General features: G+C 46.1%; 6 protein-coding genes and 2 long non-coding RNA genes across 19 annotated transcripts in view; 4 read left to right on the top strand and 4 right to left on the bottom strand.

Moving 5' to 3' along the window:
* LOC123570274 (uncharacterized) overlaps window positions 1–27850 on the top strand; it is a 36930-nt gene extending 9080 nt beyond the window's left edge. The window contains exons 3-4 of the long non-coding RNA XR_006694346.3: window positions 21011–21194; window positions 27439–27850. This is a non-coding gene — a long non-coding RNA (uncharacterized lncRNA). The remainder of the gene's footprint in view (window positions 1–21010; window positions 21195–27438) is intronic.
* On the bottom strand, window positions 4583–38682 carry FPR3 (formyl peptide receptor 3). Of its 9 annotated transcripts, none has more exons than XM_045379659.3 (3): window positions 38450–38682; window positions 26223–26280; window positions 4583–7084 (listed from the first exon to the last, which is right to left on the bottom strand). In XM_045379659.3, the coding sequence occupies exon 3, from the start codon at window positions 7072–7074 to the stop codon at window positions 6013–6015; it is 1062 nt and encodes a 353-aa protein (XP_045235594.2). In that variant the 5' UTR covers window positions 7075–7084; window positions 26223–26280; window positions 38450–38682; the 3' UTR covers window positions 4583–6012. The 9 variants fall into 9 exon arrangements, 7 of the variants coding, with proteins under 7 accessions (XP_045235594.2, XP_045235592.2, XP_065390909.1 ...); XM_045379657.3 differs by lacking the exon at window positions 38450–38682 and adding an exon at window positions 37295–37364; XR_012427923.1 differs by lacking the exon at window positions 4583–7084 and adding an exon at window positions 16562–16693.
* LOC102142965 (uncharacterized) lies at window positions 33279–41605 on the top strand. 2 transcript variants are annotated; one of them, XR_010583127.2, is made up of 4 exons: window positions 33279–33593; window positions 37545–37616; window positions 38297–39739; window positions 40253–41605. It is a non-coding gene; the product is annotated as an uncharacterized lncRNA (long non-coding RNA). The 2 variants fall into 2 exon arrangements; XR_012427926.1 differs by lacking the exon at window positions 40253–41605 and having other exon boundaries at window positions 33456–33593; window positions 39029–39134.
* A 15655-nt stretch (window positions 41606–57260) lies between these two features.
* FPR2 (formyl peptide receptor 2) lies at window positions 57261–67560 on the bottom strand. The gene is made up of 2 exons (XM_005590141.5): window positions 67508–67560; window positions 57261–59124 (listed from the first exon to the last, which is right to left on the bottom strand). Exon 2 carries the CDS (start codon window positions 59111–59113, stop codon window positions 58058–58060), a length of 1056 nt encoding a protein of 351 aa, XP_005590198.3. The 5' UTR covers window positions 59114–59124; window positions 67508–67560; the 3' UTR covers window positions 57261–58057.
* Window positions 67561–73665: 6105 nt separating this feature from the next.
* FPR1 (formyl peptide receptor 1) lies at window positions 73666–80197 on the top strand. Its single transcript, XM_005590144.5, has 2 exons — window positions 73666–73730; window positions 78662–80197. The coding sequence occupies exon 2, from the start codon at window positions 78673–78675 to the stop codon at window positions 79729–79731; it is 1059 nt and encodes a 352-aa protein (XP_005590201.2). The 5' UTR covers window positions 73666–73730; window positions 78662–78672; the 3' UTR covers window positions 79732–80197.
* On the top strand, window positions 73666–107913 carry HAS1 (hyaluronan synthase 1). 3 transcript variants are annotated; one of them, XM_074024416.1, is made up of 8 exons: window positions 73666–73730; window positions 86475–86588; window positions 89112–89235; window positions 92607–96205; window positions 100264–100965; window positions 103546–103771; window positions 104350–104482; window positions 106916–107913. In XM_074024416.1, the coding sequence occupies exons 4-8, from the start codon at window positions 95921–95923 to the stop codon at window positions 107589–107591; spliced, it is 2022 nt and encodes a 673-aa protein (XP_073880517.1). In that variant the 5' UTR covers window positions 73666–73730; window positions 86475–86588; window positions 89112–89235; window positions 92607–95920; the 3' UTR covers window positions 107592–107913. The 3 variants fall into 3 exon arrangements, with proteins under 3 accessions (XP_073880517.1, XP_005590196.3, XP_065390877.1); XM_005590139.5 differs by lacking the exon at window positions 86475–86588; XM_065534805.2 differs by lacking the exons at window positions 86475–86588; window positions 89112–89235; window positions 92607–96205 and having other exon boundaries at window positions 100261–100965.
* A 7162-nt stretch (window positions 107914–115075) lies between these two features.
* LOC102134910 (sperm acrosome membrane-associated protein 6) lies at window positions 115076–130304 on the bottom strand. The gene is given in 10 exon segments (XM_074024414.1): window positions 115076–115173; window positions 115671–115881; window positions 115977–116133; window positions 116838–116947; window positions 117080–117157; window positions 117522–117545; window positions 118402–118470; window positions 125211–125288; window positions 130105–130137; window positions 130140–130304. Coding segments are annotated over 10 exon segments (849 nt in total). The 5' UTR covers window positions 130195–130304; the 3' UTR covers window positions 115076–115139.
* Window positions 123313–126377, bottom strand: LOC141409129 (sperm acrosome membrane-associated protein 6-like). The gene has a single exon (XM_074024415.1). The coding sequence runs from the start codon at window positions 126176–126178 to the stop codon at window positions 125891–125893; it is 288 nt and encodes a 95-aa protein (XP_073880516.1). The 5' UTR covers window positions 126179–126377; the 3' UTR covers window positions 123313–125890.
* Window positions 130305–142355: the final 12051 nt, after the last annotated feature.

Here is a 142355-nt window from a genome sequence, read left to right as displayed (position 1 = left end):
TGTCACTGTTGTCCTTGATAAGAGTAGTCCCACTGTAGTAATCAGGACATGAACCCATTTAGAATGAGTTCTGGAGAAAATGTGAAATTAGGAAGTAGAGAAAGGAACTGGAAGTGACCCTTGAGTTTGCTGTCAAGGAGAGCAGAGAAATTGGTTGTAAAGTTCAGGAGGATGTGTGTGGTACAAGAGGTTTTTACATTTTCAGTTAGTAAATGAGAGAACAGATGTATATGCTGATGGCAAAAACACAAAAAGAAAATTTCTTAATAAAGAAGACCGAGAGAGAAAGACTATTTCCATTTCTACCACTCAATTTCTACTAATTTCTATTAGTTAATGCTTCATCTTTCCTCTGTGTTTTTTTGTTTGTTTGTTTTTAAACACTAGAAACATATGCTGTGTCAGTCAGGTTTCCACCAGATAAATAGGACTGAAAATGAATCAGAGACCTAAATGTAAAAGACAAAATTATAAAACTAGAAGATAACAGGAGAAAATCTAGATGACCTTGGGTTTGGCACCCTGTTGTTTTGACTTTACCGATTGTTACTAAAAATATCTGGGGGTGAGCTCCATTTGCACTGGCCTTGTAGGCAGCTGTTTCCCTTTTGAAGGTGTCCCACTTGACCTCTGAGTGGCTGGTGGGGACAAGGAGTGATAACAGCAAGGAATGTAGCAACCAAGGAGGCACTAGCCTCAGCAGCACTTGCTTTTGCAAATTGCCAAGGGGACTCAGGTGCAGTTGCCATATCACAGGTTAGGCTTAGGTGACTTGATCCTTTCATCCTGGCTCTCCTTTATGAACACACTGAAGCCCAGCATTTTATCATCTTTTCTGGTTTCACTGTGAGGGAATTGCTGCTACCCAGGAGCCTGGTATCCTATGGCTCTCTCATCAGTGAGATGTGTAGGAGATCGGTCAGGATGGTGGGAAAAATTGTAAGATAAATTATAGGAAAAGGACACAAGCCTTCTCGGAAGGCCTGGGGTTTGCATAGCTTCAGAAGAGGATTTGGCTGAAGTCAGCTGAATTTTCGCAGAATGGATAACAAGGAAGTGTAAAGGAATTGATCTAGATAAGTTTGTTTACTTAGGCCTTGGAACCTGGTCTTTAGTCATCTATGCACAGGACTGCTCTCTTTTGGGGGGCAGGGTGACAATGTTAATTACCCACAAGATGTGTTGACTTGAGGCCTTTGTCATTAAATCTGTACTGAATAAATGCCCGCAGTGCCAGCTTGTCAGGGCCGTGACTGCTGACTCTTTACAGCTCCCTCCTCAGTGTCTGTGAGCTTCCTGGTCCCCTAGCCTGCTTTTTCACTGGATATCAGCATCAGAATGCATTTGTTCATCCATCGTTCAGCCAGCTTCTGCAGGTCGGATCCGGCAGAGATGAACGTAGAGTTTCACCATACTGGCCAGCTCACTCTGACTGGAGACCAGGACTTTGCAACTTATACCCAGTACAGGCCAGACCACTACCAAGACCCCATGTAACAAGAACAGCATATACAGCTCAAGGGACAACATGCCCTGAAGTAGTGGCCCGTCAGCAGGGGCCGGATTGGAGAAAGAGTGACTGCTGTTCATAGTGAAACATCCTCATTACAATGAAACCTGCCTTCCAGGAGCTGCAGGGGAGCCTGAAGGCTCAGAGAGCCGTCTATATTCACCAGAGTTTCTGGAGCATCCCCAAGGCAACACCTGACAACAGCAGTACTAAGTTGCACAAAGCAGCAAAATCTGAAACCAGCAAGCAGTAGTGCCATCCCAGACTGACCAGGCCTGATACAGGAAGTTAGTGAGCCATCCACATGAACACACATTGGGAAGTATTTCTGTGTGGTAATTGTCCCATAATTTAAAAAAAAAAAAAATCTGAGTTTCCTGAACCCACAATATATCATCATGAAATGGGAATTGAGAATCCACAATGAAAACTCCTGAAGAGGAAAAGAAAAATGGAGAGAATGTAGTGGCTTTGTTCTACTGCAATTAACCAAGGCCAGTGGGAAGGAATAGTAAGAATCCCCTGTCCTGGCAGTGGAGGAAGTCTCTTAATTAGCCATCTGGAAGCCCTGGCATTCCTATCTAAATTTTGTCCTTCTTTTATTTTCTTTCTTTCTTTCTTTCTTTCTTTCTTTCTTTCTTTCTTTCTTTCTTTCTTTCTTTCTTTTTCTTTCTTTCTTTTTCTTTTTCTGTTTCTTTCTTTCTTTCTTTCTTTCTTTCTTTCTTTCTTTCTTTCTTTCTTTCTTTCTTTCTTTCTTTCTCTTTCTTCCTTTCCTTTCCTTTCCTTTCCTTTCCTTTCCTTTCCTTTCCTTTCCTTTCCTTTCCTTTCCTTTCCTTTCCTTTCCTTTCCTTTCCTTTCCTTTCCTTTCCTTTCCTTTCCTTTCCTTTCCTTTCCTTCTTCCTTTCCTTCCTTTCTTTCTTTCTGATGGAATCTTTCTCTCTCTCCCAGGCTAGAGTGCAGTGGCATATTCTCAGCTCATTGCAACCTCTGCCTCCCAGGTTCAAACAATTCTCCTTCCTCAGCCTCCCAAGTAGCTGGGATTACAGGTGCGCACCACCATGCGCAGATAATTTTTGTATTTTTTGTAGAGACAGGATTTCCACATGTTGGCCAGACTGGTCTAGAACTCTTGACCTCAAATAATCCACCCACCTTGGCCTCCCAAAGTGCTGGGATTATAGGAGTCAGCCATCATGCCCAGCCTTGTTCCTTCTTTTCTATGGCTACACCTTGGTTGGGCATTTAAGAATATACACCTCCTGAGAACTCTAAAGCGTTTATAGGAGTCAAACGTGCAAATGAAATGCGCGAACTGCTCTACCTTGGAAATGCAAATAACTTTAGGAGAGACAGAAGGGAAAAGGAGAAGAAAACGGAGTAAAGCAGTGGAGTGAGTGAGAACGTTGATAACAGGACTGCCTGATATTCATGTTGAGTGGTGTCTTTTGCCAGTGCATCAGGGAAGTATGTTACACAATACAGAATTAACAACTTCTGAGTGTTTATGTGCAGAAAGCAAGGTAAAAGGCTGAGTTATGAGTTATTTATTTAAATATGAAGTCATTAGGCAATAATTAGCCAGAGTAGTTTACTTAAGCAGAAGCTCAAAATCAGCAATGTTCATGAAAATGTAAGCCAGCTGGGAATTTACAAATATTGTGGACATGAGGATGGGAATTTCCTAGACCTGACCTGATTCATATTATGAGGACTGGAGATAATTTTGACTGGACATTAAGTGATGTTATTGTTTATTAATGAGGTAAACATTTATTGAGTGTCTATCACATATCAGACACTATCTTATATGCAGGGGATTGGGATTCATCAGCAAACAATATAGACCAAAATTCCTGCCCTCAGATAGCTTACATTCTCATTACTTGAAAGAAACATATCAACTACCATACAGTTATTATACTGTTTCATGCCAATAAGTGAAATCACATTTGCAAAAATTTTGACAGTGAGAGATGTCTAACGTGGCTGACTCCTTCCTGCCTCTAGCCTCAAAGGTTGTCTGTCTTTGCTCACTCCTGTATATAGGCTAAGATAACCAGGGGAAGAATTTAGTTTATGGTTTAACATGGAAGCAAGGATGATAGTAGGCCTTCCCTAACTCACACCCTCCTTGTTCTGGGACTGAAAGGCAATGAAAGGCCTAAGATTAGGATTGTGTGAGGAGTCTGAATTCTGCTAAAATGAAGGATTATAGTTTCTATAATCCTTTACTGCCAGGTGTCATGTGGCCGGTGACACCTGGGCAGTAAAGGCCAAGATTTGTAACTTCCCCAATCACTTCTATAGGTGACACCTCTATTGTAGACCCTAGGATTAGTCTTTTGAGATGTTTTTCAGACTTTCATTGTAGCAACTGACTGACCCCACAGAGAGCTCATGACTCATGACTCAAGTGGTCCTGTGACCCCCTCACTCCAAGGCAGACTCAGTGCATGAGGACCACTTTCAACTCTCCTATGGTTGCCTTCCCAACCAGTCAGCAGCACCCATTCCCTAGTCCCCTGCCCACCAAACTATCTTTGAAAAACCATAACCTCTCAGGGAAACTGATTTGAATGATAACTCCAGTTCATCCATGTGGCCAGCATCATGTTAATTAAACTCTTTCTTTACTGCAATACCACAGTCTCAGTAAACTGGTTTTGTCTGTGCAGCAGGCAGGAAGAACCCACTGGGTGATTACATAAGTTTGGTAGTTGGGATGAAATGGCCAAATTTCTTGAATTTGAAAATCACAGTCTACCAAAAGTGAGCAATGTGAAAAAGAAAATGGCCAGGTCTAATAATTATTAAAGAAATTGAACCTATATTTAAAAGCCTTCCCAAAAAACAAACCCAAGATCCAGTTGACTTCACTAGCAAATTTTTCTAAATGTTTAAAAAAGATATAATACCTGAGGATAGAATTAGAAAATTGCTTCCAAACTCCTTTCAGGAAAATATGCGTTTTATGTAAAAGTTAACAAGGACAGTAGAGAAAAGTGAAATAACAGAGCCATCTCTACATAAACATAAATACAGAAATTCTAAACAAATCTGTGACACAGATTATAAATGTTCAAAAATCATGGGCAAGCGTGGTTTATTTCAGAAATGCAAGGGTAGTATAACATTGAAAACATAATCTAATTTATAATGATATAAATAAAAGAATAAAAGTAATATGATCTTGTTAATATTTACAGAAACCGCATTTAATAAAGTTCAATATTCATTCACAATTTAAACAATAAAAGAAAACTCTTAACAAATAAGAATAGAAGAAACCTTCTACAGTCTGACTTTAAAAAGAGAAAGCCCGAGGAAGCTTATGGCAAACATTTTACTTAATGGTAGATAAAGGATTTTTTCTAAAAAAACACTATCTCATCTAAGCCTTACAAATCCCCCCACTTTGTCTCTTCTCTTGTACTCTTTTCCCACTTCCACTTAGTCTCAGGATATAGGCTGAGGTCCAGACATGAAAAATAACACCCACAGTGGCCTTATTATCTACTTCTTACCCTCAAATCAGGGAGGGCACTGAAATATTTTCCCTGAGGAAATACTTGAGCCACTCATCCTGTAATGACTCAATGTGACCAAGGTTAAATGAAGTTAGGACTGAGATTAGGGTATCTGGTATTAAGATGTATGTTGGTTTTAGCCCATGGTTTCTGCTTCATAACTCCCGTATCCCTTGCTACACGCCTTTGTTATAATGTTGGGTGGGTTAAGCCTCAGGAAACAGAATCTCTCTCCTTTCCTTTCATCTACCCCAAAGCAGGACTCTAATCTTCCCTCACCTTTCTAATTGTGGGTCTTAAGACCCTCCCCAGGGAGGGTGCCATCCTGTACTCTGGAGGAAAGAATGCTGACATCATGAAGCTTCCATAAAAACCCAAGAGGACTGGATTTGGAGAGCTTCATGAGAGGTGAACACGCAGAGGTTCCCGGAGGGTGATGCACTTAGGAAGGGCATGGAACCTGCTCATTTCTTCCTGCATACCTTGCCCTATGCGCCTCTTCATCTGTATCCTTTGTAGTATCTTTTATAATAAACCAGCAAGCCAAAATAAATGTTTGCTGAGTTCTGTGAGCCACTCTAGCAGTTAAATTATTTCTCTGAGTTCCATGAGCCACTCTACCCCTAAAGAGGGGGTAGTGGGAACCCTGATTGAAGCTGGTTGGTCCAGAGTTTCAGAAGGCTGGATTTGTGACTTGTGTCTCAACTGGAGGAGCAGACTTGGGGAATGAGCCTTAAATCTGTGGGATCTGACACTAACTCCAGGTAGATAGTGTTGGAATTTAATTGTCCGACACCCAGATGGTGTCTACTGCTTGGTTGTGGGGAAAACCTCCTACACGTTTGGTACAGACTTCTTTTATGTTGATGATTGTGGTGGTGGTGGTAGTATGAATGTAGAAGAAAAACACTGTCAGAATTTTTTTTCCGCTTAATGCAGGGTAGAAAGAGACAGAGCCCCAAAATATCCCCGACCTCACATTGCTTGTAACTCCCTCTCCTCAGGAGGTGAAGTGGAATTGGTGTCTGTGTTGCTGGTCTGGGTTGAGTCAGGGACCTCAGTCAGGGCCCTCTCCAAACTAGTGGGCAAGGAGCGAATCAGTCTTTCTTGGAAGTTATGACCCATGAAGACGTAGAGAACTGGGTTGAGGCAGCTGTTAAAAAAGGCCAAGGAGCTTGTTGGGTAAAGCAGGACAATAATGATTTTGTATTTGCCATTGAACAAAATCTCTTTGAGCCAGACTGCCATTAGAATGCCAGTTAGTTCATAAGGGAACCAACAGATGAAGAAAGAAGCCACCACAGCAGTGAAGATGTGTAAGGGACGGCTGGATTTAGTCATGCGCTTTTTGTGAATTTTGGCAACGATGATCCCATAGCAGACTGTGATGATGGACATGGGTATGCTGAAGCCAATAATGAAGTGGAGGATCAGAGAGACCTTGGCCATGGTAATGAACACGTTCATCCTCTCTACAACAGTGTCACCCCAGAATGGAAATCTGAAAATACAGTGTGTGTCCCCATTCTCAGTACTTACTGTAGTCCAGAAGATGAAATCTGGTAAGGTAAGGACTGTGGCAAGAACCCAGAGTCCCATGATCACCCTCTTGGCCAGACTCAAGGTGCGATGGTTCTGGGCCCAGGCTGGATGCAGGACACAAATACAGCGGTCCAGAGCAATGACAGTGATCAGGTAGACACTGACAAACAGGTTGATGTCTATCATGACATGAACTAACTTACATAGGAACGAGCCAAAAGGCCATTTTTCTCTCATGGCGACTGAGACCATTCGGAATGGTAGGATGGCACTGAAAGAGAAGTCAGCCAGGGCCAGGTTCAGGTAACAGATGGTGCTGACTGTGCGTGTCATCTGGAATCCAGCCACCCAGATCACGAGCCCATTGCCCAGGACTCCGAAGACAAAGGTGACTCCGTGGACTAGCAGTGAGAAGATCCACAGAACGGTGTAGCCAGCAGGCTCAGGGAGCACCTCCTCAGATTCATTCAGAGGAATGGAGAAGTCGCTTTCCATCTTCCCACACCTGTAACATTTCAGCAATGGCCATTTCTCAGCTGTGGCACCATCTTACAGTACAACTATTCATTAACTTCCACTATAGCTCCTCCTCCTACCAAGACCCACCCTAGTGAGCCTTGTGAATAGTTATAACATAAAATTGGCACTCTCTCAGAGTTCCTTTGGGAAAGGATAGTTCTCCATATCCCCGTCATTATTAATATGCATTCCATCTATCAGGCTGATTAGCAGGAGGATTAAAAGGGCTCTATCCACCAGCGGAAATACTGAACTAAGAGTGTGTGGACAATGGAAATTGAGCATAGGCAGCTTCAGCGTCGTGAGGAAGGCACAAGACTCAGAGTCAGAAGGTTCACATCTGTGGCCTCTGTCACTCAATGCAAACATGCTGGCAAGCTCTGCAACTTCTTTCGGCCCCATGCTCTCCCAGTCTCCCAGCTCCTGTCCCTCCCACTGTGAGGACCCTTTACCTATTTTTTAGTTGATATTTAATTTAAAGTTTTAGGATTTGGGTTGAGTTCATAGCTGAAGAGGATTTGGAACCATTACCTGTAATATGTAGACATATATTACGTGTTATAGGCCGGGCGTGGTGACTCATGCCTGTAACCCCAGCACTTTAGGAGATTGAGGAGGATGGATCACTTGAGGTCAGGAGTTGGAGACTAGCCTGGCCAACATGGTGAAACTCCATCTCTACTAAAAATACAAAACTTAGCCAGGTGTGGTGGCGAGAGCCTGTAACTCCAACTACTTAGGAGGCTGAGGCAGGAGAATTGCTTGAACCCAGGAGGCGGAGGTTGCAGTGAGCCAAGATCGTGCCATTGCACTTCAGCCTGGGCGTCAGAGCGAGACTCCGTCCCCCTGCCCCCACCAAAAAAAAAAAAAAAAAAAAAAAGCAGAAATATATTACATCCTATAGATTCTATGCTAGAGGAAGTCAACAAAGGGGACCCTATATTTACTTTCTCCCTTCTGCTTTTCATTGTCCCTACTTGATATAAAGTTCTGTGCTTGGGATGCAGTGAATTAGCATTCGTTGTATATCTTCAAGGTCTGTGGGATAAACAGAATGAGCATGAATATTTAGCTAATATTTGTAGGGTTCTTATCAGAGACTATTCACTGTGTTAATTGCTATGTATGGGTTGTAGTTTGGTCTACATAATAGCTCTGTAATATTCATTGTTTGTAGTTTCCGTAGGAATGACTCAATGTTGAGAGCAATTGTGAAATCTGCTGGTCACTTAAGTAGGAAACAGTAGACAAAGATCTTTAATTTAGCTTAGTCTGAATTCTAAGCCCTATCTCTATGCAACAATTTTGACAGATATTGCTGGTGGTGCCCCTCCCCCACAAATAACTGTTCATCATTTCTTCTCTGCAAATCAAATCGCAATTTTGTTCAGTTACTCACTCTTTGGGGAAGGTATCCCTCCTCCATCTTTGCGGGCATATCTTGATTTTCTAATTTGTTCTAACTAGAATTACTTTTGCTTTGCAAGGGATTGCTTATTGGTGGACACATGACTAAATTCTGGGCAATAACACTATGGGAACATATCCTGGTGTGTTTCTGGGATCTATTTCCTTGCTTTTAAGAAACAGAATCACAAAATTACAGTCCCTGTCTCTGCACCAGGTCACATGGGAAGCTGTTGCATCCAACTCAACCCAAAGGTCTCTGTGTCCCTTGTGTCTTTGCCACTTGACCAAATTTGCTTATACTGTGGTCTGTGGGCTTTATCAGAAGCATCCAAGGTATTTGTTAAAGTGCATATTCATGAACCCCACTCTAGAATCTCTCTGTGTAAAAGCTACAGTGATTTTTATGGCCATGAAAATTAGAGACTCTTCCCACCCTGGGCTATCCAGCCTCTCTAAAAGTAACAGCAATTATCTAGCACTTGTTCTCATCTAATACTCATAGTAACATTGTGGGCAGCCATCATTACCCCCTTTTTTTTTTTACCAGAGGGAATTCATGCCCTACGGGTTTTTTTAGATTTTTTAGCATCATGTCCAGCCGGTCAGTGGAGGCAGCAAGATTTGAAATTCAGGATGAACAACTTTAGAGCCACTACCTTTGCAACTCTAAAGTGCTGCATTTGAAAGGAGTTCCCCAAAGATTTCCAGCATATGGTCATACCCTAGTATCATGGTTTTTTCCTCCTTTCCCTTTCTCTCTTCCTTCTTTTCTTCCTGTCATTACCAGTCACATTCACTGAGGTCTTTCATGGGACATTGTTTAATGTAGCTCCAGGTTTCTCAACCTTGACACTACTGACAATTGGGGCTGCATAATTCTTTGTTGTGGGGGACTGTTCTGTACACAGTAGAATATTTAGCAGCACCCCTGGCCTCTATCCACTGATGCTAGTAGCAACTCCCCCTTCAGGAGTGACAACTGAAAGTGTCTATAGACATTGTCAAAGGTACCGTAGGAGGCAAAATTCCCCCTAGTTGCACATCACTGTTACAGAGTAAAGAGCCCTGGGCTTTGGGGTCAGTTAGATCTCTACTCTTTAGTACCTTGCCAATATGGGTTCTTGGTCAGTGACATCTCTTTGAGCCTCAGTTTTCTCCTCTGCAGAACAAGGACAATTTTGTGGTGACGTCTAACTTTCAGGTGAGGATTAAGTGAGACTGGACATGGAAATCTAGGCTAGACTGAGTGTCTGTGACAAATGGGAACGCTTGGTCCTCACCAGACTGTGTGCTGTGTCATGGGGCTCAATCTTGGGTCATGCCTTACAGAGCTCAAGGTCAGGACAAGAACAATGCTCATAGCAATAGTGGCTACTACTTATGAACATTACTCACATGCCAAGAGCTTCTCCTTTAACCCTAACAATGCCTCTCACAGCCTCTACAGATGAGATGTGTTAATATGTGTAAGCACTGAACACACCCTGAGACATGGTGCATATTGACTAATCTTAGTTTGAATTAGCACAGATGAGGAAGTTGACTTATATTGGTTACATTAATTATTTAAAGCCCCCGGTTAGAAAGGGGTAGAACCAGAGTTGGAGCTCAACCAAACTGATTTCAACAGAATTGTATGGTTAACCCTCTCCCATTCCTTAGTTCCTCAGCAGACTCAGATTTTCTCCACCCACTCTCCAAATATCCTAGAAGACATTCAGACAGTATGATGTATCCATATTCTCTAAGTCATTTGGAAATGTTGACACAAGAGGAAAAGATGAATGTGCAGTGACAGGTGGGGACAGACCAACAAGACAATGTTGTAAAATTTTGGATCCACCCTAGTTATAAAGTGGAGAAGAGAACCATGGACTAGAGATGACACCTGTACTGATTATGAGGGCTGCTATTTGATGCAATCCCAATGTGTGTCAACCAATGTATATTTTATTATTTCTATATCCTTGCTTTGGGACAAATACCGTTCTTGTGTAATCCATAGGAAACCATGGCTCAGAGAGGGGAAGTGACTTGTTCAATGTCACAGTTATTGAGAGGCTCAAATGGATGTATGATTACAGATTTCAAATGGAAACTCAGCATTTCCTTGTTAGCATCTGCTTCTCCAGCACGTATGATTTCTGATGCATTAAAATAACATTCAGCCCTTCTGCTTTCTCCTCAAACTGACCAACTTCCTCTACTATTCCACTCTCAGCTGATGGCCTTGGCTGATATTTTAATGAGAAAATGGTAACAATTAGATGTGCATTTTTTAGCCTTTTCTTTCCTAACCCTCAATTTACCTGTCCTTGTTATTGTGAATAAATACTACTTCTTTTTCCCAGTGACTTTCCTCTTCACATTTGCTTTCCATCCCTCTCTCTCTCGTTTCCCCAAGAACTAGTATTTGTCCTTCTGCTTTCTGCTAAAAAGAAACTCTCAAGATTTTATTTCTACTAGATACTTCTGGTTACCACATAAACATTATCCTATTCCTTCCCTTTAAAAAGAAACCAATCTTGGCCCCTATTTCTTTCCAAACTTCAACCCTATTTCTTTAAGAGAAGTGTTTTCTGTAAAGAGATTTCCTAGCTAAACCTTAGAAATGGTTGTCTCTAATTGCTTGCTTTTTTTTTTTCTCACCTCACCTATTCTGCTGAATCCATTCCATATTGACTTTACTCCTTAGCACTCCAGCTAATGAACTCTCCTAAGGGTGCACATGACCTCCAGACTGCCAAATCCAGTGGACCTTTCTCAGTTTTTATCCTGATGTTCCAGTGACATAGGAACAACTGGATCTCTTTCCCCTAATTCAAGCATATTTTTTCCCATATCATAAGATGATAAGATGTACACACAATCCACTCTTGGTTGTCTTTACGGCTCAGTTGGCCACCTCTTTTCAGTCCAATTTACTGGTGTTTTCTGCTCTAAATGTCTCTAAATTTAGGGTGTCCCACATTCTATAGGTGATATCATTCAGTCTCACAGCTTAAAGTATCATGCTGTCTTCTCATCTGAATTGTTAGCACTGGCCTCCCCTGGGGCTCTAGTCTCATATAATCAATTGACTTCTTGATATCGCCCCATGAGAGTCCCATAGACACTCCAAACCAAACATTGCCCAAACCAACCGGTTGTTTGTCCCTTGCTCCCAAACCTGCCGTTCTTCCAATATTCTGTATCTATTTGGAGTTTAAATATTCAGTTATTAAAGCTCTAAATCTAGAACTCACCTTTCATTTTCCTTACCAGCCAATACAATCCAAGTCCTATTGATTATATCTGCAGAACATGCTGAATGCACAGCCAGAGCCATCTCCATCTCCACTACCCATGTCCATGGCCCTGTTAGACTTGGATATTTGTACAAACTTTGCAGATAGCTTGTTCCTGGCCCTGCTGTTCCCTCTCCTAAAGCCCAGACACAGACAAATTGTATTTTAATAGGAAAAATAAGACAATGAGTTATTCTTCTCAGCACTCTTCTATGGCTTCCACATTTCTAACTCACACTTCTCAAGCACCCTGGGATTTGTCTTGTGTATCCCCAGACCTCATCTCTGCCCTCTCACCTGACACACTGTGCTGGACCCGGTGGACTCCTTGATTCCTTGACCATGCCAGCTTCTTGCCATTTCAGGGCTTTTGCTTTCTCTCTTCCTTCTGCCTACTATGATCTTCCTCTGGAGCTTTCCACACCTGGCTCTTTCTGAATATTTATATTTTAGCTTAAATAGCTTGTCCTCAGAGATATCCTCTTGACCCATTTGCAAAATGGCTGCCCCAGGTCCAACCTATCTCACCAGATGCTTTTCGTCTTTGTTCATTCCTTTATTTTCTATCCTAAATACTTTCTGCATTGATACACAAACTCCACAAGTAGCACCTTCTTTCAGTGCTATGTCTCTAGCATAGAAACATAATGTGATCTGTAAACATGGGCCACATTTGTGTCTTATAATTTTCAAGTAGCCATGTGTAAACAGAGTAGGAAACATTTGGGAAATTAACACCAATAATGTATTTTCTTGAATCCTACATATCTAAAAGGATATCATTGGAACATTTAATCAGAATAAAAATTATGAATGAGATAAATGGCATTCTTTTTTCATACTAAGTCTTAGAAGACATGAAATGCATTTTATACTTATAGCACACTTAAGGTTAAATGAGAAAAATAGCAAGCACCCAAAAGCTGTATTTGGCAAGTGATACTTCATTGCACAGCCCTGCTCCAGAGTTTAGGAAATGTCTGTCATAGAGCAGGCATTCCAACAATAATTTTTAAGTTGCCAGACCCCAACTTACCACCAGCTGAGTTCCTTTTCTTGTGGCCAGTTCCTGACTTCCTGTCGAGCAACACAAGCTCCAAGGATTTGTCAAAAGACAAAATTACAACTAATTTAGTGTAAAGTTTTTATTGACTTTATTTGTAATTCAAGAATCAACACCTCATCCCTCAAAATAGAATGCATGTGTTGATGAGTAGAACAGAGAAGTTTGATTTTATTGGGAGAGGAGGGCTAAAGAAAGCAGAAACAAAGAAAAAAAATGCTGAATAGTAATTTCGAAGTTGCTTTTTCTGTACAGTGGGAATAGGGAAACAATAATTTAAGAAAAAAAAAACAGATTGACTGACATGGTTACTTAGGTTACTTCTTTTGTAAGGATTAAAGCAGAGGCATTTTCATGGCTACTGAAAGTGACCTGTTTGGGAATTTGGCTATCTTCTCTCTCCCTCTTTATGATTTTTTAGAAAGCCAGATAAACAACTTAATTTTTGGTTTGGTGTCATGGAACTTTAGTATGAGTGACTCTATTTTGGGTTTGTTTGTTGAGTGTAGTACAGTAGCTCAGTTTAAGCCAATGGTGTCCTGTGATTTTTACATAATAGGCTTCAGCAGAGACTTCGCTGAAGGACAAGGGGACAATGGAGCTGGAATCAATCCAGTGGCAGAAACTCAGAGTTTCTTACCATTCCCAGAAGACACCTTGGAGATGTCATCAAACTACTCATCTTAGAAACCTATGTGTCTGAATGTTCCTTCACCTCTAACTTTCTGTGGGAGACTGGAGTTCATCCCTCCAAATAACCAGGGTCAAGGAATATGAGAGTCCAGGCCCTTTCTTCTTCTTCTTCTTCAGAGATTCAGGAAAATGAAAGAAACAATTACCGAGGTGAAAAAATGAGAGGAAAACAATAAACAACAAAGATGCATGATTAAGCAAAAACTCACTTCTCTATTTACACATGTACTTCTAACAGCATATGTGTGGGCTTTTTTCCAAACAAAGCAATTCTTCAATTCTCTGGAGACACCACTGTCTATCCTACAATTAAATTCAGTTCTGATGCTGTCTAACTGGAGCCAGCGTCATATCACGCAAGTTAAAGCACTCACTCCCACAAGACTGTCTTCACTTCAGACACCAATCCAAGTCCCACGTGGCCACCTGTACTTCTGACTGATGGGCTATAAATCAGGGGTTCCTGTGACCCCCTCATCAGGTTTGGTAATTTGCTAGAATGGCACACAGAACACAATAAATCACTTTGCTTTCATTTACTGGTTTATTTTAAAGAGTACAGCTTAGGCCAGGCATGGTGGTTCACGCCAGTAATCCCAGCACTTTGAGAGTCTGAGGCTGGTGGATCACTTGAGGCCAGGATTTGGAGACCAGTCTGGCCAATGCGGCAAAACCCTGTCTCTACTAAAAATACAGAAATTAACCGGGTGTGGTGGCACATGCCAGTAATTTCAGCTACTGAGAAGGCTGAGGCACGAGAATCATTTGAACCCAGGAAGAAGAGGTTGTAGTCAGCCGAGATCATGCCACTGTACTCCAAGCCTGGGCAACAGAGTGAGACTTTGTATCAAAAAAAAGGAGAAAAGAATACAGCTCAAAAACAGTCAAAATAGATGCATAGGGCAAGTATATAGCAAGGGAGAGGTTGGGGTGGTACATGGAACTTCCATGCTCTCTCTTCAGGCACTCACCCTTCTGGCACCTCTATGTGTTCACCAACTCAAGACGCTCATCTAATCTCATTTTTCAAGAGGGTTTTTTTTTTTTTTTTTTTGATAGGATCTGACTCTCTTCCCCAGTCTGGGGTTCAGTGGTACAGTCACAGCTCACTGCAGTCTCAAACTCGTGGGCTCAAGTGATCCTCCCACCTCAGCCTCCTGAGCTGCTGGGACTGTAGGTGCGTGGAACCATACCTGGCTAATTTCTTTTCTTTTTTTTTTTGAGACAAGGTCTCATTCTGTCACCCAGGCTGGAGTCTAGTTGCATGATCCCTGCTCCCTGCAACCTCCACTTCCCTGGGCTCAAGGGATTCTCCAGCCTCAGCTTCCTGAATAGTGAGGACTACAGGCGTGAGATAACCATGCCCAACTACTTTTTTGTATTTTTTTGTACAAACAGGGTTTCACTGTGTTGCCCAGACTGGTCTCAAACTCCTGGGCTTAAAGTGATCTGCCCGCCTTAGCCTCACAAAGGGCTAGGATGTCAAGTGTGAGCCACCATGCCTGGTCTCTAACTTTTTTTTTTTTTTTTTTTTTGACAGAGTCTCACCGTTTCCCCCCGACTGGAGTGCAGTGGCGGGATCTTGGCTCACGGCAACCTCCACCTCCCAGGTTCAAGCGATTCTCCTGCCTCAGTCTCCTGAGTAGCTGGGGCTACAGGCGCGCATCACCATGCCTCTCTAATTTCTGTATTTTTAGTAGAGACAGGCCTGATCTCGAATTCCTGACTTCGAGATCCACCCACCTCAGTCTTTGACAGTGCTGGGATTACAGGCGTGAGGCCAACATTTTTTATAGAACTCAATCTCCAGTCCCCACTTCCCCTTCCTGGAAGTCAATAGGTGGAACTGAAAACTCCAACCCTCCAGTCACTTTATTTTTGTGGTGGCCAGCCCTAACTGAGGCTATCAAGGGACCTCACCCTAAATAACCTCACTAACATAAAATGAGATGTGATAAAAGGTGGCTCGCGCCTGCATTCCCAGCACTTTGGGAGGCCGAGGTAGGTAGATCATTTGAAGTCGGGAGTTCAAGACCAACCTGGGCAACAAGGTGAAACCCTGCCTCTACTAAAAATACAAAAATTAGCCAGGCATGGTGGCAGGTGGCTGTAGTCCCAGCTACTTTGGAGGCTGAGGCAGGAGAATCGCTTGAACCCAGGAGGTGGAGGTTGCAGTGGGCTGAGATTGTGCCACTGCACTCAAGCCTGTGGGGCAGAGCGAGACTCTATCTCAAAACAAACCAACCAAACAAACCAAAAAAAGTGATTTTTAGGCTGGGTCTGGTGGCTCATGCCTGTAATCCCCACACTTTGCAAGGCTGAGGTGGGCAGATCACCTGAGTCAGGAGTTCAAGACCAGCCTGGCCAACATGGTGGAAACCCATCTCTACTAAAAATAAAAAAATTAGCCCGGCATGATGCACATGCCTGTAGTCCCAGCTGCTCAGGAGACCAAGCAGGAGAATCACTTGAACCCAGGAGATGGAGGTTGCAATGAGCCGAGATCATACCACTGCACTTCAGCCTGGGTGACAGAACTAGAATCTGTCTCAAAACAAAAACAAAACAAACAAAAAACCTTGAGAGGTGAGGCAGATGCATGAGAGAGTACCCTTTATCCAATATCATTACCAAGATTAACCTCTTAACCTTCTGCTCCAGAGGGAGATAATTTGTCAGACATGCAACATAGCTCTAAGGATTAGTTAATAGACAAAATTACAACAAATTTAGTTCAAATATCTTAATCTGAGAAGAGTTAAAGGTCTAAATCTGAGGAGATGGGCCCTTTCTGAGATTTTAAGCAACATCAAGACATTGTTCTCCAGCTGAAGCACCACAACCGTGAAGACAAGTGGAGAGGCAGAAAACAAGAGTCAACTATTTTCTCTTTTCTCCCCCAATCACTATACCAAAAGGATGTTTTCAGTGATCAAGTATAGTAAACATATGAAGCACATAAACCAAAAAGGAATTTATTATTACAAAAAGTTTTGCAAGGTGATAGAATCTGAGTCTAAATAAGAACTGGGTTTCATTGAAGCCCTTTGCTTCACCATCCTATTGGCATTCTTCCAGGGCCTTCTTGAAAATGACCACAGAATGGCTGCCACTGTTCTGGACATCACATCAACGGGCCCTCCTGAGCAAGAAGAATAAAGACAAACAGAAAAACTGACTTCATTCACATGCCTGTCTCATTTTATAAAGGAGGAAAACATTGGCCAGGTGCAGTGGCTCATGCCTGTAATCCCAGCACTTTGGGAGGCCAAGTCAGGCAGATCATGAGATCAGGAGATTGAGACCATCCTGGCTAACACGGTAAAACCCCGTCTCTACTAAAAATACAAAAGCAAAATTAGCCGGGCTTGGTGGTAGGCACCTCTAGTCCCAGCTATTCAGGAGGCTGAGGTGGGAGAATGGTGTGAACCCAGGAGGTGGAGCTTGCAGTGAGCCAAGATCACACCAATGCACTCCAACCGAGGCAACAGAGCAAGACTCTGTGGGAAAAAAAAAAAAAAAAGAGGAAAACATCTTGCCACCTGATTAGAATGGAATTTACTTATCAGGTAATGAGGGGTGGCAGGTATTATGTTGATGCAGGTCTCTGAAGAGGTACTTCCTTGCCAGCTGCTGGAGACATAGAGATCAACCAGACATGGGCTCTGCCCTGGAGATGCCGATCACCCGGATAGAGAGATGAGAGTGCAGTGTTTGGGTCATGGTAGACTTGGGGTATATAATGATAGACAGATGCCTGGTTCATTATGGGATCCCCCAAAAGGAACAACTAACTCAGACTGACAGGGTCTAGGATTACTTCCTGGAGCAGGTAACACCTGAGCTGAGTTTAAAGGCCTGGGTAAAGGAGAAAAAAATAATTCAATCTAGGCAGAAGGGAGTGAAAGCACACAGGAAAAAAGATAAGACATAGCAGGCTATCTTTTGTTGTTAGAGCATAGATGGAGGCAGACAGGCAGACAGCAATACACATTGAGTGTGCAAGCAAGAAGCAGAGGCCATCTCTTGGAGCATCTTGAATCTACAAGAAAAACTTGGAATTCTCTTTAAGGACACAAAAAGTCACATAAGTAGGAAAGGGACTCACTTATCAGGTGTGTACTTCAGAAAAATATTGCTCTAGAGTCCTGCAAAGGGATGGCTTTGAGAATGTTTCTGATTAGAGGCAGAGGCTGTAGAGTGGAGAATGTTGCTGGAGATCAAGGTGAACTTGTTGAAGACTTACTCAGGGAGAAATAGTGTGACACAGAAGAGGTGTGGTTTAGGGAGAGATTGTCCAGGCTTAGTAGATGAGCCTTGAAGACTGGATAGCTATGGAGAGTGAGGAAGAATGAGTGCTCTTTATAAATCCCACATTCCTTAAGTTGTGATTGCTTTATTGTAACTCATCTGCTATGATGTGAATGTTTGTTTCTCCCCTCCCCAGTATGGAGCATAGATGGAGCTTCAAACCAGTATGGAGCTTCCCCCAATATACAGAGGGGAGAAACAAATGTTAGTATGGGAAATTCTAATCTCCAAGGTGATGGTATTAAAAGGTGGGGGTTTTAGATTATGATTGTTCTGCCCTCATAAGTAGGATGAGTGCCTTATAAGAGTCTTATAGGCACTTGTCTTTCCCTTTTACCTTGTGAGGACTGATAGAAAGCACTGTCTGTGAGTAATGGCCCTCACCAGATGTTGAATCTGCTAGCACCTTGATCTTGGACTTTACACCCCCCAGAACTGTGATCAATAAATTTATGGTGTGTGTGTGTGTGTGTGTGTGTGTGTGTGTTGAGACAGAGCATCACTCTATCACCCATGCTGGAGTGCAGTGGCATGATCTCAGTCCATTGCAACCTCCATCTCCAGGGTTCAACCAATTCCCTTACCTCAGCCTCCCCAGTAGCTAGAACTACAGGTGCACCACCATGTCCTGCTAATTTTTATATTTTTTGGTAGAGACAGAGTTTCACCATGTTAGCCAGGCTGATCTCAAACTTGTAACCTCAGGTGATTCACCCACCTCAGCCTCTCAAAAGTGCTGAGATTACATATCAGGGGAACCTGCCCCCGATAATTCATGTAGGTTCTTTTTTATTTCCCTAAGTGTCAGCCAGTCTGAGAAATAAAGGAAAAGAATACAAAAGAGAGAAATTTTAAAGCTGGGTGCCCAGGGGAGACATCACATGTTGGCAGGTTCCATGATGCCCTGCAAGCCACAAAACCAGCAAGTTTTTATTAGTGATTTTCAAAAGGGGAGGGAGTGTATGAATAGAGTGTGGGTCACAGAGATCACATGCTTCACAAATTAATAAAATATCACAAGGCAAATGGAGGCAGGGCGAGATCATAGGACTGGGGCAAAATTAAAATTGCTAATGAAGTTTTGGGCATGCATTGTCATTGATAACATCTTATCGGGAGACAGGGTTTGAGAGCAGACAACTGGTCTGACCAAAATTTATTAGGCGAGAATTTCCTCATCCTAATAGGCCTGGGAACGCTACAAGAGACTGGGGCTTATTTCATCCCTCATCTGCAACTGTAAAAGACAGACATTCCCAAAGCAGCCATTTCAGAGGCCTCCCCTTAGGAACACATTCTCTTTCTCAGGGATGTTCCTTGCTGAGAAAAAGAACTCAGTGATATATCTCCTATTTGCTTTTGAAAGAAGAGAAATATGGCTCTGTTTTGCCCAGCCCACAGGCAGCCAGACTTTAAGGTTATCTCCCTTGTTCCCTGAAATCACTGTTATCCTGTTCTTAAGGTGCCCAGATTTCATATTGTTCAAATACACATGCTCTACAAACAATTTGTGCAGTTAACGCAATCATCACAGGGTCCTGAGATGACATTCATCCTCAGCTTACGAAGATGATGGGATTAAGAGATTAAAGTAAAGACAGGCACAGGAAATCACAAGAGTATTGACTGGGGAAATGATAAGTGTCCATGAAATCTTCACAATTTATGTTCAGAGATTGCAGTAAAAACAGGTATAAGAAATTATAAAAGTATTAATTTGGGGAACTTTAATAAATGTCCATGAAATCTTCACAATTTATGTTCTTCTGCCATGGTTTCAGCCGGTCCCTCCGTTCAGGGTCCCTGACTTCCTGCAACAATTACAGGCATGAGCCACCATGCCTGGCCTAACTTTATGTTGTTTACAAATTATCCAGCATAATAAATGTTGTTATAGTACCTTGAATGGACTAAGAGACAAATTAGTCTAAATGACCATAATGTGTGTATCAAGTGAATCTTCTTGGAGGAGGATGTCCTCAACGTAATGCTGTATGTGTGCTCATGGAGATTGTGGATGTCATTAAGCTCTTGTCTGCAAAGCTTGTGTGTGATGACAAAGCTATGAGGGTACCCCTAGGTGGCCTGGAAAGGTGTATTGTGTTTCTTCAGAGGTGGAGGCAACTGTAGCTGAGGGTCTGTAGAAATAAGCACTTAACAGAACATGCTAGCCAAATGAATTAGAGCAAAATGTTTACCAGTTCTTGATTGAATAGTATTAGCAATTTTTAATAATATTAGATGTTAGATATGGGGGCCCTGATAGATGGGACTACAGCCTTAATGCTGTAGTAGTCCATCATAAGACATTCTTTATGATTTTTTTTTTCCAGATATGGGAACAAGAAGCACTTGGACTGTTAAATGGAGATGCAGTATGGATAGTCACTCTTTTATTAATCATGTTTTGTGTAACAAATTTTAATTATTGAAGGCCATGTTTCACCCTACATTGGGCCGTATTAACTATCTTAACTGGGGGACTAAGTGATCTGATTTTATCAAGCCAATCTCTAAGTGCAAACAACTTACTTTAATTTTAATGTATTATTTATTATGTCTGCTCTACCTCCAACATGTTCTATTTTAGAGCAACGTACCTCCAACATAGGCTATTTTAGAACAATAGGTATGACTATGGGTAATTTAGGCAAGGCTGTAGTTAAAGTGAGGTATACTCATTTTTCAAAATTTTATATATAGTTGCCTTCTCAAGACAATAGGGGCAGAGTGAGTACATTTAGCGGGATCCTTGCAGGGAGCCAAAGACCCCATGGGATATGACCAACTCAGCATTCCACTGGAGGCTATATGATCAAACAGCACACGAATGCAGGATGTGGGCAAACTCACGATTACTGCTGCTACCAGAAGGTTTGCTGAGGGCCATCGCTTCCTGGTGCCGAGCTCCTTGAGGTTGTCTACTGGGACATCTAGAGAATGCAGTCTTGCAAGCCTACTCTGGACTGAGCAGCTGACCCCTTCTTCCACCCCCCTTCTCACTATCTCTTTTGACTAATAAATATGGAGGGCTATGTAAAGCTCAGGGCCCTTGTCCACTAGAGGCAAGGTGCCCCCTGACTCCTTCTTCCAGATGTACTCTTTTGTCTCTTGTCTTTTATTCTCGTGTTCATCCCCCTTTGTTCAGTCCACCAGGGATTGTGGCACATTACATGGTGGTGTCCCGAACAGCCCCAGAATTGGGTGCTCTACAGGTGGCACTCAAACAGGCGACAGTCTGAACACGGGACTATGAGGACATGAATGAAGAAGATCTCCTGGAACAGGGGAAACGGGGACCCCAGGACGAGTCAGCCGGCAGTGGATATAAGGTCAGTGCCCTAAAGAGGTACTGACCAGTGCCCTAAAGAGGTACCGGGAGCAGTGCCTTAAAGAAGTACTGGGAATGGGAAGTTTTCTGAATCAGGGTAACATGGGGCAGATTTTGTCTACTGAAAAAAAACATTATGTGCAGTTGCTTAAAGTTTTGTTGAAACAAACTGGTGCTCAGGTTAGTTCTCAGACATTAACTAAGCTGCTGCAGGAGATTATTACACATAACTGATGGTTTCCACAGGCAGGCACTCTTGATGTGGAAAATTGGGACAAAGCAAGAGAAGGATTAAAACAAGCTCATCAAAAAGGTCTTAAAATTGATTATTCTGTTTTATCCACTTGGAGTTTAGTTCATACTGTACTTGTGCCATTATCTCTTTATTATTCTGCGGGACAGCAGGCTGAATCTAAAAATCTGAATCTGTTGTCCCACTCACAGCTCCAATTGAAAATAAAAAACAGGAGAGGGAGGATAAAAATTGGCCTATACCGCCTCCTCCAGTTGCAGAAACATGTGTACCGCCTCCTTTGGTAGCAGAAATAGAGACCCCAATACAAAGAATTTTATGCTCTGCTGCTATAGCTGAAGAGCCCTTAGGATCTTGTGTTTTTCCTATTTCCATAAGGCCTGATCCAAACAATCCACAGCAGGTTATTCATGAACACACCCCACTGGAGTTTAAGTTGTTGAAGGAATTAAAAGCAGAGTGGTAAATAATGGCATACAGAGCCCATTCACCTTAGGATTGCTAGAATCTGTGTTTGGTGCTATGCGTCTTTCACCCTTTGATGTGAGACACTTGGTGCACACTTGATTGTCCGCTAATGCATATCTGACATGGAATTTAAATTGGCAAGAAATGTGTGCAGACCAGGCTAAACAGAACCGTGTTGCTGAACAGAGACATTACAGAGGATATGCTATTAGGTAATGGCGCTTATTCAGACCTGGGAAGTCAAATGGCACTCCCAGATGCTGCTTATCAGCAGTGTGCACAGGCTGTTGAATGCGCCTGGGCCACTGTTCCTGAAGAGGGAGTCCCAGTACAATCCTTTTTACAAATCATGCAAGGGTCACAGGAACCCTATGTGCAATTTCTTGCAAGATCACAAGAGGCAGTGAAGCATCAGATTCCTCATACCACGGCTGCAGAAATGCTAACCTTAACTCTAGCTTTTGAGAATGCAGACACGGATTGTAAACATGCACTGGCACTGGTGAGGTGTATAAAAAACTTGGGAAATTTTCTCAGAGCTTGTCAAGATGTAGGAACTGAGCTTCATCACTTTGCAATATTAATGCAAGCAGTGGCTAATTTAGCAATTGACAAATCTAAAAGGAGCCAAAGGTCAACCCTAAAATGGGAAAATGTTATAATTGTGGAAAACCTGGGCATCTTATAAAGGAATGCCACCAGATCTCAGGAAAGAAAGGACCTTACAATGCAGTGCCCCACCCAGCGGAAGAAACGCCAGGGCTTTGTCCTTGCTGTAACAGAGGAAATAACTGGGCTAATCAGTGCCACCCAAAATTTCATCAGAATGGCACCCCCCTGCTGGGAAATGAGACAGGGGCCTGGACCCAGGCCCCACAAACAATGAGGGCATGCCCAGTCCAGACCTCAACCCTGTTTCAGGCATGGGTTCCCAGAGGCACATTGATTCCCTCACCCCAGGAACACCAGGAGTGAAGGATTAGATCTCCCAGTCAGAGAATGGGTAATGTTAGTTGGGGCAGACAAACCCATCTAAGTTCCCACTGGTATTTGGGGACCTGTACCAGCAGGATATGTGGAACTAATTTTAGGCAAAAGCTGCCTTAACTTACAGGGCATTACTGTAGTCCCAGAAGTTGTTGACTCTGATTATGGAGAAATTCAAGTAGTTTTAATGTCACAAAATCTTTGGGGTTTTGAGCTGGGAGAATATATTGCTCAATTATTGCTTATTCTCTGCAAATCACACCCTTCTCCATGAAAGGAGAAATGAGGAAATAAAGGGTTTGGGAGCACAACTACATGGGAAATCTATCTGTCCCAACCCATAGCCTCTAATAGACCCACCTATGTAGTACAAATTAAAGGAAAGAAATTTTATGGTCTTATGGATAAGGAAGCTGATATGTCAGTAATATCTAAAGACAATTGGCCCCCATCCTGGCCTTTGCAATTAACTTCTCCATCCTTAGTGGGAGTAGGAACAGCTGAAAGTGTTCAACAGAGCGCTGAGATTTTACCTTGTCTTGGTCCGGATGGACAGTCATGTACTTTTCAGTCTTATGTTGCAAATATAGCTATCGATTTATGGGGTTGAGACTGACTTACAGCATGGGATAGGAGACTTACAAATGAAAACTTGCATAACCCCGGATTTAAAATGTTGAAGAACATGGGCTATCAGAGGGGAAAATGTTTAGGAAAATTTCTTCAAGGAAATCCTAACCCAGTATCAGTAATGGAAAAACAGAGAGAAAAGGGATAGGATGTCAGGATTTCTGATGAGGGTCATTGATATTTCTCCTCCGCCCACTGCCTTTACCATTAGAATGGCTCAGTGAAAAACCTGTATGGGTGAATCAATGGCCCCTATCTCAGGAGAACCTGATGCAACTTCACCAGCTAGTAAAAGAACAATGGGATGCCAGACACATAACCCTGGAATTCTCCAGTGTTTGTTATTCCAAAAAAGTCCGGAAGATGGCGACTACTACATGATTTAAGAGCTATTCATGTACACGTAAAACTGATGGGTGCCTTACAAAAAGTTTTACCATCTCCAGCGGCTATTCCAAGAGACTGGCCTCTTGTATAATAGATCTTAAGCATTGTTTCTTTACTACACCCTTACACGAGAAGAATAAGCCTGTTTTGCCTTCTCTGTGCCTTCTATTAACCAAAGAGAACCTGTTTCCCATTATCAATGGAGAGTTTTACCCCAAGGCATGCTTAACAGGCCTACACTATGTCAGCATTTTGTAGGACAAGCATTCAAGGAGCCTCGGAATATGTTTCCTACCGCTTATGTCATTCATTTTATGGATGATATTCTTTTGGCCGCTCCTACAGATCAAAACCTACATCAGTTATTCAGAGAAACGAAGCAGGCTCTGACTAAATGGAATCTCAAAATAGCTCCAGAAAAGGTACAAACAACTTCCCCAGACCAATATTTAGGAACGATTGTTACAGAGAGAAGTGTACCAACTCAGAAAGTAGTTCTCCGTAAAGACAGGTTACAGACTTTAAATGATTTTCAGCAATTATTAGGAGATATTAATTGGCTACGCCCGATGTTAGGTATTGCTACCTATCAACTTACACATCTTTACCAAACCCTGCAAGGAGATTCTTCCTTCAATTCCCGGCAGCAACTAACTAAAGAGGCAGAAGCCGAATTACAGCTTGTAGAGCAAATGTTACAACAGAGATATGCCTCATGGCTACAACCACAAAAACCTTTGCTTTTGTTTATTCTTCCTACCCCCCACTCTCCAACAGGACTTTTGGGCCAGTTCATAGACAAGTCTGTAACAGTGATAGAATGGTTCCTTCTATCTAATCAAACAGTCAAAACCTTGCAAGTTTATCTTTCTTTAATTACACAAATTGTAACTATGGGCAGGCATAGGTCAAAAATGCTTACGGGATATGATCCTGACAAAATTATTGTTCCTTTAGACTCCCAGCAACAAGCTGCAGCTTGGGAAATGAAGACTGCCTGGCAAACTGCGTTCGCAGACTTCATGGGTGCTATAGATAACCATTACCCTCAGACAAAATTTTACATTTAATAAAATCCATTCTTTCATTCTTCCTGTTATTACTCATCACAAACCTATACCAGGTGGGCACACTTGTTGTACTGATGGCTCTTCCAAAGGTCATGCCGCTATCTATGGACCAAAACATACTCAAACAATAATGATCTCGGGTTTCAGCTCAACACTCAGAGCTAATTGCAGTCAGCTGCGAGGTTTTACAGCTCACAGCTTCAGATCCTATCAACTGCAGGGAGACGAAGGCCCGTGGGATGTGAGCAACTCAGCATTCCGCTGGAGGCTATGTGATCAAACAGCAAACTGTTTATCATGAATGCAGGATGTGGGCAAACTCACACTGCCCTGCCACCAAAAGGTCTGCGGAGGGCCTCACTCCCTGGCTCCTTGAAGTTATCTATTGAGAGTTATCTATTGAGAAATCTAGCGCCTATTGTTTTAAGAATGCAGCCTTGCAAGCCTGCTGTGAATCAAGCTGCTGGCCAACAACACCCCCCCCCCCCCCCCCCCGGCAATTCTCGCTATCTCTTTTGCCTAATAAATACGGAGGGCTGTGTAAAGCTCAGGGCCCTCGTCCACTAGAGGCAAGCTGCCCCCTGACCCCTTCTTCCAAATATACTCTTTTATCTCTTGCCTTTATTCCCACACTCGCCCCCTTCGTTCACTCCACCAGGGACCATGGCAGGCTACAATCAACATTGTCAACCATAAAGACAGGTTGCAGACTTTACATGATTTTCAACAATTATTAGGAGATATTAATTGGCTACGCCCGATGTTAGGTATTGCTACCTATCAACTTATACATCTTTACCAAACCCTGCAAGGAGATTCTTCTTCTTCAGCTTATGTTGTAAATGTAGCCAGTCGCATAGAAACTGCTACAGTTGAAAGTACACTAGGCCCAGAACTGCTTAATTTGTTTCACTTATTCTCATATGCTGCATGCTACATGCCAAACAGGTGAGACAGCTGGTCATGCACAGTGACATTGTCTGTCATCATTTGCTCATGTGGGGATACCTAAACAATTAAAAACTGACAATGGACCCACTTATACTAGTCATGCTTTTCAAAATTTCCTGCAGCTTTGGGCTCTAACCAATAAAACCGGAATTCCTTATAATCCTAGAGGACAAGGCATTATAGAGCAGGCACATCAAACATTACACTGCATGTTGAAAAGACAAAAATGGGGTATAGGAGGCCAACTACCACCTCAATCAAAACTACATTTAGCCTTACTTACTTTAAAATTTTTGACTCCCGGTACGGATGGTAAGACTCCAGCAGAAAGACATTGGCAACTGTTAGAGGAAAAGAGGAAAGTTTATCCAAAAATGTTATGGAAATCCCCAGAAGAAGAACAATAGAAAGGCCCGGTGGATTTACTGACATGGGGAAGAGGATATGCTTGTGTTTTACAGGAGATGGACAAGCTGTGTGGGTGCCCTCAAGGTGTGTGCGACCATGGAATGGGAGACTGGAGGGACCCAAGGTGGCCAACCATGGGCCCAGTCCCTCCGGTACGAGCCATGAGTCAGCTGAGCCTGAGTGCAGAGATGGAGAGAAGGCCGACTGGAGTCACGACACAGTCTTAATGTTACATTTGTAAAGAATATCACCAGTTTGCAGTTTGTGTTTTTAATACTTATGTCTTTTTGGCAGCTAAGAACGACCAGTTCCAGGTAAACAATAACCAGTTGACCTGTAAAGCTTGCCAGTTGTATCATTGCATTAATCATAGCACATTGCGAACACATAGTATCTCTACATTGATCATTTTAGGTTGCATCCCTGGGCTATGGATTCCTGTTCATCTGTCCAAGGCTTGGGCTGCCACACCTGCTTTGCATTTTGTGAAACTTCTTCTAACTCAGCTTACTCATTGTGCCTATAGAGCCTTAAGCATAATAATTTTTGTTATCGTTTCCTTGGTCACACTAATAACTTCTGTTGTGATGTCCTCTGTAGCTTTGCATAATTCTGTTCAAATGGCTCAGCACGTAGAGAACTGGACACGTACAGACAAGCGTGGCTACTTCAGAATAAAGTTAACACTGAGTTACAAACTGAAGTGGCAATGTTGAAATCCACGGTTCTGTGGTTAGGGGAACAAGTACAAAGCTTGCAGTTGCAGCAGCAATTGCGTCATCATTTTAATCACACTCATATTTGTGTAACCAACTTAGAATACAACCAAAGTGAGTATCCATGGGACCTTGTGAAAGCCCATTTGCAGGGAGCTTTCACATCCAACCTCACCTTTGATATTGGTGAATTACAAAACAAAATTCTTCATTTAAATAGGCAAACTCAAGAATTTCAGCCTTCTTTAGAAGACTGGACTGAATTCCAGGAAGGCCTGGAGAGCCTCAACCCTTGGACCTATCTAAAGTACCACAGTAACATCTTATATGTAGTTCTTGGAATTATGTTGTTTTATCTCTATCTTCTGTTTATAGTCTGTAAAATTGGATGGACCGCCAATTGAAGTATGAGAACTGCCCAGAAAGGGAGATATGCAGGGAGCTGAAGGCCCCTGGGACATGACAAACTCAGCATTCCACTGGAGGCTATATGATGAAAGAGCAAACTGTTTATCATGAATACAGGATGTGAGCAGACTCACAACTGCTCCTGCCGCCAGAAGGTTTGCAGAGGGCAGTTGCTTCCTGGCGCCAAGCTCTTTGAAGTTATCTACTGGGACATCTAGAGAATGTAGTCTTGTAAGCCTACTCTGGACCAACCAGCTGACCTCTTCTCCCACCCCCTTTCTCACTATCTCTTTTGACTAATAAATATGGAGGGCTGTGTAAAGTTCAGGGCCCTTGTCCACTAGAGGCAAGGTGCCCCCGACCCCTTCTTCCAAATATACTATTTTGTCTCTTGTCTTTTATTCCCACGTTCACCCCTCTTTGTTCAGTCCACCAGGGATCATGGCAGGTTACATAGTGGCACCCCGAACAGCGAGATAATCGAGTGCTCAACAGATCCTCATGTATAATTTGAGCCCCAATGTAAAGTCCATAAATTTTTGTCAATTTGAGCATTTTTGCTGTTGTTGAAGTTAAGTTAGTACCTATGTTGTAAAGGCACAAAACCAAATCAGTGCATTTTTATCTTTTTGTTATATAGATTTTTTGGTATAAAAATTAATATATGAATTTTGAATTCCCAAACAAATGAAATTGTAAAACTTTATTTTGATGCGGTTATATATTAAATGTACATAATCCACCTATTTGTCATATATTTACATGAAAATATATACATATATACATATGATGTATTGAATTTCCTTTTATCACCCTCCCATTAGAAGTTTGTTCATAAATCACTAAGTATTCTAGGGCTAGGATTATGTTTCCTAGAACTGGATTCTGCTCAGTACTTAAAGTTCTTCTCTTTTTTTTCCTTGGACTCATGACTGTGGTGTAGAACTGGAAACTGTGTCAAGGGTGACTGAATCCTGAGCCTCATATGAGAAAATTAAGCTTGTTTTCAGACTGGATGCCGAGGCAACAGACCCTTATAAGCATTCACTGCAGTGAAGAAGAGTGATGAATGTTGGGTAGGCAGCTGTCAGTCTTGGCCAGAATTATGCCTTCGGGTACTCAAGATCCCTTTACACTCTTCTCCCAAATAGAAGAAGTAGAGCCATCCTTCCCAAGGATGATATCCCCAACGTTTTATGTTGAAGTTTCTTTGTGATAACTGTCCCATAACTTAAAAGAATACTCAGATTCAAAGCCCCAATATACCACGATGCAATGAGAATTGTGAATCCACAATGGAAACTCCTAATGAGGAAAAGAAAAACGGGGAGATGCAGCAGGCACTGTTCTACTGCAATTAACCAAGGCCAGTGGGAAGGAATAGTAAGAATCTCCTATCCTGATGGTGGAGGAAGTCTCTTAATTAGCCCATCTGGAAGCCCTGGCTCTCTTATCTAGAAGTCACACACTGTCCTTCATGGCTCCTGACTTTCTCTCTTGCATTTTTTTTCATTGTTCCTCATTTTCTATGGCCACAACTTAGTTGGGCATTAAAGAATATACTTTTTTTTTTTTTTGAAATTAAAAGCATTTATAGGAGTCAAAAGTGTGAACGAAATGGGCAAACTGCTCTGCCTTGGAAATGCACAGAACTCTAGGGAAGACAGGAGAAAAATGAGTGAGTAAAGCAGTGGAGTGAGAGAGGACATTGATAACAGGACTCCTTGATCTTCTTGTTGAGTGGTGTCTTTTGCCAGTGTATCAGGAAAGTATGTTACACAATACAAAAATGACAATTTCTGAGTGTTTACGTGGAGAAAGCAAGGTAAAGGGCTGAGTTATGAGCTGGTTGATTTAAATACAAAGTCATTAGGCAGTGGTTAGCGAGAGTACTCTATTGAAGCGGAAACTCAAAATTTAAGGTGTTCATGAAAATGGAAGCCACCTGGGAATTTATAAATATTGTGCACATGAGGATGAGAATTTACTAGACATGACTTGGTTCATGTTATGAGGGCTGGAGATAATTTTACACATCAAATGTTTCTCACCTAAATATCTAGGTGACACTACTATTTATTGATTCATTAATTCAGTATTTATTGAGTGCCTACCACATGTCAGACACTATTTTACACATAGGGGGTGAGGATCCATCTGTAAGCAATACAGACCACAATCTTTGCCCTCAGATAGCTTACATTCTTATTATATGAAAGGAACGATGTGAAGTTTGTATACAGTTGTTATCCCACTTCATGCCAATAAACTTCATAGTTGGGATGAAATGGCCAAATTTCTTGAAAATAATAGTTTACCAAAAGTGAAAGATATGAAACAGAAAACTGAACAATGTAATAATTGTTAAAGAAATTAAACCTATATTTAAAATCCTTCCCAGAAAGAAAATCCAAGACCCAGTTGGCTTCATGTAAATGTTTTTAAAAAGTATTTTTAATAAACACTTTTTTTTTTTTTTTTGAGACGGAGTCTCGCTCTGCCGCCCAGGCTGGAGTGCAGTGGCCGGATCTCAGCTCACTGCAAGCTCCGCCTCCCAGGTTCACGCCATTCTCCTGCCTCAGCCTCCCAAGTAGCTGGGACTACAGGCGCCCGCCACCTCGCCCGGCTAGTTTTTTGTATTTTTTAGTAGAGACGGGGTTTCACTGTGTTAGCCAGGATGGTCTCGATCTCCTGACCTCGTGATCCGCCCGTCTCGGCCTCCCAAAGTGCTGGGATTACAGGCTTGAGCCACTGCGCCCGGCCAATAAACACTTTTTATAAATTTTGAAGCAAGGTGCGGTGGCTCACGCCTGTAATCCCAGCACTTTGGGAGGCCGAGGCGGGCAGATCACTTGAGGGCAGGAGTTTGAGACCAGGCTGGCCAACATAGTGAAACTCCATCTCTACTAAAAATTAGCCAGGCATAGTGGCACATGCCTGTAGTCCCAGCGACTCGGGAGGCTGAGGCATGAGAATCGTTTGAACCCAGGAGCTGGAAGTTGCAGTGAGCCAAGATCACGCCACTGCACTCCATCCTAGGTGACAGAGTGAGACACTGTCTCAAAAGAAATTTTTTTTTGAAAATTAAAAAAAAAAGTTTAAGTGTAACAGTGTTAAAAAAGATATAATACTACAGAAGAGAATCAGAAAATCATTTTCCAACTCCATTCAGGAGACCATTAGGAGTGGATGTAAAACCTAACAAGGACAGTAGAGAAAAGTGAAGTAACAGAATCATCTTTACATAAACATAAATACAGAAATTCTAAACAAATCTAGAAGATCAATTACAAGTATCTAAGATATATCATGAGCAAGCGTGATTCATTTCAGAAACGCAAGGGTAGTATAACATTGAAGAATTCATCAACCTAATTTGTAATGATGAAAATGAAAGAATAAAAATAATCATGTTAATATTGGCAGAAATTACATTTTAAAAAATTTAACATCCATTCATAATTTAAGCAATAGAAGAAGAAAACTCTTAAAAAGTGAGGATAGAAGACACCTTCAATAATCTGATTAAAAAGAGAAACATACAAAAAGGTGACAGCAAACATTATACTTAAGGGTAAAGTAATTAAGTTTTCCCTTTAATGTATACGATCTCATCTAAGCCTGACAAACCCCAACCACTCTTTCTGTTTTCTTGTAGTTTTTTTGCATTTCCAGTTACCCCAGGGTACAGGCTGAGGTCCAGAAATTAGAAATGACACTCACAATAGCCTCATTTTCTATTTCTTACTCTCAAATCAGGTGGCACAGAAGTGTTTTTTCCTGATTAAAAACTTGATCACTCATCCTTGAATGGCTTAATATGACTGAAGGGTAGATGAAGCTGGAACTGGCATGAGGGTAGGATGAGAAAGAGCTAAAAAATATCCCTGACCCCCTCCTCACATTGCCTGTAACTCCACCTCTGCAGGAAGTGAAGCAGTGTTTGTAGCTCTGTCACTGGTCTGGGCTGAGGGGTTGAGGCAGCCCTCAACAGCCCATCTGCTGTAGTCATCCATCATAAGGCATTTTTAGGAAATTCTTTTTTTTAGATTTGGGAACAGGAAGAACTTTTGGTTTGCTAAATGGAGATGTGGTGTCGATAATCACGCTTTTATTAATCGGGTTTTGTATAATACATTTTAATCCTTGAAGGTGCTGTTTCAACTTCTGTTGGGCTGTAATAAATTATCTTAACTGTGGGACTAAGGGGCCCCATTTGATCAAGCTAATTTGTAAGTGCCAAAAGCTTACTTTAATTTTAATTTGTTATTAATTGTGTCACAGAGTCTACATGCAACATGGAATATTTTAGAGCAATGACTGTATGGCTATGGGAAATTTAGGTGACACTACAGATAAAGTGAGGTCTACTCATTTTTCAAAATTTTAGTTAGCTTCTCAAGATTATGGGGGTAGAGTAAGTAAATTTAATGGGATCCCGATGTACTACTATAAGTTGAGTCCCACTATTAAGTCCATAAATTTTTGTCAATTCATGCGGCTGGAGTGTAGTAGCACAATCTCGGCTCACTGCAACCTCCACCTCCCAGGTTCAAGCAATTCTCCTGCCTCAGCCTCCCAAGTAGCTGGGATTACAGGCACCTGGCATCACGCCCGACTAATTTCTGTAACTTTTAGTAGAGATGGGTTTTCACCATGTTGGCCAGGCTGATCTTGAACTTCTGACCTCAGGTCATCTGCCCACCTCGGCCTCCCCGACTGCCGGGATTACGGGCGTGAGCCACCGCACCTGGCCACTAATGTTAAAAGTTAAGTTAGAACCTATATTGTAGAGGAACAAAAGCCAATCAGTGTCCTTTTTGTCTTTTTTTTACATAAACTTTTACTACAAAAATTAATATATGGATTTTGACTTTCTAGTCAAATCAAATTATAAAACTGTTTCAATTTGGTTATATATTATGTATACATAATTTATCTATTATATATTTACATTAAAATATATGCCTATATAATGGATTTAATTTCCTTTTGTCACCCCCATATCTAGAATTTTCTTCATAAATTAGTAAGTAATCTAGGGCCAGCATTATGTTTGCTAGACCTGGTTTTGGCTCAGCACTTAAAGTTAAAAGTTTCTCTCTTTTTTCTTGGACTTGTAGCTGCCTAGAGCATCAGTCTCTCTGTTATTTTTTTCTATTTTCTTTTTTCCCCCATCAGTCTTTTAGCCATTTGAAGCCAAAATTCTTAGTTTCTGCCCTGGTTGATAAGAGAAAAAGGGGAAGGAGGAAAAGGGCCCGGTGCCACTAAATAGTCAACTCTCTCTGGGAAGGACCCCATTACAAGACAATGAGTCCCTCTCCTCTCTTTTTTTCTATTTTCTGTAAAATCTTTAAAATGGCTTGCATTTCTAGGCATCTAATATTTATACACTTTTTATTTCCTATCCTCACTCTCCGGATGTTTACTGGACAAGATCCCAGTGGTATGGAGTAGCACTCTGCTCTTTTCACTTTACACATTGTTATCAAAAAAGGAAAAAATTAATGGTAATGAGAGTTAGTCCAAACTGTACCACTTTGTAAGCCCGCCACCATTTTGCAGACCTTGATCAAAGGTCTGCAAACATTCCACGGGATTTCGGGCCATGAGAAACATCCTCCTAACCACCTGACCACGAGGCAGAAGAACATCCTTATCATACCCAGCCGGGCAAAGGCCCAAGGCATTTCACTATCACATTCTGCAGGAACAAGTGCCAAACCGCCTCATCATGGGAACATGTTATCAACATTTTCCCAGGCAACAGGCCATGCCCCACTTCCAGACCTCCCCCACCCAGGCCTGTAATTGCCAAAGCCTGTAAGCAGTGGTGGGCACTGGCACCGCTGCAGGTTTATGCTAGACGTAAATGCCTGCATTTGCTGTTGAGATGCTCTCTCTCTCTTCGAGTGTCTTTCTTTAACCTCACTTTCTCTTCAAAACTGAACAATGAGTTCCGCTTGCACCGGCCTTGTAGGCAGCTGCTTCTCTTTCCAGGGTGACCCGATCGACCTCTGAGGGGCTGGGAGAATGAGAAGTGATAGCACCAAGGAATGCAGCAACCAAGGAGGCGCTGGCCTCAGCAGCATCTGTTCTCTCAAGGTGTCCTGGACACTCAGGTACGGTTGCCCTGTCACAGGTTAGAGTTAGGCGATTGGATCCTTTCACCCACCAACCCTTCACTGACACAGTGAAGCCAGCATTCTGTCATCCTCTTCAACCTCACTATGGGGGAATCGCTGCTCCCCAGGAGCCTGGTGGCCCATGGCCCTATCGTCAGCAAGATGGAGGTAGAGCTGAGGATAGAGCCACAGCTACCAGGTGGCCAGCTCACCATCCTGACCAGCTCTCTCTGGCCAGAGGCCAGTACTTTGCAACTTAGAGCCAATACAGGCCGGACCACTACGGAGGCCCTAGGTCACCTGATAAACAGGTATGGCTCAAGGGGCAACATACCCTCCATTAGTGGCACCCCTGTCAGGGGCCTGATCCCAGAAAGGGTGTCTGATGTCCCACAGGGAAACACCCTCATTACGATAGGATCTGCCCTCCAGCAGCTGCTGGGGAGCCCGAAGCCTCGGAGAGCCGTCCACAGCCACTGGAATTTCTGGAGAATCTCCAAGGTAACAGCTGAGGACAGCAGTACTAAGCTGCACGAAGCAGCAAAATCAAGCACCAGCAAGCAGTAGTGCCATCCCAGACCGACTGGGCAGGAAGTGTGTGAGTCATCCACAAACACAGACATTGGGATTGTGTCCAAGACACAGCCAAAAGCCTGCCTGGTATGCCAGTGGTATTAAATGAAGCTCTTCAAGTTTCTCTATCAACTCAGCTGGTAGTGACCGTCCTCAGCAGCCACCAGAAGCCAGGACAAAAGAACATCAGGAGGGGATCCACCTGCCCAGGTCTCGTTCGGGCAACCTCACATCGCTGGTCAGATTGTGGGCACAGCTCAATGATGCCACCACAGTGTTAAAGTTTGAGAGGTTTTGGTATTCACAGACCCTGGGAGGTACATGAGACATCTAGGGGCCACACTCAGAGGAGCAAGAGAACAGGCAGGAAGAGAGCTGACGGGGGTGGCAACTGGCAGTGGGAGTGGGGTGTGGCGCACTTCAAGTTCAGGGGCAAATGTCTGTAATGGTTCCCTTTTTTCCTCTGTCGCCCAGGCTGGAGTGCAGTCGTGAATCTCGGCTCACTGCAACCTTTGCCTCCTGGGTTCAAGTAATTCTTCTGCCTCAGTCTCCCCAGTAGCTGGAATTACAGGCGACCACCATCATGCCCGGCTAACTTTTTGTATTTTTAGTAGAGCTGAGGTTTCACCATGTTGGCCAGGCTGGTCTCGAACTCCTCGGCCTCCCAAAGTACTGGGATTACCGGTGTGAGCCACCGTGCCCAGCCAACCTACGGTGATTTTCTATGATCGTGAAAATTTGAGAATCTTCCCACCGTGGGCTATTTAACCTCTTTGAGAATGATAGCAATTATCTAGCACTTGTTTACATCTAATACTCATAATAACACGGCGAGGTAGCCATGATTATCCCTTTGTTACCAGGGAGAATCCTTGCCCCAGGGACTTCTGTAGTTTTTTCAGCATCATGCCCAGCCAATCAGTGCAGGCAGCAAAATTTGAAAACCAGACTGAACAAGCCCAGAGCCACTACCTTTGCAAGCTCAAGCGCTGCCACTGAAAGGCGTTCTCCCAAAATTACCAGGATAGGGTCCTGCCCTCATATAATAAATTTTTTCTCCTACTTCTTTTACGCATTTCCTCCTTTTTTTCCTGTCATTACCAGTCACTTTCACTGAGGCCTTCCAAGGGACATTGTTTACTGTAGCTCAGGTTTTCTCAACCTTGGCACCAATGGCATTTAGGGCTGGTTAATTCTTTGTTGCGGTGGACTGGTCTGTACACAGTAGGATGTTTAGCGGCACCCCTGGCCCCTATCCATAGATGCCAGTAGCAACTCCTCATTCAGGAGTGAGAACCAAAAGACATTATCAAAGATCCCTTGGGAGGCAAAATACCTCCCCACCCCCTCCCCCTGCCAGTTGAGTATCACTGTGACCGTGTAAAGAGTACCAGGCTCTGGAGTCAGTTAAATCTCTACTATAATCTTATCTCTGACACCTCGACAGTGTAAATTCTTGATCAGTGACATCTCTTTGAGCCCCTGTTTTCCCCTCTGCAGAACTGAAATGGTTTTTTGATGAAGACTGATTTTCAGGGGAGGATTAAATAACAATAGACATGGACAGGAGGCTGAGGCAGGGGAATCGCTTGAACCTGGGAGGCGGAGGTTGCAGTGAGCTGAGATTGAGATTGCAGTACTGCACTCCAGCTTGGCAACAGAGAGAGACTCCATCTCAAAAAAAAAAAAAAAAAAAGAATAGACATGGAAATCGTCTAGGATAGATCTGTAAATCTATAACAAATTAGAACCCTTAGCCCTCACCAGGCTGTGTGATGTGTTGTGGGGTGCAATCCCGAACCCTGCACTATGAAGCTCAGGGTTGGGACAAGAACGATGCTCATAGCAATAGTAGCTTCTACTTATGAACATTAATCCACACACCAAGAGCTTCTCCCGTAACCCTCACAACTCCTCTCATAGGCTCTGCGGATGGGATGTGTTAATATGTGTAAGCACTGAGCACATCCTGAGACACAGTGAATATCGATTAATGTTAGTTCTAATTCGTATAACCATTGTACAGATGAGAAAGTTGAGACTTAGATTGGGGTGGGATGTGGTGAGGGACAAAAGACCGTTTTTTATACCAAAAAAAAAATTGAAAATTGTATTTCTACTAGATCATTCTATCACATAATCACACCCCCTTCTCTTTGAAGAGAAACCTCCTTTGAACCATATTTCTTTCCAGCTTCAACCCTATTCAGCCAAATGACCTCTCTGTCAGGGGAATTTTCAGCCAAACATCCAAAGATAATGTCTCTAATTCCTCCTTTTTCTTCCTCGCCTCAGCTGTTCTCCTTAATCCACTCCATATTGACTTCTGTCCTTAGCACTCCACCTAATGCGTTTTCCCAAGAATGCTTATGACCCCCAGGCTGACAACTCCAGTGAGTTCTTCTCAGTTTTTATCCCGATATCCCAGTGACACAGGACCCATTGGATCACTTTCTCCCTTTTCAAACACATTTTTCCTATGCCATGCGATATATCCAAGAGATATGTACACACAATACACTCTTGGTCTTCTCTACAGCTCAATTCACTTCCTCTTTTCAGTCCAATTTACTGGTGTTTTCTATTCTAAATTTGACTCCAAATGTTGGGGCATCTCACATTCTATAAATGATATCATCCAGTCTCTGGGATTAAACCATTGTGTGTCTTTTCATCTAAATTATCAGCCGTGGCCTCTCACTGGCACTCAAGTCTGATAAAACCTCTCCCCATGGTAGTCCCATAGACACTCCAAACCTCACATGGTTTTACCAAACTGTTGATGTTCCCTGCCTCCCAAACCTGCCACTCTTCCAATATTCTGTATCTATTTGGAGATTAAACGTTCAGTTGTTAAAGCTCCAGATTTAGAACTCACCTTTTATTTCTCTTTTCCTCACCACCCAACGCCATCCACGTCTTATGCATTGTATCTACAGAACATGCTGAATGCCCAGCCAGAACTATTGCCATCTCCATGGCCCTGTCAGGCTTGGATATTTGCGCAAACCTTGCAAGTAGCTTTTTCCTGGTCCTGCTGCCCCCTCCCCTAAGATCCATTCTCCAGACAGAAACCAAATGAGCTTTAAAAAGGTCCAATAAGATGGTGACGTTATTCTCCATACCTTCCGACGGCTTCCAGACTTCTAAGTTACCCTTATCTTAGGTTCCCTTATTCACTGCCACATGTGCCCTGTGCATCCCTCAAACCTCATCTCTGTACTCTCTCACTGGGCTCCACCCACTGGGCTCTTGTTCCTTGAACTTGCAGCTCATTGTCATCTCAGGGCCTCTGCTTTCTCTGTTCCTTCTGACTACTGTGCTCTTCGTCTTGAGCTTCCCGCATCTGGCTCATTCTGAATATTCATATTTCAGGTCAAATATTGTTTCAGAGAGATCCCGCCTGACCCACTCTGCAAAATGCCCAGGTGCAGCCTGTCTCACCAGGTACTTATCTCCTTTATTTGTTGTTCATTTATTTTCTCTCTTAAATACCCTCCACACTAGTACGTAAGATCCACAGGACTGCCAAGATCATCCAGTGCTACATCTTTAGACTAACACTGTCCAATAGAAATATAATATGTTAACTTTAGCCACATATGGGACTTACAACTTTTTTGTAGCCATTATTTTTTTTTAAAAGTAAAACACCTTTGGGGAAATTATTTTAGTAATACATTTTATTTAATTACATACATGATAAAGAATTGGCCACGCACGGTGGCTCACACCTGTAATCCCAGCACTTTGGGAGACCAAGGCGGGCAGATCACAAGGTCAGAAGTTCAAGACCAGCCTGGCCAGCATATTGAAACCCCGTCTCTAATAAAAATACAAAAAATTAGCAGGGCATGGTGTCAAGTGCCTGCAATCCCAGCTGCTTGGGAGGCTGAGGCAGGAGAATCGCTTGAACCCAGAAGGCAGAGGTTGCAGTGAGTTGAGATTGCGCCACTGCACTCCAGCCTGGGTGACAGTGCAAGACTCTGTCTCAAAAAACAAACAAACAAACAAACAAAAAGAATATTACTGAAACATGTAACCAAATTAAACATTGTTAATGAAATAGTTAACATTGTTTTCACACTAACTCTTCAAGCATACTATGTGCATTTTTATCCATACAGCACAACTCAGGTCAGACTAGGAACAGCAGGAGATCAATAGCCATGTGTGAGAAGTGGATTCTTCACTGGACTGCACTACTCCAGCGTTAGAAGGGCTCTGTCATGTAGCAGGCATTTCAACAATAACTTTAAAATTTTCAGACCCCAACTTACCACCAGCTGAGATCCTTTTCCTGTGCCCAGTTCCTGGATTCTTGTGGAGCAACTCAGGCTCTAAGGACTTGTCAAAAGATGAAGTTACACGTTTGGTTTTAAGATCTTAATTGGCTTTGTAATAATAGAATCAGACAGTCTTTCATGCTATAAAATAACACGAATATTTTGATGGTTAGAGCCGAGAAAGTTGGTTTTATAGGGACAGGAGGGCTAAAGAAAGCAGAAACAAGAACAAAAAATTGATTCGTCATTTGGACGTTGCATTTTTCTGTGCGGCAGGAATAGAGAGACAGCAATAAGGAACAACTGATTGATTGAAGTCAAGTTACCACAGATTACTTTTTTTTTGTTTGGTGAAGATGAAAGCAGAGAGAACTTCATTTTCATGTCCACTGAAACTGGCCTGTTTTAGGAATTTGTCCATTTTCTCTCTCTCCTGATTTCTCAAAAGTTCAGGTAAACAAATTAGTTTTGGTTTGGTGATGTGGAGTTTTAGTATGACTGACTCCATTTGGTTTGCTCTGTAGAACCTAGTGCAGTAGGTCAGTCCAAACCACTTACTTCCTGTTTTTATAGAACAGGTTTCAGCAGAGACGTAGGTTGAAGGACACAGGGACAATGGAGCTGGAATCAACCCTGACACAAACGCGGGGTTTCTTACCCTTCCCAGAAGACACCTTGGAGATGTTGTCAGACCATTTCGCTTAGAAACTTATGTGTCTGAATGTTCCTTCACCTCCAGCCCTCTGTGGGAGACCGGAGTCCATCCTTCCAAATATGAAAGGCCAAGGAATCTGAGAGTCCAGGCCCTTTCTTTTCAGAGATTCAGGAAAATGAAAGAAACAATTACCAAGGTGAGAAGAATGAGAGGACAACAATAAATATCAAAGATGCATGGTTAAACAAAAACTCGATTCTCTACTTTCACAATCCTTCTGACCAAATGTAGTTTTTCTCCGCACCAAGAAATTCTCCAATTCTCTGGGGACACCAACTGGGCCACCTGCAATTAAAAATCCAGTTCTGATTCTGTCTACCTGGATTTATCATCAGATCTCAAGAGTTAAAGGGCTCACTCCCACAAACTGTTCTCACATCAGACGTCTGTTGCAAGTCCCAGGTGACCACTTGTACTTCTGCCTGACAGGCTATAAACTGGGTGTTCCAATGACACCAATAAATTGCTAGAATGGCACATAGAACTCAGGAAAGCACTTTGTTTATGTTTGCTGCTTTATATAAAGAATACACCTCAGGAATAATCCATTGGAAAGAAGCATATGGCAGGTATGTGGCAGGAAAGGGGTTGGGTGGCACATGGAGCTTCCTTGCTCTCTCCAGGCAGCCATTCTCCCAGCACCCCTAAGTGTTCACCAATGTGGAAACTCATCAAATCTCACTGTTCAAGAGTTTTTATAGAACTCTATCTCCAGTCCCTGCCTCCCCTTCCTGGAGGTCAGTAGGTGGGGCCAATGGCCCTAGCCCTCTAATCCCTTGGTCTTACTGGTGACCAGTCCCATCCAAAGGCCATCATCTCCTTAGCATAACTCAGCTGTGATCAAAAGGGGCTCTTTACGAATAACAAAAAAACACTCCTATCACTCAGGGAATTCCAAGGGTTTTAAGAGCCCCGTACCAGAAATCTGTGACAAAATCAAATATGCTTTGAGGTATTTTACACCTCGGAGTTACAAAAAGAAGCAGTAACTAGGAGCATGGAGGGAGGTAAGGGAGGTGAATGAGAGACACCTTTCATCCCACACCATTGCCGAGATTAACCCCCTAACCTTCTGCTCTTAGGGAGATGCTCTATGGACCACTGATCTGAGGAGATGGACTCTTTCTGAGTTTTTAAACACCATCAGAATGTTGTTCTCAAGCCCAAGGAATAGAACCATGAAAAACAGTAGAAAGCCACAAAACAAGAGTCAACTATTTTCTAGTTTCTCTCTGATTCACTGGATGTTTTCAATGATAAGGTAGAGTAAACCAATGAAGCACATAAGCCATGGAGAAATTTATTATTAAAAAAAGTTTTGGAAGGGGATAGATCTGGAGTCTGAACAAAAATTGAGTTTAATGTCACCCTTCCACTCCATCATCATATTGGTTTTCTTCCAGGGCCTTCTTGAAAGTGACCACAGAATGGCTGCCACTGTTCTGGACATCACATCAACAGGCCCTCCTGAGCCAGAAGCATGAGACAAGCAGAAAATGTGACTCATTCACATGCTTCTTTCATTTTACCACAAAGGGAAACCTAGTCCAGAGTCTCTTCAGGACCTCTTCTTGTCTTTCATTGCCAGAGCATGCCATCTCTAGACCAATCAATGGCCAAGAAATAACAAAAATACCAATACATAAAAATAAAGGTCAGGGACAGTGGCTCACACCTGTAGTCCCAGCATTTTGGGAGGCTGAGGCGGGAGGATTGCTTGAGCTCAGGAGTTCAAGACCAGCCTGGGCAACATAGTGAGACCCCATATCTAAAAATATATATATATATTGGCTGGGTGTGGTGGTATGCTCCTGTAATTCCAGCTACTCAGGAGGCTGAAGTAGGAGGATTGCTTTGTCAGGGAGGTGGAGGCTGCAGTGAGCCATAATGATGCCACTGCCCTCGAGCCTGGGTAATGAGCAAAACCTTATCTCAAAAAATAAATAAATAAATAAAAAGATAAAGAAGTTGCTCATATTGGCTTAGGCCAATCATGATTGATTTCCTAGGACAGTGGCACATTGCTACCTGCCACCTGATTAAAATGAAATGTACTTATCAGTATACTAAAGGGTGGTGGGTATTGCACGGGTGAGGCCTCTGAAGAGTTGCTCCCTTGCTGGCTCCTGCAGACATAGAGCTTAAACAGACATGTGCTCTACCCTGGAGATGCCAACTACCCAGGTAAAGAGATGAGAGAGTCACTCTGCTATGACTAAGCATAGTCTTATGCAGCCTTTGTGCACAATGGTGTCCTCTGCCATTTCCCTAAGCAGTCACAGTAGAGTGGGGGTATACAGTGATAGACAGATACCTGGTTCATTATGAGATTTCCCAAAAGGAACAACTAACTGAGACTGAAAGGGTCCAGGGTCACTTCCAAGTGCAATGCAGCTAACATCCGGGATGAGTCTTAAAGACTCAGATAAAGAAAAAGAAAAAAAATACATTCCAGTCAGAGGAGAGTGAAAGCACACAGAAAAGGGTCAAGAAATAGCAGGTTACCTGTGGTTATTGGAGCATAGATGGTGAGGCAGACAGCAATAAACACTGTGTGTACCAAGTGGCAGAGGCCATCTGTTGGAGGGTCTTGAATGCTACAAGAAGGACTTGGAATCTCTTCATAAATACATGAAAAGCCATTTAAGCAGGAAAGTGACTTGTCAGGTGTGTGCTTCTGAAAAATATTGTTCTGTAGTCCTGCAAAGGGATGGCTTTGAGAATGTTTCTTTTTTTTCTTTTTTTTTTTTTTTTGAGACGGAGTCTAGCTCTGTTGCCCAGGCTGGAGTGCAGTGGCCGGATCTCAGCTCACTGCAAGCCCCGCCTCCCGGGTTCACGCCATTCTCCTGCCTCAGCCTCCCGAGTAGCTGGGAGTACAGGCGCCCGCCACCTTGCCCGGCTAATTTTTTTTGTATTTTAGTAGAGACGGGGTTTCACCGTGTTAGCCAGGATGGTCTCGATCTCCTGAACTCGTGATCCGCCCGTCTCGGCCTCCCAAAGTGCTGGGATTACAGGCTTGAGCCACCGCGCCCGGCCTCTCACCTCAGATCTAAATCTTCAGTATTTTTTCATTTCATCCCTATCTTCCTGGCATGAGATGTTGTATTGTGAGGTCAGGAGCTATCTTGGGGCTGTGAGGTAGCAATTTCCAGGAAATAAAACAAACAAACAAACAAACAAAAACGCCAAACTAGTGATGAAAAAGTGAAAAGATTAAAATAAACTTTTTTTAATGATATTATTCAGACAGAACGTAACTGAGTACTACTCACTTGCAAAATCTTTGGAAAGTAAACCATAAATGCTGTCTTTGGTTTAAGTCATTGTTAGATGCAATTTTAAATTTTAAACTACTTAAAATTGTAAACAGCCTTAATGACACAAAGCCTTGGGAATAATGCTTTAGGATGACTACTTTATTTCTGCCTCTGCTTCCCATTTCTCTTTATACCACTCTGATATCCTTGGATAGAACCTAGTATTTCAGAAAGCCCACCACCTCTTTGCACTGGAAACCTACAAATGAGCTTCCAATAGAGCCAAAAATTATGGGGTTAATCTTGGCAACGTGCCTGGGTGTGGATGCTCTGTCCTGTCAACTTCTCTGCCTCCCTTCAATCTCTCTGTGGTTTTGGTCTCCATCCTTCTCACCTTCCCAGATGTTTCCCTCTGATTCTTCTCACTGTTACCAGAAGGGGGTCCTGATCCAGACCGCAAGAGAGGATTCTTGGATCTCGCACAAGGAAGAATTCAGCGTGACTCCATAGAATAAAGTGAAAACAAGTTTATTAAGAAAGTAAAAGAATAAAGCATGGCTACTCCATAGACAAAGTAGCCCTGAGGGCTGCTAGTTGCCCATTTTTATGGTTATTTCTTGATGATATGCAAAACAAGGGGTGGATTATTCATGCCTCCCCTTTTTAGACCATATAGGGTAACTTCCTGATGTTCCCATGGCAACCTGTCATGGTGCTGGTGGGGGTGTAGCAGTGAGGATGACCAGAGGTCACTCTCGTCACCATCTTGGTTTTGGTGGGATTTGGTTGGCTTCTTTACTGCAACCTGTTTTATCAGCAAGGTCTTTATGACCTCCTATCTCTTCCTGTGACTTAGAATGCCTTAACTGTCTGGGAATGCAGCCCAGTGGGTCTCAGACTCATTTACCCAGCTCCTATTCAAGATGGAGTTGCTCTGGTTCCAGTGCCTCTGACATCATCACAGCACTTGCTCCTCTCCTTACCTTGACCTTTGAAGGGAGAAGGGGCCTGGACACCCAGATTCCTTGGCTCTTTATGTTGAGAGGGTTGAACCTCTGCATCCCACAAAGACTGAGGTTGAGAAACAGAATCAGGTACTTTAGTTTCTAAATGGGCCCACCCCAACCCACAAATGCTATTAAAACAAGTAGTATACTGGTGTGTTCTCAGGGCTATTAAAAATCGGAAGGAGCTCTGGTTTCTGTTTCCTGTTTCCCAACTGGTTTTAGTTCTCTTACTCCTCCTGTCCCTTGGGGTAACTTCTGCTGTGAAAATTACATGACAGTCACTGTCTCCTGGAACCGGGACCTAGAACTTCCCAGAGCAAGGACCCAGCTGGTGGAAAACAAAAGCCAGATGAAGTACATATCTCTGGGGATGGGGAGCTTGTTAAGGGCATACTTAATAGACCCTTTGGAGTACAATAGACTCTTCGGAGTGAGTAGAAGAAGAATGTGAAGTGGAAGAAAAATTTTTTTTCTTTTATTTTCTTTTTTACTTTAAGGTCTAGGGTACATGTGCAGAACATGCAGGATTGTTTCACAGGTATACACGTGCCATGGTGGTTTGCTGCACCCATCAACCCATCATCTGCATTAGGTATTTCTCCTAATGCTATCCCTCCCCTAGCCCCCCAGCCCTGACAGGCTCTGGGGTATGATATTCCCCTCCCTGTGTCCATGTGTTCTCATTGTTCAACTCCCACTTACAAGTGACAACATGTAAGAGATTCCAGAGAGTATCAGAGTGCTAATAGGAATGATAGAATATAGATAAAGTATTGATACTGCAGGAGACACAGGGAGCAAGTAAAGAAGGGAAGTTCTTAAGTAAATGAGGATGTGAGTTTTGCAACCAGTAGAGGAACCCCTGGGAAGGAACACTTGTTTCTCAATATCAAAGTGAAGGCAGAGAACAGTGGTGCAGGAACTGGCAGGAGGCTAAATCTGGTGAAGTAGGAGGCAGAGGCGTCAGCTTGAGAGCATGAGTGGGGATCAGTGAGGAGTTTCACAGCTTTGAAAAGAAAAACAGAAGGGCCCCAATGATTATTACGGGTAATGGGAAAATGGGTGTAATGTGGAAGTGGTCACCTTTCAGAGCAGGGATGAGTCTCCACATGAAGAGACAGGTCCTCCATGGTGCATGGAACCCTTGGCTAGAATTAAGCTCCACCTTCTCAAGAACTGCAGACTTGGGCTGGTCCCCTCCCCTCTCAAAGGCCTAGTGTCCTCTCCTGTCCCACAATGAGGATGAGGTAGAGTCAACACTGTTGAGATCAGAGGCGAGAATGATGAGAGTGTGATCCAGTGATTGCCACAAAAAAGGAGTTCAAAAAAGCGGTATCCGCTGTGTTTATTGTTCGTTGTAAATCATGGGTTTTCTCCCTCAAACCATGGTGGAGTCATCACGGCACAGCTTTTTCTCACTGGCAGGAATCCTCCTGTCATTGCAGAAGGCTCCCTTATCAATTCCTTTTTTTAAAAAAACCCTCAACCTGATGGCTCACGCCTGTAATCCCAGCACTTTGGGAGGCCGAGGCGGGCAGATCACCCGAGGTTGGAAGTTCAAGACCAACCTGACCAACATGGAGAAACACCGTCTCTACTAAAAATACAAAAAAATTAGCCAGGTATGGTGATGGGTGCCTGTAATCCCAGCTACTTGGGAGGCTGAGGCAGGAGAATCACTTGAACTTGGGAGGTGGAGGTTGTGGTGAGTCTAGATTGCGCCATTGCATTCCAGCCTGGGCAACAAGAGTGAAACTCCGTCTGAAAAAAAAACCAAAAAAGCCCTCAACCTAAGTTTTACCTCCTTTATAAAAGCTAATCCAAAGTGGATTACAGATTAAATATTAAATGCAAAACTACAAACTTTTTAGAAGAAAACATAGAAGAAATAGTGAAGACTTAAGGCTAAGCAGAGAGTTCATAGATATGACACCAAAAACACAATCCATAGAAGAAAAAAGTATAAATTGGACTTAATTAAAATGGAAAATGCTTATTCTTTTGAAAGTTGCTATTCAGCTTCAGAGTCAGTAAAAAAAAAATTTTTAAACATATCAAATCATGACGTTACCCTGCTCTTCATTCTCCAGTGGTTTCCAAATTTCTAACTTAGACTTACCAAGCTCTACCAGAACTGGTGCAGACATCATTTGATGGAAATCTACTCTCCCTTTCACAGAATAGCAGGTGAATGCAGAGGCTGTTTCAGTAGATGAAGAGACAGAGAGTGAGAGATACAAAGGCACTCACATCAGTGATTGTAAAGATTGAGGGAAAAGGGTAATTTTGTGATTGACAGAAGGCAGCAATGAAGATTATCAAGAGAATAAATACAGTTTCATGGACTAGAATGGAGAGTGCCTGAGAGGCTACTTTATCTTAGAGGCTCGGAAAACAATATCTTGAGGAGGTGACATGTAAGCTGAAATCAGCATTACATGAACTGCTAATGTGAAGTGTAACCACCCAGTGGGTTCACCTTGCCCGCTGCCTAGACAGAGTCAATTTATCAAGGCGGGGAAATTGCAATAGAGAAAGAGTAAGTCATGCAGAGCCAGCTGTGCAGGAGACTGGAGTTTCATTATTACTCAAATCAGCCTCCCCAAGCATTCAGAAAGCAGAGTTTTTAGGAAGAACTTCGTGGGTAAGGGGAAACTGGGGAGTCAAGAGTGTTGATTGGTTGGGTCAGAGACGAAATCACAGGGAATTGAAACTGTCTTCTTGCGGTTAGTCAGTTCCTGGGTGGAGGCCACAAGATCAGATGAGCCAGTTTATCCGTCTGGATGGTGCCCGCTGATCCATCCAGTGTGGGGTCTGCAAAATATCTCCAACACTGATCTTAGGAGCAGTTTAGGGAGGGTCAGAATCTTGTAGCCTCCAGCTGCATGACTCCTAACCATAATTTCTAATCTTGCGGCTAATGTTAGTCCTACAAGGCAATCTAGTCCCCAGGCAAGAAGGAGGTCTGCTTTGGGAAAGGGCTGTTATCATCTTTGTTTTAAACTACAAACTAAGTTTTTCCCAAAGTTAGTTCAGCCTACACCCAGAAATGAACAAGTACAGCTCGGAGGTTAGAAGCAAGGTGGAGTTGATTAAATTAGATAGATCTCTTTCACTGTCTCAGTCATAATTTTGCAAAGGTGGTTTCAGAAGTTCAAGGGAAGAAATACTCCAGTCAGAGGAGTGGTTAGTACAAAGATTGTGAGACAAGAGTAAGTTTTGTGTGTTTGAGAAATAAAAGTAGGGTGCAGTGGCCCACGCCTGTAATTCCAGCACTTTGGGATGCTGAAGCAGGTGGATCACAAGGTCAGGAGTTCAAAACCAGCCTGGTCAAGATGGTGAAACCCCATCTCTACTGAAAATACAAAAATTAGCTGGACCAGTGGCAGGCGCCTGTAATCCCAGCTACTCGGGAGGCTGAGGCAGGAGAATTGCTTGAAACTGGGCGGCAGAGGTTGCAGTGAGCCAAGATCGTTCCACTGCACTCCAGCCCGAGCGACAGAGTGAGACTCCATCTCAAAAAAAAAAAAAAACAAAAAAAAAGAGAAATAAAAATATTACTAGTGTAGTTACATCATAATAAGTGAGAAGAAACGTGACATGAGAGAAGATCAGAATACGCAAGAACCAGATAATATGAGGCTTTCCTAGAGAGAGGTTTTAAATGTTTGTTTTATTAGTGTAATAGAAAGCTATTAGAGGGTGTTAATCAGGGGAGGAGCATGATGATACTTACACTATGAAAAAGGTTTGTAAAGATGGATTGTTATGAAGCAAGAGTGGAAGCAGAAAGAGGAATTTAGGAGACTATTGCAGTCGTCCAGATGGAGGTGGATTGGAGTCATGTGATAGCAGTGCACAGAAAAGAAACACACAGATTTGGTCGATGTTTCTGACATAGAATCAATGTGATTTGGTGATGGATGACAGTAAAAGAATCAGGAATAACTCATATTTGGTACTTAAGATATTAGGTAGAAGGTGGTAGCTTTTTCTAAATTTGGAAATGATGTGGAAAACATAGCAATCAGTTTTTTTGGAAGCATCAGATTGATAGTTCTGTTTTGGTCATGCCACATAAAATACTTCAGTTAGATTTTCAAGTTGAGATGTAGAGAAGGGAGGTAGATACCAGTCAGGACTTCTTCTGAGAAGAGGTTGTGGATTATGATGGAGATTTGGGAGGGGTCATCAATGGACAGGTGGGATTTCAAGTTACAGGAACACATTACCTAGGCTGACTGCATTGACACAAATAGATGAGGGGGTCTAGAATTGAGCCCTCAGCTACACCAATATTTAAAAGTCAGAAAAGAACCAGTCAAAGAAATCGAGAAAGAGAAGTGACTGAGGTGGGATGAAAACCAAACACGTGTGATGTCGCCAGGAACATTATATATTTACAGATGAAAGGACTGGTCAACTGAGTCGTATATGCTTAGGAGCTTAAGATTCCACTGTTACCTGACCGATGGTAGATTTCCCCCCCACCCACCCCCACCCACTCCCACCCACTCCCACCCACTCCCACCCACTGCCCGGTTGGAGTCTGAGCCAAGCTCCGAATGTCTGAACCTGCAGTGCGGTAACATGGCAACAGATGTCACTGTTGTCCATAGTAAGAGTAGTCCCAGTGCAGTAATCAGGAAACAAACCCATATAGAATGGGTTGTTGTGAAAATGTGAAATGAAGTAGAGAACTGAAGTGGAAGTGGCCCTTGAATTTGCTGTCAAGGAGAGCAGAGATTGATTGTAACGTTCAGGAGGAGGTGTGTTCTACAAGGAGTTTTTTTTTTAGTTAGATTAGAAAATATATATATATGGCAATAATGAAATAAAATGTAATGATACAGTAGCGAGAGAGAGAGAGACCACCTCCATCTCTTCCTCTCAATACCCTACTCATTTATTTTAGTTAATGTTTTATCATTCCTCTGTTTTTTCTCAGAATATGTGATTTTTAATAGAAAGTACAGAAGCGATAAAAGTAATATGACAGTTTTTAAATGGAGCAAAATATAAAGCCTTATTATTTCAATGAGAAAATAAGCAGACATTATTGGCATTTCAGAACACAGTTCATAATTACACAGTTTCCATAGATAAATAAAAATAATTAGTACTTATTAGGTACTAATAACATTAGTTCTAATTCTCATGGTCTAATATTAGTTCTTATTATGTCCTCTAGTTAAGAGAGCATTTATTCAACCGCTAGAAAGTAAGGGAATCATTGCTGGGCACAGTGGCTCACACCTGTAATCCCAGCACTTTGGGAGGCTGAGGCAGGCAGATCACTTGAGTTCAGGAGTTCAAGATCAGCCTGGGCAAACTGGCGAAACCCTGTCTCTACAAAAAAAGAAAAAAAAAAAAAAAGGAGAAATAAGCCCCGCGTGGTGGTGTGTGCCTGTGGTCCCAGCTACTCGGGAGACAGAGGTGGGAGGATTGCTTGAGCTAGGGAGGTTGAGGCTGCAGTGAGCCATGATCACACCACTGCACTCCAGCCTTGACGACAGAGCAAGACCCTGACTCAAAAACAAAACAAAACAAAACAAACAGGGGAATCTGATTGCACATTACAGTTTACCAGGGACTACATAAAGGGAACAAAGTTAATCTGTGATTAAATACAGATTATTGCATTCTGCTCCAAACTTTATAAATCAAGATGCTTTGATGTTGCAGTGACCTAACCCATACTAAAACAAACAAACAAAAAACACCTCCCCAGTTGATTCTGATGAAACAGCATCAGTGTAGGTCAACATTTGGGAAGCAGTTAGCTAGATGGTGTTTGGAGCTGAAGGAGGTATGAGAGAGAAAGATAGAATGGAATCACAGTTGAACCTTCCACAGCATCTTAAGGGCATGAAGCATTTACATAGATTTTCTTTTGTCTAATGGCACTGGTAACTCAGAATGGGATGAGATACAGGAGAGATCTCCAGCCTCCACCGTCTCTGGATTGCACATTTTGGAATGAAGGGGACTTCTTGTATTGAAAAAACAAAGTTACTTGTACAGATGTGCTTAGAAATTTATTCTGCGCGAGCTAGCCCAGAAATAATCAAGCTTTCCAAGGGTTATCTCCCAGTGCGGTCTTGGAAGTGAGAGTGAAGCAAGACTTGCATTTCCTTGTTTTTTCTTTTAGCTGCCACAAGATGGAGCTCGATTTCTAATGAGTTCGTTTTCACGAGCAGTGGAGACCGGGGTCAGTCATGCCGGGGATGGCTTCCTCCTGCTGCCTTTGACCCTGAGTTCTCCCTGTCCTAGCAGGTATGAATTTAGAGAATTGCAGCACCTTTATGAATGGTGTCCTGCTTCAAGCAGCCTAATTTCAGGAGCTATGAAACTTTACCGGTATAAAGAAAAGGGGACCAGAATTCGATTAACTTAGTTTTCATTTTTTCCTTTTTTTCTTTTGAGACAAGGTCTCGCTGTGTCACCCAGGCTGGAGTGCAGTGGCACAGTCATTGCAGCCTTCGCCTCCCGGGTTCAAGCGATCCTCCCACCTCAGCCCCAGCCCCTCAGCTGGAACTACAGGCACGCACCACCACGCCCAGGTAATTTTTGTATTTTCAGTAGAGACGAGGTCTCACTATGTTTCCCAGGCTGGTCTCGAACTCCTGGGCTCAAGCAATTCTCCCATCTCAGCCTCCCAAAGTGCTGGGATTACAGACATGAGCCGCTGCATATAGCTGACTTATTTCTCTTAGCTTTTAAAATGTGGACTGTAACAACCCCCCACCCCCCACACACACAATGAGAAAAAGATAAACGTGAAGATTAATGTATTTGTGTAAAACAAAATGCTTATGTACTCCCACTCATGTCAAGAAATAGATCACTATTCGTTTTTCAGAAAAGTTGTCTTCCTAAGATGTGGCAATGGGCTTTATAGCTCTGATAGTAGATAAAAGCAGAGAAATCAATTAAATTACAAACTTTTTTTTAGTTATTACTTTTTTTAATTTTTAATTTTTGTGGGTACATAATAGTTGCATATATTTATGGGGTACATGAGGTACTTTGATATCAGACGTGCAATGTGTAATAATCACATCATGGAAAATGGGGTATCCATTCCCTCAAATACTTATCTTTTGGATTATAAAGAATCCAATTATGCTCCTTTAGTTTTAAATATATATACAATTAAATTATTATTGACTATATTCACTCTATTGTGCCATTGCCGTTGAATACTAGGTCTCATTCGTTCTTTCTATTCTTTTTGTACCCATTAACCATCCCCACCTCTCCCTTGACCCCTGCTACCCTCACAATTTCTGGTAACCATCCTTCTATTCTCTATATCCATGAGTTCAAATGTTTTGATTTTTAGCTCCCACAAATAAGTGAGAGCATGCAAAGTTTGTCTTTCTGTGCCTGATCCATTTCACTTAACATAATGACCTCCAGTTCCATGTACGTTGTTGCAAATGACAGAGTCTCATTATTTTTCATGGCAGAATAGTACTCCATTATGTATATGAACCATATTTTTTTGTTCATTCATCTATTGATAGACATTAGGTTACAAACTATTTTAATTTTTTTTCTACAGACAAACCCACAGTCGTGCAAAGGAATGTGTGTGTGCACAGGTATTCATTATAGCATTTTTTTTGGTAATGAGCAAAAGATCAAAAGCAATTTTAATGTTCATTCATATGTGACAGGTCAGATTAAATTTTGTTACATTCATCCAATAAAATACAATGCAAAAATTAAAAAGAATGAGGATCTTTGAGAATATAGAGACAGAAGGAACACTTTCTAACTCACGATAAATCCATAATCACCCCAATAACCAAATCCATTTAAAGACATTACAAGAAAACAAAACTACAGACCAATAACTCTCATGAACATAGATGCAAAAATTCTCAAAAACCTATTAGCAAATCAAACCCGAAAATGTCTAAACTATTATAGTCTAAGGTATAAAACAAAGTATAAAAATTATTCATGCCAGGTATGCAAGTCTAGTTCAAATTTCAAACATTAATTAATATAATCAATTACATCAACAGACTAATGAGAAAACTACATAGTTATATCAGTAGAGGCAGAAAAAGTATTTGACAAAATTCAACACCCATTCATAATTTTTAAAAATGCTCAGTAATCTGGGAATAAAGAGAAACTTCCTCAATTTGATAAATAATGCCTACAAAAGAATCCTACAGCTAACATTATACTTAACAGTGGGAAACTTGAAGCTTTTCCACTAAGGACAGGAAGAAGGCAAGGGTGTCTTCTCTCACATTGGTTTTCAGCATTGCTGAAGTCTTAGCTAATTCAATTAGAAACAAACTAAAAAGGTATGCGTATTGGAAAGGAAGAAAAAAAACCTATTTTGTTCAAAACCGACATGATCATCTATGCAGAAAATCCAAAAGAATGGACAACAAACATTCCTGGAAGTAATAAGTGATTATAGCAGGGTTGCAGAGAAAGAGATATATATATATATCACTTTCCTAGCTACCAGCAATGAGCAAATGGAATCTGAAATTAAAAACACGATACTATTTACATTCTCTCCCTCAGAAATGAAACACTGAGTACAAATCTGACAAAATATGTACAAGATCTATATGAGAAAAACTACAACAGTTTGATGAAAGAAATTATAGAAGAACTGAAGAAATTGAGAGATATTCCATGTACAGGACTAGGAAGATTCAAGATTGTCAGGATGCCAAGCTTTGGATTCAATACAATCCCAATAAAAATTCCAACAATTTGTTTTGTGAATATAACAAACTGATTCTAAAGTTGTCAGTGTTCTGGATTTTGGCCATTTCTAATAGGAGTAGGGTGGTATCTCATCGTTTTAACTTGCATTTCCCTGGAAAAATACCCAGTATAGCCAACATAATATTGAACCAGTATAGCCAACATAATATTGGACAAGAAGAGCAAAGTTGGAGGACTGACACCATCTGATTTCAAGACATACTGTAAAGCTACAGTAATCAAGACAGTGTACTACAGGCAAAAGAACAGACAAATAGATCAATGGAACTGAATAGAGAGCCCAGAAATAGACTTACATTAATATCGTCAAGTGATCTTTATCAAAGGAGCAAAGGCAATTCAGTGGAGAAAAGATAGTCTTTTCAACAAACGGTTCTGGAATGACTAGACATCCATGTGCAAAAAAGTAAATTTAGAAACAGACCTCATGTGCTTTGCTAAAATTAACTTAAAATGGATCAAAGACCTAAATGTAAAAGACAAAACTATAAAACACCTAGAAGATAACATAGGAGAAAATCTAGATGACATTTGGTTTGGCAATGACTTTGTAATTACAAAACAAAAGGCATAATTCATGAAAGAAAGAATCAAGAGGGCAGTTCTTACTAAAATTGAAAATTTCTGGCCGGGCATGGTGGCTCACACCTGTAATCCCAGCACTTTGGGAGGCTGAGGTGGGAGGATAGCTTGAGCCCAGGAATTTGAGACCAGCCTGGGTGACAAAGTGAGACCCCCATCTCTACAGAAAATAAATGATTAGCTGGGCATAGTGGTGCACACCTGTAGTCCTAGCTACTTGGGAGGAAGAAGTGGGGGGATCACTTGAGTTCATGAGATTGAGGCTGCTGTGAGCTGTGATGGTGCCACTGCATTCCAGTGTGGGTGACAGAGTAAGACTGTCTCAAAAAAAAAAAAAAAAAAAAATCTGCTCTGTGTGGGAGTATTGCAAAAGACATATCAGATGAAAGACTGTTATCCGAAATATGCAAAGAACCCCTAAAACTCAACAATAAGAACACAGAAAGCCCATTGTAAAAATGGGCCAAGCCCTTCACAGGCACCTCAAGAAAGAAGATATACAGATGCCAGGTTAACATATGAGAGGGTGATCCACATCACATATCATCAGGGAAATGCAAGTTAAAACAATGAGATACCACCCTAGTATCTTTGGCCAAAATCTACCTATTATTCGCCATTTCTACCTATCTTTGGCCATTTCTACCTATTAGAAATGGCGAAAATCCAGAACACTGACAAAACCAAATGCTGGCAAAGACATGAAACATCCTCATTCATTATTGATGGGAAGGCAAAATGATACAGCCACCTTGGAAGAGCGTTTGGCAGTTTCCCATGCAACTAAACATAGGCTTACCATACAATCCAGCAGTCATGTTCTTTGGTATTTATCCAAACAAATTATAAACTTCTGTCCACATAAAAACCTGCATGTGGATGTTTATAGCATCTTTATTTATAATTGCCCAACTGGGAAGCAACCAAGATGTTTTTCAGTAGGTGAATGGATATATAAATGATGGTTCATCCAGAGAGTGGACATTATTCAATTCTAAAAAGAAATGAGCTATCAGTCTATGAAAAGATATGGAGGAAACCAAATGCATCCTAACTAAATGAGAGATGCCAATCGTAAAAGGCTACATAATGCATGATTTCTACTATATGACATCCGGGAACAGGAAAAAACTATAAACACAAAGAAAATATCAGTGGTTTCCCGGGGATGGGGAGGAGGGAGGGGTGAATAGGCAGAGCACAGAGGATTTTTAGGGCAATGAAATGAGTCTGTATGGTACTGCAATGGTGAATACAGGTCATTATACATTTGTCCAAACCCACTGTATTAGTCTGTTTTCATACTGCTATAAAGAACTGCCTGAGACTGGGTAATTGAGAAAGGAAAGAGGTTTAATTGACTCAGAGTTCAGCATGGCTGGGGAGGCCCTCAGGAAACTTGCAATCATGGCAGAAGGCGAAGGGGAAAGAAGCCACCTTCTTCACAAGACAGCAGGAAGCAGAATTGCCCAGTGAAGGGGGAAGAGCCCCTTATAAAACCATCAAGATCTCATGAGAACTCAGTCACTACCACAAGACCATCATGAAACTGCCCCAGTAATTCAATTACCTCCACCTGGTGTCTTCTTTGACACGTGGGGATGATGAGGATTACAATTCAAGATGAGATCTGGGTGGGGATGGAAAGCCTAACCATATCACCCACTGAATGTAAAACACCAAGAATGAACCCTAATGGAAACTGTGGGCTTTGGATTAATGATGTATCTATGTAGGTCTAGCAACTGTGAGAAATGTATTACTGTGGTGGGGGATGTTGATAATGAGAGGAGTTGTGCATGCGTGGAGGCAGTGGGTTTATGGGAAATCTCTGTATTTTCTTCCCAATTTGCTGTGAAGCTAAAATTGCCCTAAAAAATAAACTCTAGGCCAGGCACGGTGGCTCATGCCTATAATCCTAGCACTTTAGGAGGGCAAGACGGGAGGATTGCTTGAGCTCAGGAGTTCAAGACCAGCCTGGGTGACTTGGTGAAACCCTGTCTTTACAAAAAATACAAAAATTAGCTGGGGATGGTGGCACAAGCCTGCAATCTCAGCTACTCAAGAGGCTGAGGTGGGAGAACCACCTAAGCCTGGGAAGTCAAGGCTGCAATGAGCCGTCACTCCAGCCTAGGTGACAGAGTGAAACCCTGTCTCAATCAATCAACCAATCAATCAATAAACACTCTGCTAATAAAATAATGAGGCAGCCCCTTATGTACCAATATGATACTATTTTTGTATCTTATTGCTTGGAATTTACCCACATCTGACTGGAAGGATGACTGAGAAAATGAGTATTTTAGCTAAATGAATTGCTGCCCACATTTGTTAATAAAGTAGGGGGAAGAATATTGGGTAGGCAGCTGGCAGTCTCCAGGGGAGCTTACACCTTTGGGTACTCAACATTCTCTACACTCTTCTCCCCAAACAGAAAAAGTGCTCTTGTTCTTCCTATGGGCACTATCCCCAGAGTTTTATTTTGGACTTCCAGATTCAAGCAAGTCTAGAAATGTTTATTGGTGGCGAATGTCCCATAAACACCAAGAATCCTCAGCTTCTGAAGACCCCAATATTCAAGGGTGCAATGGGAACTGAGAATCCACAGTGACAACTTCCAGTGAAGAAAAGAAAAATGGGGAGGATGCAGCAGGCCCTGTTCCACTGCAATTAACCAAGGCCAGTAGGAAGGAAAGTAAGACTCCTCTCTCCTGGCAGTGGAGGAAGGCTGTTAATTAGCCAATCCAGAAGCCCTAATTCTCCTGTCTCAAGGTCATAGGCTGTGCTTGGTTCCTGGTTTTTCCTTCTTGCATTTTCTCCTTGTTCCTTATTTTCTTTGGCCACAACTTAGTTGGGCATTAAAGGGTATACTTTTCTTAGGAACTGGAAAGCATTTATAGGAGTCAAGAATGCAAATGAAAGCCGGGCGCGGTGGCTCAAGCCTGTAATCCTAGCACTTTGGGAGGCCGAGACGGACGCATTACAAGGTCAGGAGATCGAGACCATCCTGGCTAAAACGGTGAAACCCCATCTCTACTAAAAAATACAAAAAACTAGCCGGGCGAGGTGGCAGGCGCCTGTAGTCCCAGCTACTCGGGAGGCTGAGGCAGGAGAATGGCGTGAACCCGGGAGGCGGAGCTTGCAGTGAGCCGAGATCCGGCCACTGCACTCCAGCCTGGGCGGCAGAGCGAGACTCCGTCTCAAAAAAAAAAAAGAATGCAAATGAACTAAGTAAACTCTGCTTTGGAAATGTTGGAAATGCAAATAACTTTAATGGAAACAGGAGGGAAAACGAGAGGAAATGTGACTGAGTAAAAACAGTGGAGTGAGTGAGGACGCTGATAACAGGACTGCCTCATATTCGCATGGAGTTGTGTCTTTTGTTAGCGCATCCGGAAGGTATGTTCCGCACTGAAGGACCATTTCTAAGTGGTTATTTCCTGAAAGCAAAGTAAAGGGCTGAGTACTCTTGTGGGTTGATTTATTTCAAAACAAAGGCATGAGGCAACAGTTAGCCACGGTACTTTCCTTAAAGCAGAAGCTCAAAACCAGAAATTCATAAAAAAGTAAACCACATGAGAATTTCTAAATATTGTGTGCTTGAGGATGGGTGTTTACTGGACATGGTCTGGTTCGTGTAATGAGGATTGGAGATAATTTTGATTTGATATGAAAAGCTCTCACTTGACACCTAGGTGATACTATTGTTTATTGATTCATTTATTCAATGAATATTTAATGAATGTCTATTACGTATCAGACAGTATTTTACACATAGAGGATGAGGTTCAATCAGCAAACCATACACACCAAAATCCCTGACTTCAGAGAGCTTACATTTTCATTGTTTAAAAGAAATCATACCTCCAAAGGCTGTGCTCTAGGATAATAACAAGAAGAAGAAGAACAAAAATCAGAAATCAATAAATAAATAAAAGAAAGCATTTCAAGTTTCATGCTTTTTTTTTTTTCAGACAAAGTCTCACTCTTGTTCCCCAGGCTGGAGTGCAATGGCACGATCTTGGCTCACTGCAACCTCCACCTCCCGGGTTTAAACAATTCTCCTGCCTCAGCCTCCCAAGTAGCTGGAATTACAGGTGTGTACCACCATGCCTGGCTAATTTTTGTATTTTAAGTAGAACCGGGGTTTTACCATGGTGGCCAGGCTGGTCTCGAACTCCTGACCTCAGGTGATCCGCCTGCCTCAGCCTCCCAAAGTGCTGGGATTACAGGCATGAGCCACCGCGCCCGGCCAAGTTTCATACTGTTTTATAACTTTTAAACAGTTATTATACTATTTCATGCTGATGAGTTTGACAGTTTGAATGAAATGGCCAAATTCCTTAAAACTCACAGTTTACCAAAACTGACAGATAGGAAAAAACAAAAAAACAGAAGAGTCTAATGACTGTTAAAGAAAACAAACCTGTTATTAAAAATCTTCCCAGAAAGAAAACACAAGACCAAGTTGGCTTCACTGGTGAGTTTTTCTGAATATTTAATGAAGACATAACATCAGAAAACAGAATCAGAGGAATTACTTCTCAATTCCTTTTAAGAGACCATTACAAGTTTGATGTAAAACTTAGCAAGGATAGTAGAAAAAGTGAAATAACAGAACCATTTTTATATAAACATAAACACAGAAATTCTAACCAACTCTTGTGAGATATAAATATTTAAAGTATATCAGGACTAAGTGTGGTTTATTCCAGGAATTCAAGAGTAGTTTAACATTCAGAACTTAATGAACATTATTTATGATGATTTACATAAAAGAAGAAGAAGAATATGACCAACTTAATACATGTAGAAAATGCATTTGATAAAATGCAACGTCCATTCATGATGTAAGACAAAGAAACAGAAAACTCTTAGCAAACTAAAAATAGAAGAAAACTTCCATAGTCTGATTTTTTAAAATAGCTATAAAAAAAACCCTACAGCAAACATTCTACTTTGTACTTTAAAGTCTTCCCCTTATTATGAGCTATCTCATCTAAGTCTTACAAATCCCCACCACTCTTTCTCTTCTCTTTCCCACCTCCACTTACCTGGGTATAGGCAGAAGTCAAAAAAACCAAAAATAACACTAATATTATAGTAGCCTGACTGTCTATTTCTTAGCCCCAAATCGGGGACACAAAAGCATTTTTCCTGAATAAATACTTGAACTGTGCATCCTTGAATGCCTCAATATGACTCAAAGGTAGATCAAGCTGGAACTGGCATTAGGGTAGGATCAACAGAACTCAAAATAACCCTGACCCCATCCTCACATTGCCTGTAACTCAGTCTCTGCAGGAGGTGAAGCAGAACTGGCAGCCGTGTCATTGGTTGGGGCTGAGTCCTCAGACAGGGCCCTCTCCAGACTGGTGGGCAGGGAGTGGATCAGTCTCTCTCGGAAGTCCTGGCCCACAAAGACATACAGCATGGGGTTGAGGCAGCTGTTGAAGAAGGCGAGGGAGCTCGTTGGGTTAACCAGGATATTAATGATTTTGTACTTGCCCTCGAACAATATCTCTTTGAGCCAAATGGTGCTCAGAAGGGCAACCAGTTGAAAGGGGAACCAACAAATGAAGAAAGAAGCCACCACAGCAGTGAGGACCCGTAAGGGACGGCTGGATTTAATCATGCCCTTTTTGTGGATCTTGGCTGCAATGAGCCCATAGCAGATGGCAACAATGGACATCGGCATGCTAAAGCCAATGACAAACCGGATAATCCCTCTGGCTGTCAGCATGGTAATGGCTACATTCTTCCTCTTCTCAGGGGTGTCACCCCAGGATGCAAAGTTGAAAGTACAGTACGTGTCCCCATTTGGAATAGTTACTGTAGTCAAAAAGAGGAAAACTGGCAAGGTAAGGACTAGGGCAAGAATCCAAGGTCCGATGATCACCTTCATGGCCAGACTCACGGTGCGGTGGTTCTGGGCCCAGACTGGATGCAGGACACAAATGCAGCGGTCCAGTGCAATGAAACCAATCAAGAAGACACTTCCAAAGAGGTTGATGTCCACCACGATGTGAATTAACTTACACAGGAACCAGCCAAAAGGCCATTTTTCTCCCATGGCCATAGAGACAATGAGGAATGGTAATGTGGCCGTGAAAGAAAAGTCAGCCAGGGCCAGGTTCAGGTAACAGATGGTGGTGACTGTGCGTGTCATCCGGAATCCAGCCACCCAGATCACAAGCCCATTGCCCAGGACCCCGAGGACAAAGGTGACCCCAAGCACCACCAATGGGAGGATCTGCAGAACAGTGTAGCCAGCAGACTCATAGGACGCTTCTTCATGCTCATTCAGAGGAGTGGAGAGGTTGGTTTCCATCTTGCCCGCACCTGAAACATTCCAACAATGGCCATTTCTCAGCTGTGGAACCATCTTACAGCATCTGTATTTATAGCTCACATCAACTTCCACTAAATCTCCCACTCCTGCCAGGAGACCCACTCTATCTACTAAGCCTTGTTGACAATGGTGCTATGGAATTGGCATTCTCTTGGATGCTCCTTTGGGAAGGGATAGTCCTCCATATTCCCATCATTATCAATATGCACTTCACTTATCGGGCTGATCACTTCACCAAGAGGATTACAAGGCTCTGTCCACTAGCAAAAATACTGATCTTATGTTGTACGGACAACGGAAAATCGAGCATAGGCAGCCTCAGCATTGTGAGGAAGGCGTAAGACTCAGAGTCAGAAGGTTCACATCTGTGTCTCCCATCACTCAATGCAAACATGCTGGCAAGCTCTGCAACCTCTTTCAGCCCCAGGTTCTTCCAGTTTCCCAACTCCTGACCCTCACAGATGTGAGAACCCTTGACCTATTGCTTCGCTAGTACTCAAGATAAAGTTGAAGGGTTTAGCTTGAGGTTATTGTTGAAGAGAATCTTGAGAAGTCACTGGTAATATGTAGTAGTATGTTATATCCTGAGGATTCTGCACTAGAGGAAGTCAGCAAAGAGAGTTCTATCTCTACTTTCTACCCTCTGCTTTTTCCTGTCCCTGCTTGATGTGGAGCTCATCTCTGTTTGGAATGCAAATAATCAGTACCGATTTGTATAGCTTTGGTGTCTGTGGGATACAGACTATGAGAATAATAAGCCATATTAATACTTGTAATAGAGACTATGCATTGTGTTAATTACTACATATGGGATCCAGTTTGGCTTACGTAATAGCTGTGTAATATTCATTACTTCTAGTTTTCATTAGAAGAAATTAAAGCTCAGGGCAATTGTGAAATGTGTTGAAGGTCACTTAGGTAGTAGATAATAGATTAAGGACTTCAGTTCAGCTTGGTCTGACTTCCAAACCCTTACTCTTGACAGATATTGCTGGTTGCCCACCCAGCAACTGTTCCCCATTCTTCTCTGCCCAAAAAACCACAATCGTGTGTTTAGTTACTCACCCTGAAGAGAAGGTGTCCTTTCTCCATGTTGGGAGTAAATCTTGACTAGTTTAATTAGCACTAACGAGAATTCCTTTTACTTTGCAAGGGATTGCATTAGCAGTGGACATGTGACTGAGTTGTGGACAATAACATTGTAAGAATATAACCTGCAGAACTTCTCAGATCAAGTTTTGTTGTTTTTTTTTTTTCTTTTAAGAACAAAAATCCAAAACATGTAGTGCCTGCCTCTAGTCCGGGTCACATCTGTAATTTTTGTATCCAATTCAACACAAAGTCCCATGCCACTTGAGCACATTTTCTTGTTTTTTTTTTTTTTGTTTTTTTTTTCCTTGAAACAGAGTCTCGATCTCCTGACCTCGTGATCTGCCCACCTCGGCCTCCCAAAGTGCTGGGATTACAGGCGTGAGCCACCGCGCCCAGCCCACTTGAGCACATTTTCTTATGCTGTGGTCTGTGGACTTTACCAGAAACATCCAGGCTGCCTGTTAAAATTGTATTCATTATCCTTAGCAAACTAATACAGGAACAGAAAACCAAATACCACATGTTCTCACTTATAAATGAGAGGTAAATGATGAGAACACATGGACGCAAAGAGGAAAACACTGGGGCCTACCAGAAGGTGGAGGGTGGGAAGAGGGACAGGATCAGGAAAAATAAGTGGTGGGTATTAGGCTTAATACCTCAGTGATGAAATAATCTGTACAATAAACCACCAGGATACAAGTTTACCTATATAACAAACCTGCACATAAACCCCTGAACTTACAATGAAAATGAAAAACAATTATATCCATAAATCTCACTCTAGAATCTGTTTGTGTAAAAGTCAGGATGATTTATTATGGCCATGAGAATTTGAGAATCATCTCAGACTGGGCTATTCAGCATCTTTAAGAGAAATAGCAATTCCCTAGCACTTGTTCATATCTAATGCTCATAACATTGTGAAACAGCCGTCACATCCGAGGGAATTCGTGGCCTGGGGACTCCTGTAGTTTTTCAGCATCATGCCCAGCCAGTCAGTGGAGGCAGCAAGATATGGAAACCAAGATGAACAACTCCAGAGCCACTGCCTTTGCATACGGAAGTCCTGCCTTTGAAAGGGGTCCCCCAAGATTACTAGGATAGGGCTATGCCCCAGTCTGATGATTTTTAGCCTTCTTCCTTTCACTGATTTCCTTCTTTTCCTCCTGCTATTATCAGTGAGTTTCACTGAGGTCTTCTTCCATGGGACATTATTTAATGTAGCTCAGGGTTTCTCAACCTTGGCACCATTGACATGTGGGTCTGGGTAATTCTTTGTTGTGGCGGACCGTTCTGGACACAGTAGGATGTTTAGCAGCACCCCTGGCCTCTATCCACAGATACCAGTAGCAACTCCTTCTCCAGAAATGACAATCAACAGGTTCCATAAACATTGTCAAAGGTCCCCTCAGAGGCAAAGTCACCCCCAACTGAGAGTCACTGTTATAAAGAATACTGGGCTCGGCCGGGTGCAGTGGCTCACGCCAGTAACCCCAACACTTTGGGAGGCCAAGAAAGGCGGATTGCCTGAGGTCAGGAGTTCCAGACCACCCTGGGAAATATGGTGAAGCCCCGTCTCTACTGAAAATACAAAAAATTAGCCGGGCCTGGTGGCTCGCGCCTGTAGTCCCAGCTACTTGGGAGGCTGAGGCAGGAGAATTGCTTGAACCCGGGAGGCGGAGGTTGCAGTGAGCCGTGCCACTGCACTCCAGCCTGGGAGACAGAGCGAGACTCTGTCTTAAAAAAAAAAAAATACTGGACTCTGGAGTCAGCTAGATCTCTCTTCTAATCTCATCTGTGATGTCTCCTCACTATGAGTTCTTAGTGATATCTCTTTAAGCCTCAGTTTTCTGCTCTGCAGAACGAGGACAATTTTATGGTGAAGTCTAACTTTCGGGTGAAGATTAAGTGAGAATAGACATGGAAATCTTTTAGGCTAGACTGAGTACATCTATGACAAATGGGAACTCTTGGCCCTCACCAGGCTGTGTGCTGTGTCCTGGGGCTCAATCCATTATGAAGCTCAAGGTCAGGACAAGAACGATGCTCAGAGCAATAGTTGCTTCTACGTATGAACATTACCCACATGCCAAGAGCTCCTTTAGCCCTAACGACGCCTCTCACAGGATGTGTGGATGGGCTGTGTTAATATTTGTAAGCACTGAGCACACCCTGAGACACGGTGAATATTGACTAATCTTAGTGATATTAGGTTGGTGCAAAAGTAACTGCGGCTTTTGCCATTGAAAATAATAGCAAAAACAGCAATTACTTTTGCAGCAACCTAATAATTAGTATAACCATTGTACAGACAAGGAAGTTAAGATGGGCTTAGATGGGCTATGTTAATTGTTCAACGTTCCCAGGTAGAAAGAGGTAGAGCCAGAATTGGAGCTCAGCCAGATTGATTACAACAGAATTGTGCTGTTAACCCTTTTCCACCCCATAGTTCCTCAACAGACTCAGATTTTCTCTATCCACCCTCCAAACATTCTATGAGGCACTTAGAAGACATGATCTATCCATAATCTCAAATTCATTTTAAAATGTTGATACAGGCTGGGCATGGTGGCTCACACCTGTAATCCTAGCACTTTGGGAGGCCAAGACAGGTGGATCACTTGAGGTCACGAGTTCGAAACCAGCCTGGCCAACATGGTGAAACCCTGTCTCTACTAAAAATATGAAAATTAGCTGGGCATGGTGGCGGTTGCCTATAATCCCAGCTACTTGGGGGGCTGAGGCAGGAGAATCACTTGAGTCCGGGAGGTAGAGGTTGCAGTGAGCCCAGATTGTGCCACTGTACTCCAGCCTGGGCAAAAGAGCGAGACTCCGTCTCAAAACAACAACAACAAAAAATGTTGATACAACAAGGAAGGATGATTATGAAATGACAGGTGGGGACAGATTAACAAGGCAAAAATTGCAAAGTTTTGGGTCCACCCTAGTTGTAACATAAGGAGAAGAACCGTGAACCACAGGTGATACCTGTACTGATTATGAGGGCTACTATTTGGTGAGTCCTTAATATGTGCCAGTCACTGTATATTTTATCATCTCTGATTACAACATCCTTGCTTTGGGACAAGTGCCGTCCTTGCATAATATGTAGGAAAGTACAGCTCAGAGAGGGGAAGTGACTTGCACGATTATTGAGGGTTGCAATTGAATTTATGACCATAGATGTCAAATGAAAACTCAGCAGTTCCTCATTAGGTTACTCTACTTCTCCAGTGCGCTTGCTATCCCACACCTTAATTATTTCAGTCCTGCTTTCTCCAAAAAATACCTCATTTACTGAGTTTTTCCCACTCCCAGCAGATGCCGTTGACTGACATAATGAGAAAATGGTAATAACTAGATGTGAAATTTTCAACCTTTTCTCCCCTGACCCTCAGTCTACCTGCCTCTGTCACTGTGAATAAAGACTTCTTGTTCTTTCCAATAATTTCCCTCCCTACATGGGCCGGGGATGCCCTCTCACCTTCCCACAAACCTTCCCCCTGCATTTGTCCTTTCCATTTTCTGCCAAAACCAAACCCTCAAGATTTTATTTCTACTAGATCATTCTCACTATGACATAAACATTATCCTATCCCCTCCCTATAAAAAGAAACTATTCTTGGCTGGGTGCAGTGGCTCACACCTGTGATCCCACCATTTAGGGAGGTTGAGGCGAGTGGATCACTTGAGGCCAGGAGTTTGAGACCAGACTGGCCAACATGGTGAAATCCCATCTCTACTAAAAATACAAAAATTAGCCGGGTGTGGTGGCGCACACTTGTAATCCCAGCTATTTGGGAGGCTGAGGCAGGAAGACCTCTTGAACCCTTGAAGGTGGAAGTTGCAGTGAGCTGAGATCGCACCACTGCCCTCCAGCATGGGCGACAGTGAGTCTGTCTCAAAAACAAACAAACAAATAAAACAAAACAAAACAAAAACAAAAACCACCCCCAAAAAACAACTGTTGGGAGCAAGCCCCCCCCAAAAACTGGCCATAAACAAAATCTCTGCAGCACTATGGCATGTCCATAATGGCCCTAATGCCCAAGCTGGAAAGTTGTGGGTTTATGGGAATGAGGACAAGGAACACCTGGCCCCCGTAGGGCGGAAAACCGTTTAAGGCATTCTTAAGCCACAAGCAATTAGCATGAGCGAACTGTGTCTTAACGGGGTGTTCCTGCTGCAGTTAACTAGCCCAACCTATTCATTTAATTCAGCCCATCCCTTCGTTTCCCATAAGGGATACTTTTAGTTAATTTAGTATCTATAGAAACAATGCTAATGACTGGTTTGCTGTTAATAAATATGTGAGTAAATCTCTGCTCGGGGCTCTCAGCTCTGAAGGCTGTGAGACCCCTGATTCCCTACTTCACACCTCTATACTTCTGTGTGTGTGTCTTTAATTCCTCTAGCGCTGCTGGGTTAGGATCTCCCCGACCAAGCTGGTCTCGGCAAACAACCAAAAAGATCCTTGGACTATATTCCTCTCCGGTGTTAACCCTATTTCTCCTAAGAGAATTCTTTCTGTGAAAAGAATTTGCAGCCAGATTTTGGAAGGAGTTGTCTGTGTTTGCTCCCTTAGACTCCTTGCTTCACTTTTTCTCCTGAATCCAGTCTGTATTGACTCCAGTCCTTAGCACTGACCCATGGTGCATTTTCCTGAGGATGCTTATGACCTCAAGGCTGCAAATGCAGTGGCTGCAAATCCATCTTGGTTCTTATCTCAATATCTTCGTGATGTAGAACCCATTGGATCTCTTCCTTCTCCTTAAATCACGTTTTTCCTGTGCCATGAGATGATAAATGTACACACAACACACTTTCACTTGCCTTTAAATCTCAGTTGGCCATCTCTTTTCAGTCCCCTTTGCTAGTATTTTCTGCTCTAAGTTTGACTCTAAATTTAGGAGTAGCCTGCAGCTTTTACTTGTTCCCCACCTCTTTTATCTCTATATAGTCTTTCTACAGGTGATGTTATCCAGTTTCAGGGCTTAAAATATCATGCTGTCTTTTCATCTAAATTATCAGCCTTGGCTTCTCTCTGGTGCTCCAGTCTGATATAACCTCTCCCCACAGGAGTCCCGTAGACACTCCAAACCTAACGTGGCTCAACCAAACAGTTGATTGTCTCATCCTCCCAAACCTGCCACTCTTCTAATATTTTGTGTCTATTTGAGTTTAAACATTCAGTTGTTAAAGCTTCCAAACTAGAACTTATCTTTCATTTTCCTTTCTCTCACCACAATGCCATCCAAGTCCTATTAATTTTATCTGCAGAACCTGCTGAATGCACAACCAGAGCCATCTCCATCTCCACAACCTGTGTCCATGGTCCTGTCAGGCAGGAATGTTTGCACCAACTTTGCAAATAGCTTGTTCCTGGTCCTGCTTTTCCCTGCCCTACAATCCAATCTCCAGAAGAAAACCAAATGAGCTTTTTAAAAGTTCAGAAAGGGCCAGGCACAGTGGCTCACTCCTGTAATCCCAGCACTTTGGGAGTTCGAGGCAGGCGGGTCACCGGAGGTCGGGAGTTCGAGACCAACCTGGCCAACATGAAGAAACCCCATCTCTACTAAAAATACAAAAGTAACCGGGCGTGGTAGCACATGCCTGTAATTCCAGCTGCTTGGAGGCTGAGGCAGGAGAATCGCTTGCACGAGGGAGGCGGAGATTTCAGTGAGCCCAGATTGCGCCATTGCACTCTAGCTTGGGCAAAAAGAGCAAAACTCTGTCTCAAAAAGAAAAAAAAAAAAAAAAAACGCCCAATAAGGGCCAGCATGGTGACATGCCTCCCAGAACTTTGGGAGGCCAAGGTGGGTGGATCACCTGAGGTCAGGGGTTCGAAACCAACCTGCCCAACATGATGAAACCCCAACATGATGAAACCCCAACATGATGAAACCCCATCTCTACTAAAAATACAAAAAGTAGCTGGGCGTGATGGTGGGAGCCTGTAATCCCAGGTACTCGGGAGGCTGAGGCAGGAGAATCGCTTGACCCTGAGAGGCAGAGTTTGCAGTGAGCCGAGATTGCACTACTGCACTTCAGCCTGGACGACAGAGCAGACTCTGTCTCAAAAAAAAAAAAAAGTCCAATAAAATGGTGATGTTATTTTTTCTTTCTTTTTTTTTTTTTGAGATGGAGTCTCGCTCTGTCGCCCAGGCTGGAGTGCAGCAGCCGGATCTCAGCTCACTGCAAGCTCTGCCTCCCAGGTTCACGCCATTCTCCTGCCTCAGCCTCCCAAGTAGCTGGGACTACAGGCGCCGCCACCTCGCCCGGCTAGTTTTTTGTGTTTTTTAGTAGAGACAGGGTTTCACCATGTTAGCCAGGATGGTCTCGATCTCCTGACCTCGTGATGCGCCCGTCTCGGCCTCCCAAAGTGCTGGGATTACAGGCTTGAGCCACCGCGCCCGGCCTGTGATGTTATTTTCAACACCTTCCAATGGCTTCCAAACTTCTAACTTACCCTTATCTTAAGTTCCCTCAAGCACCCCTGGACCTGCCCTGTGCATCCCTCAGATCTCATCTCTGCACTCTCGTGGGGCACACTGTGCTCCACCCACAGCAGACTCTGATTCCTTGAACATGTGACTCATTGTCATCTCAGGGCTTCTGCCTTCTCTGTTCCTTCTGCCTACCATGCTCTTCCTCTTAAGCTTCTCACACCTGGCTCCTTCACATGTTTATTTATTTATCTTTGAGGTAGAGTTTCACTCTTCTCGCCCAGGCTGAAGTGCAATGGCGCAATCTTGGCTCACTGCAACCTCCGCCTCCTGGATTCAAGCGATTCTCCTGCCTCAGCCTCCTGAGTAGCTGGGATTACAGGCTCCCACCACTACGCCCGGCTATTTTTTGTTGTTGTCGTTTTCTGTATTTTTAGTAGAGACGGGGTAATGCAAGCCCTAAATGCTAGCCACACACGTGACTTACAACTTTCTAGTAGCCATATTAAAAAAATAAAATCACTGGGGGAAATTAATTATAATAATATGTTTCATTTAACCCCACAAATAAAAAAAAATCATTGGAACATGTAACCAAAATTAAAGTTATTAACGAGGTAAGTTGTATTATTTTGATCATACTAGTGATTAAACTGCACTAAGTATATTTCACACCTAAGCACATTTCAGATCAAGATAGAAACATAAGCACTCAAAAGTTGCCTGCGGCAAGTGGATACTCCATTAAAGGCACTGCTCTAGAATTTAGGAGGTGTTTGCCAGAGAACAGGAGTTCCAACGATAAATTTTAAATTGTCAGTCCCCAACTTACCAGCAGCTAAGCTCCTCTTCCTGTGTGTTTCTTGGCTTCCTGTGGAGTAACACAAGCTCTAAGGGCTTTTACAGAGACTACTGAATGACGGGGGAGGGACAATGGAGCTGGAACCAATCCCCTAACAGAAACTCAGGATATCTTATAATTTTCAGAAGACACCTTGGGTATGTTGTTAGTGGAATCTTCTTGGAAACCTATGTGTCTGAATGTTCCTTCATCTCTAGCTTTCTGTGAGAGACTAGAGTTAATGCTTCCAAATGTCAAGGGTCAAGGAACCTGAATGTCCAGCCCTTCCTTCTTCAGTTTCACGAAAATGAAAGAAACAATTACTGAAGTGAGAAGAGTTTCAGCCATGTATTAAAGCCCAAATATGATAGTTAAGTCAAACTCAATTCTCGACTTATGCAGTCCTTCTGGCATCAAATGTGTGGGTCTGTTCCATATCAAGCAATTCTCCAATTCTCTGGGGACGCCACTGGGTATCTCACAATTCAATTCAGCTCTGACGCTGTCCACCTGGAGTTAGTGTCAGATCCCACAAGTTAAAGGGTTTACTCTCCCAAGACTGTCCTCACTTCAGACACCAATTCAAGTCCCAGGTGGCCACCTGTACTTCTGACTGACTGGCTGTAAATCGGGGGTGGGGGGATGTTTATAACCCCTTCCTCTGTTTTGATAATTTGTTAGAATGGCTCACAGAACTAAAGAAGGCACATTACTGGCCGGGCGCTGTGGCTGTCACCTGTAATCCTAGCACTTTGGGAGGCCGAGGTGGGTGGATCACTTGAGGTCAGGAGTTCAAAACCATCCTGGCCAACATGGTGAAACCCCACCTCTACTAAAAATACAAAAAAAAAGTTAGCTGGGCATGGTGGTAGGCACCTGTAATCCCAACTACTTGGGAGGCTGAGGCGGCAGAATCACTTGAACCCGGGAGGCAGAGGTTACAGTGAGCCGAGATTGCGCCACTGAAATCCAGCCTGGGCGACAGAGCGAGACTCCGTCCAAAAAAAAGAAAAGAAGGCGCATAACCTACAGTTACTCATTTGCTCTCAATGGAGTTCACATATCAAGAAATAGGAGGTGGTAGGTATTGTATAGGTGCAGGTCTCTAAAGAGGTGCTTCCTTGCTGGCTGCTGGAGACATAGAGATCAATCAGGCATGGGCTCTGCGGACCACCTGAATAGAGGGGTGAGAATGCAGTGCTTAGTTACAATAGGGTGGGAGTATGTAGTGATAGGCAGATGCCTGGCTCCTTGTGGGATCCCCTAAAAAGGAACAACTAACTCAGATTCACGGATCTAGAGTCAATATCCGGAGGAGGGAACATCTAGGCTGAGTGTTAAAGACTCAGATAAAGGAGAAAAAATAATGCATTCTAGTCAGAGGGGAGTAAAAACACCCAGGAAAGGGGTCACAAAGAAGCAGGTTACTTTTCGTTACTGGAGCAGAGATGATGAGAGAGACAGCAATGAGCATTAAGTTTGTAATTAAAATTGCAGAGGCAATTTCTTGGATGGTCTTGAATGCTACAAAAAGAACTTGGAATTTCTCTTTAAGAACACGAAAAGCTTATGAAAAGAGGAGAGTGACTAGTCAGATGTATGCTTCCAAAAAACATTGTTCTAGAGTCCTCCTGCAAAGGGATGGCTCTGAGAATGTTCCCAGTTGGAGGCAGAGATCTTAAAGGGTAAGAAGTTGCCAGAGATCAAGGTGAACTTGTCGAATAGTTGCCTGTGCTGGAGTAGTGTGCTAGAGAGAAGGGGTAGTTTAGGGAGCGATTTCCAGGCTTGGTAGACTGTGCTTGGAGACCAAATGGTTCTGGAGAATGAGGAAGCATGAAGGGTCTTTATGAAGCCCACATTCATAATTCATGATTGCTGTATAACCACCCAAATCATAGCATGTAAAACAACCATTTCATTATGTTCATGGATTATGTGGGTTGGGAATTAGGATAAGGCACAGAGGAGACGCTTGTCTCTGCCACCCAAAACCAAGGTTTGGGGGTGACTAGAAGACTGGGTACTGAAGTCATCTGGAGCTCCTTCATTCACATGTCAGACGCCTGAGTTGGGATGACTCAAATGCTGAACTAGGCTGGGATTGCCCCAAGTGCCTACAGGCAGCCTCTCCAGCATGGTGGTCTCAGGGGAATCAGAGTCCCTACACAATGGCTGCCTTCCTCCAGAACACGTGTCCCAGGAGAACTGGAAGATGCTTCCTAGCCTTTCTTGACCTAGCCTTGAAAGCTATGTGGAGTCACTTCTACCATATTCTTCGGTCAAAGTAGTCCCAACCCTACCCAGGTTCCAGGGCAGAGGGGATAGAATATGCCTGTCCTCCTCTCAGTGGAGGGAGTGTCCAAGAATATTGTGGCCATTTTCTTCAGAACCGTTGCAGCAAGGTAACTGTGTGGATTTGGGGGCTGTCATTGAGATGAGAATCAATGAAAAGAAGCAGAATGTTTAGTTTGCTAGAGCTGCCATAACAAAATACCATTGACTGGGTGGCTAAAACAATAGAAATATATTTTCTTACAGTTTTATCAGCTGGAAGTATAAGATCAAGGTGTCAGCAGGGTTGATTCCTCCTGAGTCCTCTCTCCTTGGCTTGTAGATACCGCCTCCTCCTCATGTTTTCACCTAGTTTTCCCTCTGTGCCTGTCTGTGTCTGGATCTCCTCTTTTCATAAGGATGTCAGTCATATTGAGTTGGGGCACACCCTAATGACCTCAGTTTCAGCTAACTACCTCTTTAAAGGTTGTATCCCCAAATACAGTCACATTCTGATGTGCTGGGGTGTATTAGTCAGTTCTCATGCTGCTAATAATGGCATACCTGAAACTGGGTAGTTTATAAAGGGAAGAGGTTTAATGGACTCACTGTTCCACATGGCTGGGGAGGCCTCACAATCATGGCGGAAGGCAAAGGAAGAACAAAGGGACGTCTTACATGGCAGCAGGCAAAAGAGAATGAGAGCCGAGTGAAAGGAGAAACCCCTTATAAAATCGTCAGATCTCGTGAGCCATATTCACTACCATGAGAACATTATGGGGGAAAACTGCCCCCATGAAACAATTATCTCCCACCTAGTTCCTCCCACATCATGTGGGAATTACGGGAGCTACAATTCAAGATGAGATCTGGGTGGGGACACAACCAAACCATATCATGGGGTTAGGGCTTCAACCTAAGAATTTGAAGGGGAGTGTGACACAATTTAGTCCTTGGAGTTGTGGGAGAAGGTGAGGAGAACAAAGGCTGGAGATGAGTTTGAAAGGAAACAGGAACACAAAATGATGTGTCTGGACATCAAGGGTAGGTCTGAGCTAGAGACAGGGATCTGGTGAATGTTAGCTGAGGTGTGGTTCAAGTTTTAAGCATGGATGGGTTCACCACAGAGAATGTGAAACAGCAGAAAGAGAGGTTTATGTAATTACTAAGATATCAATAATATCTATTGCACTGGAATTCATGCCAAGTGCTTTGTATCACTGATCTTATTTGTTCTGCTCCAGAAAACACCTCTGTAAGTATCATTGCTCTCAATTCACAGGTGAAGTGACTGGGACTCAGTGCAGTTAAATCAGGGGTCAAATCTAGTCCACCACTTGTTTTTTTATGGCCTGAGAGCCAAGAATGGCTTTAATGTTTCTTACCAGCTAAAGAAAATCAAATGAAGGGTATTTTGTGCCATGTAAAACTTATATGAAATCAATTGTAGTGTTTTAAATAAAGTTTTATCGACACATAGTCATGCTCATCGTTTACAACTTTGCTTGTGGCTGTTTTCAGGCTACAACAGCAGAGCCAAGGAGTTGTGATGGAGACCCCATGGCCTGCCAAACGAAATATATTGACTCTCTGGCCCATTATAGGAAATGTTTGTGGCCCATTGCAGTGGTTTCCTCCTGTAATCCCAGCACTTTGGGAGGCCAAGGCGATCGATTGTTTGAGGTCAGGAGTTCAGGACCAGCCTGGTCAACATGGCAAAACCGCATCTCTACTTAAAAATTACAAAAATTAGCCAGGAGTGGCGGCAGGCACCTGTAATCCCAGCTACTGGAGAGGCTGAGGCAGGGAAATCACTTGAACCTAAGAGGCAAAGCTGCAGTGAGCCAAGATCACACCACTGTACTCCAGCCTGGGCAATACAGTGAGACTCTGTCTCAAAAAAAAAAAAAAAGTTGGGGGAAATGTTTCAGACCCCCGGATTGGCTGGCTTGTCTGGAGCTAGTGAACAGTGTTCCTGGGATTCTAGTCCAGGCAATCTAGCTTCAGCACCTCAGTCCAGTGCTTTACGGGGAGGTTGTACTGCTCGTCGAGGCCATTTCCGATGTTTCAGTTACCAGAAGGGTCAGGGATTTTTGCAGCACAGACAGCAATATCCCCATCCGGTCAACCCTAAGGCATCTTCCCTTTTAGCCTTACGCAAACACAGAAGTGGAAGTCCATTTTGACTTTCCTTTTTTTCTTCACCATAGTCACCTTTGAACATACACTTGGTTCTGTTTTTGCCCAACCTAGTGTGCTAATCATGGGCCATTCTGTAGCAAGGAAAAAAATCTACTTGTGTTTTAGAAAAGAGGGCTCATGGGAAACAGGCAGGGGTATCCCAGAAGCCCCGTTTTAGGAAGAACAGTCAGACTTCAAAAGACCTACAAATGTTTCTGGCAATTACTCTCTGTGGAGTTCCTTGTCTCTTGTTTTCTCTTGATATCTGGGCCCTTCTCCTCCGTGCATAAAGATGTCCTCTGCCATTCCCTTTATTTTAATCCCCTTACAAAATGCTTGCTTCCATGTGACTCCTAGATACGTCTTCATGTGTTACCCTTCATACCTTGGGAACCTTCTAAAACGCATCTGTTGTTATGATCCCAAGAAAATGTTTATAAAATACAAACACAAATGTTTATAGGGTACAAATGAACATATCACCCTTCTGATTAAAGATGTTCAGTGATTCTCCATCTTATCCCCATTCTCCTCGTGTGGGATGCTGGAGTGCAGCAGTCCCCAACCTTTTTGGCACCAGGGGCCAGTCTCATAACAATTTTTCCACAGACTGGGGGTGGCAGGGTGGATGGTTTCAGGATGATTAAAGCACATTGCATTTATTGTAGACTTTATTTCTATTATTATTATTACATTGTAATATTCAACGAATAATTACACAACTCACAATGGTGTAGAATCCCTGGGAGCCCTGAGCTTGTTTTCCTGCAACTAGATAGTCCCATCTGGGAGTGATGGGAGACAGTGTGGGTCAGGGAATGCAAAAGATTGGACACCCCCAGTTTAAGCCATTGTGAGGTGTAATTGTAAATTGTAAATTTCTTAGTATTAAAAACAGCCTGGCTCAAGCCTGTAATCCCAGCATTTGGGGAGGCTGAGGCAGGAGGATCACTAAACCCAGGCGTCTGAAACATGCCTTGGCAACATAGCAGGATACCATCTCTAAAAGAAAAAAACAAAACAAAACAGCCTTAATGAAACAAGGTCTTGGTAATAATGCTTTTAGAATCAGTGTCGTTATCTCTGGTTCTGTAACTGCCTTACCGTATTTCTCCATATCACTCTGATACCCTTGGAATGATGCTTAATATTTCAGAAAAACAGTTATTTCTTTGCAATAGAAGACTACAAATGAGCTTCCACAAGATCAGAGGATTATGGGGTTAATCTTGATGGTGTGCATGGGTGTGGACGCGCTGTCCTGCCAACTGTCTCAACTTCCCTGCCTCCCTTACCTCTGTCTGTGTTTCCGGTCTCCATCCCTCACGACTCCTTCTCTGCCTTTCATTGCTTCCCTCTGATTCCTCTCACCACAGTACTTGCTCCTTTCTTTACCTTGACCCTTGGAGGAAGCAGGGGCCTGGACACCTGGATTTCTTGGCCCTTGATGTTGAGAGCATTGAACCTCTGCATCCCACAGGGACTGAGTTTGAGAAATACAGTCAGGTACATGAGTTTCTAAACAGACCCAGCCCACTGTCCTAATGCCATTAAAGCAGACAGTATATTGATGTACTCTTGGGGTCATCAGAAGTTCTGATTTCCTATTTCCTCTTACCCAGCTGATTTCAGTTCCTTTACCCCTCCTCCTCCTGTTCCTTGGGGTATGTTTTGCTGAGATCATTAGAGCCTGAGTCACTCTCCCCAGAAGACCCAGACCTAGAACTACCCAGAGCAAAACCACAGCTGGTGGACAGTCCGGGTAAGAAACAAATTCTGGGGGACTGGGTTGCTTGGCATAGACACACTTAATACACTGGTGAACACAATAGACTCTTTGGTTGAAGAAGGATGTGGAGCTGAAGAATAATTTTTTTAAAGAGGTTCTAGACAGGCCGGGCACGGTGGCTCATGCCTGTAATCCCAGCACTTTGGGAGGCCAAGACAGGTGGACAACTTGAGGTCAGGAGTTCAAGACCAGCCTGGCCAACATGTTGAAACCTTACCTCTATTAAAAATACAAAAATTAGCACAGTGTGGTGGTAGCCATCTGTAATTCAAGCTACTTGGGAGGCTGAGGCAGGAGAATTGCTTGAATATGGGAGCTGGAGGTTGCAGTGAGCTCAGATTGCCCCACTGCACTCCAGCCTGGGTGACAGAGTGAGACTCCATCTCAAATAAATAAATAAACAAATAGGCTTTAGACTTTACTGGGGTCCTGATGGGAATAATGGAATATAGAGACAGTATGATGCTGCAGGGGAGAGAGGGGATAAGCGAAGGAGGGAAGTTCTTGAGTAAACGGGGGAATGAGTTTTGTGGGACCAGTAGAGGGTAGTTCTTGGATGGGAACAGTTGTTTTCTGGTCACTGAGGTGAAGGCAGAGAACAGTGATGCAGGAGCCGGCAGGAGGAGAATCTGGTGGAGGAGGAGGCAAGAGCATCAGTTTAAGGGCATGAGTCGGGGTGGGAAAGGATGTTTGGTTTGAAGCTTTCAGGAGAAAGCAAAAGAGCCCTAATGATTATGATGGGCCATGGGGAAATGAGTGTGATACAGAAGCAGTCACCTTTCAGATCAGTGATGAGTCTCCACATGAAGACACTGGTTCTGCGTGGTGCGTGGGACCCAGCGGCAGAATACAGCCCTGCCCTCTCATGAATTTGCAGACATTGGCTGGTCATTTCTCACCAAGCTCCTAGTTTCCTCTTCTGTCACACAGTGATGATGATGTGTAATCAATGCTGTGCTTGTTGAGATCAGAGGCAAGAAAGTTGAGGATGTGGTACAATGATGATTGACAAGTATAAAGTGCTTCATCGACGGCGGCCACCATGGTCTGTGTTCATTGCAAATCACAGGATTTCTCCCTTGAACCATAATTGGACAAAATTGCACAGGTTTTCCTCTCTGGTATGTTCCGGCTCATTATTGCAGAATCTTCCTCATTCATTGCAACAATCTTCTGAACTGGTTGCCTTAGAGATTCTTGAAGACAAACAGTCCTCAGGGTATTTTGGTGGTTAGATGGGTGGTAGGGGAGGGAGACATGTCTGAGTTATTTCTGAGATTGTAGAGTATCAAAGTTCATTAGAAATGTGAGCCAAATACGTAATTTCAAAGTGTCAAGTAGGCAGTTTAAAAAGATGGAGAGAAACAAGTGACCTTAATTTTAATAAAATATCTGAGGTAAACTTACATAGCCAAATTATTATCATTTTAACATGTAGTCAATATAAAAACTATTAATGAGATGGTCACAATATTTTTTTCATACTAAGTCTTTGAAATCTGATGGGTATTTTATTCCTGCAGCCCATCTCCAATTGGACTAACCACATTTCACGTGCTTAAAAACCACATGTGGTGAGTGACTAGTGTATTAGACAGCTCTTCTGTGCCGGTAGCGTGGCAAGGCAGAGGCAGAAAGAGACTTTTGCTGGAATTTGACAGCCTGGGTTTTCGGTTGACTTTAAGGAATTAACTGAAATGCTCTAAGTCTCACTTTCCTCATCTGAAAAATGGGTACCATAAAGAAAGTGACCCTTATAGTAACACTTTGGAGGAAGCCTCCTCCAAGCATTAGAAGAGAAGATCAGGCCGGGCACAGTGGCTCACACCTGTAATCCTAGCACTTTGGGAGGCTGAGGCAGGTGGATTGCCTGAGCTCTGGAGTTTGAGACCAGCCTGGGCAGCATGATGAAATGACATGTCTACTAAAATACAATTTAAAAAAAATTAGCCAGGCATGGTGGCATGCACCTGTAATCCCAGCTACTCAAGAGGCTGAGACAGGAGAATCGCTTGAACCTGGGAGGTGGAGGTTGCAGTGAGTTGAGATCATGCCACTGCACTCCAGCCTGGGTGATAGAGAGAGACTCCATCTCAAAAAAAAAAAAAAAAAAAAAAAAAGGGAAGACCAGCTCTTGGCAAGAACCTGACATGCACTTTGCATACCTGATCTAATGAAATGTCATACCCAATACATATTTGGACTATTATTTCTATCACGGTCTTCTGCATCCCCAAGAGTGCTGAGCCCATCCAATGGATGGAGAAGCACCTCCCATCCATCTGGCCAAGGTAACCGCAGAGACAAGAGTGGAAACAGAGTCTGTTGTTCTGACTTCTTGTAGCACAGAATCCATTGGATATAATACTTGATTATCCATCGTTTATTATCATTCACGGATCCATTTGGCCTATCTTGGAAAACTAACCAAATACTATGCCTTGCCTCCCACGATGAGAGAGGAAAGGGAGATTTCATGACCTTAAAGAGAGAGAGGGAGCAGAATTTGGAGTGGAGAAATTGCATATCTTTTTTTTTTTTGAAACGGAGTCTCGCTGTGTCACCCAGGCTAGAGTGCAATGGCGCAATCTCTGCTCACTGCAATCTCCACCTCCCAGGTTCAAGTGATTCTCCTGCCTCAGCCTCCGGAGTAACTGGGACTACAAGTGCCCGCCGCCATGCCTGGCTAATTTTTGTATTTTTAGTAGAGACGGGGCTTCACCATGTTGGCCAGGCTGGTCTCGAACTGCTGACCTCGTGATCCGCCCACCTTAGCCTCCCAAAGTACTGAGATTACAGGCGTGAGCCACTGGGCCCGGCCAAGAAGTTGCATATCTTATAGTTCTTATGCAGAGTCATGGGTGAGAGAAAGTCTTAGTCCACGTTTGTGTGACACTAGGTCACTGTAGCTGTCACCCACTGATTTTCTGATATCATACATTGTTATTTTTTCTTTATTAAATTGATGGTAAAATACACATAACGAAAAGTTAACCATTTTAGGCTGGGCACAGTGGCTCACCCCTATAATCTCAGCACTTTGGCAGGCCAAGGTGGGCAGATCACCTGAGGTCAAGGAGTTTGAGACTAGGCTGACCAACATGGTGAAAACCCATCTCTACAAAAATATAAAAATTAACCAGGCATGGTGGCAAGTGCCTGTAATTCCAGCTACTCAGGAGCTTGAGGCAGGAGAATCACTTAAACATGGGAGGTGGAGGTTGCAGTCAGCCAAGATTGCACCACTGCACTCTAGCCTGGGCGACAGAACAAGACCACATCTCAAACAACAACAAAAAAGTTAATCATTTAAATGTACAATTCAATGGCATTAAGTACATTTACAGTGTGCTGCAACCATAACCATTATCTAGTTCCAGAACTTTTTTATCACACCAAACAAAAACTGCATAAGCATTAAGCAATAATTCCCCACCTCCTACTTTCCCTAGTCCCTGGCAATCACTAATCCACATTCCGTCTCTGTGAGTTTGGCTACTCTGGATATTTCATGCAAGTGGAATCATACAATATGTGACTGGTGTTGTCTTCCTTCCTTCTCTCCTTCCTTCCTTCTTTCTTTCCTTTCCTCCTTCTTTCCTTCCTTTCTTTTTTCTTTCATTTTAGAGACAGGGTCTCGCTTTGTTGCCCAGGCTGGAGTGCAGTGGCTCAATCATAGCACACTGTTAACCTTGAATTCCTGGGCTCAAATGAGCCTCCCATCTCACCCTCCTGAGTAGCTAGGACTACAGGTGTGTGCCACCACATCCAGCTAATTTAATTTGATTTAATTTTTTTGTTTTGTAGAGATGAGGATCTTGCTATGTGACTCAGGCTGATCATGAACTCCTGAGCTCAAGCAATCCTCCTACCTCAGCTTCCCAAAGCTCTGGGATGACAGGCGTGAGCCACCACACCCAGCCCTCTTTTGTTTAGCGTCATGTTTTCAAGGTTCATCCACATTGTAGCGTATATCAGTGCTTCATTCTTTCTTATGGCTGAATAATATTCCATTGGATGGATAAACCACATTTTGTTTATCTATTCATCTGTTGATGGACATCTGGGTTGTTTCTACCTTTTGGCTATAGTGAGGAGTGTCTCTATGAACATTTTTGTTTGAATACATGTTTTCTCTGTACATCTTTGGCCCCATATTCTCCTCTTGGAGGTCAAGGACCCTATTTCCTTAGCCATTTAATCTCCCTGGTAGGGGCTCGCAGGTTAGCAATTATGAGGATGTGTCATAAGATGCAATCTTGGCCACGCACGGTGGCTCAGGTCTATAATCCCGGCACTTTGGGAGGCTGCGGCAGGTGGATCACCTGAGGTCGGCAGTTCAAGACCAGCCTGGCCAACATGGCAAAACCCCACTCCTACTAAATATACAAAAATTAGCCGGGTGTGGGGTGGTGCACACCTGTAGTCCCAGCTACTCGGGACACTGAGGCAGGAGAATCGCTTGAACCCAGGAGGCAGAGGTTGCAGTGAGAGATCATGCCACTGCACTCCAGCCTGGATGACAGAGCAATATTCCATCACAAAAAAAAAAAAAGAAAAAGAAAGAAGGAAAGAAAGAAAAAAAGAAGAAAGAAAGAAAGAAAGAAAGAAAGAAAGAAAGAAAGAAAGAAAGAAAGAAAGAAAGAAAGAAAGGAAAGAGAAAGAAAGAAAGAAAGAAAGAAAGAAAAGATGTAATCTTGCCTAACAGGTACAATAAAAGATTGCCAATGTATACATGTGGACATGTGTAAGGGACAGTGGTGAAGATGTTCCAGCTGTTGTGGGAGCTCTAGGGGAAGGTGAGAAAGCTATCAGTGGGAAAACTGGCAGGGGCAGAAATGAGGGGATGGGGAAATGGTGCGGAGGATCATAACTGAGGAATGACCATGACTGCACTATTTCAGGAGTGGACAAAATGGAGACAAATTCCTCTCTCCCCACGAACATCTCTGGAGGGCCACCTGCTATAGCTGCTGGCTATCTCTTCCTGGATATCTTCACTTATCTGGTATTTGCAGTCACCTTTGTCCTCGGGGTCCTGGGCAACGGGCTTGTGATCTGGGTGGCTGGATTCCGGATGAGACACACAGTCACCACCATCAGTTACCTGAACCTGGCTGTGGCTGACTTCTGTTTCACCTCCACTTTGCCGTTCTTAGTGGTCGTGAAGGTCATGAGAGGACATTGGCCTTTCGGTTGGTTCCTGTGCAAATTCATCTTTAGCATAGTGGATATCAATTTGTTTGGAAGTGTCTTCCTGATCGCCCTCATTGCTCTGGACCGCTGTATTTGTGTCCTGCATCCAGTCTGGACCCAGAACCACCGCACCGTGAGCCTGGCCAAGAAGGTGATCATCGGGCCCTGGGTGATGGCTCTGCTCCTCACATTGCCAGTTATCATTCGTGTGACTACAGTACCTGGTAAACTCGGGCCAGGGACAGTAGCCTGCACTTTTGACTTTTCACCCTGGACCAATGACCCTGTGGAGAAGCTGAAGGTGACCATTGCCATGTTGACGGTGAGAGGCATCATCCGGTTCATCATTGGCTTCAGCGTGCCCATGTCCATCGTCGTTGTCAGTTATGGGCTTATTGCCACCAAGATCCACAAGCAAGGCTTAATTAAGTCCAGTCGTCCCTTGCGGGTCCTCTCCTTTGTCGTAGCTGCCTTTTTTCTCTGCTGGTTCCCATATCAGGTGGTGGCCTTCATAGCCACAGTCAGACTCCATAACATATTACAAGGCCTGTCCAAAGAACTTAGAATTGCAGTGGATGTGACAAGTGCCCTGGCCTTCTTCAACAGCTGCCTCAACCCGATGCTCTATGTCTTCATGGGCCAGGACTTCCGGGAGAGGCTGATCCACTCTCTGCCCACCAGTCTGGAGAGGGCCCTAACCGAGGACTCAGCCCAAACCAGTGACACAGCTACCAATTCTACTTTACCTTCTGCAGAGGTGCAGTTACAGGCGAAGTGAGGAGGGAGCTGGGGACACTTTCGAGCTCCCAGCTCCAGCTTTGTCTCACCTTGGGTTAGGCTGAGCCACAGGCATTTCCTGCTTATTTTAGGGTTACCCACTCATCAGAAAAAAAAGCCTTTATGTCCCCTGATTTCGGGAGAATAAACAGATATGAGTTTATTATTGACTTCTTTTTTGATTTTGGACCTCAGCTTTGGGTGGTCAGGATGGGAAATGATAGGAAGAAGCTGTCATCTGCATCCTAGTTTGCCTGAAATGAACCCGAATATACCCATTATGATTAGTCCTGAATTATGAGTAGTGAACGATACCCTCATTCTGGCATAATGCTGAGTAGTGTCCACTTCCATTCTGAAAAGTGCCCTGCTATGAAAAATAAATTATGTAGTCATCCTAGGTAAATGAAGGAGGAGGGAGAAGTGTGAAAGAGTATGGCTAAAATCAGGCAAGATATACAAGAAAATACTTCATATATGCCAAGTCCTGTGGCTCACACCTGTAATCCCAGCACTTTGGGAGGCCGAGGCAGGCAGATCACCAGAGGTCAGGAGTTCAAGAACAGCCTGGCCAACATGGTGAAACCCTGTCTCTACTAAAAATACAAAAATTAGCTGGGCGTAGTGGCAGGCTCCTGTAATCCCAGCTATTCAGGAGACTGAGGCAGGAAAATCACTTGAACCCGGAAGGCAGAGGCTGTAGTGAGCCAAGAAAACGCCACTGCACTCCAGCCTGGGTGACAGAGTGAGACTCCGGCTCAAAAAAAAAAAAGAAGATACTTTATATAAAGTCCTCAGCCTTTATTGATCAACAACTCAGTAAAAATATAAAGTTATGGAGATGTCAGTTGGAGACCCCTCATCCCCTTGAGGTCTACCTGATTGCCTAATCTTTTACATCATAAATTTTGGGAAACAGATTGTCCTCCCCACAAGGGAGGGCCCCCAGAGCCTATGTTTTTACCTGTGGCTCTAAGTCTTGCTTCAACTGAGTTAGTCCAATTCATACAATGTCTGGTGGTTGCTGCCCTGAATGAAATTAACCCAGAGAGGAACTCAAGACATTTCCCTCAATTTCCTGAAAAGCTACCTGCACAAGGTATTTAAATATGAAACACGCTTTACAGAAAGAAGCTTGGCAATGTGAGAATAGGCAACTGGCCAGCAACAGACAAACATGAAAGCTTTCCGTTGAACTTAAGACATCCTTTTAAAAGTCCACCCTCCCTCCTATCTCCTCACCTTCAGATTTCTGCTTTTTTTTTTTTTTTTTTAAACGTGGAGAAATTTAGCCATCCTACTCTTGACTCTGACTCTATCCCTCAGGTCTCCTTTCCCAACTCAAGTCATTTATCAATAATAGCATCCTCCTTAAGAAGATTTCTGGTGCCAGCTCTTTTTTTTTTTTGAGGCAGAGTATCACTCTGTCACCCAGGCTGGAGTGCAGTGGCACGATCTCAGCTCACTGCAACCTCTGCCTCCTGGGTTCAAGTGATTCTCCTGCCTCAGCCTCCAGGGTAGCTGGGACTACAGGCACACGCCACCATGCCCAGCTAAATTTTTTGTATTTTTAGTAGAGACAGGGTTTTGCCATATTGGCCAGGCTGGTTTTGAATTCCTGACCTTGTGATCCGCCTGCCTCGGCCTCCCAAACTGCTGGGACTACAGGTGTGAGCCACAGCACCCCATCAAGAAGATTTCTGTTGCCAGCTCTTGAAGCAATCATTTAATTACCATTACAGACATCTTTTTTATTTTATTTTATTTTATTTTATTTTAAGACAGAGTTTCACTCTTGTTGCCCAAGTTAGAGTGCAATGGCGTGATCTCGGCTCCCTGCAACCTCCACCTACAAGGTTAAAGCGATTCGCCTGCCTCAGCCTCCAGAGTAGCTGGGATTACAGGCATGCATCACACCCGACTCATTTTGTATTTTTAGTAGAGACAGAGTTTCTCCATGTTGGTCAGGCTGGTCTCAAACTCCCTACCTCAGATGACCTGCCCACCTCAGCCTCCCAGAGTGTTGGGATTACAGGCATGAGCCACCGCGCCCAGCCATCATTTTATTATAAACAAGAAACAGAAGAGAAAAGGAGAATGAATGGAAAGAAGAGAGATGAAAGAGTGGCCTGGAGCATCCAAAGTTAACCTACAGCAGAACCTGTCTTTGGGTGAGGAGCTGGGTGATGAGAGCTGATTTCATTCCAGTGCAAGGGGAGATTCCTGAGTTTTGATGACATGATGTGGTCCTTGGGAATCTAGCTCATCTCTGGACTCCCATGATGGTTTTTTCTGCACACCCCCCATGAAGCTCTGCAAGCTTTACTCATCAGCATCCAATGCATTTATTTAACCTATACCACTGACCCCAGAGCTTCTGGAGGGCATTGTGTTATCCTTGCCTTCCCCCTGCATACAAAAGGGTTCAATAAAGGATGGTTTAACTAAACTTTTTGCTTCTGTACCTCTTTTATAATTAACCAGGATACTTGCAAATCCAGGAACCCCTTAGGTCACCAACTCCAGGAAGTCAGCGAGTTCTTCCTATGTTGACACATGGAGAAACTGAGGCCCAGAAGGAGAGTGCAGTAAAATAGGGCCCTGCTACAAAGTTAGGGGCACCGCCTCCGTCCGAGACCACCCTCGCTTCTGACACCAACTGCAAATTTGCAGAATCTCCAGAACACCCTCCAGCTGGATCATTTGCTAGAAAGAGTCACAGAGAGAGAACGGAGCAGAGGATTTGAACAGAGAGGAAGTGAGAGATGATGCAGCCCCAGATTGCAAGGGTGGCGGGGAGAGAAGCTACCAGATAATGTTCTGGTTCCTCTAAGGTCTAGACACACTGTCTGCAGTTGGCTTCCTTTAAATTCCCTTGTGTTCTTCCAGCAAGCAGGTTTAACTTGAGCCAGTTTGACTGAGTTTCGACAACTCACAACTCAACCATCCATTCCTAAGCTACCTCAAATAATCGTCAGGATGAATCAACCACAGGGTGGTTCCTGTGACTGAGGCTGAGCAAGAGGATGGGGAGAGACATGACTTGCGGGGGATGGGTATTACCCTTCAGATCATTTACTGGGGGAGCTCCTGGTCTTGCATGAACCAGCAAACAGAGAAGAGGCAATGGCCTATGATGGGGTCAAAGAACAAGAATAAATGATAGCCCCTGTTGGCTCCCAAATCCTAACAATATCCAGCTCACCCTGAATGGTGCCTCTATGGGGGAAAAATATCCCTCTTGTAGAATTTAGACATTAAGAAGAGAGACCATCCTAACAAGTTGCCTGGGCAACAGAGCGAGACTCCAGCCCCCAAAAAATAAAAACTGGTACTGGATTTTGCAGGAAATAGCAAGTCACCCTGAAGTTATAATTGTGTGGTATTTACAAAAAAGAGAATTTTCGATTATATTATTATTCTTTGTAAAGTGTGTGGTACATATCCTTTATAATCAGTACAATTACAAAATTTATTGTAAACATATGTGTTTATACACAGACATACATTTTTCCCTTTGGAGAGCCAGTTGTTAAACATTTATCGGCACATCACAATGTAGTCGTGTTCAGATCCCAGCTGTCACTACTTGTGTGATCTCAGACAAGTCATTTCCCTCTTTGAATGTCAATTTTCTCTTTTTTAACATGGGAGCAGTAATAGCTACCTGAGGGAATCTTTTGGCTGGAGCTCATGAAGATGAGACAGGAAGCACAGAGCTGAGCATCTGTATCACGGCTGGCCAGGCACAGTGGCTCATGCCTGTAACCCCAACACTTCAGGCCAAAGCAGGCGGATCACTTGAGCCCAGGAGTTCCAGACCAGCCTGGGCAACATGGTGAAGCCGTGTCTCTACAGAAATAAAAAAATAAAAAACACAAAAAGCAGTCAGGATTGGTGGCGCACACTTGTAGTCCCAGCGACTCAGGAGGCTGAGGCAGGAGGATCGAGGCTGGGCCTGGGAGGTCGAGGCTGCAGTGAGTCATGATCATGCCAATGAACTCTAGCCTGGGCAGTAAGAGCAAGACCCTGTCTCAAAGTAAAATAAAATAAAAACATATACATCATGGCCACCATTAACATTATGACCATTTCCACCTGCTGGAGACAGGGTTGTTTCCTCTGTCCTCTGCAACCACAGTGACGTGACACTTCCTGTGTGACCCACCCTCTCCCATCCTCACAGTCTTTTTTCCCCCTTGCACCTCCCTTTGTCAAGCAACAGAGGTAGGGGGTCATTTAGTAGGCATTACTCTGAAGTCCCTGCACCTGGGGTTAGGGGAGAGGAAATGCTCCCCTAGTGATCCGCTCGATCGTATGTACCTTAGAAGAGCATGCATGAGCCTCCCCAGGGCACAGAGTGGGAGCTTGTTCATCATACGCTCCACATGTGCCCTGCACTGGGCTGGCTTGTTAGTTTGTTAGGGTGCTGTAACTCATTACCACAAACCAAGTGACTTCAAACCACAGAAATGGACTGTCTCACAGTACTGGAGGCCAGAAGTCTGAAATTAAAGCATCGGCAGGGTTGGCTCCTTTTGGAGGCTCTGGGGGAGACTCCCTTCCACGCCTCTCTCCTAGCTCCCGGTGGCGGCTGCCACCCTTAACATTCCTTGGTGTTAAGGATGTAATTTTGTCCTCCCCACAGCCTCCATTCCTACATTGAAGTCCTAACCCTCAGCCCCTCGGAACATGTCCTTATTTGGATACTGGATCATGGCAGATGTAATTATTTAAGTTAAGATGAGGTCATACTGGACTAGGGTGGACCCATAGTCCAACATGACTGGTGTCCTTACGGAAAAGGGAAATTTGGACGCAGACGCTCACATGGGAAGAACACCATGTGATGAGGGAGGCAGAGGTGGCAGTGATGCTTCCACAAGCCAAGGAACGCCACAGACTGTCAGCAAATCACCAAAGATTGTCATTGTCAGGCACCAGAAGCAGTCAAGCACAGTGGCTCATGCTTGTAATCTCAGCACTTTGGGAGGCTGAGGTAGGAGGACTGCTTGAGCCCAGGAGTTTGAGGCCAACCTGGGCAACATAGCAAGATCCCATCCTTACAAAATATTAAAAAGTGAGCAGGGTGAGGTGGTGCACACCTATGGTCCCAGCTACTTGGGAGGCTGAGGCAGGAGGATCACTTGAGCCCAGGAGTTCCAGGTTGTGGTAAGCTATGATCACACCACTGTACTCCAGCCTGGGTGACAGACCAACACCCTGTCTAAAAAATAAAAATAGGCTGGGCACTGTGGCTCACGCCTGTACTCCCAGCACTTTGGGAGGCCGAGACAGGCCGATCAACAGAGGTCAGGAGTTCGAGACCAGCCTGGTCAACATGGAGAAACCCCGTCTCTACTAAAAATACAAAAATTAGCTGGGTGTGGTGGCGTGTGCCTGTAATCTCAGCTACTCAGGAGGCTGAGGCAGGAGAATGGCTTGAATCCGGGAAGTGGAGGTTACAGTGAGCCGAGATTGAGCCACTGTACTCCAGCCTGGGCGACAGAGCGAGACTTCCTCTCAAAAATAAATAAATAAATAAAAATAAAAATAAAAAACAAGCTAACCAGGTGAGGTGTCTCCCACCTGTAGTCCCAGCTACTTGGGAGGCTGAGGCGGGAAGATTGCTCGAGCCCAGCAGTTCAAGGCTAGCCTGCAATGTAATGAGACTTCATCTCTACCAAAAAAAAAAATGTTAATTAGCTGAGCATGGTGGCCTGCGCCTGTAGTCCCAGCTATTTGGGAGACTGAGATGGGAGGTCGGCTAATGACTGAGAGGCAGAAGTTGCAAAGAGCTGATTGCGAGTGGGTCAGTTCACTGGCTCAGAGGCTAGTGGGCGGTGAGCCGACTATACTCCATCTTGCGCAGCACAGAAAGAACCTGTCTCAAAGAAAGAAAGAAAAAAAAAAGCACCAGAATCTAGGCAAGAGGCATAGGATAGATTCCGTCTCACAACTCTCAGAAGAAACCAAGCCTGCTGGAACATCCTGATCCTGGACTTCTAGCTGGCAAAACTTTGAGAGAGTAAATTTCTGTTGTTTAATCTGAGTTTGTGTCACAGCCGGCCCTTTATACTTGTGGTTTCTACGTGTAAGGATTCAACCAATCACGAATAGAAAATATTTGAAAAAAGTAATAAAAAATAATACAAATTTAAAAAAAAAACAACTACCTCTCATTCACTTTGTATTAGGTATCATAAGTAAGCTAGAGATGGTTTAAAGTATATGGGAGCACTTTGGGAGGCCGAGGCAGGCAGATCACTTGAGGTCAGGAGTTTGAGACCAGCCTGGCCAACATAGCAAAATCCCATCTCTACTAAAAACACAAAAAATAACCGGGTATGGTGGCAGGTGCCTGTAATCCCAGCTTCTCAGGAGACTGAGGCAGGAGAATCGCTTGAACCCGGCGGACAGAGCTGAGATTGCGCCACTGCACTCCAGCCTGAGTGACACAGCAAGACTCCATCTGAAACAAATAATAATAAATAAATAAAAATAAAGTCTATGGGAGGATGTGCATAGGTTATGTGCAAATACCGCACCATTTTATGGAAGTGTCTTGAACTCATCTGTGCATTTTAGTATCCACAGGGTCTTGGAAGCAATCCCCAGAGAATACTGAGGGGCAGCTGTATTTTTTATTACAGAAGTCTAGAAAACTAGTACACTTAGCTTGTGATACATCACTCCAATCTCCGCCTATGTCTCTGCATCACTTTCTTTATCTTTTTGATGCAGGGTCTCCCTCTGTCACCCAGGCTGCAGTGCAGTGGTACAATCATAGCTCACTGCCACCTCGATCTCCTGGGCTCAAGTGATCCTCCCACCTCAGCCCTTCAAGTAACTGGAACCGTAAGCGTACGCCACCACATCCAGCTAATTTTAAAATTTTTTGTAGTGACAAGGTCTCACCGTGTTGCCAGGCTGCTCTCGAACCCCCTGGGGCTCCCACCTCTGCCTCCCAAAGTGCTGGGATTACAGGCATTCAGTCTTATTATTTCACTTTGGGAGGCGTTTTTTTTCCCCTCCTAATCAGATGGTTCTCAAACTGTATGTAAGAATTACCTGGGGTGTTTGTTTAAATCATTTCCACAGCCCTGAGCTCACAAAATCTGAAGAAATGACAGTGAAGACCAGTAGTCATCATGTTTAGCAAATGCACACAGATGATGTGGATGCTTTGGAGTCCATGGACCAGTTTTGCAGAATGATTGAACATACGATGACAAGAGCTGATAGCAGAGGCCGTGTCTCATGTGCTTTGGGGCAGCTTCCTTCATCTCTGTGTTCTCTCTCAACATTTGGAAAATGGAAATTATCACAAGGACCAGAAGGGTGTTGGCCAGGATGGTATCAGGATTGAAAAGCCAGATCTCATCTCAAAATCCTTAACTTCATGACACCTGCAAAAGCTCTTAAAACCCTGTATCCAAATAAGGTCACATCCTTAGGTTCCGCAGGTTAGGGCTTAGATGTATCTTTTGGGGGTCACCCATCAACCCCACTGCATGTGGAACCAAGGACACCGAGGGACAGATGTACTTTGTTATTACAGAAGCCTTAGAAAACTAATACATTTGGCTTGTGGGTGCATCACTACTGCAATCTCTGCCCCCGTCTTCACATCACCTTCTTCTCTGTGTTTGGCGTCTACCTTCCTCTGCCTCACTCATAAACACCTGCCATGGCATTTGGGGCCGACCTTAAATCTAGGATATGCTCAAATCTTGAAATTCTTAACTTTAAAACATTTGCAAAACCCCTCTTTCCAAATAATGTTACGGTCACAGCTTCTGGGGGTTAGGACATCCTCTCAAGTAATCCCCTCATGGGAAACCACGGCCGCGTTACTTCCTCTTCGTCTTACAGCATTCACTGGGAATGACAGCATTGTGGTTTTGAGCCTCTGGACTGCGGGTGCCTGCAGCCCAGCTCACAGAAAGGGGCCACTGGACTTCTGCAGCTCTGTGTCCTCTATCTGGAGCCCACAGGCGTGCCCCTTTGATGACACACTCTCTGTGTTGCACAGTGTGGCTGCTCACCAAACTGTTTGGAGCTTTCTGCTATGGCCCAGGTTAGAGGGTCTATTCGCCCCAAGCTTGAGTGACTAGGAAGCTGGGGCCCAGGGATTAAGTGGATGCCAAACAGAGTTCTACTCCCTGCATCAACATGGGGAAGGGTTCTCCTTGTCTGCAGGTGGCTAAGGTGGAGGGGGAGGCTCAGAGTCAGGAGGTAGCTTGCACAAGGCTGCCTGCCTTGGAACCCAGGGGTGTCTCATGACAGAGTGTGGGCTCCTCCCAGCTCCAACCTGGCTTACTCCTCAGAGGAGAGGTGGGGTATCCAGGGAGGGTGAAGGGGTGGTGTATCCAGGGAAGCATCCTCCTGTTACCACCTGCGTTAGTCTTGGAGACCTTCAGCCTCTACTCTTTCAGGAATGGCTAAACTCACCTCATATTCCAATGTGCCAGACAGACTCTCTCTCTCTTAACCTTGAGGGCTCTCCTATGAAGGACAAATTGAGACAGTCCCATTTTACAGATGAAAAAAGAGAGGCTCAGAGGAATGAAATGGCTCCATGCCAAGAACAGGTCACTAACTGTGATGGAATAAGTGTTCGGGTCCCCTCAACTTCATTGTTGAAATCTTAATCCCCAAGGAGGTCGAGGCTGCAGTGAACAGTGACTGCACCACTGCATTCCAGCCTGGACCACACAGTGAAAACTTGTCTAAAAATAAATAAATATATATTTGTTTTCTGCCCCTAATTTCTAGCACAGAGCTCCTAAAATTCTCGTAACTTCCTGAGTGAGGAGGTGAGAAAAGCATATTTTGTTATTCATAATTAGCCCCTATCAGTCACACCTGAGTTTATACTAACGAGGCAGATCTGGGCAGATCTGGGATGGTTGCCAGAGAGACGAACCCTGTGATCCCAGTGGAATTTTTAGCCTCATGCCCCAAATTCCAAGAGGGGAGAGGGGCTGGAGATTGACTAACCACCAGTGGCCAATGATTTAATCAATCATGCTATAAAATAAAAATAAAATCCTAAGGCCCTCCCTCCGACTACCTTACCACCACCACACTGACTCAACAAGACCCTTTCTTAGCCAAAGGGATCCCAGAGAAACCTAAAAACTGAGTTCCTGGCCGTGACTTGAAGGCGGGTGGGACACGCCTTCTTATATCCCTTCCCTTTTGGAGTTTAGGAACGACAGAAGACCAGCATTATAGGTAAAATAAGATTGACAAAACACTCTTTGTGATGATAACATACCAAATTACATACAAGACCTAAGGCAAGTGTTCAGTCACTTCTAAGGGCCATCAATCTTGCTACACTGCATCCTTATCGTAAAACATTCTTTTTTGCAGACTCCAGGTTTTAAGCAGACCCTTACTCCTTTAACCAACTGCGAACCAAAGAATCCCTGAATCCATCTGTAACCTGTAAGCCCGCTCCTCTTCAAGATATCCTGCATTTTCAGGCCAAACCAATGTATGTCTTCCATGTATTGATTTACGACTTTGCCTGTAACTCCTTTCTCCCTAAAATGCATCAAATCAATTTTTACTTTAAGTTCTGGGATGCATGGGCAGAATGTGCAGGTCTGTTACGTGGGTATACATGTGCGATGGTGGTTTGTTGCACCGTCATCTAGGTTTTAAGCCCCGCATGCAGAGTCTAGGGCCCCAGTCCATCCTCCCTCAGATCCAGAAGTCCAGGTCCAGCCCCTCCTCCCTTAGTCCTGGGAGTCCAGGTCCAGCCCCTCCTTCCTCAGACCAGGGAGTTCAGACCCCAGCCACTCCTCCCTCAGACCCAGGAATCCAGGCTCTCAGATCTTAGTCTAAGCCCCTAGTTCCTCCTTCCTCTGTGACTGGCAGGGTATAGTCTAGTGATTTAATGCCTAATGCCTGTTTTCTGTTACCCAGCCACGCTGCCTGTGTGCTGTATCACTTGTCCCAGGAAACGACTCTTCTTTTACCTCAGTTTCCCTATCTGGAAAATGAGTCTCCTCCTGTCTTGCTTCCCTGGAGAGGATAAACAGCTTTTGCAAAAGGAAGCGCCTCCCTCCCTCTTCCTCTGTTGGGCTCTTACTGTCTCTGTTTCTCTCCAGGGAAAGGGGCAGGAGAGGTGGTGGGTGCCGGGGTAGAAAGTGCCTTCCACTGGATACAGGCAGGGCCCTCCTCCTCCAGGCCTTTCTCTCCCTCCTCCCAGCTCTGGAAGTTCTACCGTTTCTCACAGAGGCACTGGCTAGAGGCAGAAGGTGGACGTACAGTCATCATTGCTGGCTAGGCTCCCTCCCTCCCTGGATTTCAGCGGAATCATGGAAGCCTAGGGGTTTCCCAGAATATGCGTGTGGGGGAGGAAAGGTTCCGTCTAACTCTAGCCCATCCAGGGCTCTGAGTTCCTGGAAGTCCAGAGGCAGTCTCTTTCCAGACTTGGGGTCTGTGCTGATGCTGGAGTCTTTTTTGTCTAAGGTCCCATCTCCCCGGAGCTCCTCAACGCATCCTCCCAGGACGGGCCACTCTGAGTGGTGCCCATAGAACTATTATGTAGGGGTGGGGTGGGGGTCCCAGCTGCTGGGCCCTCTCTCCCCAACTTCTCTCCTCCCCCTCTTCCCTATCCTTCCTTCTCTCTCTCCTTCCTCCATTCTCCTCCTCTTCTGACCTTCCTCCCCCTCCTTCTCTCTTTCCCTCCCTCCTCCTCTCTTTCCCTCCCTCCTCCTCTCCTTCCTCCTTCTTCCCTCATCTCTCCTTCCCCTCCTCCCTTCCTCTTCATTTTTTTTTCCCCCAGAGTCACTTTGTTGCCTAGGCTGGAGTGCAGTGGCGTGATCTCAGCTCACTGCAAACTCCACCTCCTGGGTTCAAGCGATTCTCCTGCCTCAGCCTCCTGAGTAGCTGGGACTGCAGGCGTGCACCACCACGCCTGCCTAATTTTTGTATTTTTAGTAGAGACGGGGCTTCACCATGTTGGCCAGGCTAGTCTCGAACTCCTGACCTCAAGTGATCCACCTGCCTTGGCCTCCCAAAGTGCTGTGATTACAGGCGTGAGCCACCGTGCCTGGCTGCTCTCCTTTTTCTTTCCCCTCTCCATCCACCAATCTGACTTTCTATCCCGACCTCACACATTTGTTCAACACATATTTGTTGAGCACCTACCAGGTACTAGACACAGGTCCAGGCGCTGAGGAATGAGCCATGAACAAATCAGATAAAGACAGCTGCCTGTCTAGAGCTTGCATTCGAACCAGGAAGACACACATTGTACAAAAACGATACTAAACGTACCTTATGCAAGTTACACGTTATATAGGAAGGGGATCAATGCTATGGGGAAAAAGAAAAAGAGAAAGCAGAGGAGAGTAAAGTGGGTCAGGAATCCAGGGGTAGGGCAGGTTTTGCTGTTGAATAGATGGTCGCGGGAGCCAGCTTCTGTCTTTGCTCCCTCTCCCTACCTCCTTTTCTCCTCCGTCTCTAGTTATCTAGATCCCCGCAATGTGCATTTCCCTTCCCAACCCAGGACACCTAGCAAAGAAACCGTCTACCTGGATTCAAGCATTTAATAAAACAAGGATCTCTTCAGGTTACTGCCCAGGGGCCCCTTGCACTCACTGGTTCCCCAGGAGGTACCTGCCTGAGATGGAGCAAAGGGAAGAGCACCTGTAACCAGAACTAGCTGAGGTTAGGGGTTTGGCAAGTTAGCCCGCCATGTCTGTGTCCATCTCCCAGTCTTCTTGGTCCTGGATCCTCGGGGTCCTGCACCTCTGCCCAACCTTACTCACACTTCCTCTCTACCCTGGAAAAGCCCCAGGGATCTCTGATGCAACCCCACCACCCAGCGACTCATCCTGGCCCAGAGCCCCTGTCTCTCCCTCCAGTTTAGCCCTTGCTCAGACCAAGAGCTGATCCTGCCCCTCCCTTGCTCACAGCCCTTCCATGGCTCCCCAGTGCCACCAGAGCAGTCCTAGCCTCTGACTCCTGCATTCAAAACCCAACATGTTGCATGCGTTAAATATGTTGCATGCTTGACTTAGCCATTTCACAATCGATTATATATATAGCAAATGTCATGCTGTATATCATAAATATGTATAATTGTTACTTAGTTAAAAAAAAATTTTTTTGAGACGGGAGGCCGGAGTGCAGTGGTGCAATATTGGCTCACTACAACCTCCGCCTCTCGTTCAAGTGACTCTCCCACCTCAGTCTCCTGAGTAGCTGGGATTACAGGTGCACGCCACCACACCCGACTAACTTTTGTATTTTTAGTATAGATGGGGTTTCACCATTTGGGACAGGCTGGTCTCAAACTCCTGACCTCAAGTGATCTGCCTGCCTTGGCCTCCCAAAGTGCTGGGATTACAGGCATGAGCCACTGTGCCTGGCCAAAAAAATTTTTTTAAACCCAAATGGGTGGACCTCACTAGGGACCCTCAACCCCCCACACCCTTGTTTCACCCACTGTGCTTCACAGCATCAATCTGCCCTTACTTTTTTGACTGGTCACACCATTTCTTGCCTTGGATGCCCCTTTCTAGCCCCACCTTCCACCCCCACCCTGACCATGGCTAACTCCTCATCAGCCAGCATCGCCTCCTCCAAGAAGCCCTCCCTGACTCTTGGGCTGGGTTGGTGCATCCTTGCACTGTTTTGTGGCCCTCTGTTTACACAGCTGTCTTCTCCACCAGATTGGCATCTCCCCAAGGGCAGGGCCCAGGGCTGAGTCATCTCTGTGTGCCCGGCATCGCCCAGCCCAGCCCCGTCCACCAGGGCTCAGGAGATGTCCCTAAAATGAATGAATGTTTTCTGCTCTGCCTTTGCTCCATTTTTGCCTTACCTCTCCCACCCTGTGCTCCTTCCGTCCAGGTATTCTGTAAGCTGTACCCTGAGGTTTCCTGATGGTGGCTGAAATGCTGGGAAGGCCACTGTGGACCCAGGGCAGGAACTGGAGAACAGCCACCACAGGAGCGGGGGTTTCCAGGAGCCACGGGTGTTAGTGAGGGGTGTGGGGTCCCTACCTGTCTCTCCACCACCAGCCCCGGCCTCCTGTGGGAGTTTCCAGCTTCACTGCTCCCTGTCTTTCAGCACTTGTCTGGGCTGCTTCCAGCCTTGGTCATCTCTTCCTGCAAGAAATTCTAGGGTCTGGACATGTAGGTCCAAGGGAGAAGGAAGCTGGGAGTTGAGACTCCTGGGTCTGAGGGAGGAGGGGCTGGGGGCCTGGACTCCTAGGTCTGAGGGAGGAGGGCCTGCGGGCCTGGACTCCTGGGTCTGAGGCAGGAGGGGCTGGGGGCCTGGACTCTTGGGTCTGAGGGAGGAGGGGCTGGGGGCCTGGACTCCTGGGTCTGAGGGAGGAGGGGCTGGGGGTCTGGACTCCTGGGTCTGAGGAAGGAGGGACTGGGGGCCTGGGACTCCTGGGTCTGAGGGAGGAGGGACTGGGGGCCTGGGACTCCTGGGTCTGAGGAAGGAGGGACTGGGGGTCTGGACTCCTGGGTCTGAGGAAGGAGGGACTGGGGGCCTGGGACTCCTGGGTCTGAGGGAGGAGGGGCTGGGGGTCTGGGCTCCTGGGTCTGAGGGAAGAGGGTCTGGGGGCCTGGGCTCCTGGGTCTGAGGGAAGAGGGTCTGGGGGCCTGGGCTCCTGGGTCTGAGGGAGGAGGGGCTGGGGCCTGGACTCCTGGGTCTGAGGGAGGAGGGGCTGGGGGTCTGGACTCCTGGGTCTGAGGGAGGAGGGGCTGGGGACTGGACTCCTGGGTCTGAGGGAGGTGGGGCTGGGGGCCTGGACTCCTGGGTCTGAGGGAAGAGGGTCTGGGGGCCTGGGCTCCTGGGTCTGAGGGAGGAGGGGCTGGGGGCCTGGGCCCCTGGGTCTGAGGGAGGAGGGGCTGGGGTCTGGACTCCCGGGTCTGAAGGAGGAGGGGCTGGGAACCTGGACTCTTGGGTTTCAGAGGAGGGAAGCTTTGAGAATTAAAGCCCTGGTTATCCTTCCTCATCTGCACTCTGGTTTTAGAAACATCTGGTTTTATACAGCTGCTCCACCCGAGCAGGGCGGGGTGGGGGCTGGGCAGCCAAATGCCCCACTTCTGGGGAAGGGCCTGTGCTGCCCCCTCCCACTGGGCGGAGGACTCACCCTCCCCTTCTGCTCTGGGCTGGCCTCAGATCATCTGAGGATCCATCATCCTGACACAGCCAGACACCAGGCGGCCCGGCTCCCAGCAACAGCGTCAGACACAGCCCGGCCCGCCCTGGTGGGTGGGCGGGGCGTTCGGGGTCCTTGGGAATGCACCTTCTCCCTGACAGCCAGGCCCAGGCAGAGGCTTGGCCTGGCGCATCCTCCTCGGGAAAAGCCCAGGGTGTGCGGATTTGGTGTCCGGCAGGGGAGAGCTCCGGGACAGGCTGGAAGAGATGGAACTGCAGGGAGAGACGAAGATGCACAAACAGAGAAATGGAGAGAAACAGTGAATGAGAGAGAGAGAGAAACACATACAGAGATAGAGTCTCACAAAGAGATAGGTGTGGTGGCTCACGCCGGTAATCCCAACACTTTGGAAGGCCAAGGCAGATGGATCACTTGAGGTCAGGAGTTCGAGACCAGCCTGGCCAACATAGTGAAACCCCATCTTTACTAAAAACATACGGGTGTGGTGGTGCATGCTTGTAGTTCCAGCTACTCGGGAGGCTGAGGAAGGAGAATAGCTTGAACACGGGAGGCGGAGGTTGCAGTGAGCCGAGATCATGCCACTGCGCTCCAGCCTGGGTGACAGAGTGAGACTCCATCTCAAAAAAAAAAAAAAAAAGAAAAAAAGAAAAGAGATGGGGATGCAGAGAGATGGAGGGAGGATAGAGACAGAGATAGAGAGGGAGATAGAAGGAGAAAGAGAGACAGAGAGAAAGAGACACACACACGGACACACAGTGAGAAAGTCACTCAGAAAGAGGGAGAGCCACACAAGAGGAAAGTCAGGGAGACCTCAGAAATGCAAAGGGACAGACACTCCTGGGTAAAAACAGAGAGAGAATGGTTGTGAGGGGAGATGAGGAGGAGAAACAGACAGGAATACACAGAGGCAGAGACCCAGATAGATGGACCGAGAAACAGAGATGGGGAGACAGATACAAAACAACAGAGACTCGGGGAGAGGCAGACAAAGAGAGAGGACGGGGGAATTTCTCTCTGCTGCTCCAAGTCTTTCAGCCTGTCCTGGAGCTGGACCCTGCCAGACACCAAAGGTCATCCGAGTCATAGGCAGGGAGAAAAAGAGGCAGCTACCAAGGCAGAAAGTGAGACATCAATAGTTCGCAGTAAGAGAAGGAAAGAGAAGAACAGAATTAGATACAGATAATTTTTTTAAAATTCATAGAAAGAAGGGCATGGAAACAGACATTTATCACAGATCTTCTGGTCCTGAGGGGCTCGGGTCTGGGCACCCCAGGTCCCACATCTCTTTTCCACCCTTCCTCTGACTCAGTTTCCCTGATGGGTGAAAGCACTGACAGACCCCGGCTGGATCCCCAGGGGCAGCTGACCGACAACTCTCTGTGTTCATCCCTGAGTCCCTGGGGATACAAACCCCAGTGCTCCAGCCCTCCACCCCAGGCCCTGGTGCACACAAGCAGACCCACGTCAGTTAGGCACCGAATAGACAGACGTTCACTCACAGCTCCGATTCCAGGCAGCCGTGCCTTGGGCCAGCGCACACACAGGCACACCCACAGCACGCACGTGTGTGTGTTTCGTTCCATCTACCAGTTGCTGAGACATGTCCCTGGGGGGCCCAACCCAGAGATGGATTCTGGGGACAGGAGAGGCGGCTGCGGGAGAGGCAGGGCGGGGGTGACTGGGGAAAGTGAGAAGGGGGAGGTGGGGAGAGCTTTAAAGTAAGAAGAGAAACAAATGAGGGCGACAGGAGGCAAGAGAAGTGGAGAGGAAGAAAGGGATGGAGAGAAAGACAGAAACTTGGAGAAATGTGGTAATGGGGAGAGAGATAAGGGTACCAAGAAAGAGATGAGGATAAATAGTGGATTGGGGAGAAAGAAAGGGACGGAGGGAAATACAGGGATAGGGGATGAGGGGAACCCCCAAAATGCAAGCAAGGTGGAACAGAAAAATCAGGGGAGACAAGGGACAAGAGTGGGGAGGAAGAGAGAAGAAGACATAGAGGAGAGAGGCTGGGAGAGGAGGGGGAGCGATGGCAGAGAGGACTAGAGGAGGGGCGCGGGTAGACATGGGGGCCTGGGAAGGGAGGCCCGTCTGGCTGAGCGGGGTGGGAGTAATAGCGGGAAGCGGGTGGAGTTGCCCGGCCGTGACCTCAGAGCCCCTGGCCCAGCTTAGCCTGACTGACGTCAGCACTTGCTCCCGCCCCCGCCTGTGCTGGTCTTCAAATGACCCCCCTGCAGCTCTCTGGCCACAGAGAGGCTGGGAGAGCAAGCAGGAGAGAAGAGAGTGCCCGGCCAGACCCACTGCGATGACACAGGTTGTGTGTGTGTGTGTGTGTGTGTGTGTGTGTGTGTATACAGCCATGTGGGGGAAACTACTGCCATATGTGTGACCACGAGTGTTGGGGAACTGTGTGCACATGATTTCATGTGTGTATCCATGTGCGTGACAGTGACCATATGTGTGTAGGGGACAGTGAGCATGTGAGGCTGAGTGTGCAGGTCTGTGTATATATTGCCCTGTGTGGGCGGCCATCCCAAGTACATGTAGGTGAGATGTGCCACGTCTGTATTTCTGTATCTGTGTATCTTGCTATAAATTTGTGTATGTCTGTGTTCCCTGGGAGGCAGACAGAAAGAGGGAGTGAGACAGTGAGCAAGTGAAAGAGACTGAGTAAGAAAGAGAGTTGGATTTGCCTGTGGCACGTGGGAATGGATTTCTGTTTCATGCGTTCAATAGCTATTAAGTTGAACCAAATGAAATCACCGATACTGAGCCACTCAAAACTTGGAAGAACAGCAATTTCATCTGGTTCAGTATCAGCTTGACAGTCACCTACTATTTCTCTTGAAATCTTCCCTGTGTGTCCCATTGCCCCAGACTCTCAGTTGGGGCTCTGTGTGTTTGCGGCCACGTGGGCATCCCCTTGCTGGTGTTGCTTTTGCCTGCGGAGGGGTGTGTGCCTGCAGGTTCACCTGTGTGGCCGTCAGTGGGGGTCACGGGGTCGCTGTGTTTGGCCTAAGTGGGTGTCTGGGGTCATCCTGTAGAACACAAGTAATTTCATTCTGTGTGTCACTCATCACGTGTGAGTTCACGTGTGGGGGGCGTGTCTACACGTGTGTTCATCTGTGTTTCTAGAATCAACTCTCTGGATCCCTAGCATGAATTGGGCCATCCTTAGGAACTCAGGCAAGGCCAGGTTTGAGGCAAAGGAAGAGAGAAGGGGGATTCGAGAAGAAAGAATAATGTTTAATGTTGAGAGTTTAAAAGCTGTACCTCAGCTTTGTCCTCTAGAAATGTAACAAAAACCACAATATCTAATTTAAAATGTTCTTGTGGCCACATTTCAAAAAGTAAAAACAAACAGGTGAAGTTAATTTTAATAATATATTTTTATTTAACCCAGTGTGTCAGGGGCCAGCACATTTTTTTTAATAAAGGGCCCAATATTAAATATTTGAGGCTCTTGGGGGTCATCTGGTCTCTTTTGAAAGTACTCAACTTCCATGTTGTAAATGGAGAATCAGCCACAGATGATGTATAACCAATGAATGCGGTTGTGTGCAAATAAAGCTTCCTTTAAGGACACTGAAATTTGAATTTCATATTTTTCATGCTCCACAAACTATTATTCTTCTTTTGGCTTTTAAAAACCATCTAAAAATATCAAAAAAAAATTCTTAGCCTGCAGGCTGTAGCAGGTCTTAGCATGCCGACCCCTGCTACGTATGAGATATGGTAATTTCAATATGTAATCAATACATAAATGTTAATGAGCTATTTCACTTTCTTTTCCCCAGACTTGGGCTTCAAAATCCAGTGTGTTTATTGCGCTTCTCACTTAGATGCTACCTTTTCATTGGAAATACCTAATCTGTGTTTAGATTTTATAAAATTTACAGTTACAAAAGGAGCATCATAGATGCAACTTGTTCCAAACATACTTAAAAGTTTTCTAATAACTGAATCAAGTAAGAGTTTTTAAAATTTAAATGAATTAAAATTAAAATTAAATTTTAAACTCAGTTCCTCGGTGATACTGGCTGCATTTCAAGTGCTTGGTAGACACATGTAGCTGGTGACACCTGTATTGGACACAAAGATCTATATCTTAATGACGCATTTAAATAACCCACAGTAAGCCTATGAGGCAGGAACTGGTGGCATAGGAGGCAGTTTAGCATAGAGGGGATGCCAGAGCCAGACTGCCTGAGTTTTATTTCTAACACTGCTTATTACCTGAGTGACCTTGGGTAAAAGTATTTGCCTCTCAGTGTCTCAGTTTCCTTATCTGTAACAGAAGATAGTAGAGGTACCTGCCCTATAAGGTTGTTGTAGAGACCGGGTGCAGTAGCTCACGCCTATAATCCCAGTACTTTAGGGGGCCAAGGCAGGAGGATCGCTCGAGCCTGGGAGTTCAAGACCAGCCTGAGCAACACAGCAAGATCCTGTCTCAATTATTATTATTATTATTATTATTATTTTGAGATGTAGTCTTGCACTGTCACCCAGGCTGAAGTGCAGTGGCGCCATCTTAGCTCACTGTAACCTCCACCTCAGGGGTTCAAGCAATTCTCCTGCCTTAGCCTCCTGAGTAGCTGGGACTACAGTCATGTGCCACCAAGCCTGGCTAATTTTTGTATTTTGGTTTCACCATGTTAGCCAGGCTAATCTTCAACTCCTGACCTCAGGTGATCCACCTGCCTCGGCCTCCCAAACTGCTGGGATTACAGGTGTGAGCCACAGTGTCCGGCCCCCTGTCTCAATTTTTTAAAACTCTATATATATATAAAGGTTGCTGTACAGTAGTGTCTGGCACACGGAAAGTACTCTTTCCTCTGATTCTGGGCTCTTCCAGCAACATTTACTGGGACACCTGTTCTGCTGGGGAGCTGGGCAGTGGAAAAGCAGAACGAGGCTATGCCTCTGGAAAGTCAGAAAGAAGAGTCCTCCACCGTGGGCTGCTGACCCTGTGCAAGTCACTCCTTCTGGCCAATCAGTCCTCAGTTTGGCCACCTGTATGGTGGCAGCGAGCACTATCTGTCCCCCAGGGCTCTGCCGAGGGCTAAAGGTTGAGGTTTAGTGATTCAATTCCTAAGGTTCAAATCCAGGCTCCTCTGCTTTCCAGGGATGACCTTGGGCAGGATGCTGAACCTCTGTGTGACTCAGCTGCCTCATCTGTAGAATGGGGATAATAATAACAGTACCTACCTTATAGCGCTGTTGTAAGGATTAAAATAAATTCGTTTATCTTAAAGGCTTAGAGCAGGGACTGGTACATAGCATTTTGGTTTTTTAGTACATGTTATTATTATTACTGTCTCAACCCTAAGAAACCTTTAATTGGAAGATAAATCCTCATTGTATGTGCCACTAAGAAAGAGGAGGGAAACGCCCTGGTAATTAAATTGTGACACTCCATTGCATGCAATCGTCCTCACGGATTTAAGAGATTTCAAAACGTGGAAAAAAATTGTATTGGAAGGAACAAAATCAGGCTGGGCTTGGTGGCTCATGCCTGTATTCATAGTACTTTGGGAGACTGGGGCCTGGGCAGCATAGTGAGACTCCTCCTCTAAATTTTTTTTTTTTTTTTTAATTAGTAAGGCATTGTGACTCCAGCCTTGTGGTCCTAGCTACTTGGGAGGCTGAGGTGAGAGGATCACCAGAGCCTAGAAGTTAGAAGCTACAGTGAGCTGTGATGCTGCCACTGCACCCCAGCCTGGGCGACAGAGCAAGACGCTGTCTATAAAAATAAATAAATAATAATGAAAAGAAGGAATCTAATCAGCATGAAGCCTAGATAGCTATTTGCCCCAATTATTTTCGTTAATGAAAATGATTCTGGGTCCGGCGAGGTAGCTCATCCCTGTAATCCCAGCACTTAGGGAGGCCGGGGCAGCCATGTCACTTGAGCCCAGGGGTTCCAGACCAGCCTAGGTAATGTAGGGAGACCCCCGTGTCTACCAAAAATTTAAAAATTAGCCAGGAGTTGTGGCGCACGCTTTGTAGTCCCAGCTATTAGGGAGGCTGAGGTAGGAGGCTGAGCCTGAGTTTGGGAAGCTGAGGCTGAAGTAGGCCCAGACTGTGCCACTAGGCTGGAATGAGACCCTGTCTCAAAATAAAAAAAAAAAACACAAAAGGAGAGAGAGAGAAAGGGAGAGCGAGAGCAAGAGAGAGAGAGAGAGAGAGACAGAGAGAGAGAGAAAAAGAGAAGGAAGGAAGGAGGAAGGGAGAGAGGGAGGAAAGGGAAGGGGAAGGGAGGGGAGGGGAAGGGGAAAGGAACGAGGGAAGCAAGGAAGGGATTTTGTAATCTTCTCTCAGAGGAGGCCCTCGGGACTCATGCCCCTTCCTTTCCACTCTCGCTCCCAGCAGGACGCGCCCAAGCCCACTCCTGCAGCCCGCCGCTGCTCCGGCCTGGCCCGGAGGGTGCTGACCATCGCCTTCGCCCTGCTCATCCTGGGCCTCATGACCTGGGCCTACGCCGCCGGGGTGCCGCTGGCCTCCGATCGCTACGGTCTCCTGGCCTTCGGCCTCTACGGGGCCTTCCTCTCGGCTCACCTGTTGGCGCAGAGCCTCTTCGCGTACCTGGAGCATCGGCGGGTGGCGGCGGCGGCGCGGCGCGTGGCGGCACGGGGGCGCCTGGATGCAGCCACGGCGCGCAGCGTGGCGCTGACCATTTCCGCCTACCAGGAGGACCCCGCGTACCTGCGCCAGTGCCTGGTGTCCGCCCGCGCCCTGCTGTACCCGCGCGCGCGGCTGCGCGTCCTCATGGTGGTGGACGGCAACCGCCCCGAGGACCTCTACATGGTAGACATGTTCCGCGAGGTCTTCGCCGACGAGGACCCAGCCACGTACGTGTGGGACGGCAACTACCACCAGCCCTGGGAACCCGCGGCGGGCGCGGTGGGCGCCGGAGCCTACCGGGAGGTGGAGGCGGAGGATCCCGGGCGGCTGGCGGTGGAGGCGCTGGTGAGGACTCGCAGGTGCGTGTGCGTGGCGCAGCGCTGGGGCGGCAAGCGCGAGGTCATGTACACCGCCTTCAAGGCGCTCGGAGACTCGGTGGACTACGTGCAGGTGAGTAGAGGAGCCCTCAGCCCACTCGAACACCCGGATCCCACTTTCCTGGGGTCTTTCCTTCAGTGTACAGATTTGAGTGACTCTCTCCCTTTCTTTATTCATTCATCTATGCAGTGGAGAGATTCTTTCCTTCACTCATCCATCCATCCGTCCATCTATCCCTTTATCCAATATGGAGCTCATTCGTTCATTTCTTCGTTCATTTACCCATTCAATGTAGAGGCATTCTTTCCTTTCTTCATTCACCTACGCATTCCAGGAAGAGACAATTTCATTTATTCTTGACTCATCCATTCATGTATCCATCCATTCAATAGATTCATTCGTTCATTCATCCATTCATCCAATGATTCAGTTATCCATCCATTCAATGTAAAATTAAGTCTTTCTAGCCGGGCACTTTGGGAGGCTGAGGTGGGCGGATCACCTGAGCTCAGGAGTCCTAGACTAGCTTGGCCAACCCTTGAAACCCTGTCTCTACTAAAAATACAAAAATTAACTGGGCGTGGTGGCGAGTGCCTGTAATCCCAGCTACTCGGGAGGCTGAGGCAGGAGAATCTCTTGAACTGGGAGGTGGAGCTTGCAGTGAGCTGAGATCGTGCCATTGCACTGCAGCCTGGGCGACAAGAGCGAGACTCCATCTAAAAAATAAAATAAGTCCTTCCTTTCTTTATTCAGTGTAGACACTCTCACTCATTCAGTCATCCATCCACCTATCCATGCAATATGGATAATATTCATTCCTTCATTCATTTATACATTCAGTATAGAGTCATTTCTTCCTTTGTTTATCCACCCATTGGAGGCAGATTCTTAATTTCACGCATTCATTCACTCCTCCATTCATTTATCCACTCATTCAATATAGAGATTCATTCATGCATCCATCCATCTATCCACATTTCCATCCATTCAATATAGAATTAAGTTCTTCCTGGACAGGCGTGGTGGCTCATGCCTGTAATCCCAGCACTTTGGGAGGCTGATCTGAGGTTGGGAGTTCAAGACCAGCCTGACCAACATAGGGAAACCCTGTCTCTACCAAAAATACAAAATTAGCCCGGCGTGGTGGTGCATGCTTGTAATCCCAACTACTTGGGAGGCTGAGGCAGGAGAATCGTTTGAACCTGGGAGGTGGAAGTTGCAGTGAGCCGAGATCACACCATTGCACTCCAGCCTGGGCAACAAGAGCAAAACTCCATCTTAAATAAATAAATAAAAGTTCTTCCTTACTTCATTCAGTGTAGAAATTCTTTTCTTCACTCACTCATTCATACACCCATCTATCCATCCAATATGGAGATCATTTGCTCATTTATTCATTCATTTATCTATTAAATGTGGAGATTTGTTCCCTTTCTTCTTTCCTTCTTCCCTCCTTCCTTTCCCCTCCTTCAGTGTTGAGATTCTTTTGTTCATCCATTCAGCCATCTATCTATGTATTCGATATTCAGACTAATTTCATTTATGTACTCATTCATCCATCCCATTTGGTGTAGCAATCTTTTGAGATGGAATCTCACTCTGTTGCCCAGGCTGGAGTTCAATGGTTCAATCTTGGTTCACTGCAACCTCCGCCTCCTGGGTTCAAGTGATTCTCCCACCTCAGCCTCCCCAGTAGCTGGTATACAGGCATCTGCCATCATGCCCAGCTAATTCTTATATTTTTGTAGAGACACGGTTTCACCATGTTGGCTAGGCTGGTCTCAAACTCCTGACCTCAGGTTATCTGCCCACTTTGGCCTCCCAAAGTGCTGGGATTACAGGCATGAGCCACACAACCGGCCTGGTGTAGCAATTCTAATGCTTTATATTAGTTTTCCATTGCTGCATAACAAGTTACCATATGTTTGGCAACTTGAACAAAACACATTTATTACCTCATAGTTTCTGTGAATCAAGAGTCAGCACAGCTCAGCTGGGTCCTTTTTTTCAGGATATCACCAGGTTGCAATCAGGGTATCAGCTGGAGCTGGTTGCAATCAGGGTATCAGCTAGAGCTGGGTCTTTTTTAAGCCTTGGGGTTATCTTTCAAGCTTATGTATTTGTTCGTTGGCAGAATTAATTTTCTTGCAGCCACAGAACTCATGGTAGCAGTAGCTTGCCTCTTCAAGGCCAGCAAGGAGACTCTCTGACTTCTAGATCTGCTTTTAAAGGGTTCTCCTGATTAGGTCAGGCCCACCCAGGATAATCTCCTTTTGATTAACTTATAGTCAAGAGATTTGGGGACTTAATTACATTGCAAAACCTATTCACCATTTCCATATTAGGTAATATGATCGTGGCAGTTATATCCCATAACTTCTGCCATATTCTATTGCTTAGTAGCAAGTCGGGGTCTCACTCACACACCAGAGGAGATGGTATATGTCTCATTGTTCATGTTCATACAAGGATGTGCATCTTGGAGTACATGTTAAACTGTGATTGCACATTGAAAATGACTAAAAAAATCTCAAAATTGCATTCAGATCGGTTGCAGAGTGCCCCAGCTGCATTGAACCCCTTGGTGCCCTCCTCTCAAGCATCAGTCCGATGCAGGGGTCTGTGCTGATCCTGTCCCCTTCCACCTCACAGGTCTGTGACTCGGACACAAGGTTGGACCCCATGGCACTGCTGGAGCTCGTGCAGGTCCTGGACGAGGACCCCGGGGTAGGGGCTGTTGGTGGGGACGTGCGGATCCTTAACCCTCTGGACTCCTGGGTCAGCTTCCTAAGCAGCCTGCGATACTGGGTAGCCTTCAATGTGGAGCGGGCTTGTCAGAGCTACTTCCACTGTGTGTCCTGCATCAGCGGTCCTCTAGGTAAGCAGCGGCAGAGATTGGGAGGGCCGTGGATGGGGTGGAAAGGGAGAAGGGAAACCGGATGGGGCTGAGGATGTGACTGGGGTTGGGGACAAAGATGCAGCAGGGCAGGAACTGGGGATGGGATAAAACTGGAAGTTGGCGGTGAGGATGCTGCTTGGGTTCGAGCTGAGTTTGGTGTGGGGAGTGAGATTGGAGAAAGGATATGGATGGGGATTGGGGCTGGGCCTGGGGAAAAAGATGGGATAAGCTTGGAGTCAAAGACAGAGTTGGAGCCAGGTTTGAGGTTGCAGTGGGTTTTGGATGGGGCTGAGAATGGATATGGGATTGGTGATGAGACTGGGGTGGGCAGGTTTGCAGTCACAATGGGTATAGTTCAATGACAGGCAAGTTGGAGTGGATATGAGGTTGAGGACAGGATTGGGGCTGGAGTTGGGATTGGAGATAGTGCTGAGATTGAGATTATGATGACTGAGGATGGGGTTGGAACTGGAGATGGGGTTGGGGCTGGAAACAGCACTGGAGTTGACGTTGGTGACAGCAGAGACTGACACTCTTTCACACCTCCCCTCACCCAGGCCTATATAGGAACAACCTCTTGCAGCAGTTTCTTGAGGCCTGGTACAACCAGAAGTTCCTGGGAACCCACTGTACTTTTGGGGACGACCGGCACCTCACCAACCGCATGCTCAGCATGGGTTATGCTACCAAGTAAGCTGAGGGGACCAGGTGGTCGGGTATGTGTGGAGGCCAATGAGTATCCCAGCATGTGTGCATGCTGAGAGTTCTCCAAATCCAAAGTAACTCACCAGACCGTGGGCTCTATCAAGTGAGACTTTAGAGGAGAGAGGAAGATACCATAATGGGCAGAGGGGCCATTTGCATTGAGCCAATGGACTTTACCAAGTGAGATATTAGGGAAGAGGGGAAGATGCTATAAGGGACAAGGCTGGCATTTGCATTGAACCATGGAATGCAGTGAACTCTACCAAGAGAGGCAAGGTGAGGGTAGAGAATTCCACCTAGAATTGAGTTAGGGTGAGTTGGTTCTGCCATGGAGACTAAGGTAGTGGGGAGTGAAGTAGGAAGGGCAAGAGACAAATGGATAGAGTGGGATCTAACTAGTGAGAGAGCCGTGGAGAAAGAATCAAGTGAGAGAAGAGGAGCACCCGAACTCTAGCAAGTTCTTCAAGAGAAGACAAGTAATTCCATGAGACTCAGGGGAGGATGATCTAGACCAAGTGAAGTTCAGGGAAGAGTGATTTCTGCAAAGTCAGGTCCACTGAAAGACCCAGACGGAACTTGGGATAATCCAAGGGAATCCATGAATTAATTCACTCAACAAATATTCACTAGGTGCCTAGAATGTTTAAGCTGCGGGGATACAGCAATAGGCAGATAGGACACCAATTGATTACATCAGTAGGGGAGACACACAAGAAGTAAATAAGCAGAACATACAGTATGTTCATGATATGTGTTATGGAGATAAATAATGCCAGACAGGGGGATGGATAGGAAGTTTTGGGGTGGGGAGTGAAGTGTTAAGTGGAGTGCCTGAAGTAGGATGGGGCTCAAGGCTGAGAACAGTGTGGCTGGAGCATGGAACTGAGGGAGTATTAGGAGAGGAGGATGGAGAGTCAACAAGGGGTCCACTCATGAAAGGCTTATAGGTCTAAGGACTCTGACTAAGATGAGGGAGCCATGGGAGGGTTTTAAGCAGAGAAGTGACATGTTGTAATGGGATCCCTCTGGCAGCTGTTTTGGGTACAGACTGCAGAAGGCAAGGTCGGAAGCAGGGAGGCCACTGAGGATGCCAAGTGACACAGGGGAAGGAGACTGGACACTGTCAAGTAATGCCCACAATTCTAGTCTTGTGTGGGCTTGGCTGGAACCTGTGCAGGGATTGATTAACGATGTCTGCCACAAAACAGGAAGGAGGCCTGATGGTTCCCTTGAGAAGTTCCAATACATAGACTACCCTGGGTAGCAACCACGCCCATCTTGCTCCTCACTATAGGGACTGCCAGTAATAGTAAGCATGACAGTATTAGTAATATGTTAGTAATAGTATTAGTAATAGTGTCAGTAACCAACATGATATTAGTAACGGCAATAGTAATGGTATTAGTCACAGTAAAAACAGTAGTAACTAACATTTATTAAGCAAATACTATCTACTGGTCCTAAGCACTTGGCGTTTAATCTTCATTTAATCCTCACAGTATCCTTGTCATATGAGAACCTTTTTTTTTTCAGATGGACTCTTAGGCCGGACGCGGTGGCTCATGCCTATAATCCCAGCATTTTGGGAGGCTGAGGCGGTGTATCACCTGAGGTCAGGAGTTCGAGCCCAGCCTGGCCAACATAGTGAAACCCCGTCCCTACTGAAAATATAAAAAATTAGCTGGGCATGGTGTCGGGCACCTGTAATCCCACCTACTCTGGAGGCTGAGGCAGGAAAATCGCTTGAACCCAGGAGGCGGAGGTTGCAGTGAGCTGACATTGTGCCATTGCACTCCAGCCTGGGCAACAAGAACGAGACTCCATCTTAAAAAAACAAAAAATGATAGAGTCTTTCTGTGTTGCTCAGGCTCAGGCTGGAGTGCAGGGGCATGATCACGGCTCACCGCAGCCTCAAACTCCTGAGCTCAAGTGATTCTCCCATCTCAGCCTGCGAAATAGCTGGGACTGCAGGCACACATCACCACACCTGGCTATTTTGTTTTTTTGTTGTTAGAGATGGGGTCTCACTATGTTGCCTAGGCTGGTCTCGAACTCTTAGCCTCAAGTGATCCCCCCACCTCAGCCTCCCATAGTGCTGGGATTACAGGCATGAGCCATTGCATCCTGCCCATTGGTGCTTATTTATTTATTTGCTTATTTAGTAGAGATGGGGTCTTGTTATGTTGCCCAGGCTGGTCTTGAACTCCTTATGCCTCAGCCTCCCAAAGTGCTGGGATTACAGGCGTGAGTCACCATGCCCGGCCTATCAACCCTATTCTACACATGAGAATACTGAGGCCTAGAGAGGTTCAGAAACTCGCCCCCAGTGGCTATCCATAGTGGTCACTTCTGCCTCCAGAATCCTGCCCAGGCCCCAGGGAGCATGCGATGATGTCCTTATTCCTCGCGCCCATGCAGGTACACCTCCAGGTCTCGCTGCTACTCAGAGACACCCTCGTCCTTCCTGCGCTGGCTGAGTCAGCAGACTCGCTGGTCCAAGTCGTACTTCCGTGAATGGCTGTACAACGCGCTCTGGTGGCACCGGCATCACGCCTGGATGACCTACGAGGCGGTGGTCTCGGGCCTGTTCCCCTTCTTCGTGGCGGCCACGGTGCTGCGTCTGTTCTATGCGGGCCGCCCGTGGGCGCTGCTGTGGGTGCTGCTATGCGTGCAGGGCGTGGCACTGGCCAAGGCGGCCTTTGCGGCCTGGCTGCGGGGCTGCCTGCGTATGGTGCTGCTGTCGCTCTACGCGCCCCTCTACATGTGTGGCCTCCTGCCCGCCAAGTTCCTGGCGCTGGTCACCATGAACCAGAGTGGCTGGGGCACCTCGGGCCGGCGGAAGCTGGCCGCTAATTACGTCCCTCTGCTGCCCCTGGCGCTCTGGGCGCTGCTGCTGCTTGGGGGCCTGGTCCGCAGTGTGGCACACGAGGCCAGGGCCGACTGGAGCGGCCCTTCCCGTGCAGCGGAGGCCTACCACTTAGCCGCGGGGGCCGGCGCCTACGTGGGCTACTGGGTGGTCATGTTGACGCTGTACTGGGTGGGCGTGCGGAGGCTTTGCCGGCGGCGGACCGGGGGCTACCGTGTCCAGGTGTGAGTTCCACCCACGCGGAAGCCGCCTCAAGGGTCTTCAGGGGAGGCCAGAGGAGACCTGCAGGGCTCCCGAGCCACGAACTTGCTGGGTGGTTCTCTGGGCCTCAGTTTCCCTCCTCTGCAAAACGAGGGGGTCAGCAGCCCAAGATTCTTCAGTCTGGACTATATTGGGACTGGGACTTCTGGGTCTCTAGGGAGGGGTATTTATTGGTCAGGGTGTGGGATTTGAGGAGCGGAGGGGAAAGGGTCCTGCTTTCTCCTCGTTCTTATTTAATCTCCATTTCTACTGTGTGATCAGGATGTAATAAAGAATTTTATTTATTTTCCCTGAGTCTCCTCCTTTTTTGAGAACTAAGGGGACTGGATGATTGAGAATTGGGGACGTTGGGCTCAGTGCTGGGTGCTAGCTGTTTGAACCTGGACAAGACACTCTCCTTCCTTGGAACCAGGGGTTCCCTCTTTTGAAAACAGGGATTATTAATCCCATGGGGCAGGGTTGGTGTGAGGGTTACTCAACTCATTCACAGGTTCTTACGAAGCACCTGCCACCTGCCGCACTGTCAGGTACTGCAGATGATGCCCGTCTACTCAGAAGGGTAACACATCCCTTTTCTCTTCAAACCTCCAGCACCCCCTCCCCCAGCCTCTTAGCTGACTTCCTATCTCACTGAGAAAATAGGGGTTACAAGAGAAAACTTTTGCCGGAGTCCTCATCTCCACGTCTTCCCACTCACTTGCCCCTGTGTGCATACACTCCACCTTCTTGCTGTTGCTGAGGGTGACCTGTCTGTGCTCCAAGCCAATGCCAACCTCTTCCATCAGGACACCAGACCCTATGTCCTCTTTGTCTGCTCCAAGACTTCACTCCAGCAGTTCCTTCCACCTGATCCTCCATCAATTCTCCTTTCCCTTCGGAGCCTTTCCCATCAGCATCCGAACATATTGTTACTCTCCCATTTTTAAGACTCCCTCTCTTGACCTCAGTTTCCCCAGAAACAACTGTTCCATATCTATTTCTGTTAATAGCAAATTTCCTTGGGAGAGTTGTCCATATTTGTCTCCAATTTCTCTCGCACAGAATTCACTCGTTCAAAGTGTGCAATTCGGCCGGGCGCGGTGGCTCACTCCTGTAATCCCAGCATTTTGGGAGGCCGAGGTGGGCAGATCGCTTGAGGTCACGAGTTCGACACCAGCATGGCCAACATGGTGAAGCCCCATCTTTACTAAAAATACAAAAAAAAAATTTAGCCAGGCATGGTGGCATGTGCCTGTAATCCCAGCTACTCAGTAGGCTAAGGCAGGACAATCACTTGAACCTGGGAGGCGGAGGCTGCAGTGAGGTGAGATCATGCCACTGCACTCCTGCCTAGGTGACAGAATGAGACTCCATCTCAAAAAAAAAAAGGGTACAACCCAATGGTTTTTAGTAAGTTTACAGGTTTGCACAGCCACCACCATAATCTAATTTTAGAACATTTTCGTCACCCCACAAAAGGAACCCCATCCCCATTGGCAGCTCACTTCTCGTTTCTCACCCCTTTGTCCCCCTAAGACCTGGATAGCTGCTCATCTGCTTTCTCTTTATTGATTTACCTATTCTGGCTATTTCATATAAATGGAATCTTGCAGTATGTGCTTTTTTTGTGACTTCTTTCATTTAGCATATAAAGGTTCATCCATGTTGTTGCATTTATCACTGATTCATTCCTTTTTTATGGCCAAATAATATTCTGCAGTATGGCTATATTGCATTGTGTTTATGCATTTATCAGTTGATGGATATTGGGGATGTCTCCACCTCTTGACTGTATGAATGATGCTACTATGAACATTCGTGTGCAAGTTTTGGTGTGGACACAGCTTTTTAATTTTCTTGGGTGTATACTTAGAAATGGAATTGCTGGGTCTTATGTTAATTCTATGTTTAATTTTTTTGAGGAACTGCCAGACTGTTTTGCACAGGGACTGTACCATTTACATTCCCACCAACAATGTATGAGGGTTCTAATTTCTCTACGCCCTTGCTACATTTTGTATTACCTGACTTTTTTTATTACAGCCTTCCTCGCAGGTGTGAAGTAGCATTTCATTGTGGCTTTGGCTTGCGCCGCCAATTTCATTGTGGCTTTGGCTTGCGCCGCCCTAATGACTAATGATGTTGATTTCCATTAACTCTTAAACCCACGCCAATCAGATGGTCATGCTTTCCTCTAGTTCGCCATAGAAACTGCTTTTGTCAAGTTCATCAATGATATCCATGTCGCTAAAACCAATAGCCAATGCTCAGCCCTATTTCATGATTTGGCTGTGTCTGACACAGTTGATCACTCCTTCTTGAAACTCTTTACTTGACTTCCTTTTTTTCTTTTTTGAGATGGAGTCTTGCTCTGTCACCCAGGCTGGAGTGCGGTGGCGCGAACTCAGCTCACTGCAACCTCTAACTCCCAGGTTCAAGCAATTCTCCTACCTCAGCCTCCCAAGTAGCTGGTACTACAGGCATGTGCCACCACATACAGCTGATTTTTGTATTTTTAGTAGAGACAGGTTTCACCAGGTTGGCCAGGCTGGTCTCAAACTCGTGACCTCAAGTGATCCACCCACCTCAGCTTCCCAAAAGTGCTGGGATTACAGGCGTGAGCCACCGTGCACAGCTACTTGGCTTTCAGAAAGCCACAGTTACCTTGCTTTCCTCCACCTTGTTTTCTTTCCTGGATCCTCTCATCCTCGTCTCTTATCCATCTATACCCACTTCCCTTGTGCCTCCAGTGTTAATGGCTCTGAATACTTCATTCATGCTCCTTGCATGGAGATGGGACTCTCCCAAACAGACCTTCAGGCTAGACCTCTCCCTTAAATTCCAGGCTTGTATATCCAACTGCCTCCAAGACATTTCCACTTGGATGCCTAATAGGCATCTCAATACAGACTCCTAATATCTTCTCCCCTTCCTCCCTGCTAATCCCCATGAAACCTGCTCCTCCAACAGTCTCTCTATCTCAGTAAACAGAACTTCATCCTCCCAGCCACTCAGGCCAAAAACTGCTAGAGCTGTAACTGTCCATCACTAGCCACTACCACATGGAAGTCTAAACCATTTTTTCCCGTTCATGCATTCCTTGATTCATCAGTCACCAAAACATTCACCAAGTACCTATTGAATGCCACACACTCTGCCTAGTTTGCAAGTATAGAAACAATTAAGAAGCTTGCCCTCAAGGAACTCTTAGTCAAATAAACAAGAGTTCAGAGTGATCCACAGGTAAGAATACTCACACAGGCCTCTACGATTCTGTTGTCAAAGAGCAGGAACTATGTAACGTTAACGTAATTAAAGCTACCAGAGTTGATTTTTTTCTTTTTTTCTTTTTTTTTTTTTTTGACACCCTTTCTTGCCTGAAGAGCTACCTAAGATTATGAGTTCAGTTCCTTAGTTGCACAGGTCACCTTCACGTGCTTCACGGCCACATGTGGTTGGTGCTGTGCTACTGGACAGTGCAGATCTAGAATATTTCCAGCATGGCACAGGGTTCTACTGGACAGTGCCACCGTGGTTATTCTTGGCCTCTCTCATCCAACATTCTGAACCATCAGCAAATCCCACTGGTTCTACCTTCAAGATATATCTAGAGCCACTGCTCCTCACCACCTTGTTTGCCGGGGCCGCATCTCGTCCCTGGATTACTGCAGCACCGCTCAGCGATGCCAGCTTCCACCTTGCCCCAGTTCTATGTGTTATGCCCCAGTAACACATAGTAGCCATGGAAATCAAATCATGACCTGCCTTTGCTTGGCTCAAAAGCCACCCGTGACTCTCATCTTTTTTTCTTTCTTTTTTCTTTTCTTTTTTTTTTTTTTGTGACAGGGTCTTGCTCTGTAGCCCAGGTTGGACTGCAGTGGTGCAGTCATGGCTCACGTCATCTCTTTTTTTTTTTTTTGAGATGGGAGTTTCACTCTTTTTGCCCAGGCTGGAGTGCAATGGCACGATCTCGGCTCACTGCAACCTCCGCCTCCCGAGTTCAAGCAATTCTCCTGCCTCAGCCTCCCAAGTAGCTGGGATTACAGGCGTCTGCTACCACGCTTGGCTAATTTTTTATTTTTAGGAGAGACAGGGTTTCACCACATTGGCCAGGCTGGTCTCGAACTCCTGCCCTCAAGTGACCCGCCTGCCTCAGCCTTCCAAAGTGCTGGGATTACAGGCGCGAGCCACTGCACCTTGCCCTTTTTTTTTCCTTCTGAGTCAGGGTCTCACTTTGTAGCCCAGGTTGGACTGCAGTGATGTAGTCATGGCTCACTGCGCCTTGACCTCTCAAGCTCAAGCCTCAGTCCCCCAAGTGCTGGGATTACAGGCGTAAGCCACCACACTCAGCTGACCCTCATCTCTTACAGAGGTAAGTCTAGACTTCACAGCAGCCAGTGGCACCATCTGGTCCCCATGGTCTCTGACTTCACTGTGTATTCACTTCCTAAGGCACTGCTCCAGCTACATTGGCCTCCTGGATGTCCTCCCGGCTGTCTTCCCACGTGCCTGGCACTCCTACCTCAGGGCTCACTGTAACTTCCGCCTCCCGGATTCAAGCGATTCTCGTGCTTCAGCCTCCTGAGTAGCTGGGATTACAGGCATGTGCTAGCACGCCAGGCTAATTTTTGTATTTTTAGTAGAGACAGGGTTTCACCATGTTGGCCAGACTGGTCTCGAACTCCTGACCTCAGGTGATCCACCGGCCTCAGCCTTCCAAAATGTTGGGATTACAGGCATGAGTCACCTCGCCTGGCCACCCGAACACTCTTCACACAAATATACATAATGACTCATACAGTCATCCCCTTCCAGTTTTTATTCAAATGTCACTTTCTCAGTGAGGGCTTCTCCAAAGATCCTACTGCTACTTCCCCTGGCCCCATATTCCGTTTCTCTGCTTATCTTCTCCATCACACGTTACCATATAATTTCGTATTTTGTTTTATTTATTGTCTGTGACATAAGAAATACATAGTTGGTGTCTGTCCCTGGTTTCTGACAGTCTTAAACCCTCGTAATTTCTGGAGTGATGTAGGCAACAGAAGCATCTTACATACAGCTCCTAATCTCTTGAATTTCCTGGGTGATAGCAGCATCGTTTGTTCTGCTCAAGTGACTCTTGGTGGTCACCTGGATGGGCACTGGTCACCAGCGAGACTAGGCCATGATTGGGAGCTTAAGAGCTTTCAGCCTCACCCGCCCCCTCCAGTCCTTGGGGGGGAAAAAGGGGTGGAGACTGAGTTAATAAGTGATCACGACTACATGACGTAGCCTCCAGAACAATCCCTAAAATATGGGGTTTGCAGAGCTTCCAGGCTGGTGAATGCATCTATGCACTGATAGGCTGCTGCATCCCAACGCCCATGGAGACAGAAACTTCTGCACTTGGGACCCTTCTGGATCTCACCCTATCTACCTCTTCATCTGGCTATTAACCTATTTCCTTCATACTCTCCTTTATAATAAACCAGTATGTTTCCCGAGTTATTCGAGCTATTCCAGCGAATTACTGAGCTGGGGGGCTGCAGGTTGAAGGAGCCCCGGACTTGCGACTGGTGTCTGAAGTGGGGTCAGTCTTGTGGGCCTGAGCTCTTAAAGCTTGTGTAGTGTGACGCTAACCCTGGGTTGTTTATTTTAGAATTGAATGAATTATAGGACACTCAACTGGTATCTGGGAGAGTTGGAGAATCGGTTGGTATGGGGGCAGGAGGTAGAATCCCACACATTTAGTGTCAGAAATGTTGGGAGTAGACAAACAGTTTTCTGGCCAGGAGCGGTGGCTCACGCCTATAATCTCAGCACTCTGGGAGGCTGAGGCAGGCAATCACTTGAGGTCAGGAGTTTGAGACAAGCCTGGCCAACATGGCGAAACCCTGTCTCTACTAAAAATACAAAAATTAGCTGGGCATGTTGGCATATGCCTTTGTACTCCCAGCTATTTGGGAGGCTGAGGCATGAGAATTGCTTGAACCCAGGGGATGAAGGCTAGAGTGAGCCAAGATTGTGGCACTGCACTCCAGCCTGGGCGGCAGATCAGGACTCCATCTCAAACAAAAAAAAAATAGAGAGAGAGAGAGAGAAACAGTTTTCTTTTACTGTCCACTGGAATCTAAGTTTCATGTGAGTACCATACAAACTTTTTGTCTCTTATTTCTTCATTGGGATCTCTACAGTGCCTTGAAAATACATGACAAAATAGTAAACACTCAATAAATATTTGCTGAATGAACAAATTAATAAAGGGAAACAGACCAGTGAACAAGAATGAGTACATGCTCAGAAGGAGCTTCCCTTTCAGGTAGGAAAGGCAAAACCAAATTAAAAAATGAGTTAATGGCTGGGCGCAGTGGCTCATGCCTGTAATCCCAGCACTTTGGGAGGCCGAGGCGGGTGGATCACTTCAGGTCAGGAGTTTGAGAATAGTCTGGCCACAAGGTACAACCCTGTCTCTACTAAAAACACAAAAATTAGACGGGTGTGGTGGTACATGCCTATAATCCCAGCCACTTGGGAGGCTGAGGCAGGAAAATTGCTTGAACCTGGGAGGCGGAGTTTGCAGTCAGCTGACATCACACCACTGCACTCCAGCCTGGGCCTTGGAGTGAGATGCTGTCTCCAAATAAAATAAAATAAAATACAATAAATCAAAACAAAACAAGTCCTGCTGGTATGCAGAGAATGGGCTAGAGTGGAGAGGCCAAGGAGAGGCGGGGGGCTGCTCCACTGATCCAGACATGAGGTGGGGGTGACTGGGACCACAGGGAAGGCAGCTTCACGAGATATTTAGGAGTTAAAAAGTCTGAGAGTGGCCGGGCGCGGTGGCTCAAGCCTGTAATCCCAACACTTTGGGAGGCCGAGACGGGCGGATCACGAGGTCAGGAGATCGAGACCATCCTGGCTAACACGGTGAAACCCCGTCTCTACTAAAAAATACAAAAAAACTAGCCGGGCGAGGTGGCGGGCGCCTGTAGTCCCAGCTACTCGGGAGGCTGAGGCAGGAGAATGGCGTGAAACCGGGAGGCGGAGCTTGCAGTGAGCTGAGATCCGGCCACTGCACTCCAGCCTGGGCCCCACAGCGAGACTCCGTCTCAAAAAAAAAAAAAAAAAAAAAAAAAAAAGTCTGAGAGTTGGAAATGAAAATGAATGGGAAGTGGAGGAGGAGTCAGATTCCAAGGTTTCTGGTGTGAACTGCTAGGTGGATGGTGTTGCTCTTTCTGGTAGGAGGAAAGCCTTGGGCAGGAACAGCCTCTGAAGGCAAAATGGAGGACTCTATTTGGGGGTGCCTTCTGCAGGTGGAAATGTCAAGGAGACAGCCAGTAACCTGAGGGGGTATCTGGGTTCCCACCTAACTTGCACTGCGGTAGCTATGCCTAACTGTCATTATGCCGGCCATATTCATCTGGGCATGTGTGGGCTTGCTGCACCTCCGACTTAGTAGTGACCACCTTCAGAAATGAAACAATCCAGAGTTGAAATATATTCTTTATTTTCACAATGGAAATAGGATAGGGAAGGAGGAAAGAGATACCTTTGTTAGTCGCCACTGCAGTACCATCGAAAGAATATCCTGGGGAAACAAAGAGGTATGTGTGTTACAGGAGGGGTTGGGGACTAGAAACTTAAGTCCTGGAGGCCTGGACACCAGGGTCGAAAAGGTGGACAAGGGCCTGGACTCCTGGGTCTGAGGGAGGAGGGGCTGGGGCCTGGGCTTCTGGGTCTCAGGGAGGAGGAACCTGGGTGCCTGGACTCTTAGATCTGAGGGAGTAGGGGCTAAGGCCCTGGACTCCTGGGTCTGAGTGAGGAGAGGTGTGGAGGCCTGGACTCCTGGGTCTGAGGGAGGAAGGGCTGGGGACCTGGATCCTTAGATCTAAGGAAGGAGAGAGCTGGGGACTTGGATTCCTGGGCTGAGTAAGGAGGGGCTGGGACCTGGACTCGTGGGTCTGAGAGGGGAGGGACTGAGAGCCCGACCTCCTGGGTTGGAGGTTGGTGGGAACCCAGACTTCTCGGTGGGATCTGAGAGAGCGGGGAGCTAGATGCTGGGGCGCCAGGGTACCGAGGACTCACCACGCCAACACGGTCGCACTCGCTGATGCGAGGGCCCCGAGGGCTGCAAGCAGGAACAGGTTGCTGGGCGTCAGAGCCTCGGGCCTGACCAGCAGCTCGCCCAGGCTGGGCCTCCAGGGCTGGATCAGCTCGGCGTCCCGCGGCGCCCAGCGCAGCACTTCCCGGAACGAGGCCTGCAACTCTGTCTCCGCCCGCGGGGGCGGGCCCGTCACTGCAGGGGCGCGCACGTCAGTCAGGCACGAGCCCCACCCCCTCGCCCCGCCCTCTCCCCGCCCGGCTCGCTCGCGCCGCCGCGCCCCGCCCCACCGTTAAGAAAGAAGTAGAGCCGGGCCAGGGGGCGCTGGTCTTGCTTGATCACGCAGGAGAACGTGCCGCGGTGCGTAAGCTGCGCCGGACGGATCCGCGCCAGGTATCCTTCGGCTCGCGGCATATCTCGGAAATAGGACAAGTCCTGAGTCCGGAGCTGCGAGACGCGCGGGCTTGAACTCCTCAACTCCGGCTTGCCACTGAGTAACCTACAAGCCCCGCTCCCCGAGCTAGACCACGCCTCCTGGAGTCCCGGCCCTGAGCCTTGAGCAGCCCGCCTCCGAGCCTTCTACTTGCTCCTCTGCCGTAAACGCACCCCTTCCCCTCACTCCTTAAACCCTTACGCATAACCTACCCCTAGAACCTGCTTTTATTTATGTATGTGGTGTTTATTCTTTTTTCTTTTCCAGACAAGGTCTCGTTTTGGCGCCCAGGCTGCAGTGCAGTGGCGTGATCATAGCTCACTGCAGCCTCGAACTGACTTAAACAGTCTTCCCGCTCAGCCTCCCCAGTGTCTGGGACTATAGGCGTGCACCACCACGCCCGGCTGTTTTTAAAATTTTTTGGTAGAGGTAGGGTCTTAGTATGTTGCACAGGCCGGTCTCGAACTCCTGGTCTCAAGCCATCCTCCCGCCTTGGTCTCCAAAAGCGCTGGGATTACAGTTGTAAGCCACCGCCTCAGGTCCTTGGTCCTGCATTCTGATCTTCGAGCTCTCCCCTAAATCCCGGGTCCCTCCTCTTGCTGATGCCTGTGTCTAGACGGAGCTTCGCGGAGTCCAGTCCCCGCAAGCTGTCTCCCCAACCTCTAGTGAAGCCTAACTCCCCGTCTAAACGCTTCGCGCCTGCCCCGCCCCGACTCACACCTCCTCCTGCGAACTTCCAGGAATAGGTGATCTCCTCCTTTGGCAGCTGGAAGTTCACGATGCAAGAAAACATAGCCTGGTCGCCCCGAATCACTGTCACATCCTGAACTGAAGACGGAGCTGGGTTCACTCGCTGGGCCCCGCCCACGTCTGGCTCGCCACCAGCCAGCTCATGCCCCTCTGTGCTCTGGTCCTGTTTCTCAAGTTAGTCTCCTGCACCCCGAGGTCCCGCCCCTTCACCTGGGCAGTCCAGCGGGAGGTCGCAGACCCTGGAGTAGCACCCACTGCAGAGGAAATGCCGGGCGAACTCCTGGAGACCTGTGGGGCGGGAACGCTGCGTCAGGCGCCACCTGCCCGCCCAAGCCCGGGGCCCTTGGCCCATTTGAGATCCGTGTAGCTTCCCAGGGTCCATAGGCCAGGTGGCATCTTGACCTCGCCCTCCCTGCTGTCCTTGGCCGACTTTCACGCCTCTCCGCCCTCTAGGGTTCCTATTGGTTTGCTTCGGCTCTCACACCCACCTTCTGAGGATTTAGAGCAATACCTGGTTTACTTCCTTTTCTCCAGGCCTTATTGGCCTCCTAAGGATTTGAAGCCCACCCGATTTCCCCCACTTGATGTCGTAGGTTTCGGCTCCGACCGCCTCCCTTACCCCGCAATTCCAAGTTTTAGATGAAGTCCTTACCGCAAGGAGGGATGCAGGCCTGGGCTGTGGAGGAAGAGGAAACATCACTACCTTAAAGTCGTGGGAAGAACCCTGCCTGATGCTCCCCTAACGGATGTTACAAGGCCGGACGCATTGCTCCCAGGAGGTAGGGCCAAGCTTTCGTCACAACCTGGAGGCGGGGCCAAGCCTGAGCATTCCATTACAAGGTCAGGCCCAGGCCTGCTGCCAGCCTTCTACTTGGGGTTTAGGGGGAGCCACACTGGTTTGCTGTAGGCCCTGAGGGGGATGGGCAGTCCAGGTGTATTCCACCGAGGAGGCGGGGCTAGATCCTGGGCGATCCTTGCAGGAGACCGGGGCTAAGGTGGTGGCCCACTAAAAGAGGCGTGGCCAGGCTAGAAGTAGTCCCAGAAAGGGGCTCAGTTGGAGGGGAAACTTCGAAGGGGCGGGGCTGGATCAAAAATGGTCCATGCAGGGTAAGAGACCCTCCTCAAGGTCTGAGGCTCAAGAGATGGGACCAGGGGATTGAAGGGGAGCGGATGGGGGTCTCAGGAGTGGGTTTTGTTTTGAGATGGAGTCTTGCTCTGTCACCCAGGCTGGAGTGCAGTGACACAATCTCCAGTCACTGCAACCCCGCCTCCAGGGTTCAAGCGATTTTCCTGCCTCAGCCTCCTGAGTAGATGAGATTACAGGCATGCGCTACCATGCCCAGCTAATTTTTATATCTTTGGTAGATACGGGTATCACCATGTTGGTCAGACTGGTTTTGAACTCCTGACCTCAAGTGATCTGCCCGCCTCAGCCTCCCAAAGTGCTGGGATTACAGGCGTGAGCCAACGTGCCCGGCCAAAAGTGGGGTTTTCTAATTGTGTCTGGGAGAGGAGAGATGAGTGTATTTTACCTTCTTTAAGCTGTGTAATGACCTTCTTCATTTTCTCTGCAGCATCAGGGAAGGCAACCTCAAAGGATCCTGGAGAGTGGAGGGGAGGACGGCCTGTGTAGTAAAGCCCTTCGCCTAGGGCTTGGTCCTTGGTCCTGCATTCTGATCTAGCCTGGCTAGGGCTATGCCAGCCCTAGCTCACAGGACGTGCTGTCAGGTATCTGCCCTTCCCCGGCCCCTCTTCACTCCTCTCTTATTACCATATCCTCTGCTCCTCTTCTTATCTCTCGCCTTGTGTACTTGAAGGCTAACAAGTCCCTAAGTCTCCTTTCTTCTGCCTCCTGAATCTCTCCAGGATGGAAGCCCTCCTGGACACCTGCGTGTGGCTTTGTTGCGGGGAGAAGGGGAGGATAAAGATAAAATTCCTCCACAAGGCCTATTAGGTCTTACGTGGTTTGGCCTAGTTCCCCCTCCCTCCCTGTCCCATCCCTACTGCCCACCTTTCATTTCCTTTATTTTTTTGAGACAATGTCTCAGTGTCACCCAGGCTGGAGTGCAGTGGCGTGATCTCGGCTCACTGCAACCTCCGCCTCCTGAGTTCAAATGATTCTCCTGCCCTAGCCTCCCGAGTAGCAGGGACTGCAGGAATGCGCCACCACGCCTGGCTAATACTTGTGTTTTTAGTAGAGATGGAGTTTCACCATGTTGGACAGGCTCGAACTCCTGACCTCAAGTGATCCACCCACCTCAGCCTCCCAAAGTGTTGGGGTTACAGGCATGATCCACCATGCCCGGCCTCATTTCCTTTCATATGAAAACAACCACATTCTCTAGCACCTCAGGGCCTTTGCACATGCTGGCTTCGGTTTTTAACACATTTTTCCTTCTCCTAATCATCCTTCCATCACCACAGATCTAACCAAGTTCCCTGTTTTTGTCTCTCATTGCAATCATTTCATTCCTAGCTCTCATCCGTCTGCAATTACATATATTTATATATAGATGATGATCACGTATGTCTGTCTCGTAAGTAAATAAACATGTTCTTCTGTAGCGCTGTGTCCTCTGAATCCTGGAGAGGACCCTGAGTCTTAAAAGTGCTCAGTTAGTATTTGTACAATGAATTCCAGGATCCAACTCAAACTAGAGACCCCAACTGGTGGCCTATGGCCCAAATCCATCCCTGGGATGTGTTATATTTGGCCTGGAAAGTGTTTAAAAGAAAATGAACCAGTTGCCAACATATAAAATTTGGAATGTCACATAAAACATTTGGCATCTTTTTACAAAGTTCGAAGAGCTGTGACACAAAGATCGTATTTCCATAAGGCAGCAAATAGCTGGAGATGAGTAGCAGCCATTCCCTTGAAATGGGGCACACACTGGCCACTTCCACGGTCCCCATCCTCTATTCACTTCTGTATTTACCCATATTTTACTCTTTTATCTTCCTTGTCTTTCTAGGTGTTTTTGTTTTGAGATAGAGTTTCGCTCTTTGCCCAGGCTGGGGTACTGTGGCGTGATCTTGGCTCACTGCAACTTCCACCTCCCAGGTTCAAGCGATTCTCCTGCCTCAGCCTCCCCAGTAGCTAGAATTACAGGCACCCACCACCATGCCCAACTAATTTTTGTATTTTTAGTACAGATGGAGTTTCAGCACGTTGGCCAGGCTGGTCTCAAACTCCTGACCTCAAGTGATCTGCCCACCTCAGCCTCCCAAAGTGCTGGGATTACAGGTATGGGCCACCATGCCTGGCCTTGTGTTTTGACCACTGCAGTGGTCTCCAAATCCAAACTGTATGGGTTTGTGGCTTGTTCCAGTGGAATAAGAAAAAGTAGACAGCTGACTTGATCTCGTGGTGGTTTGTGGAAATCAGAAATGTGGCAGGGTTTTATAGGCTAAATTGTGCCCCCCCCCCCCCAAGCAAATTTGTATGTTGAAGTCCTAACTCTCAGTACCTCAGAATGTGACTGTACTTGGTTCTTAACGAGGTGATTAAGTCAAAATGAGGTCATTAGGGTGGGCCGTAATGCTGTATGATTGGTATCCTTATGAGAAGAGGAAATTAGGACACAGAGATGCACACAGGGACATATGAAGAAAGCATCTACAAGCCAAAGAGAGAGGCCTTAGAAGAAACCAACCCTGCTGACACCAAAACCTTGATCTCAGACTTCCGGAAGGCAGAAACTTCTGTTGTTCGAGTCACCCAGTCTACGGTACTTTGTTACAGTGGTCCTAGCAAAGCAATACCCAGGAATTGTCCATTGCCTCCAAATATCTGTATATCGATATCCACAGAACACAGATAAAAGGCTTCATCTCCCAGCCTGCCTTGCAGTTGTGGTCATGTGACCAAGCTATAGCCATAGGATATAAATGGATGTGTTATATGTGAGTCACAGGAGGTGGCCTTAAAAGGGAGGTAGTACCGCACCTGGAATCCCAGCTACTCTGGAGGCTGAGGTGACAGGATCACTTGAGGCCAAGAGTTCAAGATAAGCCTGGGCAACATATCAAGACACCATCTCTAAACAAATTTTTATAGATTAGCCAAGTGTGATGGCATGTGTCTGTAGTCTTAGCTACTCAGGAAGCTGAAGTGGGTGGATGGTTGAACCCAGGAGTTCGAGGCTGTAGTGAGCTATGATTGCACCACTGTACTCCAGCCTGGGCAATACAGCAAGACTCTGTCTCTAAAAAACAGAGAGAAGGTGGTGCCATCTTATTGTTCCCCTCATCCATCCTGCTGCCTGAAAATTTGTTTCGATGGTTGGAGCTCTAGCAGCCACACAGGACCATGAGGACAAGGGCTATTCCCTGGGATATTAAGCCTTCAAGGAGCTTGGATCCCCAAGAAATGGAGGTGCCATACTACCCTTAAGTGCCTACCTCAAGACTTACTTTATATAGGAGAGATAAAATTCCTATGGGCTTAACCCATTGCAAGGACAGGGGAAAGTGTCCTCTGTGATTAAAGCCATACAAAAAGGGAGGGAACTGAGGATATTGGCAAGAGAGTGGCTGAAACGACGATCATTGGATATACACTTGGAGGGGGGAAGCACTGATGCCGAGAAGTGAGTTTCAGATGAGGACCTAGTGGTCTCTCCTTGGCCACAGAGCAGGAGTGTGGTCTCAATACGGCAGGATGATCAGGAGCATGTGGTCAGACTGGGGTGCACAAATGAGATGCCAGGATGTTGCAGGAGTCATCCAAAGAATTTCTATGGGCCAAATCAAAGGACTCATGGGCAGGGTGAATGTGGGATATACCAAGTAAGTCATGGTGGTGGGTTCTGCTTATAACCCACCAGGGGAATATGAATGGAGTGAAATGTTCCAAACGGCCTGGGTTATAGCAAGCAGGCCACAAAGAGGCATGGGTGGGTGTTGTAAAGTCTCCCCCAGAGGAGTTGCATATCGTCAGGAGCTCTGACCCTGGTTCAGATCATCTGGGGTCTGAGTCCTGGCGCTTCCATCTTGAGCACACCTGTCTCAGATCTGAGTATCAATCACAAGCCCTCCTCCCCATGTGACTTTGGCCAAGTGACTTCGCCTTCCTGATCCTCAGTCTCCTCATTCATCAAATGGGGATGACAGCACTGTCTGTATCACAGGGTTCGGGGAGGATGAGATGCCATACAACCATGAAAGCTTCCTCATCCCCACTCTTTCAGGGCATCGTTTAAGGACTGTATGAGATGGTATCGCTAAGCATGTAGAATGGCTCCTGGCACATAGTGAGTGTTAGAGAAGGCTGGCAAACTTAGGATTGCCATCTACAAGTTTGAGATGGGGAAACGGAGGTGTGGGGAGATTACAGAAGTGGTGCAAAGTCACATGGCTACATTTGACCCTGGTGGTCAGGCTACAGAGCCTCCATACCTAATCGCTGCATGCATAATCTCCACACCTAATACTGCATCCAGTCTGTACCAGGTCATCCACTCCATGGTTTATGTATACATATATACAAATAAGATAACCTGGGATCACCGAGAGGCAGTCAGCCTACGTCAGCTCCTCCATCTCCCTGCTCCTCCCTCTGGAGGAGACGCAAAAGTCATCCTTGATTCTTCCCATTGCCCTCACCCACCTACATCTGGTCCAGTCTATCTCCAAATATATCCCAGGTCTACTGTTCTTGTCCAGAAGAGCCCCAGCGTTCCCATCTGATAAGCAGGACTATAAAACCCAGCCTCACAGGGCCGGTAGAGGATATCCTTTAGGAAGATACTTAATATGAATGACTCTGTGTATGGCAAACACAGCCTCTAACATGCATGGGCAGGCCTGGCACACGGTCAAATCCTTATGCCCACCCCCCTCTGCTCAGACCTCATCTGAGCCCCCCGGACCACTGTGACTGGTCCAAGCCACCACGGGCAGGCTTCTCACTGGAAGTCGGAATTCCTGCCTTTGTCCAGCACCCACATAGCTGCCAGAGAGATCTTGTTAAATCCCAGGTCAGATCCTGTCTCTCTGTGTAAAGTCCTCCAATAGCTCCCCCATTTCAAGAGCAAAAAACAAAAGTCATTCCAAGGGCCTACAACAGCAATTCTCAGAGTGTTCCCGGAGCCGCATCATGAGCATTGCCTGGGATCTTGACAGAAATGTCCATTCCTGGGCCCTACCTTGGACCTGCTGGTCAGAGGTGGTGGGGTCCAGAAATCTGCATTTTAAATAAGCTCCCAGGGGATTCTGATGTATGCTGGGCCTTGAGGACCACCTGTCTATGAGGATAGCTACTTGGGAGGCTGAGGCAGGAGAATGGCGTGAACCCGGAAGGCGGAGCTTGCAGTGAGCTGAGACCGCACCACTGCAGTCCAGCCTGGGCGACAGAGTGAGACTCTGTCTCAAATAAATAAATAAGTAATTAAATTAAATTTAAAAAAAGAAAACTATCCCCCCTTTCTCTTCCCCTTCTCTGTTTTCCTCCACAGCAGGGATCACCAACTGACATACTAAGATACTAAGATATTTTATTATGTTTGTTGTCTGTCTCCCCAGACTCCGCCCCAATATAAGCAACCCGAGGACGGGTGGTTTGCAGTTCTGTTCACAGCTGTGTTCCCAGGGTTGTTCCCGGCACATTCAGTAAATATCATTGAACGTATTGCACCAGCTTCTCCCGGCCTCCAGACTCTCCCTCTGGGCCATCTTCCACACGACCCCAGAGGGTTCTTTCTACACCCAGAGCTGCCCCTACTTCTCCGCTGTTCACACTCCTGCTGCAGCTCCCCAGTGCCCTGAAGAAAGAGACTCAAAACTCTGACTTTTTCTGCTGAACTCTGCACCTGGGTATCTAGCTGCCTCCTAAACGTCCCTGAGACTCCTCGAAGTCACTACATTCTAACCCAGCTCATCCTCTGCCCCTGGCTCTTTCTCTCAGGCTCCTTACTTCAGTGATGACCCACCACCCAACAGGCACGGAGCAGGGCCTGTCTCAGACGCTGTTCTTTAGGCTTCCCCAAACAGCCCAGCAGACCTAACTCTGGCCCTGGGCCTTCTTCTCCACCTTCACAGCCCCAGCCCCCACTCAGGCCTCCGCTCTGGCCTGGACCCTCACCCAGCCTCTTCTCTCTCCCCTCCAAGTTTGTCCCACATGCGGCCCCACAGGCGGCTTCCACTCCCAGATCCAAAGGTTCCTGATCTTTTTAAAAGCTTCTGTGACTAGGCAGGCTAAGTAGGGAGAAAGCGCATTTCCTGGAATCCTGCACACCCCAGATGGAGAGCTTGAGGGCCTCAGATCTCCCTTTAGGGTGGAGGTGGGGGAGCCACTGCTGAGACCTTCTCCAGGCTGGCCCTGGATGCCCCCTGGGTGGATGGGAATCTTCCCTCTTATGGGATCTTTGACAAGGCGCTTGGAGGGCAAAGCAGGAAGCAAAAGGAGCGACTGTGGGTATGGGAATAAGCCCTGAGCTCCTGGATCTAAGAGGAAGCCGGTTTATTCTACAGGGCTCTGTAACTCCTGCAACTCTGAGCCTCCACAGTTCCAGGGTCTGGCACGCTGTGGGGATCATGGCCATGGTGACCTGGCATGATTACTGCCCATCGGCCACGTGTGGCCCCCAGTCCTGAGGTCTCTTCGCACGGCCACACACCTCAAGGCTGTCGCGTGTGCCTGTCTCACCAGGACAGTCACACCTCGTCTCTCTTCACTGCTGTCACCTGAGCGATCCACTCTGCTGTTCCTGTTTTCCTGCCCTCTAATTGCCTCACATCTCAAAAATGTGGAATCATTTTGTAAGAAATGTGTGTGTGTGAGTGTAAGTGTGTGTGTGTGTGTGCGAGTGTGTGTGTTCTATCCTAGAGGAAGATGCCTTCCCCAAGGTCAGGCTCATCAGGCACCCCAATTTCCCCCTGCCCTCCCCGGCCGTTGAGCTCCGTGGCCATCCTAGGAGGCAAGAAGATTGTCCCACTCTACAGATGGGTAAGTTGAGGCCAGGAGAGGGGCAGTGACCCACCCAGAACTTCATAGGCAGTTAAGATTGTGAGCCATGCAGCCATGGCAGAACTTATGCCTACCGGACCCCATCTGGCCTTCCAGCTCTACACAGTTTCCGCAGCGTCCCTTCCCCCTCACCACCTTTAGCCCCTGGCTCTTAGAGCTACCTTCAGCCTTTGCTTGGACAAGTAGCTGAGCTCAATGGCTTCCCAGCTTTCCCCTCCCAGATCACTGCCCAACTCTGGGGGCCTCCTTCCTCTGCACCTGGGTATCTAGCTGCCTCCTAAACGTCCCTGAGACTCCTCGGGCCCTCACACATACCCATTTCTTGGGGGCTCCAAGTCCACATCTCCCATCTCCCCATCCGCACACACTCACCCTGGGCAGCAGCCAGCTCCTGCAGGGCATGGGTCATCTGGGTGAAGGCGTCATGCAGGTGGCTTCTCTCATCATAGTCTGGCGGTGAGGGAGGGGGCAGGGGCTGGGGGAGGCAGCTCCCCACACCACCATGTCCCTAATGGGAACATTCCGTCTCTGAGTCTCTGCCCTCCCAAGTCTGTATCCTTCCCTCTCTTGACTCTCTGCCCCACAGTCGCTATGCTTCCTGAGTCCCTCCCAAGTCTCTATCGTCCCCTCTCTGTGAGTCTCCATCTTCCCTGAGTCTCTGCCCCCGACCAGTCTCTACCCTGCTTCCCTAGTCTCTGCCTCATCTCTATCCTCCCCTTTCTGGGTCTCCATCCTTCTCTGAGTCTCCATCCTCCCCTCTCTGGGTATCTGTTCCCTCTCCAATCTCCATCCTCTCCTGTCTATCTCTTCATAGTCCCCTCTCTGAGTATCCATCCTCCCCTCTCTCTGTGACTCTCCATCCTCCCGAGTGTCCATCTTCCCCTCTCTGACTCTCCATTTTCCCGAGTCTCCATCCTCCCCTCTGACTCTCCATCCTCCCCTCTGAGTCTCTGCCCTGCTGTCTTCCACTGTCTGTGTCTCTCTGTCCCTAAATCTCTGTTATTCTCATGGTCTTTGAGCCTTTCTCCTGACTATTTCTCTCTGCCTGTCCCTCAGCCTGACCCTCTGGGCCTCTCTGGTTCCTCCCTCTGCACCTTCCCCAGGACACTGATGATGGTCTCCTCACTGATTTCGGTGTCAGAGAGAGCCCGGAAGGCGGCCGTGAAGGCCTCCTCACACTCTTCGAGCTTGGGGCCCCGCATGCCAACAAACATCTGACAGATGCGGAGGCGCTCAGAGTAGGTTGTGAAGCAGAGGAGACAGGCCCAGGCGGGCACCCTGAAGACAGCCAGGACCAGCAGGGCAGACAGGATGGCACTGGCCAGGGCCAGCAGGGCCATCGTGTGGGTCTCAAGGCCAGGGGAGAAGCTAGTAACCTTTATGAAGTCACCACAGGGTGGGGGAAGGGCCAGTGGTCTAGGGTCAGAAGTCAGGTTTCAGTTGGGGGTCAAATGTCATGCTCTGGAGGAAGCGTATGAGAAGTCAGGGGTCAGAGGTCAGGCCAGCAATTCCCCAGGTGTGCGGTTGGGCCAGACGCCAGGCTCCCAAGAACCTCACCTGTGACCCTGGATGTCCTCACAGGTTAAAGGGTCTCAGGGACCCAGAGACTGGCAATATGGTACGCGGTGGCCCGGGTAGGCCCTGGGGTGGGGGTCAGAGATAGAGATGGGTACAGAGACATTCCGAGAACCAGAGACAGAAAGACCAAAAAAGACAGAAACAGAGACACGGAGAGATATCGGGAGGGGCAGAGACCCAGAAAGCCAGAATAAAAGGGAGTCGGAGGATCCACTGTGAAAGAGACGCAGAAGTCACAGAGACACAGCGGAGACGAGACAGACAGGGAAGGAAAACAGATTTCAGGGGAAGGAGGGGATGCAGCGACAAGGACAGAAAAGAGCCTGGCTCCTCCTCCCAGGGTCCCTGGGGCAGCCCAGTGGGGCTAACGGTCCCCGAGTGGGGCTGGGGGTCCCTGCCGGGCCCCGTCCCGTGCAGGGCGCAGCCTGGGGAAAGCTAGGAGGCCGTATAGTGATCTCCTTGGGTGTCCTCCTCAACTATACAACCTCCTACCTCAGCCCGGGGGGCGCGGCAGGCGGACAGACCCGACAGACAGACAGACAGGGACCAGGAGGACCAGGGAGTGGGGGGGAGGGCCGGGGAGGCCCCAGCCGCGATGGTGAGCCCCCGACACGGACCCACAGACACGAGCTTGTGTGCGGCGAAGGCCCCGCAAGGTCGGTTCTACGGGTGGGTGCCAGGACCCAGGAGTCCGGGCCCCCGGCCCCTCCTCCCCAAGGAACCCAGGAGTCCAGGCCCTCAGCCCCTTCCTCATCAGGGACCCTGGAGTCAAGGCCCTCATCCCTCTCCTCCCTAAAGAACCCAGTAGTCCAAGCCCTTACCAGACACCAGAGTCCTCACCAGGGTCCTCACCAGAGATCCAGGAATCCAGGCCCCTGGCCCTTTTCTCCCCAAATGTTTCTGGAATCCAAGTACTCAGCCCCTTCCTCCCTCAGACTCATGAGTCCAGATCCAAAGCCCCCTTCTCCCCAGAGATCCAGGAGTCCCCGCCCCCAGTCTCTCCTCCCTTGGGCCAGGCAGGCCTCCTGGGGAAGGCATGGCCTGATAGAAAACCTGGCTTCCTGGGTGCCGGCTGGGAGAGAACCTCATCTGTCTTGGAATTTGGCCCTTTGGGCACACCTGCTTCCTACCCACCCTCCTGTCAGTCTGCAGAGACTCCGTGCCCAGGGCCAGGAGGCCAGGGGCTAGCCAACCGTCAAAGCCTCCCTGGGTACTTTCCTCTCTCCTCTCTTCTTTGGGTCATTTATAATGACAGCCACAATCTCCCAGCGCTAACCCCATACCAGGCCCAGAGCACCAGTCCTCTGACACCTCCCAGTCCAGACAGCCAGGTGCCTTTAGCATCCCCATTTGGCAGGTGAGGGGGCTGAGCCTCAGAGAGGGGAAGAGGCTCCCAAAGTCGGCCTGCGAGAGGTGGGCGGTGGAGCCAGCATCCACCCTCCCCACCCCTGGGCTCAGAGCCCCTCCAGCTGGGGTCTCTCCCGTGCCCAGTCCCTCCTCCTGGACTGTCCGGTTCTAGCTGCTCCTGCTCCAGCCGCACCTTCCCGTTCCTTCCTCGCAGTCCAGGTCTCTCTGGCCCTGCCTTTTTTCTCTCTCCCTCTTTCTTTCCACCTTCCCTGGTTCCTAGCCTCCTCCTGCATCAGGACATCCCTCCCTGGCTCTGCGCTGGCTTCTCTCTCTCCCCATCGCCTCTCTCCTCTCCCCGCTCCTGTTTTCTTCCCTCTCTCCCCCTTTCCCCTTCTTTTCGTCTACCTTCTGTCTTTCATCCTCCCCTTCTCTCCCTTCCCTCTCTTTGTCTCTCTCATTCTCTCTGGCCCTCTCAGTCTCTGTCTCTCTCTCGTCTCTCACCCTTCTCCACCCCCTTTTTTCAGATGTCTTTCCTCACTTCCTCTCCTTCCACCCCTTCCCTCTCTCCATCCCTCACCTCCCTCCTTCCTGCTCTCTCTCTGTCTCTATCTCTCTCCCTCTCTCTCCCTCTCTCTCTCCTTCCCTCCCTCTTAGGTCTCTCTCTTTCCTCCCCTCCCCCTTCTCTCTTTGGGTCTCCCTCCCTTCTCTCTCTCTCTCCTTCTCTCTCTCCCTCCCCCTCGCAGCTCCAGCCAGGTCTGGAGCTGGGGGTGGGGTGGGGGTGGTTTGAGAAGGGGCCCAGGGCTGGGGTAGCGACCTGCTGAGGAGGGGGAGGAGAGGCGGGAAAGGGGCGGAGAAGGAAAGGGGGAGGCGGGGGGCCGGAGACGGGTCTATGGTCCCACCTCTCTTCCCCCTTCCCTCCTTCCCAACCTCCCAGACCCTCAGGCGGGGGCGAGAGTCAGGCCAAGGTGGGGAGGAAGGGGAAGGGAGGAGGCTGCCCCCGCCCCCCCCACCAACCTGGCCCGGAGCCCAGGCCTGGGTTCCCAGCATGCCCCGGGGCTGCCTGGGGCCTGAGGAGGGGGGTGAGGGGAGAGGGGAAGCCGAGAATCTCAAAAGATTCCCGGGACCTAAGCATCTCCCCAACCGGTCAACCAGTGTTTCCTTGGGGAAACTGAGGCGGAGAGAGAAGGGTTAGGACTTGTTCAAGGTCACTGGACAAGGCATTGGTGGAAACGCGAACTCCCTGGGCCCACAGGCCGGCTTTGGGGAAGGGGTAGGCTCTGGACTTCCCCCAGGCTTAGGTCCCCCTCCCCCTCTCTGCGGACCCTGGGGAGCCCCCAAGGGTCAGAGAGCAGACCCAAACAGTCTGGCACCATGGTAACCAGTTGGCCCCGCCCCCTTAACCCCTGGAGGGCTGGACTCCAGCTGGGGCTAAAGAGGAGGTGGGGACTCCTGGGTTCCGGGGGAGGAGGGGCCTGGGGATCCCCAGAACTGCAGGCTTCAAAGGGAGAAAGATGCCGGCGCCTGGACGCTTGGGTTCTAGAGAAGCAGAGGGTTGGGGGCCGCGCTCCTTGGGAAGAGGGGCTGAGGTTCTGAACTCTGGGGTTTTGAAGGAGTTAGGGGCTGGAGTGTGGATTCCCTGGTCTGAGAGAACAGACTAAGGCTCAGACTCCTGGATCCTGGAAAAAAGGGGGCTGGGGGCTCGGATTTTGGAATGGGTGGGGGAATGGGTGGGGGACTGGGTGGTGTACTCCCAGGTCTGAGGGAGGAGGGGGCTGGGACTGGAATCCCGGGTCCCCGAGGGAGCATGGATGCTGGGCCTCTCCTCCTCCAGACATCCCCTGCCCCCGCCGCTGACCCTGGCCTGTCTGGCAGCCCAGACAACCTCCCCCTCCTCCTCGGCCCCCTCCCACTGGCACGGCTCACCCTTGACCCCTCAAAGCCCCGCAGCCCCATCCCTGCCCCTCCCCCTCCCCTCCGGCCAGACGTTAACTCTTCCGCTGCCGCAGGCACTCCAAAGTCAGACAGTCTTCCTCCACCTCCCCCGAGGGCTCGGGCAGCTCGCCCCTAGTCTCCTCCAGCCAGGATCCTACCAGCCCCAGCCCCCATCTCTGTCCTCCCTCTTGAATCTAGGTGTCCTCAGCTTTCTCCAGCTTCTGGACCCCGGAATTCAGGTCCCAGCCCCCTCCTTCAAGGATTCTGGAGTCTGAGCTCCCAGCCACCCCACCCCCCCACCCCCAACTCCTCCTCCAAGAACCCAGAAATCCAGGCCTCCGGGTGCTCCTCCCTCAGGGTCCCAGGAGTCCAGGCCCCAGCCCCCCAACCTCCCTTTCCGCAGACTCACGGCTCCCGCGGCTCCCGCGTTGCAGGGAAGGGTCTTCTCCGCCGCCCCGGGCCCGTAGGCCGGGCCCCAACGCCGCCGAGCGCTCTCCATCCTCTCCCCGCCTTCGCCGCCCGGCGGCCTCTCCCCTTCCTCCCGCCGTCCCCACCATCCTCCTTCCCTTCTCCCCGACTCCCTCCGGCCGGCGCCTCCTCCCCGGCTCTGCGGCCCGGGGCTCCCCCTCCCCAGACCCCGCCGGCGGCGCGGCCGTGGGACCAGCCCCCTCCCCAGGGGGCCCCCCGCCCCGGCCCCTCCCCACCGCCCAGCCCAGTCCGGCCTGGCTTCCCCCCTGCCCCGGAGCTGGCCCAGGTCCAGGGGAAAAAATTCCATCCAGCCCCGGGGAGGAGGAGCGGGGCGGAGGAGGGAGCGGGAGGGGGAGGCCGGGCCAGGGGAGCCTGACGCAGAGGAGGGAAGGGACAAAAGAGGCCGGGAGGCGGCGGCGGCCGGCGCTCCCGCCTCGCCCGCCCTCCTCCCTCGGCCAGTCTCGCTCCTCCCCGGCTTCCCTAGGTCCCCTCCGCCTCTCCGCCCTGTCCTGTCCCTCGCTGGCCTCCCTCCCTCTTCTCTCCTGCGCCTCCTCCTCCTCGCTCTGTGCGTGCTCTCTCGCTCTCTCGCTCCCTCTCTCCCTCCCTCCTCTCTCTCTCTCTCTCTCTCTCTCTCTCTCTCTCTCTCTCTCTCTCGCCCTCTTTCCCTCCTCCTCTCTGCTCCTGTCATTCTTGGTTGCTTTTGCTACCTCTCTGCCTCTTTCCGTCTGTCCTCCCTTATGTCTCTGCACATCTGTCCTTCCTTTCGCCCTCTCCCGGTCTCCATCCTCTTTCTCTGCCTGTGGGGCTTCTGTGTCTCCCATTTATTCTTCCCTTTTCTCTGTTTCTCTCCCTCCCTCCCTGTCTCTGTGTCTCTGTTCTTCCTCTCTCTCGCTTTCTCCTCCCCTCTCTCCCCCAACCAGTCAGGGTCTGCCCTTCTCTCTCTCCCCCTTCCTGCTCTCCCAGCTTCCCCCCCACCAGCTTTGGTCTCTCCACCCCCCCACCCCCACCCACTGGGGACTCAAAGGTGAATCAGACCTGAATCTGCCCTTGCAGATGGAGCTCACAGTCTGATGGAAGAGACAGAGCCAGCCGCAGACAGTCCCAATTCCGGGTGATCAGGGTATGACACAGGGAGAGGCCAGAGGCTGTGAGAGCCTAGAGCGGGAGGAATCCTGGCAGCTGGAGACGGCAGAGAGGACCTCCAGAGAAGGCGTGGTTGTGGCATGACCTCCACTAAGGCCCTTCCAGGCAGAGGGCACAGCTGAAGCAAAGGCCCAAGGCACGAAACCAAGGAGGTGCTGGGAGGACAACAAAGCCCTTAAGTCTGACTAGAGCCTCCGAAGCCATGAGCCAAGGAGCACAGGAGATGAGGCTGGGACGAGCGGGTGGGGTCAGATTCTTAGGGAGTTTCAGGCCAGGCTGGGAACTTAGCCTTCTGAGGGTGACAGGGAGTCCTGGAAGGTTGTGAGCAAGGGGCGGGGACAGGGTTATATCTGAATGTCAGACCCCGCTGAGGCTGTGTGGACTGGAGGGGGAGAGACTGGTGGAGGCTGGGGAGGAGGCCCTCTCCCTGCAGTTTGCCGGCTAAGACCTGGGGAGAGAGGAAGGGGTGGAGCAGGAATGTGAGGAGCTGGAGATGGCTGGAGACTGCTGGGCAATGGGGGCAGAGAACAGGAACCTGTGGGCGGGAAGCAGGTAGGAAAGCAACTCCCTGAGTCTGGCCCAGGAACGGATGGGGCAGGAGTTGCTTCCAATGGGGAACCAGGAGGAAGAAGAGGGTAGAGAGATGCTGTGGGCAGCTGAGAACTTAGTGGACATTAAGAGCCAGGGACATTTAGGGAAAACATTCAGGATGCATGGTGCTGGGCTTTCAACAGTGCACCTCCCCCTCTCCCTATCCTCCAGCCACCCAGTTCTCTCTGGAGATAGCATATATTCACTAATTTCTCATGTATCCTTCCAGAGGAATTTTATACATCTATGCACATATATACCATCCTCCTGTTTTCTGTCCCCAGATAGGATCACAGTATTCTGCACATTTTTTTTTTTTACATGAAATCCAAAGATCTTCCCATATCTAGGCTTATAGAACCTCCTCGTTCATTTTAATAGCGATATAATATTCCATTGTATTCATCTATTTATTCCTAGTGTATTCAGTTAATTGGGAGATTGGAAGGTTTTTTTATGTCAAGAAACTAATGTTTATGCATATTCAAATTTGCTTATTTATTTATTTTTGAGACAGATTGTCCAGGCTGGAGTGCAATGGCATTATCTCAGATCACTGCAACCTCTGCCTCCCAGCTTCAAACCATTCTCCCACGTCAGCCTCCCAAGTAGCTGGAACTACAGGCATGCGCCATCAGGCCCGGCTAATTTTTGTATATTTTGTAGAGATGGGGTCTTGCCATGTTGGCTGGACTGGTCTTGAACTTCTGACCTCAAGTGATCCTTCTGCCTTGGCTGAGCCACCGCACCTGGCCCAAATTTGCTGATTTTTAAGGTGATTTTGTCCAATGCTTTTAAGCCTCTAAACCCAGATATTCGATAAATGCTTACTTCTAGATCCTTTAAATTTTGTTGATAATTACTAACAATGGGATAATAATAATGACAACAGATACCCTTTATTGAATGACTACTGGGAGCCAGTTCCTGGAATGAGTATTTGTTATACATTATATCATTGATTACACAGAAACCTTATTATTAGAAACTATTATTATCCCAGTTGTAAGGATGGAATACTGAATAAGATGTGGTTCTGAATAGGGAGTTGCCCAAGCTCACAAAGTATGTGATAGAGCTAGAGATTCAAACCCAGGCCTCTCTGGCTCCTTCTTTGGGGTGGGCTGGCTCTGGGAAAAGATGCTGTTTCTAAGGATTGACACTGGGTACATTTAAACGTCATGCACACAAATTCATGTATGATTAAGAAGGACCCTTTGTCAGACCCCTCACTTTCACTTGGGATCTGGAGTTACTGTCACTCTGCATTCACCTTGGATGCCCTGTAGACAGATAAGGACAGTAACCGCATCACAGTCCTTGTCCTGGCCCTGAACCTGTTGTGTTGTGATTTTCTACATCTGGGTCTGTCTTTGGGAATTTACTGAGGGCACAGTCTAGGTCTGAGTCATCTCTGTGTCCTCAATATCACTCCACCCAGGCATGGCTCAGAGTAGGGGCTCAGGAAAATGTTTGCTAAGTGAATGAATGAAGAGATGAGTGAATAATAAATGGCTTGTGGATTAGGCTGGGACTTGCTTAAGTCCCCAGGAACAGTGACCATAATTCCCATTAGTTCCTGAAACATAAGGCCTCTGTTCTGTTCTCATCAGTTAGCAAGTCACAGGGACCACTGGTTCCTTTATTCTCTGAAATACAGGACTCCAAATCTCTCAGCACATAAGACTCAGCTACTGCAATTCCTACAAATATCCAGAACTCAGGATCCATTATTCCCTTCACTCCCTGTCCCTGAGACAGGGGGCCACCGTTCCCATCAGACATTGGTACACAAGTATAGGTTGAGCATACCTAATCCAAAAATCTCGAATCGGAAATGCTCCAAAATCAAAAACTTTTTGAGCACCGACATGATGCCAGAAGTGAAACATTTCAATCCATCACTTGATCTCATGTGATAGATTGCAGTCAAAACCTTGTTTCATGGGGCTGGGCACAGTGGCTCATGCCTGTAATCCAGCCCTTTGGGAGGCTGAAGCAGGAGGATCACTTGAGCCCAGGAATTTGAGACCAGCCTGGGCAACATAGTGGGATTCCCATCTCTACAATAAAAAATTTAAAACTTAGTGGAGCATGGTGATGCATGTCTCTTTTCCCAGCTACTAGGGAGGCTGAGGTGGGAGGATTGCTTGAGCCCAGGAAGTCAAGGCTGCAGTGAGCTGTGATGGTGCCACTGTCCAGCCTGGTTGACAGAGTGAGACCCTGTCTTCAAACAAACAAAAAACTTCATTTCATGCACAAAAATATTGTATAAAATTGTCTTCAGGCTATGTGTAGAAGGCATATATAAATGAAATGAAAACAAATGAATTTTGTGTTTGGACTTGGGTCTCATCCCCCAAATCTCTGACTTTTTGTATATGAAAATATTCCAGAATACAAAATAAAAAGTCAAACCTGAAACACTTTCTGTCTCAAGTATTTTGGATAAGGGATGCTCAACCTACATCACCATCCTTGTCAGTCTCTGCTACCCAATATTGTAATTCTCATACTTCTTAGACACAGGGGCCACCATTCTCACCAACTGCTGAAACTCAAGTTCCACTATTATTACCTCTTGGAACAGCACTCTAAAGGAAAATAGAAACTTCCTACCCTTCACAAGGTCATCCCAAGTTCCTGAAACAGGAACTGGTAGACAGGAAGACACCTTAACCTACCTTGAACTAGGTCTGAGTCAAGGACTCACACGTTGATACTGTAGAACAGGTGGCACCAGGTCATGAGGAACATCAAAGTAGCAGAGAATCCTTCCATGTGAGGGATCAACCCTAAAACCAAGATAATCCGATAGCACCACCAGAGAATCCTTCCATGTGGGGGGATCAACCCCAAACCCAAGATAATCCTAGAGCACCACATAATCCCTACAGGTGGGGTAATCCCCACACTGGCAGAGCCTAAAATCACGAGATGATCTAAATCAAACTGGTCCAACCTGCAGCCCATGGGCCTCATGTGGCCCAGGATGGCTTTGAATGTGGCCCAACACACATTCATAAACATTCTTAAAACATTGAGGTTTTTGGGGATTTTTGGAATTTTTTTAAGCTCGTCAGCTATCATTAGTGTTAATGTAGTTTGTGTGCAGCCCAAGACAATTCTTCTTCCAAAGTGGCCCAGGGAAGCTGAAAGATTGGATGCCCCTGAACTAAATGCAGCATATTCTCCCATCACACCATTAAATAACCCCAAATGGTAAACCTGCCCCTGGTGGACTTGTAGGAAGTAGAGACAGGGTCCTCATTTTTGTTGGGTCTGGGTGGGGGGAAGGGGGGAGGCAATAGATGTCATTTCCACAATTAATTATTTTCTGAACAAAGGGCATGGGAAAATGAGTGTGATGTTTTGCTGGGGGGGTTCCCTATAGCCTTTCTCTTTGCATTTTTGTTTGATGAGTGAAGGACCTTCAGCTGCTCTGGTTTACATCTAAGCAAAAGGTAGGGAAGGTTACACTGAAGTTCAAGGAGACAGGACTAGTTATAGTTTTTGCAAGTCCATCAGCTGCCATCTCCTTCTACCTCTGGTAATAGATCCTCTCTTTCCTTTAAGTAACCCACTCCATGTGACTCTGACAAGAATGTCCGAGCACTAATGCCCGTCCTTCTCCCCCTAAAAAAATTTAGTCTGGGCATCTGGGTATATGACACAAAATAGGCCAACCAGAATATTTATCATTCATTCATCTGTGAGCCCTGACAGGGCTGATTAGAATCCAAGATTTTATTTTTGATCTTTATACTTTAATTTTATGTCTTCTAAAATATAAATGTATACATATGCATTTGTACACACATATATTGTTTTAGTTTCTGAAGAACAGAGTCATACTACATATACCAAGGTGATTAAGAGCACAGATCCTGAAGCCACACTGCCCAGGTTTGAATGCTGGCTCAACCACTTTACTATCTATGTCTCTCTATGTCTCAGTTTTATCATCAGTAAAATGGGTGTAATAATAATAGTATCTATATCATGGATTGAGACATAAGGATTAAAGGAGTTAATGTATAGAAAGTGCTTAAAACAGTGCCTGACACACAATAAGCCATATAAAAGAATTATTGAATGTTATGCCTACAAATTAATACAGAGCTAGCTCTTTATTCTAATTTCTTCATACACATGCACAGAATTTTATATTAACAGAGCAGTTTATCCTTATGAAGATATTTTTACTGCATTCTTTCCCATCCTCATTTCTTTTTTCTTTGCTTACCTTGATTGACCTCTCCCTTCCTACCCATTCACCAGGTGCTTCTCCTCCCAAAGATATATGTTATATCTGTTGTGAGTTAAATTGTGTCCCCTCCACCAAATATATATGTTAAAATTCAAATCCTCAGTACCTGTGAATGTGACCTTCTTTGAGGGCCTTTACAGATGTAATCAAGTTAAAATGAGGGCATACTGGATTAGGGTGGGCCCTAAATCCAATGACTGCTAATCTGATAAGGAGAGAGGTACTTGAAGATGCAGAGAAAATACTTGGGAAGAAGACCATGTAATGATGGAGGGAGAGATTCAAGTTATGCGTCTTCAAGCCAAAAAACACCAAGGATGGCTGGCAACCACCAGAAGCTAGAACAAGAAACCAAGGGGCCTACAGAGGAAGCATGGTCCTGCTGATACCTTCATTTCCAGCTTCTAGCCTCCACATCTGTAAGAGAATACATTTCTGTTTTTGCTTGCTTGTTTGTTTTGAGATGGAGTCTCCCTCTGTCACCCAGGCTAGAGTGCAGTGGCATGATCTTGGCTCACTGCTGTCTCCACCTCCTGGGGTCAAGCAATTCTGCCTCAACCTCCCAAGTAGCTGGGACTACAGTCACCTGCCACCACAGCCGGCTAATTTTTGTATTTTTAGAAGAGACAGGATCTCACCATGTTGGCTAGGCTGGTCTCAAACGCCTGACCTCAAGTGGTCTGCCTGCCCTCAGTCTCTCAAAGTGCTGGGATTACAGGCATGAGACACCGTGCCTGGATAATTTCTGTTGTTTTAAGATGCTTGGTTTATAATACTTTATTACAACAGTCCTAGAAAACCAATGTAGTATCCATGTTTATCTGTGTGTCTTGCCATTCTTGACTTCATGCTTAAGTAAACATACATACACACACAAACATGCACATAGTTGGGTTGCATTCATATTCAGCTTCAGCCTCAATCTTTGTTCAAATTTTTCTATTTGACTTTGATCTCATCTCAGTCTTTCAGAGGTTGAACCATTGAGTGCCAATTTGAAGTTCATTTCTGGCATCCCTGAACTTGTGTAGTCATGATGAATACGTGATGGATTGGGTTACCAGCCTATCTAACTAGTGCAATAACATTGGAAATATGAACAAATCATGTTCCTAACGTTAAAAATCTTAATAGTCATTTTCAAATTTAAGCATTCTAATGTAGCTTGGAGTGAAAATCTTGTGTGTGTTCCAAGTTAAATTTTTATCAAAGTATACATGTGTGTGTAATTATATGATTACAGGAGTAAGAGGCTGAAATAAATAATGGTGATTGTGAAAGCCTATAAGGTACAGATGATTATTCAGGAAACTGACTCTGAAACAGAGGTTAGAACTCCCCCACAAGTGTGAATCCTGAGAGCACCCCTATTAATTTCCTGCTCTCAGGATTCACCCTTGTAGGGGAGTGAAGGAAGTAGGATTAGGCGATGGGAGAAGGTGAACTACTATGCAGTCATAACAGAAGCCCCAGCCAATCCTACAGGAAGCTTTGCAGCTAGATGGCTCCAAAGAGATGTCCTGAACTGGGGAAAGGGGACTGGGCCTTTATACCACTCACTGACCTATTGAAATAAAACCTTCAGACAAATCAAACACAGTTTATTTGAGTAGAGAACAATTCATGAGTAGGGCAACACTCAGAACCAAAAGAGCAGTGAGTTTGTATAAGCTGGACACAGAAGCAAAGTAGAGAAATCATCTGATTGGCTACAGCTAGGCATTTGCCTTATTTGGGCATGAATATGATCAGTTAGCTGCCTGTGATTGGTTGAAGCTAGGCTGTTTGTGATGGGCTGAAACCTTGCTATTTGTTACAAAAAGTATACTACTAAGTTACATTTCAGTTTGTTTACTTACTGAGTTAGGTTGCTGTTTATGAGGTAGGAACTCAAAGTATGGAGAAAACCTCAGGCTCATGGCCTCCAGCATAAACAGGCTCATGGCCTCCAGCATAAACAATGCTGATTTAATAGAGCAGTCCTTGGATGTGAGCTGACCCAGGAAGGGGCTGTGACTTTGGGTGAGGCAGCTCCCTTGCTCTGAAGGCAGTCCTTACCAGGGAAGACTGGACTGCCAGCTGTCAGCAATCAACACTCACAGCAGCTGGGATCAGCCAGTGCTTCAGTCCTGGGGGCACTCCATCCATTACACCATGCCTTTCAGGTCCAAAAACAATTACTGAGAACTTCCGCATAATTATACAACTCAGGAAATAGACTGAGCGTTGGTATGAAGATTAAGGGTGCTTTAGTTAAATGCCATTAGAAAGAATATTGTCTCCTCTTGGAACTGGCAAATGATTATAAAAATATCAATAATAACATGAGTCAGAACAGCAAAGATTAGATTCCATGGAAATCCAGAGATCATTTTTGGGATAGGCAGCCTCCCTTGTAGAATTGTTTGGTATTCTACCATTCATATTATTAACGAAAATAATCTTTAATGACTGTATTTGATGTTTTTTAGTTAGTTAGTTACATTTAGGCTGTGTGTCTTTTTAGAAAAAGTGTTATCTGAAAATTGTTCACATTTGTGAAGATGAATTTCAAAAAGATCGACAATTTTGCTTACTTAAATTTCTTGAAGTGGAAATGAAACTCTCTAAAATCGTGTGTAACAACTTCTGTGCTAAATCATCTTTGATCCAGACATCATAATGGGTGCAAAGAGCATGAAAAAAAAAAAATAGAAAAGCGTTGGAAATGAGATTCCCCAAACACATTTTGTTCTCACTAATCAAACTTCAAAACAACAGATTTTATAAGCATACTTTAAAAAGATTCTTTATAGTTTTGAGTTAGTGAAGCTAACATCTTAAAGCTGTAAAATTGATTGCATAACACTGTCAACCATTTTTTGAAGTAGAAGATGGATTTTCAAAATTTGCAAAGACTATGATTCTTTAAAGTTCTTTCTAGAAAACATGTTTTGAAAAGTTCCAAGTTATATTAAGCTGTGCACGAAATTATTTTATGTACTACTTTTGTATCTTATACATTGAACATTTGGACATAGAGAAACAATCAGATGTTTTCTACCTGATATATGATGAATTTCACTACACTTCTATTCGGTGGTGGAGATATTTCTTGGTCTTACACGTCGTTAACAACATAGTGCATATAATTTATGGAATGTATGTCATGAAAAAATCAGTTGTTGATAATAGAACAAAAATGGCAAAGGCTATGAGTGAAATAGAAATTAGAAGTATATTATTATTTGTTCACACCTTTAATTGTGTGTCCGGGAATAATTAGAGCTCAGTATCAGGTAATAGAATTGCTGTCCATAAGCAGAAATGTGGTTGGGCCACACTTTCATCATTCTTCAGTCAAAATCAAACTCATGACATACAAGAGACCTTGGAATTGCATTCCTATGAGGTTTGTAAACAGGATGACAAAGCAGCTCTTCCATGTTCAAAGCAATACTTAAACAAAAAGTTGACACTGTACTCTGCAGATGACAATACCCACCCAGCAGGACGTACTGATAACTGAGAGTTGCTTGAAAGAAAGTGGTTTATTTGATGAACCTACTGAAGAAATAGCCAAATGAATGTGCTTTGAGAGTGGAAGTATTTCACGCATGATACGTGCTGTAAACACTTTGCTATTGTTTTGCTTCTGCCAATGTGCTGAAATAGGTACATAGCTATTGAATGCTGAGATACAGATGGAAATTCAGAAATTATTTTTGTGGGATTGTCAGCCTCCTAAAATATCGCCCAATGATCTCCACTTCCTGATACTCATGTCTTTGTGTAGCCTCCTCCCCAAAAGTATGGGCTGAACTTAGTGACTTACTTATAACTAATGGTATATGGCAAAAGTGATGGAATGTCATTTCCAATATTAGATTACAAAGAACTGTGTGACTTCTGCCTTGCTAGCAAACTCTATTGCCTCTCTGATTTTCATCTATTAATAAAGTAAGTGGCTATATTGTGAGCTGCCACTTTTGAGAGACTCATGAGGTAAGGAACTGAGGGAAGCCCCTGCCAACAGCTAGAAAGGAACTGAGGCTCTCATTCCAATACCCTATGAGGAACTGCGTGTTGCCAAAAGCCAATGAATGAACTTAGAAGTGGGTCATTCCCCAGTAGAGCCTTCAGAGGAGGATGAAGACCCTGAGTCAACATCTTGATTTCAGCCTAGTGAGAAACCATAAGCCAAGGACCAACCTAAGCTGTGCTCAGATTCCTGACCACAGAAACCGTAAGATACCGTGTGTTAAGATGCTTAGCTTTGAGATAATTCCCTACGTAAAAATAGACGGCTAATATTAATACTTCTTTTGTTTTTCTGTTATATTAATAGTATTTTGATATCTTGAAAGTGAATTGTCTTTCTCTATTGTCATATTTCTCATCCAAGATTTAAGGGGAGATTCTTCCCAAGAACCTACGTGAAATAGCAAAGAAAGGCAAAAATCTTAGGGGAAAACAAAAAACACATAAGAGAGGGCAGAACTTTCTCATTTTTGAGAGTGGCTGGCCAGGCTATATGGATCAACTCCTCTGCTGAAAGTAATTAAAAGTGGTGGATAAAATACTCAAAACAGTCTTTATAAAATAATGGAAGGACAATCTAGTGAGGAATTTCCTAGATAAAATTTAGAAAGTGAGAACTCTAACAAGGAAGCAGAGCATTCAAACCTGCTATTGACTGATGAGCATAGGCTTATTCTGATCATAGAAATGAGCTGTAGTTTTCAACAGTCTCCTGAGATGAGGGGAACAAAAGTAAAAGTGGCACCAAACTGGTACTATATAGCATGTGGTAAAAGCAAACTGAAACCCTCCTTCACGGAAGGCACTTTGATCATAGAATGAAAATGATCCCAGGTGGAAGGTCTGAGGTATGAGGAGGAAGCAGGTGGTAAATATATGGATATATCCATCAGGATTCAAATAGGAAGCTGATGGCATATTCAAGAGCTTAATTAAACATAGACGTGGCCGGACACAGTGGCTCACGTCTGTCATCCTAGCACTTTGGGAGGCCAAGGCGGGCGGATCACCTAAAATCAGAAGTTCCAGACCAGCCTGGCCAACACGGTGAAACTCAGTGTCTACTAAAAATATGAAAAGTAGCCAGGAGTGGTGACTTATGCCTGTAGTCCCAGCTGCTCAGGAGGCTGAGGCAGAAGAATTGCTTGAACCCAGGAGATGGAGGTTGCAGTGAGCCGAGATCGCGTCACTGCTCTCTAGCCTGGGCGACAGAGCAAGACTCCGTCTCAAATTAATTAATTAATTAATTAATTAACATAGGCTAATGAAAGGACTAAACAGAGATGTAGGCAGGATTAAGAGGTCCAAAAAGAGATGGTGCAGCATCCAAGGACAAGCAGCAGTGGGAAATGGGTACCAACCTAGACCTGATGGGGCAAGGGCAGTAGCCTTGGGAGATGGGCTACTTTATAGCATTTGTGGCACAGGGGAATGCAGCCACTGCCAGAACTGTGGGGGAGGGAACAGGTGGAATAAAAACCTTGACTTCTTTCCTCCCACCCTTCAATCTCTGGCCAGTGCCTCCCACTGGCAAGGGGAAGTTAATGATGCGGTCCTGAGACATCAGCCTCCCAGTGCACAGAAATGAGCAGAGACAAGTGAATGATGGATCTGGAGAGGCACAGGTCATTCCTGCTGCCACTGATCATCCATTATGTTCTTTTGTTTAGATGAACAAGCTCACATCCTTAACTCAGAGACGCCCGGTATTAGTTCTCCTATCACTGCAGAGGGAAGTCATTCCTGCTATACTTCTGAAACTGAAATTATAACAACAGACATGAAAAGTGCTCTTCCTGTAAGATATCAGGGTGAAATTGAGGTGGGAAAGAAACAATTAGTTACCATAAAACATAATAGATTCAGTTCCTGCTGCTGTAGCTGGTCATAAAGCCTAAATTGATAACCATTTTATGTCTCTCTTACCTTCTTCTAGCACTTTGGTTTCTTGGAATTTTTTACCTGGTGGGGTGACCCAAAGGATCCAAGTCATTAATGCTTCCTCTTTATTGCATTGCTGCAATTATCCATTGACCATTATTCTGGACGTAGAGTATGAAGAACCTCACTACTGAACAGTCTGGGTTCCACTCCTAATTCTCCTTGATTGCACTATATAGCAACAACATATTTTTTTCCTAATAATTGGATCAATTGGTACCTCTACT

Source organism: Macaca fascicularis, chromosome 19, assembly GCF_037993035.2.
Source record: "Macaca fascicularis isolate 582-1 chromosome 19, T2T-MFA8v1.1".
Lineage (NCBI taxonomy): Eukaryota > Metazoa > Chordata > Mammalia > Primates > Cercopithecidae > Macaca > Macaca fascicularis.
The sequence above is the reverse complement of the archived record's forward strand: the minus strand, read 5'-3'. Positions and strand labels throughout refer to the sequence as shown.

What these genes read in the sequence shown, in the direction of transcription:
- FPR3 (XM_065534835.2), bottom strand. Translation starts at nt 37,292, where the DNA reads ATGGAGAATAACGTCACCATCTTATTGGACCTTTTTAAAGCTCATTTG. An exon ending in GAGGAAAAGAGAAATAAAAG is followed by an intron (nt 7,085 to 37,047) that starts GTGAGTTCTAAA and finishes GAAATGTTACAG; the next exon opens with GTGTGGGAAGATGGAAAGCG.
- FPR2 (XM_005590141.5), bottom strand. Translation starts at nt 59,113, where the DNA reads ATGGAAACCAACCTCTCCACTCCTCTGAATGAGCATGAAGAAGCGTCC.
- FPR1 (XM_005590144.5), top strand. Translation starts at nt 78,673, where the DNA reads ATGGAGACAAATTCCTCTCTCCCCACGAACATCTCTGGAGGGCCACCT.
- HAS1 (XM_005590139.5), top strand. Translation starts at nt 95,921, where the DNA reads ATGGCAGAGAGGACTAGAGGAGGGGCGCGGGTAGACATGGGGGCCTGG. An exon ending in GACCCACTGCGATGACACAG is followed by an intron (nt 96,206 to 100,263) that starts GTTGTGTGTGTG and finishes CGCTCCCAGCAG; the next exon opens with GACGCGCCCAAGCCCACTCC. An exon ending in AGCATGGGTTATGCTACCAA is followed by an intron (nt 104,483 to 106,915) that starts GTAAGCTGAGGG and finishes GCGCCCATGCAG; the next exon opens with GTACACCTCCAGGTCTCGCT.
- LOC141409129 (XM_074024415.1), bottom strand. Translation starts at nt 126,178, where the DNA reads ATGGCCCTGCTGGCCCTGGCCAGTGCCATCCTGTCTGCCCTGCTGGTC.